The sequence below is a fragment of the Corvus cornix genome, chromosome 3, assembly GCF_000738735.6.
Source record: "Corvus cornix cornix isolate S_Up_H32 chromosome 3, ASM73873v5, whole genome shotgun sequence".
Lineage (NCBI taxonomy): Eukaryota > Metazoa > Chordata > Aves > Passeriformes > Corvidae > Corvus > Corvus cornix.
The window spans coordinates 13390516-13533002 of record NC_047056.1 but is presented as its reverse complement, the minus strand read 5'-3'; the positions used below and the strand labels follow the sequence as shown (position 1 = coordinate 13533002).

The 142487-nt window shown below is 47.4% G+C and overlaps 3 protein-coding genes and 1 long non-coding RNA gene across 7 annotated transcripts in view; 1 reads left to right on the top strand and 3 right to left on the bottom strand.

Moving 5' to 3' along the window:
* The window catches only part of COQ8A (coenzyme Q8A), a 43064-nt gene extending 28184 nt beyond the window's left edge, over nt 1-14880 (bottom strand). Inside the window, exons 1-3 of one of the 3 annotated variants that reach the window (XM_039568939.1) lie at nt 14774-14880; nt 3255-3449; nt 582-992 (exon numbers count right to left, since the gene is read on the bottom strand). In XM_039568939.1, coding sequence (XP_039424873.1) covers nt 582-992; nt 3255-3431 — 588 coding nt within the window. In that variant the 5' untranslated portion in view covers nt 3432-3449; nt 14774-14880. Of the gene's footprint in view, nt 1-581; nt 993-3254; nt 3456-5869; nt 6012-14773 lie in introns of those variants that run through there. The other 2 variants (XM_010393492.4, XM_039568940.1) reach the window with 2 other exon arrangements.
* A 12618-nt stretch (nt 14881-27498) lies between these two features.
* On the bottom strand, nt 27499-46467 carry PSEN2 (presenilin 2). Of its 2 annotated transcripts, none has more exons than XM_039570120.1 (11): nt 46385-46467; nt 40853-41048; nt 39894-40123; nt 38786-38927; nt 37856-37923; nt 36819-37039; nt 35873-35971; nt 34085-34162; nt 32372-32491; nt 31737-31855; nt 27499-29935 (listed from the first exon to the last, which is right to left on the bottom strand). In XM_039570120.1, exons 2-11 carry the CDS (start codon nt 40994-40996, stop codon nt 29780-29782), a joined length of 1377 nt encoding a protein of 458 aa, XP_039426054.1. In that variant the 5' UTR covers nt 40997-41048; nt 46385-46467; the 3' UTR covers nt 27499-29779. The 2 variants fall into 2 exon arrangements, with proteins under 2 accessions (XP_039426054.1, XP_010391793.1); XM_010393491.4 differs by lacking the exon at nt 46385-46467 and adding an exon at nt 45565-45744.
* A 13707-nt stretch (nt 46468-60174) lies between these two features.
* LOC120411810 lies at nt 60175-72907 on the bottom strand. The gene is made up of 4 exons (XR_005604359.1): nt 72587-72907; nt 71667-71772; nt 66923-67107; nt 60175-66317 (listed from the first exon to the last, which is right to left on the bottom strand). It is a non-coding gene; the product is annotated as an uncharacterized LOC120411810 (long non-coding RNA).
* A 22-nt stretch (nt 72908-72929) lies between these two features.
* On the top strand, nt 72930-140703 carry ITPKB (inositol-trisphosphate 3-kinase B). The gene is given in 9 exon segments (XM_039570119.1): nt 72930-73527; nt 74934-75346; nt 75349-76025; nt 124857-124956; nt 125567-125780; nt 128738-128942; nt 134025-134126; nt 135592-135663; nt 138306-140703. Coding segments are annotated over 8 exon segments (1836 nt in total). The 5' UTR covers nt 72930-73527; nt 74934-75096; the 3' UTR covers nt 138522-140703.
* Nucleotides 140704-142487: the final 1784 nt, after the last annotated feature.

The window sequence follows — 142487 nt, the reverse complement described above, 5'->3', positions numbered from 1 at the left end:
CACAGGACTGTAGACAGTTCCTCCACGCACAGCAGCAGGAGTGGCTGTATACAGCAATGCCCTGAGTGAGTGAGCCCACAGTGGCATCTGATACTGGATGTGGGGAAGGAGGTACAAGGTCAGAGCAGATGACAAGTGTCTGCACTGTGAGTTCTGCTGTGGGTTCTGCACTCCCACACAAGGGTATGAAGCACTAAAGCAACAATAGTGAGCTATGCTACTCTCCAATCTAGTTACGCTCAGGGCAACATTGCCTCCACTTCTACAACTGCAAGACGCCACACAGAAAGCCACAGCCTCCACTGTGAGGACCTTAGGTCCAATTCTAAGACTAAATACACTTTTTAAATATTTGCTCACGTCAGATTATCTGACAGAGGGAGCAAGTATGAAAAGAGAGACTGAAAAGCTATTGACAGAACAAATATCACAGGGATAATGAGCACTGACACTTCCCTCTTCTGCCTCCCAAAAAGGGGATAGCAGAAGAGGAAGAAATGAGAGAAACAGAGGAGAAGGTGAGTAAGGACAATCCAGCATAGAAACTACAGCACTGAGAATCCTTAATTAAAACAACATACCATCTGTTTGTAGGGTTTCTGCCCTGAACCTGTTTTGGCCTGTCTGGCTTTATCAATATCTTCAGCTGTTAATCCACCAACAGAGGAATGGTCTTGGTGAAAAGCCCTATTTTGTCCAAAGGTAGTAGCAAAAGGATTTCCAGGGTCCCTAACACCTCCAAATAACCTTGCATCCATTTTGGGAGGGAAAGGCTTCTGACCAATGCCAGAATCTCCAGTCTCATCAACGTTTCTAAAAGGTCCATTTGTTGTGTAGGAGTAAGCAGGGCCTTCAGCGCTGCGTTCCTGAGGCTTGCCAGGGGCAGTGGAGAAGTCCATTGGAGGATCTGATGGCTCTCGGGCTGAGAAGTCATAGTCTTTCCCAAAATCCTCACCCAGGTCAGTAAAGTTCTCCTGCTGTCTGCCTAGTTCCTGCAAACAATAATAGAAACACTTTAAGAAAAGATCTTAAACCTTGCTCCCTACCCACCCATGGTCCTCAGAGATGAGCATGCAGCTAGGTGTCATGTCTCCACAGTAAGGAGTTGTAGACACTTGGAGACTCTACACTGCAGACATTCACAGTAAGAGACAATAAGGATGCCTGGAATCCCTGGCAATCTTTTAACTCCACTGATGGGACAAATTCTTTAACAGTTTCTCAAATATCCCTAACTGGAGATACCTTGTTTTTACATACACTGCCAGAAAGGGTCACTAAATGTGGAGCTCACTAGAAACAATGCACTGCTCAGAAACAACAGCTGATGGGAGCTGCAAGATCATGTAAGATGTACTTAGGAGGGATAACAAAAAGCTGAACCTCATAACATTCAGTTTTCTCTCCTCCCATCCTGTCCCCACTCACACAACATGAGCACTTCCAAGCCCAAAGCCACCTGAAGCAACACCAGATACCTACTTACAGGAAGAATAAGCTCACCCTTTCATGCCATGTCACCACCAACTGCAAAACACAGTCCATTATTCAACCACTAAACTATGTGTTGTCATCCCAAAATAAATAAAATTCTGTGCCTGGAGCAAGGATAACAGCATCGGGCACAGCAACACTCCAGGCAAGCTTCTCCTGACACTTTTCTCTTTTCTGTCCTAACCTTGCAAAAGCTGCCCCACAAAGTCCAGATATTTCTTAACACTTTTCAACCAAAAAATAAATAAATAAGAGCCAACAGAAGAGCATTATGTCCTGTTCACTTATTCCTTGACATATACTAGTTACCTATCTCAGCAGTGGCAATACCATAAAATAACTGATGACTATTACAGGCAGTCAACAGGATTTTAAATCCTGCTGTGGTCAGGCAAGCAGGCAGCATATTTCAGGCTCTTTCCTAAACACTAATTAAATTTCCCTTCCTTAGAGAAAAAAAACAGAACATGGTCTTTCCTGTTATTCAGCAGGTCTCATGCTATTCTGAACCTCAACATTGCAGCGGGGGAGGAGAGGAGAAATGTTTACAGATGGGGACTGCGGCCCACAATAGTGACCAATGATTTCAAGCAAGAAGGCCTCCTTACTTCCATACTTAAATTTTTAGAAACATGACAGCTAAAACTCTGTCACTTAATGTAAAAGATCTTCATCTCTTCAAAACAGAAGATGCTGTACATTTAGATTTCTTACTGAGCCCTGCTTTGGCAGCAGCTTCTCTTGCGATACATTTACAGAACACAGGGCAAGCGTTCTGCAGTTGTGCTCACTGGACTTCTCTTGTGCAGAGAAACATGCACAGAAACAGGAGAATATTATCTCTCTCGGGTGCAAGAGGAGGACAATAACAAAACACTATCCCCATAAGCAAACACACAAGTTAGTTCTACTGCAAGCTTAACCAGAACCAAGAAAACACAGGCCCAGATTCTAGGACTGAAGCTATAGATTGCCATGATAGTCTAAGCTCATTGCACAAAAACCATTCATTAGTTTCTGCTTCAAAAATCATCATCTGAGCTACACACTCTTTTCTAAAGGATGATGAGAGAGAAGTACTACAGACAAGCCCCTTGCTTTCAAAAGATGGCAGCACAGCAAATGTGAAGCTCTTATAAATCTATCCCCACCTCTGATGAGAGAAGCTGCTGTCTGGCTTTCCTTATGTTCCTCATTTGAAAGGCAGTTCTGAAAATCCAGCCTGGGCTGTAAGTGGTGAACGTGCAAACACCTGACCCTGAGCCACTCTGAAAAATATTACGTGCACCAATTTTGCCAAGAAAGGCAGCAGCACCGAGATAAATCCAATGCATTCTAAAAGAGCTCCTTCATTCAGTCAAGGAGAGGTAAATCAACGCCTGAAGTTTAAAGTACACTCTAAATAACAAAGCTGCTGAACAGTCTTAGCAAGAGCTTGATCTTTGACAAGATGAGACTAACAGAGCACTTTTCTTATTCAGCATGTCTTAAACACTCAGTAATGGAAACAGAAACACTCTGCAGTAACATTCCCCTCCCATTCCTGCCCAAGCACCTTCCACACCCCATAGATTCCAAAGAATTCCCAGAGCATTGCAATATTATTATTATTATTATTATCATCATCATCAATCCCGCACTTCAGAATTAGGCTGTCAATCAAGATGTGAGTTCACAGACACTCGCACAACAAAACCAAAAAAGTACCTGGAGAAAAAGCAAAACATCAGACTAGACTGTGCACAAAGAGTTTTGCTTACCTGCACTTTCCCCAAGGCAGAACTGAACTGTTCCTCAGCAGTGGCCTGGAGAGTCTTCGCAATGGTAACTGCATCTCCCCCGAGGAGCACCTGCCGAAGCTGTCCTGCCTGGGTTTCCAGGATCGCTTTACTGAGCTTGGTCAAGCCCCTCATGACCATGATGGCATCACCCGCCATGACTGATGACTTTCTGTGCTGAAAGATAAAAAGGGAGAGGGGGCAGGGAGACAAGGTGTCAAGAACAAATCTGCAACAGGTTTCACATCACCTGAGAGTCGATAGCACGTCCCTGGGAAACGGCATCCTGCTTTGGCAAGCAGCCACCATGGGAGCTTGTCTGCAGCCCAGACACCACCCAGGCCAGCCTGAGTGACAGCTACTTAGCTGACCTTACCAGGACTCCCCACAAATATCCAAGTTACCAATGACCAGGGAAAGCAAAGACAGGTAAATATCAGTAACACTGCAAAGATGGTCTTGATTCCTTCCAGATGTTAAAAGTGGATTAAAAACATTAGCATTTGACCTTTAATTTTTATGAGGCCCTGGAACGTGTTCTCAGATCCTGATAGCACCAATGAAGCCCACTGTCACATTCCATTCCTGCCCTGGAGCTGTGCCTGCTCATTTTACATGGCCAAATTTCTTTACTCCCACACCAATGATTAAGCTTCATCCATCCTCCAAAGTAGTCTGCTCCATCCCCAACTTGTAGCTCACTCTGCTGCTTTTAACTGGAAACTTAAGCATGCTCACAACACCTGCCTATTCACAGCATTTGCAAAGTGCTGCACTACAGTGCTGAACTTTTGACTCAGTCCCCCTTCCTTTTCAAGGGGCTCCATCTCAGATTTGTAACAGCCTGTGCAATTTCAGTGTCTTCAAACACGAAGTGGACTCTGCAGGATGCAGGACAGAGTGTGTCTGACAAGAGTTAATGTCCATCGACTCCTTTGGCTCAGCCTAGATCCAAACTAAGGCTCAGGACACCGCCTCTCCTACATCACTGTGGTTCACACAAAAGAAATCCAGTGGCTGGGGTGCAAAACCATTTTGCAGGGAAGATTTTTCACCTGCTTATTTCACTCATCTTCTATACCTTTAAAGCACAGACAGGGTCATGGTGCCAGGACTGGCTCAGCTGCACATGTTCCCATCTTTACTGACACAGAAGACAGAGGCACGCAGTTGGAACAAGATGCTGACTAAGGTCCAACCTTTTGCCTACACAGCATTTCTCTGTAATGATCTGAAGAGAAAAAAAATTGTCCTGACTGCAGTAGGGATGGAGCACTAGTCTAAGGCCACATATATAAGTTACTTCCTAGGTAGGTACACAGGTATCAATTCATTTTTAGAAGATAACCTGTCAATGTGTACATGTAATCAACTATGAATGTTAATACACTGATGTGGCACAAGGGGTCCTGAGTCAACAGTACACAAGGCATTACACTGCAGACCACAAGCAACTGGATCCAGTTACCTTCTCAGGAAACACAAGGCCTGTCTCAAACATGTCAGCTGTACCAGTCATGAAGGAGAAGAATGGACTGCTAAAGCTAAATTTCTGTCTAAGTACACAATTTTGCTGCAATCACACATGAAATGCACAGATTATTACAGAGAGAACTTCAGAGAGACATTATTATGCAAATGCAGGATAAAGCCCAGTTACTGGGATATTTGTTTAACCACTGTTTTATCAGTGATCAGAATCAGGAACAAGCACTGCAGCCAGAAAGTGTTACACTTACTTGTTAAGTAAAAAGGACAGTCAAGTACTTACAACAAATCTGGGCATGACAGATTAGCTGTAAAAATAAAAACCAAGCCCACCTAGGTCATTATTCTGTGGTTCTCCTTACAAGACCTATCCATATGCTCCAGACCTCTAAGAAGTGTTACTCCTGCATCTCTCCGAGTTTAATCACTATGATTTGTTTTAACCTTGTATAATGCACTTTTAAACTCAAAAGTTGCCTGTCAGGTAAGGAAATCTACTCTGTCAACAGGAAGTGTTTTTCTACCCCTACATCTTCACACTGGAAATTTCCACATGGATCTCACTCAAAGCTTTTATTTGCAGGCTGTCCCTGCAATTCAAATAAGGCAAAGAAACCAGCCAACAATCCAGTACTGTCCCAGCTGAAGTGGGACCATTCAAAGGTTGCCACTATTAAGAAATAAGTGCTTTTGTGATCACAAGTATTAACAGCAAGGAAAGCTTGAGTGCAAAAAAAGTTCATTTCCTCCATCCCAAGAAGGGCAACAAAAGGTAAGCCAATACAGATTTAGACAACACACACACAAAAAAAATCCACTTTTAACATGTATTCTTACTAATCAACAGTAGTAAAACTATACACTCCTTTTACCCCAAAACAACCAAAGACCTTGTTATGAAGTGACAGTTATGATACGCTAAATATGCATTTTTTAAAAGAAATAAATCTCCAAACAAAATTTCAGGGAAGCTAATGCAGCCAAAAGTAGAAAACATACATTGCACAACACTCATTCAATCCTCCACTGCTAAATATATCAGCAAGCAAAGAGGACCTATGGCCCTGCACAGTTTTGGCTACAAGACACTGGACTGGGCACACTCTTACCCGTATCCTTCTGACTTCGATGGTATCAGCCCCACCTCCTCTGCACAGCAGCTGTAACCACCTAGGTACCAGGTAAGTGGTCTGTTAGCTCAGAAGCATCAGGAACATGCTCCTATGCAGTGCTGCCAAAGGACAGGCTATTCTAAATAAAATATATGCAAGATAATCAAGAAGGTAAAAGACTACACACAAAAAAATAACCAAGCATTAGGAAAATTACCTTTTTCTTCAACCAAAAAAGCGATAAGCACAAGCAAGGACAAGAGACAAAACCTGAGAGAGAGGGAGCACACACTTCTGAGAAGGCTGGTACTGTACCCAACAACTACACTTGTGTTAATACCCAGCACAGATAGTAGGCAAAGCATTCTTTCTTTCTTTCCCCCTAAGACAAGTTCTATTCATACCCTACTAAACCAATAAATACAGTATAAGCAAGCTCTATCAGAAAGAGATTTAGGGAGAGGTTCCAAAGGGAATTAGTCCAAGTGTACAAAGTCTGTATCACACTTGACTTGCTCCCTGAGGATTCTTTATCTAGCTCTAGAGAAGTGGGGCACTGCTAGCACAGAGCATGGACAAGTCAGTTGTGTCTACAGAAGCTGTCAGAGTGCCTCTAACCTGGACTGAAGAGGGCTGACAAGTGTTGATCATGAGCCCTTTTCCAAAAATAGGCAGAGTCACAGACGTGGCTTAGTAAGCTTCTCACAGTTGAACAAACCCCCAACACCTTCCAGCACGAGGAAGCTCGAGCCAAGCCATCCTCGGACACCAGGCAAGGTCTGCACAGCAGGCAAGAGGGGCTTCTACAGGTTAGATGCCACCTGATTCAGAGCCCTGCTGTAACAGCAAAACTAAACCAATGCCTGGGATGCTCCTGTGTGCAACAGTCCTCAGCCTCACAACCCACCATCCTCTAGAGTGAATGACTGCCAAGTGTTTCCTCCCCTTTTCAACATTCCGGATTATTGGACTGAAGGTTTAAGCACGTGTAGCAAGATATGCAGCATATCAGAGGTCAAAACAGACACCAAGAGCCTCACTACAAGCAACAGAGGAGAAATCATGCATTTGTCCTGCTTTAAAAACACATTCTTCCATTCATTCCCTTTCTTTTCCATGTGCTAATATGTGCTCCTACAGACACACGGATCTGCTTCTGACTCCACGAGCTTTTTTCCAGATGCTTGTACAGTGAAATGTCTTAGGACAGACCAAGTTTAAACATAAGATTTCTAATCATGCAGACAAATAGCAGAAACATTTCTGGAAGCTTTCTGTGCATGACAACACAGCCTTTTTCACTTTATGGGAACTACTTCTACTATCAACACTACGCCAAACATCCAAACACTGCTGAATAATTTAGAAAACAAAACAACATAACACAAAACAACCAACCAAAGAAGAAACAATGAAACAAAACCCAGAGCAGTTTCACAGCAGCCCATATTCCCCCTCTCAGGTCTGCAGTTTTAACTGCCTTCTTTATCTTAAATTTTTATTTTAAATAAATGAAACAAAAATGAATAATATTAGTTTGGACAGGTAGTAAGGTAGATAATTAGGTATCACATTTCAGGAAGAGAAAGCAACCTCTACATCTTCCCTCTCTCCATTATCATTTATTACAATCACTGTTATCTTAGCTGTATCTAAACAAGGACTAAAACCCTGGCTTCAGTGTTATAACCACCCACACCATCAGAGCAAGTGTGGCAAGAGTATACTGAAATAAAAATAATAAACACCACAAACAAGATGCAGAAGGCCAGATACTCAGGACATTGTTCCATGGCCATGAACCAACAGTAGACTAAGTTCAATATAACTATTATTCATTAAGATGCTCTGTAACTGTTCTTTTACAGATTTTTTTTCACTTCTTTTTATGTTTGTTGCCATACCAACCCTTTCATGTGATCCTTTCATTCATGGCCTTTTTCAGTTCCATCACACACTTCCCCACCAGTTCCTTTGATACCAGATTGTCAGGTCCCTACCTAGATGTGTTTTCATTAGCTGGATTCCTTGGGTTGCAGCTGACCCAAATTTTAACCATGCAGGGCAAAAAACCAGCATTTTAAAAGGAAGAAGTTGCCATCATCCTTTAAATCAAACTGAAAATCCACCTTGCTTATCCTTCATTCTTCCCCCTCCCCATAACTCCTATACATTCCAGCTCCAAAAGAAATGTCTTTTAAGATGTGACCTATAACAGAACTGAGGACCCCTATATTTGATCGTGCCTGTGGCTTGCACTCAAGCCCCCTTAAGCTGAATTCATCAAGTCTCTGAAAGCTGCTTTACAACCACCCTTACACAAAGCAGTTTGCCAATGCCATTTAAAACAAACACCTTTGAAGGGCAGGCGGACTGGTTTGCTTCCTAATCACTACAATAGCAGAACATACACTGATAAAAATGGGCTGCTTGGCAGACAAATACCTCTTTCCACCAAAATTCAGAAGGCTTAGCACTCATTTGTGGCAAATGACAGCTAGTTCAAAACCAAATTTTCCCCATAAATGGCTTGACACACATAAGAGTGAAAAGAATGCTTGGACACTTTAAAAGTAAGCACAGCCTGCTTTATTTTAGGCACAGATACATCTGTGCTAAGTGAATGCTCTGGACCAACAGCCCAGTTTACTTCTTTCTGGACAATGTCTGGGGACATGCAAAAGCATAGTCACAGCCCACACACCTGGAATTAACACAGCATCTTTCTACACACAGATGGAAAAAATCCACAAAGATCTAGAAATAATTTACCCATGATTAAGATTTACCACAATTAAGAGAGCACGTTACAAGCCTCATTACACATCACCTCTGATATGCCTTGACATAATACCCTAATAAATCTGGTCCTGTGCACATGTTGTTTGCTGTCACACTGAGGTAGATCCAACTCAGTTGCTGTGATTTTAAGTCACTGCTTGTTCACTTTTCCCCAAGAATGTGATTTCTGTCTGCTCCTGAGAATTAAGTCTCCGCAGTACGGGGCCCAAAATAATAGGGAAAAAAAAAAAATCTATTTATCTCATTTGCAAGGCAAAAGGTTTTGGGCCATTGGGATGATTTCAATCTGGAGTTGTATCTATACCAAACACACAATCTTTGTATTACCTCTGTTATCAAGAGGAAAGGGAAAAAGAATAAGAGGACAAAAAAAAAAAAAAAAAAAAGGGTATTCTTGTCCATTTACGCAGTGGGCCATGCTTATGAGTGGACTCTGGATTAATGTTACTTCCCACGCACGTGGATCATGCACTCAGCAACAAGGACAACAGTGCCTTAAAATCAAAATGGAGCATGACCTCCAAGCACACAGATTAATATGAGATTCTGGCAGATGCAGTATTTGAAGCATGTACTTAAGAAACAAAACTACTACAAGATGAAACCTTTATTTAGGTTTATGGCAAGTTTACACATAAGCACAGTTCCCAAGTCACCCCATCAACAGTAACATACAGCATTACTTTAGAAGACAAATCCCCTACATCTATATGGAATAACTCTACCTAGCAGTATTTACAAAAAGGTCACACTAAAGCTCTTCACTGATCATATACAAACACTGAGCTTCAAACAAAATCTGAACATTACAAACACCTTCCCCAAGTCTGCAGAGCAGCTCCATTCTCTCAGTCACTTCAGCAGTTAGAGCAGAAGAGACCACCAAAGCTCAGCTCCCTCTGATGCACAGGGAGCCAGTCCCTGCCTGATGCACAGTTCTGCACAGGAATCAACAGAGCTCCCCACTGGTCTTGTACTCTGAATCAGAATATAAAGTATAAATGAGGGAGATTATCAATTTGCAGCTTTTTTTTTTTTTTTTGCATACACTGTTACGCTGCAATTGTTTTTATTGGAAGTTTTGACTTTTCAAAAGCACAACAAGTCCAATTTAGGCACTGGAAACCGATAAAGTGCTATAACTCACAAACAAGTGCAGATTCCTTTAGACTCAAGTACGGCACTACTTAAAGCAAAAGTCTTGAGAAAAATAGCAGCTCTTCCTCTTGCATTTAAACACACGCCCCTCTTCACTTATAACTCTCAAAAAGCTAAGGAAAGGGGACTGATATCACAGCTGTCTACTTTAGAGGGAAGAGAGTAAGTGACCTACCAAAACTTACACCACTTGTCAGGCATGGGGTCCGGAACAGAATCCCAGGGCTCTCCATAGTCCACTGACCCTTACAGCACACAGCCTATCCCTACGAGTCCTCTAAATGCCCACCTCTATAGATCAAAGCCAAAACAAGGATTTAGAGCCTTGGTTTGCTGACCACCTAAACAATATACTGCCAACAGTCATCATTAAATGCCACGCTGGCAACGGCTTCTCGTCAGACCCTTTCTAAGAACTAGACACAACCTGTAACTGTGCTGTACACCTGCTCTTCCTCAGGTATAAGCAGGTATTTTGCTCATCACCCTTTGTGTACACCAGGACAGACCCTTGCACACCACACCCCGAGTCCCTGTTATCAAGTCCCTAAGCAGTGCCCCCGCAGGTCTCTCTGGGTGGCAAACACACCCCCTGTGCCGAGCACAACCCCTCTGCCACCACTGTGAGCAGCAGGCAAACACCACAGCCACTGATCCCACTACTGATCCTGCCCTCATATCTGTATAGATCTCTCATGGCTTCCAACCTTGCCCTGGAAGCTGGGGTGAGGTTCCAATTTAGCAACTTAGAACACATCCTAGTCTATTCATAGCCCCCTGACATGCCAGCACCCTGGCTGTGGGAGCTTTCTTTTTTCTGGCCGTCCCAAAACCTCCTTGCAAGAAGAGGACCATAGGCAAAAAAAGACTACCTCAAGAAGACATAAACTGATCTCTGTGCTGCAGGGGAACAGATCTATCAGAAGCAACAGTTCCTGCACGACAGCTCTGCCACAGACAAGTTATTTCTGTCTGCTCCTGCTCCCCACACATAGGTACTTTTGAGGGTAAATGAAAGTAATGAGCTCTATATTTCTCAAAACTTACAATTAAACCTAACCTGCAAGCTCTCAAACCTGATACAGAATCTGTAATCTACCACTGTTTATTCTCTCTATGTACAGGTTTAATGAAAACACACTCTACATAATATAAACATACTGCCTTTCCAAACTAGAAAATCCAAATCTTTTTGCAGCTTATACAGTTCCCTTTGAAAATCCCCAAACTCCCAGACTGAATTCTGAAAGGCCATGCCCCACAAAGCTTTGCTATGCAATGTAAGATGCTAGGCTTACTGATTTCAGAAGGGTCCTCTAAAGGAAACACTCAAGCCACATGCAGTTTACTGCCCAGTCGTTCTCCCTTCCATCTCTTCCCTAATCCCGACTACTCTCTTGATGACCACTTTGACCATATCAAATTATGAAGAGGATTTAATCCTTCCAAATGGCACAATCCAGACAACACAAGAGCTGTGACATTTCAGAACACTGCCCCAAGCCCTTTTATAGTTCATTTGTTCAGCAGACCCAGAAGAAAACCAAGGCATGCAACTAGTTTAAAAGGAGGCATGAATAGTAATGAAAGGGGCCACATAAAGATCTAATCTACACAGAAAACCAGGACAAACTACAGAGGCAAAACAAACACAGTAAGAGAACTTTGTAAGTGGAAGTTACCACCTGCACATCACAAAACAGCTCTAGGATCATACAGACCATAAGCAGATCGTCCTTCCCGGTGTCTCTACATACAGAATCTACAGAGTCTTTAAGAAAAAGACAGAGTCTTATGCAGCTTCCAGAAAAAAACACCTATTTTTTTAACTCTGGATATGCATGCAGACTTGTTTAAGCAGACATATGAACTTGGAAAGTTTCCGAAAGCCAGCTCCACAGACTGACAGCTAAGTTTTTCCAAGCAAGTAATGTCATTTTCTATGCTGCAAGAAGCTCACAGAACATTTCAGAGACTGAATAGCTGGAACTGAACATGCTTCATTTAGCTCTACACCTCTACTGACTGACAAAGCACAAAAGCCATTAAAATAAAGTGCAGAAACACAACTGTGCAAAGAAAGGGAAAAACTTGTGTATCCTGTAATTTCTTGGTCTTTGCCACCAGCTCAGATTGATTTAACTTTGCCATCTACTGTATGGGGAGGGAAGGGGAGGTGAAAGGAACAAAACAAGTGGCACCTAAAAAATTGAGAAGCTAAAGATAAAAAATTGAATGTGAAGATAGGAATGTGCCTATAAAATGAGCTTTCACTGCTGGGCGGGAAAGCAGACAGTGATTGAACTCACACCCTCAAACTACTGTGCTTCACTGCCAGCTTGCATCTTAGCTCCAATGCAAATAACCAATTTTCTTCTTCAGGTCCTGAAGGAGAGCAGGCACTCAGAGAACAGGGCAGCACTTTTAGCACTTTTATAAAACAAGCTGAAAGAAAAGCTATTCTTCTCCTAAAGCTGCTCTGTTCCAGAATATACAACTCCATAAGGCAAAAAAACCTCCTCTTCCAGACTTCTTTCTTTAGCAGTTTTAGAGGGAGAAGACAAGAAGACCTACATCACACTGGAGATGTGATTCCTGAATACTGCTTCAGACTCACTACCTCCATCCTAGGCTGGACTGTTCACCCAGTAATACAGATTTAAGGAAAAAGAGAAATGCTTATTCATGCACCAAGCCAAGTCCTGAGATGCATTTGGCAAGCCACCTGGATCAAACAATTTATACCATGCACATTGACACACAAGATAACAGACCATGAGACACACACCATCCCTGGAACCCTGGTTAAAACAATAAAGAAAAAACAAATGCAGACAGAAAAAAAAAATAAACCAATCTCTACCTAAAAAAATCCCAACTCCATAAGTAGTCAACTAGTTTCAACATAAAAAATTAAGAAGCAGGAATTCAGCTCCTATCCCTTGTCCCCTCACAGATTCCAGAAAAATAATACAGCCTGACAAACAGGCTGTGAAACAACAGACCACCACTTGCCTGTAAAAGGACTACAAGCCAAAAAAAGTTCTGTTCTTGCTGCATGGATGCATTGAGCTATTATCAACTTGTGTTAGCTATCACAAGTGAATTAACCAGAGCCGCACTGGCCAGCACAGAATTCCCCTTGGCAGGAGTGAAACAAGGTGATCAGCACTCAGACAGTAAAGGCACGAGGCAGTTCCCCACATGTGGCCTTTTCTTCTACTGATCTCACTCCTTCATTATTAAAAGGGAGACACAGTCAAAGCACAGCAGGTCAGCCATTTTTTTCCCCATTTCGAGTAAGACTGGACAATACAAAACTGTTTATTCTAAACGTATCTTATTAAAGGTTACCAAGGTCACTGCTAACTAACAGCAATGAAAAAAACATTTAAAAAATACAAAATGAACTCTCCTAGTCTAAGAGCAAGAAGATTCTTGCTTGCTCTTGCTAGCTGCAGTTCCTGTGAACTGCAGCTAAACTCCTTCTAGTAACGTATGAATGTTCTTATCACACAGCAGAGAAATGTAAATATACCAATATTCCCTTAGACACCAATCTGCATTCAGTCTGTATAAGGAACAATTTCTTAATCCCTCCTGAAGTCTTGAGCTACTGTTGACTTTAGCCGCTATCCTTCTGCACCCAGTGCCAAGACTTATTTTGCATATGCTCAATTAATACACCCGAGTGCAACAAGACAATCTAATTTAAAGACAAGCAACACAGAAACAAAAATCAGAAATTGTTAGGTTAATTCTTTTTAGGAAAACAATACTTTCAGTTATTGAAAGAAAAGCTTTCATTTCCTTTCATAACACTGACCACAAAGTCTGGATTTTCATTGCACAGAGGGGAATACAAAGAATCTCCCCACCTACATTCCTGCTGGGTGGAACATAATCTCGTTGGGCTATCAGAAACATTGTTATTTCTTACGATACAGTCCTGCAGAAATCAGAATGGTCAGTAACCACGAAAACAACATTATACAAGCCAAACTTTCATATTTGTAGTTATTTATAGGTAGCTTGTTCGGTGTCTGTTTAAAACTAAGTATCTCCCCATCAGTTACTGTTCACTTTGTTACAAAGACTTTACAAGCCTGTTTGCCTGTAAAAAGACAGATTATTTCCTCAGGCACCTTACCAGAGCCAGGAGGCTCACTGTGTGGCTTTTTTTTATCCCCACTTCAGCCACACGCAAAGCTTAAAAAACAGCTTTATTTTACATCCATCTCCAACCAGGTGCACGGATCGCTCCCAGCGACAGAGAGGGGTGAGGCTCCACGCCGGCGCAACCTGGAAAGCAGCACAGCACCAGATTTCCGTGATGTCCTTGGGCAAGGCGCATTCCCTACGGAACGGAACGGCGGAACGGCGGATTCCACCCTTTTCCCTGAGCACTCTTGGGCGGCACTGCCGGCTCAGCCCGCGCACCTGCCCGGGTGCGCTGAGGCGCCAGCCCCGCTCCCGGCCCGGCGCTGCCGAGCGCAGGGCTCCCCGCGGGCAGGAGGCGGGACCCGGCCGGCCCCGCTCTCACCCCGGCGGGACGCGCCGCGGCGGCCAAGGGCACGGGAAGGCCGCAGCCCCGGGCGCCTCCTGCCCGGGGGCAGCCCAGCTGCCCCGAGGCCGCCATCGCCCGCCGGACCCCGCACACGTTCCCCCGACGGGGAATGCGCCCCGGGCGAGCGACCCCTGGGCCGAGGCACCACACCAGGCACGGGCGTCCCCCCCACAGCAGCACCGCCACCGCCATCACCCGCATCCCTTCCCGCACCGCTACCCAGCACCGCAACGGACGAACTCCCACTGCCGAGGCACTGCCACAGCCGGGGGTACTACCACAGCCGGGGGCACGGCCACTGCCGGGTGCTCCGCTGCCCCCACTCTGCCGCCGGCCCGGCCCGTTCCCTCCGCCGCCGCGGCTACTTCCCATACCCCGGCACGGCACGGCACAGCCCAGCGGCCACCGCCTCGCCTCGCCCGGCCCGGCTCGGCTCCGCTGCGCTCGACGGCTGCGGCCCGGGCCCGCACGCCTGTTTACCGCCGCCCCCGGCCGCGGCCCGGCCGCGCGCCCCGCCCCCGCCGCGCTCCCATTGGCGGAGCCCGTGCGCCCCGCGCCTCCGCCAATGGCCGGCGGGCTCGCGCGGGGCTCCGCCCAATGCGGGGCGGGCCCGTCGCGGCGCGCGCGGCGGCTGCAGGGGGACGTGAGGCCCGTGAGGTCCGTGCGGCGGGCGGGCGGGGGGGGCGCGGGGCGAGGCGTGAGGAGCGTGTGCTGCGAGCGGGGCGGCGGCCTCCGCCGTCTGTCGGCGCTGGGCTGGCTCGCCCCCCGGGCTGGGCTTCTGCAGCGAACGGGCACCGACCCGGTCGTGGTGTCAGCCGGAGGTGGCGGCGTCTCGCCGCGGTCCCGGCTGGCGGGGTGGGGGAGGGTGGTCCCGCGGTGGGAAAGGACGGCGTGGGCAGCGCTCGCACCCCGCGCCTGAGGTGGGCTCGGGGAGGCCGGGCTGTCGCTGCCCAGGGAGTTCCACAGTCGCTGTTAATATGCATGAGGAGATGGGCAGGAGCCCCGCGCCCGACGGGCTCCAGGGAAATGCCAGGTGAAGGGACCAACTCCCAATTCAAGGCGCTCCGTGTCCGGGAAACCTTTGTGGCTGCCTCTGTGTTTTTTCAAAGCATCGTCACAAAACGGCTCACGTAGGCATTGGGAATTATTCATGTTGTTGGGAAATGCTCGTATACACGTTGGAAACAGATCGAGTGCGTTGTTCCCTTCAGGTCGATCCCAGGGATGTGGCGTCTCACAGAGGCTGCAAGGGGCTCACAGCAACTGCCAGCTCTGTGCTTGTCTGGATGCTCTGGAAAGCGCCCGCTTCTGTCAGCAACTTTCCCGTCTGAAAAATAACAATATAGTCTTTATGGTGCATTTGCCACATGGCTGCATCAGTGCAGGAGTACATTTGGATGAGGTTTGGAGATTGAATCATTCATTCCTTCCTAAACCAAACAGGATTCATAATTCTTCTCTAGTTGTAGCATAACTTGGCAGGAGTGACCAACAAACAGCCCCGAGCTTTAATTTCACCGTTGTCAATTGCTTGCTTTAGCCAACCTTTTCAGCTAACTAGTAACTTGAATTGAGCACTTAAATCCACACCAAAAAGGACCTCTGTCTAAGTCAGTAGGAGCTGCGGGTGCTGTAGATTTGTGAGGAAGGAAAATGGAGAAATGGTCTGCTGTAAGTGTCCAGAGGGGTTTAACTCTACAAAACCCGTGAATATTACTGCCAACCTGCTAGTGCCAAAGTTGCCCTCCTCCATGGAGGGAGACAATTATTATCTCCAGCTGCTCAGATGAAAGATTGTTTGGCTGGTATTTATGATCAGACAAAATATTGTTCAAGTATTACACATATTCCTTCATGTTTTTAAAAAAAACCCCAAAAATATTTGCATCTCACCCAAGCCCCTCTCAGCTTCCCAGGTAGGCCATGAGGAGGTCTCTGCAAGGCACTGAACAGACAGCTACAAATGAATTTAGCAAAACTCATCACCCAAACATTATCGAATTAGAAGCCAGCCCCAGTCAGGACTGGAGAGGCTGGATTTGAATTTGAAAGGTGAAAAAAGAAAGAGTTCCCTGGGGAAGGCACATTATTGAATTAAATGCTCAACACACGGGCTGTGTGCAGGCACAATATATCTGAAATGAAAAGGGCAAGCACGACACTTTGATGTTGGATAAGGGGATGGAGACTCAAAGTGTAGATGAAGCAAAAACATGACTGCAATAAGATACCAGCCTTGAAAAGTTTTGTCAAAAAAATGCCTAGTTTTCTTAATTTCAATACTCACACCTGTGGAAATTCACACAAATTAATTGTTCTATTTGTGGTTAATTTCATACTACTTTTAATAAAGGAAAGATCATATATGCCCTCATCTACAAAGAGATAAGTTTCAGGTGTCTTTTCTAATGACATTTTTATCTATTCCTGTACTGAATTTGGATGTCAGTGCTCAGTTTCTGTGTAACGTCACTTTGCTTGCATCAGCTCAGCTTTAATTGTGAAACGTGTCTTACTCACTGTGCTGAGCACGGAGAACTGGAGGGTTGCTGCATGAGCAGGATGTCATAGTTGGAGATGGAGGCAGAACAAGTGCAGGATGAAGCTCTCCCCATCTCTCAAAGACAGGCCTGGCTGGTTCCCTTTATTCACACGTGGTAAACCATTGGATATTTCTGCCACTGCTGTTCAATTTGCATCACACCTCCTCTTGCCAGGCTTTCTGCAGCCTTGAAAGACCCACTGAACTTGAGCTCTGGGCTAGTTCTTTCTGTACTTAGAGAGAAGTGCCTGTATTCCCACCCAGTCTGGAGTGCAAAGAGGTAGGATCGAAAGCTGGACTGAAGCTGCTGGGAAAAATAGTGTATGCTCTTTATTACTTTTTAGTTCTTAGGGGGAATAGGGACAGGACACCCAGGATTCAATCCAGAATCCAGAGGCTAATTTTTGTGGGAATGGTTGCCTACTTTGTCCCGAGTCCTGAATAAAAAGTTGAACATGATGTATGTGAAGCACTGGGAGAGCTGTTCCATTGCAGATCTCCCTGTAAACTGAAGAAAAATGGTAATAGAGAAAAAATTATGTCAGTATTTAGGATTGCTTTAGTGCTACCAATTATGAGATTTACAGCCTTCAGTCCTGAAAAAAAGAAGGAGCAGAGTGTTGTACTTGAAAAATAGACCAGGGAGTCATCCTTTTCTTCAGGACAGGTGTTGGTGGTTTGGGTAACAGCCTCATTGTTGGCTGTTCCTGTGGGCTTTGGGGCATTCCAGTTCAGGTTCCCTCTCTGCTTGTGAAGACTTAGAGCACCCCACCCTCACACTGGGACCCTAATCATTATGCATGCTCTTGCCTTCTCTCTCCAGCCTTGCTCATATTCTTACTATTTAATGGGAAAGTTCAGCAAGAGGAAATGAGCATGGAGCACTCCTCCAGTCCCATCCAAATCCCAGACAAATATGCAGTCTGGCCTTGTGCAAACTCTGCCTTGTTCAGAGGCAGGAGATGTGGACAGGAATCCTGTGGGGATGAGCCCAGGCTGCCCCATTCTGGTTTTGTGCCCTCCACCAAAGCAGTGTAGGTGAAAGTGACGCCTGCTTCATCCAGGCACTGAATCTGTGCAGGGTTTGTGTGGGAACTGATCTGTTAAATGTGCTATTGCAAACATAAAGCCCTTCCAAGCAGGGTAGAGGGAAGAAATCTAGTCCCTATAGAGAAGCCCTTTTTACAAGGGCCTGTAGGGACAAGACAAGGGGAAACGGATTCAGACTAAAAGAGAGCAGGTTTAGGATAGATATTAAGAAGAAATTCTTTACTGTGAGGGTGCTGAGGCACTGGCACAGGCTGCCCAGAGAAGCTGGGGCTGCCCCATCCCTGGAAGTGTTCAAGGCTGGGTTGGATGGAGCTCCGAGCAACCTGATCTAGTGGGAGGTGTGTCCCTGCCCATGGCAGGGGGTTGGAACTAGATGAACTATAAGGTCCCTTCCAACCCAAACTGTTCTATGATTCTATGAAACTTCTTTGTAAATACCTAAACATTGACATCCATCGGTGCTTTATTGCCTCCAGTGTGATGTGACAGCAGAATGAGGTTGTTGCAGATGAATAAGTTTTGCATCAGTGTCTAAATCTCATGTAATTTTTGTGTCATATACCTGCACTCTTTTGGAGGTATGTGCACTACAGAGCTGAATTTTCAGAGCAAGCCAAAGCAGTCCTGTGAAAAAGCAAGTTCCTAGACTTCGAGGAGTCTCTTGATTAGCTATCAGAACAAGAAGTGAACATTAAGAATAAATCAGCTAAAACACATTTTTGGCAATAGAGGTGTCATTTACTTCTTACAGCTTGTTCGGTAGTGTTCTATTCAGTCAAATTTGAACATAGTCACTGCCTTATCTAGAAACATTTCTGTGAGTGTTTCTAGCAAGAAACTTACAACTATGAGGAGTATATAAATCAGTCTTTTATTAATTATAATAAAAGCATGATCAATTTGATTATAGTAATATTATTATAAAGCTATAAATACTACTATTATCTATCCTCATATATAAATATAGTGAAAATTATAATAAATTTAAATTATAACTAATAGTTACAAGTTAACTAGTGTGGGAGTCACACTCCTCCAGAGGCTTCTCCCTACTAATGTTAAAATGGTTTGTTCAAGATTATTGAATTCTCAAAATATCCTAATTTTTCAGGTCTGTGGGAAGGCTTGATGTAGCAGCTGGAAGTCCTGCCTCCACAGCAGATGCTTTAGTTGTGCCATCCTATCCTCACCTCATGCTGCTTGTTGATATTTAGGTAATGTAGGGCTTAATGGTGCAATTTCATGGGGTGCATATGATGCCTTTTAAGACCAAGAAAAGGCATCACATAAACAGCTCTGCTGCTGCCCTGGGGTAGCAGCAGCAAGAAGGGCACCGGGAAGGGCGAGGCCAAGGCTCTCTGGCTTTGACTTCCAGCAGGGTCCCTTGTCAGCCTTTGGCTGGGATTGCCTTCCTCCTCCTGTTCACTGTTAGTTCTGAGAGGAGTCTGTTTGCTCACCAGCGATCAGCTCACCATTTATTGGATGCAGGGAACACCCAAATAAACGTCTGCCAGTGCTGATGCTGACTGAAGCACTTGATGAAAGCTGACTTCCTCAAAGCCTTGTACAAAGTGGGACACGTTCCCAGAGAGGAACACGGAGAGGAATGAGCCAGAAGGGCTAAACTTCTACAAACAGGAAAACAGAACCAGAGCCTGGAAGGATCTTTGGGCCCTGCAGTAAGAAGGGCTCCATTGCAACAGAAAATTAGTAGGCAGACTACTGACCTGCAGAAAAAAAGTTAATGGAGCCTCAATTAAGCAGTGATTGGTCATGTAATTAGGTTGACATGTATCCAGGCTGTCCAGAGAACACTCAGAAATTCTCTTGCATAGGACAGGCCCAAGCTGTTTCTCCAACCACAGTATGTATGGTTGAACTCGATGAACTTGGAGGTCTTTTCCAACCTTAATGATTCTAGGAATCTCTAATATACATGACCATCCTTCTCTCATGTTCATACAGCTAACCACAAAGCAAAAGCTGCTCTGGAATTGTTTCCCTCAGTCCTTCTCCAAGCAACTTCTGAGGCTCGGATGAGCTACCTCTTGGGGGGTTTTGCCTTGTGTTCACTCATCTTCTCTAGAGGGTAATTTTTTCAGGGCAGATGGAATGTCTTCTCTGACTACGTAGATTTATGGCGTTCACATCACATCAACATAATAATATAGGGATGATGAAGTGGAACAACTCAAGTGGAAGTCACTGGACAGGTGGCTTGGCTGTAGTACTTAGCTTGTAGGTATTTCAAAACTTTGGCAGGTGACGCTGTATGTACCATATGTCATTTATATGGCTTTACGGCCAAGAATGAGAGCAAGAGCTCTCAGGGAGAAATGGGATCTCTCTGACTCAGTCAGTGGTAGATGCACATCCAATATCATCATAGGATCCAAATGATGAGCTATTTTTGTTAGGCTTAGTACTGCTCTGTTTTCTGAACTGTGTATTTTCATCCCAAAGCATTCTGGCATTCATTGCACTTGTCCTTCCTTTTTCTTTCTCCACTCACTGCAAGGGGACAGAGACAGGATGCCATTTCAGTTAGCACTTTATTTTTAAGATGATTTAGTGCTGTCAGAAGGAGGTGGTGTGGCAGTTCTCAAGATGAGTATTTTCTGTCCAAGAGGAAGATACAGTGCAGGGAGCAGGATAGATGTTTCCTAGAATCACAGAATATGCTGAGTTGGAAGGGACCCACAAGGATCATTGAGTCCAACTTCTGGGCTTCTGCACAGGACACCCCAAGAGTCACACCATGTGCCTGAGAGCATTGAGAAACACCTCTTGGATTCTGTCAGGCTTGATGCTGTGACCACTGCCCTGGGGAGCCTGTTCCAGTCCCCAACAACCCTCTGGCTGAAGAACTTTTTCCTAGTATCTAATCTAAACCCCCCCTAGCATGACTTTATGCCATTCCCTCAGATCATGTCACTGGTCACCACAGAGAAATTTCATGATTCCCACGCCCCTATTTTCCTTCTGGAGTTTTCAGTGAGCAGCCTTGCTCTGCACAACTGGAGAGGGCAGGGAATGCCAGTGGGACTGCTGGAGGCTCCCAAGACCCCTGGCTGGGAGGAGGTGAGCAGAGGTGGCTGTCAGGTTCTGTGGAGGAGAGGAGACTGCTCAAGGGCTGTCTTGTCCCCTGACTGAAAAAAAGGGAGGGTGAAGAAGACACAAAAACCTCCCCTTTGCCCCCTACGTTTCTCCTTGCCTCTCTGTGCCCCTGCTCACACCTCCCTCCTTTCCATATCACCCAGAAAGGGGCTGCTTTGGGGAAGGAAGGATGAAGGGTGTCAGACCACTGAGGTGATTTATTATCTCCAATAATAGGGCCTGAGAGGCCCTTTTGGTAGCATTTGTAGCAAAGCTTAGGACCCAATCATTTCTTGTCTCCTGCTATTACCTATCCCAAACAGGCTGCAGTGGCTCTGGACAGGGTTTTTGTGGTTCATACTGTACAGCTCCAGGGCATTGACTGTGTACAAGACTGAACTCTTAACAGGAGGTGGGTACAGGCCCAACAATGCCAGAGTTATCTCTAAAAGGTAACAATTCTACTTTTCAGGCATTTTAAACAGTATGCTCCTGGATTTCTCTTCTCTGGGATGTGAGGCAGATCACAGCCTCATTGTCATTCACTGGGGTTTGCTCCTCTCCTCCACCCTCACACACATGCTCAGCATGCTGGATAACATGATTTTCTCTCCAACCAGGGAAGAAGAAGGGTTGCAATTGTGTTCTCACAACTGGAAATTTGCATATAGGTACATGGATTCTTTTTCTCACTTTAGGTGATGAAATAAAACAAAACTAGGTGCTACTGTCAGGGTGAGGTGGTGACAAGCCACAACAAGCCTAAGCCACATCATGTTCCTCAGTGACAGGAGACTGCCAGAAAGGGCTGTGCCATGAAAACACCATAAAAACACCACCACGCCAGGCATGGCTGTGCCTCGTGACACCCACCTCTGCTCCAAACTTCACCACGTGGGTGCCAAGTGGGTACTGGGTGCTTTGGGAATTGGAGACGTGCCCGTGGGGGTGGAGTACGTTAAGAGAAGGACAGTGCCAGGTGAAGAGGCTGCAGATACAAGCACTAAATGGAAGAAAAGGATACCAGTCCTTGTCTTTGGGTAGTGTGTGGGACAGTGCAGGGCAAGGACAGGCACTGTTGCCCCTGCCACCTTAGCAATTGATATAGTAAAACATTCACAATATTATACTTGCCAGTTCAAATTGTGTTGCACAACAGTGCTTTTTATGAGTGTTGAGCAAAGCCATTTTGAACGAGATGAAGAATACAGCAGCCTGACTAGCAGCTGTGTACCTCAAGAATATGGCATTTCTGTTTTTCTGTTGGACTCAGTTAAACATTACCCAGTCTGTAATTCTTCTTTGTCTGGGCTAAACAGATCAGTTGTTTCTGCTCATTGTAAATTGCATTGGCTTGCATAGTTTGGTGTTTTGCTCTCTCGCCTTGGCACCTGATTGTTTACATGTACCTCAATCGATCCTGCATGGACAAGTGGAAAGGCTCAGTTCTTTGTAGCTTCCAGCCAGGATTCACGTTACAGATGTTAACTGGCAAAGCAATTCACCCCCTGGACAAACATGGCAAATTAATTTTGAAGCTAGGCAAACAGAAACAAGTCCTTTGCCTGCATTTAGCTGCTCTGAAAAGCCTTTTGCCAAGGACAGAAGGGTTATCTGAACAGTTTGGGCAGAGTTGTTCTAAGCAGGAAGGCGGGCTGGAGCCAGAGAACATGGGGGAAACAGGGTTATTTCTGAACACTTTACTGGAACTAAGAATTAACACTAGTCATCATAGTTCTGCTGGTTAATGGCAAAGTGTGCTGCCAAACTCAGCCATTGCCCCAGCTTTTGGCAGGGCATCGCCATGTCTCACAGATCTGGAGAGCAGTGAGCCACCTTGCCCTAGCCTGGCATCATCCCCAAGACACCGTGTTTTCTTTCACTGCCCTGAAACCCAGTACTTGTTCTGGCTTCCTGGCCTCCTGCCTTGCTACTCCAAAACACAGCAAGGTGTGGGATGGAGACATGGAAAGCTGCAGGGTGTTTCTGAGTGCCTGTGTGGCAAATGGACAAACTCATAACCTCCATCCACTTGCCAGACAATGATTCACAGATAGTCATGACAATTTACCTCTAGCAGTCAGTCTGCAGGGATGTTGTGGCTTCAAAAACCAAAAGCCAAAACCAGCACAGGAAAGCAGGATTGTTGCTACCTTTGGATGCTGACTGACCCTTTTCCTGCTTTGTTGTGGCTATCAATCCAATTCCAGAGACCATTTGAGCAGGACTGCATAATCTAACCTCTGCTATCTACATCTGTGTCTGCATTCCTGGACAGAGAGACCCACTGGTGGCAGAACATCCTGACTGACACGTACCAGAGTGCAACTAAGAGGGAGACACCAGCAATTAACGAGCCTCTGGAAGGAGTGACTGATTGAGAGACGCTCCAGACATCCAGGTTAAGCCCTTCATTTGACCCTGAGCAAATTATTCAACTCCTATCTGTAAAATAGGGCTAATGGCACTCTTCTGCTCTGTCGTGCTCCTGATGCCTAAAGAAGTGCTTGGAAAGCCTCAGTGGAAGCACAGCAGAGTAATTTCAGTGTGCTCTGTGCTAGTGTGCAGGGAAAATTTTGGGGTTTGCCTTCAGGCCCAGCAGTGCTAAGAACCAGCACTGCAGGTTCACTTTCCCATCAACTCTTAGACACTTCTGAGATTGCTAGCCTGGAGGAGCCCAAGGTGTGAGCACAGAGATGATCCTTTCCTTCAGCAGTCCCACCAGGTACAGTATCTAAGGATGCAGCCCAGACAGTGACTACACCCTGCGCCATCCACTCCATGCACTGTAGCAACTGTGGCTTCAGTTCAGCTGGTGGTCTGCTTTCCCAGCATTGGAAATGGGGTTCCTTTCCTGAAATACAGGTGTTCTCACCGTTGTGCTCTGCAGCAGCCCTCCTACTTCATGGCAGTGCTACCTACCACGGTTAGCAGAGAAGGTGCCTTAACCCTTTACATGCTAAATGCCCTCATTTCCCCATCCTGCTTAAGTCCTCATTTGGTGCATTTGCCATTTCATTCTTGCTTGCCCACCCAAATCACACAGGGACAGAAATTAGGACAATTCTTTTCCACATTAAAGAAGAAAGTTAAACAGTTTTCATGCCTTTTGAAACTTCAACAGAACACTCAGGAAGAGTATTAGCACAATAGCTGGGGAACAAAAATAGCTCAAATCTGAACTTCCCAGAATGAGACAAAGGCTGTATTTGGTAGGGGCTTAAAGAGAGGGCATGTCTTTTCTGGCTTGATAAAGGGATGACATTCCTGTTCAGAACACTTCTGTTAATGCTACTGGCATTTTATTGCTACTAACTATCTGTTGGTACACAGGATAGGTAGCTTTTAAAATAATCCTGAATACCTACCTTCAGCTCCAGGGATCTTGCTCGTCTTACACCAGTTTTCAAGGAAGGCTCACATTCTTTCATACACAGATGCAGCTCCATGAAGTCAGGGAAAATTTTAAATGCTTGTATTAAGCTTTGTAGAGATTGAAGATGGTATGGCATAAGTTAAAAAGGCTGGATCAGTTTTCCACACTTTCACTTAATACATTGTTCCTGGTCTGCTTAAATGCAAGTTAGCTGGTGAGTTACTCATATTTTATACCAGGGTGAGCAAGGTCTCCTTCAAATCATAGAAACCAGTGATCCAGGAGAAAATAGGCCTAATGCTTTTCCTACTCCACCCCCTTCTGCAAGGCAAGTTCAGCAGTGCCAGGCTTCCTGGCATTTATTTCTGCACAGATCTAATCCCGAGTTGGCCTTGGGAGCTGTCACTTACATCAGGCTGCATTTGATAGGGCTCAAACAGTTCCCGGTTTTGGAAAACTTCCATTCCAACTACTTGGCCCTGTACCTGTCTCTGGTTTCTGTATCAAGGAGTTTAGCTAGTTCCACTTCAGTGTCTCTGTTTATTTATATCTTTTTAATACTGAGTCACAAATAGTGCTGAGCACTGACACCTCCCAAATTGTGCTCTTGGGCACCTGTCAAATGTGTTGCACAAAGAAGACAACAGTTCATATTTACTTAACTCCTTCAGTGCTCAGGGCAAACATCTTGCATTTAGAGTGGCAAAAGATGGGTAATAGCAAACCTGCAGCAAAGGAATATGTAGAAAAGAAATAATAGTAACATGTGTGATGGTGTTTGATGCCCTGATTTAACTCTCTGTGGATAGATCTTCCTTATGTATCCAAGCTTAAACCCAGCATGGTCATGTGGCTTTCCAGTACCCGAGGGGAGCCCAAAAGAAAGAGGGAGAGGTACTTTGTACGAGGGCATGTAGTGATAGGACAAGGGGGAATAGCTCCAGACTGAAAGAGGGTAAGTTTAGATTCAGTATTAGGAAGAAATTCTTTACTGTGAGGGTGGTGAGGCACTGGCACAGGTTGCCCAGAGAAGTTGTGGATGCCTATCCCTGGAAGTACCCAAGGCCAGGCTGGATAAAGCAACTTGGTCTAGTAGAAGGTGTCCCTACCCATAGGAGGGTGTTGGAACTGATGATTTTAATGTCCCTTCCCACCCAAACCATTCTGATTCTATGATTTGCTCTCTTGTTTTGTTTCCCACTTGTAGAATGGGAAAAGCTCACATCACTTTATCTGACTGAGGGCAGGGGGAGAAAGGATAAATTCAGTGAGGAATGCAAGGTGTGTTAGAGGGCATACAAATAGTGTGGCGGGACAGCTTCTGGCAAAGATACCACATCTCTCCAGGCTGCTTTCTTATAAAACAACTGAGTTCAAGAAAATTAGATATCCCCTGGTCCTCCTGAGGATACAGAGAATCATAGAATGGTTTGGGTTGGAGGGGACCTTAAAAACCATCTAGTTCCAGGCAGGGACACCTTCCATTAGACCATGTTGCTCAAAGCGCTGTCCAACATTATCTAGCTTGTCCCTAGATTTCCCAGTGCCAAGAGCTGGAATGACAGCTGTGTACTCTTTTTTCCCCCCAGATTAGCAAGACCTACTGGGATAGGAGACTGGAAGTGAGAAGAAGAATGACAAATCAGTAAGTGTAATTATTCCTTTTCTTCTTGAAGATGCTCAGAAGAAATCTTTATGTAATAAATTGAATTTAGCAATGCCTGGAGGAGCCCCTGACTTATGCTTGGGGCTTTGAGGAGTCAAACTAGGACTGGATACTTTATTAAAAAAAAAAAAGGGGGGGGGAGGGAACCCAAACAAAATGGAGTGTGCAATGTCACAGCAGCACCTCACCCAGGGCTGCAGTGCTGAACATGGCACCACACTGAAAACAGCTGGTTTTAAATGAATTCTGGTACAGTGTGAGCTTGTTCTCACTGAAAGTCTCCCCCATGCTGGGCCAAAACTGCAGCTGTACTGGGGTGTGGGGTGCCTGCCTGGTTTTTTTCCTGCCACGAAAGAGACTCCAGGGCCTTCAGCCTCTCTGAAAAACAAAGGGTACAGAGCAGAGTACTTCAAAATGGCTGGTACTTCTCCACACAGACCTACTGCCCTCCCGTGGCTGCCAAGGAGCATTTCTAATGCAGAAATGGAGATCAGGGACTGAGGGAAGCAATTAAAAAACCCCAAACACCTATATATTCAATTTAAACCAAAACCCAGTTTGAGTTACAAGGCAGAGGAAAGTAAACACAGTGGGATTAACTGAAGTACCTATGAAGGCAAGAACAAAGAGCCTGAAGTCAGGTTTTATGAAAGAGACCATAGGTATCAAATGAAATCTGTGCTTCTGCAAGAACTATCCTGTTTCTGGTTTTTTCATTATGACTGTGCTACTTCTTGTGCATCCTCGCAGGGCAGAGCTCATCTCCAGTCTTTGACACACAGCAGACATTTAGACAAAACAACTCCAGACCTCCCACCAAAAGTTTCACTGGGGGGCTGCATTAGGCAGGCTCACCACTACATTTTTGTTCATGGACTTAGCTTCAATCTTAGATCTTAAAGACTGATGTATGCCCTAGCTACATTTGAGACCAGATGCAATGAAACACTCATTTCAGACTGGAGAGGAGGGGTGAGTGTGACTGGGATCACACAGGAAAATGCCAACACACGGCACCTCCTATAGGACTTCAGATGTTGGGTGACACCAGCATCAAGAAAGGTGTCACCCCAGTGTACCTGGCAGCTGTGCTGTTTCAGGGATGCACATCAGTGGGACAGGAGGATTTCTTCAGAGCATGCAGCAAGTGGATACCAGTGAATGAACACATTAGGCAGACAAATGCTTTGCTCACTCAAGATGCCAGCTCACTGAGTCAGTATCTCACGTAGTAACCAATTATGAGTAGAGTAAATCCTGCCCTCTCCATTTCACATCTTAGGCCACGCTGCACAACGTCAACATCACGAACAAAACTCCACTTTATGCACAGGTGAAAATGTCCAAAGAGATGAGAAATCGGTCCATGTAATTTTAAAATTTGCGTGTCTGGGTGTATATACACACACAAACATAAATATATATTTGTAGTAAATACATATGAACTTTTACACAATTGTAACCATTCCAGTATATCCATGAGATACTCCTATCACTCACCAGGCCAATACATTCTGTTGCACTGCCAGAATCTCTTGCTCAGTTACCTTTTAAATTACAACTCTTGTGAGTTCTGCAGAACTCCTCAGTGGAAGGCCAGTCTTTGGCAAGCTTGTTTTCTGCTGTGAAGGTTTCCCTCTCAGTTTCCTTCAAGTACCAACTCTGCTTTCATAGAAATAGCTTCTAACAATATGCTACAGCCCTGATAAGCCAAGCAGGATTTTTCTTTCAGTATATACAAATAATTCACATCCTCTCTACACCATGCAATGCAAAAAGTAAAATCGTGTTTGCCAGTGATTCTAGTCCCATTTGGCCCCATAACTGTTGTAGTTAAAAAGAACAAACGCAAACAAGCAAACAGAAAAAGCAACTCTCACATAAACCATAAAAATCAGCAAACAAAGCTCTACTGATTTACATTTCCAAAGGAAATATCTTTTAGTAATAGTTAACTCTGTCTGCAGCTGTTAAGTTCAAACATGGCAAATGTGAGAAATTAAGATGGAAAACAAACAAAGAGCAAGAATCACACTTGTTCAGACTGAGACACACACAGACACACACACACACCCCCCTCATAAAAACCCTTACGCACTTTTTAAAAATTAGTCTGAATCACCTGTGTGATGTCCTTGTTAAATATCAAAGCAAATGAGCTTGAACAGGTCTATTGGAAAAAGCACTACATTAAAAATGTGAAATGTGTAATTCCAAGCCTTAGCTAAAAAGTATTTCCAGCAATTAAATTCTATGTCTCTCAAGGACATTGCATTACTCACAAAATCTCACATAATGTTACATCTACTGACGTTGATCAGCTGTCAGAGAAAACTGAGCTTGTTTGAGGAACAGACACAAGTAAAAAGAAAAGAAAAAAAAATCACAGAACTTTGGCTACTATTGAAAAACTGACTCGAAAGAGTAGAAATAAAATTATTTTCAAAGGTGGACAAAACATAAAGGTTCAGTGTTTCCTATATATATTTTTACTGACATCAAGCACTGTGATTTTCTTAATGAACTCACTTGAGGGTGTATAGCTATTCCTAGAAGTAATGCAACAACAGATTAAAGTTTGCACCCCAATATTTTGATACAAACTATGACTGGATATTTCCAAAAGAGTTCCTTTAACACTAAATAGCTATTTTGAGATTTGTAATTAAAAAAATAATCTTTAAACAGTACAAAAACCTAGGTAAACCAAGTCTCAATCAGTGTAAGAGAGGACCTCTTAATAAAGGGAAGGTAAATCCTCCTTTGGAGTAGTTACAACAATGCACAGAAATGAGACCAAAAACACACACAGTAAGTTACAGGTCTGATTTACTGGAGTTCTTCAGTCATTTCTACCTTCAGGATTGTAGTATGGACCCAGAAGAATATTTCCTAAAAAATAAAACGCTGTGAGCAGAGAGCAGTATCTGTTTCCACACGCTGCGGATCCGATGCACTGGAAGGGGCAGCCCTGCCTGCACCAGCTGCTTGCTGCAGTGGTGGATGTGCTGAGAGCCAGGAGCCTGATGTTCCAAACACCCCACCACTGACATCCTGTCTCGATCCCTCATGGCTCACTATGTCTAACTAAGGTCAGAATAAACAGGCCTTTGGGGTAATTTCGACAGATGCTGTGTGCACAGCAGCCAGTGTAGGAGGTTCAGCCTCACTTCTCTAATGCTCACACTGCTCTGTGCATGCTGCCTGCTGTGCTTTTCCAATCACTTGCACCTCGTGTTTGCACAACACTTCAAATGTGTGAAGACTTAGAAATTCTAGAGTATGGTTAAAGTTTACTGCAGTTCCAGGGCTAAAACACCTTACTTAGCTCCTGAAAGATCAGACCCCTCACCTCTCCAGTGTTCCATGCCACATACAGGTTTCTGTGCTCACAACAGCCATTGTGCACATCAAATAAAATAAAAGTAACACTCTGACATCAGCAAGGAGCCAGGCTTTTCACCAAGAGTCCTGTGAAAAATCTCAGTTCAACACGTAACTATTAGATTTTTAGTACACAGCATGTCACAGAATTAGTGTTTTCCTTACAAATATATGGCACTAAGTGTAAAAACTTTATGACCTATTCCAAACATTGTACCATACTTCACAGCAAAGCTTGAAAAAGAATCCTCTAACTCCCACTTCTTCTAAATATACAGCTGGTGGGAGGCCAGGGTGTCCATGAATGGTCGCACAAGGTTGTCTGTTGAGAAGTAGAAGATCAAGCCAAAGGTGATGGAGATGGGAAGAGCAGGCAGTGCTTTCTTAAAAACAGCCAGTAGTAAAAGTGTTAGGCATAAACCCTGTCAGAGAGAAGAGAATAAAAAACACAAGGAGTATTATAATAGTAGGACAACCAGAAATATCTGTCACCAACAAGCCAACATACAGATAATTATCTATATGCACTGTAGCCAGCCTGAGCTACCAGCAGCATTATGTGTATTTGCCCACAGCTTCATCTTCCACACAAGTTGGCCAGGTTTTTCCTCAGCAATCTTGAGCACAGCTCTCTGCTGAGAAAGTGGTATAAACAGCAAATGCAGAGGTACAGCTGACCCTGAGAGGTTAACTGCTTTACAGATTATTTTACTGCTTATTCTGTGCCATTATGAATGAAGCACTGATCCAGCAGACAAAAGCACTTAAATCATACTTATATTCCCAGCTTACAAAGTCCCTTAGGGTAAAAAAAGAAACAACAAAAAAACCCAACCAAACAAAAAACCAACCAAGCGATATCAAATATCCACTGCTGTTCTTTTGTCTGGATTGCTTACTACAATGGGTGAGTTCTGGTTTTATCTGGGTAGCAGGCCAAGATCTGCTTTATGGAGCATGTGAGGAAGCTGTTGTATATTCTGGGTAGATAGTATGGCTAAGTGCCTTTAGATATTAATTCCTTCTCTCTTCAGAGCCCTTTTTAATTCTTCCATGATGACAAAACTTCAAAGACACTGGGCTCCAAAAATATCCACTAGCTAAAGATCAGCAGACAGGATTTGAAATTTTTTTTTCATCAGTGTTTCTAGACTGCAAATTTGTTTACAATCCACCTGAGCCTGTAGTTCTTTTCTTACTCTCTCAGGGACCACATCTGGCCTACACCTGCTCTTTAAATCTCATCTCCCTTTTAAGATGTGCTTACTGCTGGGAAACTGGAGGGACATTTTTGGGAACCAGAAAGTCACGTAGCAGGCAAGATTATGAAACTGCAAAAGGAGACAGAACAAGTTTTAACAGCACCAAAAAAGACACAGAATGGGGCATTTGGCCTCCCAAGATGGATGAGCAAGAACATTTCCCCCAGCAAAGGGACTCTGTGCTGGACTACAGCATATGGAGCTTGGTGATCCTATGGGTTTCTCTGATCTGTGGGGTCAGCAAGCTACACTGAATGCAGCTCATTTCTAGTTTTCATGCTTTTTGGTGCACAGTCTTCACAAGTGAAAGTGTCACTTGCACTGTGCTTGGGATCTAAGTAGGAAAATGGGGGCCAAAGAAGGACACAGTAATTGATTTTCTTTTACCTTCTAAAAATCCTGCTGTTGCCTTTCTGGTTAGTTTCCATGAGGATGTTGAGGTAAACAGCAAGTGCAGAGTAATTATTTTCCACCCAGGTGGAAGCTTGACTGCGTGTTCATTAGACCTGGCAGGACTGACTCCTTTAGCAGTTAAGAGTATGTTAGTCATCTGCTCTTACTGATAATTTCCATGGATTTAAGTCTCCTTCCTTCTCATTTTTTCAAGTTCAAATAGTAGAGTAAGAGAGGTCTTCGCCCTCTTATCTATCAGCTCCCCTCAGCATAACGGAGTTAACCTTTTCAACTACACTTGCTAATCAGTGTGGAGTTCCTAATATTGACTCTTGTGGCTGCAGCAAACACACCAGCAGTTCCCTGGGGCTGCTTCACCCCCACCATCTCCACGCTTGGTTCTGTTCTGATTAGCCTGGATCATTCTGCTGCAGTGGCTGTTTGAAGCCTAGAGACAGAGCACTCCTAAATATCTGGCATGTTACCTGGACTGATTTAGCAGTGCTCAGCTGCTGGTACTGCTGTGCTGAACAGGGTGTGACAGACCTTTTAAAAGCTGCTCACTTACTATGAGAATGGCTACAAAGCAGGCCAGTGTTGTATTCCAGTCTCCACTAGCTGTGGCAGCTGCTTTCCCAACAAGCACACTGTAAAATATGAAGTCTCCAAGGCCCAGTTTCACACCCCCTGGAAAGAAGTGGAGAAAGAAAACAAGTGTTAATTCTGAGCCTCCTGTTTTGCTTCCTCCCAAACAAATTCTTGTCCCTTGGGGAGCAGGTAAAGGTTCCTAGTCCTGGCTACCAGCCTGGACCCACACATTCCCAAGGAGACTGAGACTTCCAGCCCCTCCTCCCACTAATTGTTTTTGTTCTCCCTCATTCTCTGAGGTGCTTCCCTGGGCCGCTTTACAAATAAACCAGCTGAGGAAGCACAGGGACAGAGAGGGACAGGAGTCAAGGGGAAGAAGGAACTGTTTCAATTGTACACGTAGCCAACAGATGTCACTGGAACCACAATCCCAGAACAGATCCTGCAGCAGCAAGAGGTAATACACAGTCAAGACTCAAGATCTTTGTTGCTCAGTGAGCACAACTCTTCAAATTAACTGTGATTAGACCAAACTAGGTAACAGAGTGTTAACCACAAAGAGTAAAAATGTCAGGCTCTGACTGCACTGCAAACGAGGTATAAAGCTTCCCTTACTTTCCTCCTCCTCGAGCTCCTCTAAAGAAGTGACGGGGCGGGTTGGCACCGGACTCCTCGTCTCTGACATCTGGGACTCTGCATGTGAAGGGCTCCTGAGGTGTTCTCTCCCATCCTCAGCTTGGTTCCACAAATACAGGCCAAGAGTGGATTACAAAAAAAAAAAAGAAACACAAGAGACAGCTACGTTTATAACGTGTTTTAGTGCATGAAATCCACACTCCTGTGAAGCTGCCCTGCAATGGATAAACCCTTTATCTCTTGGAGGTGTGACCATCAGGACCAGTTGAAGCAGAGACATTTAGTGGCTTTGAGGAAACACGTTGTGTTATTTCTTGGAACAGTCAGAAGGGTGCAAGTTCCCAGCTTCTCTGGCAGCCACCCAGGAGCTCAATGGCTTTAACAAGTGAGCACGTTCACAGACCTAGCACTGCTCTGCACAGGCCAGAATGACAAGTAAAACCCACTAAAGTTAATGTGCATTCCCACAGTGTTATACCTTTGGGGTGGAGGTGCTCAGGTATTCCCTAACTAGTCATATGATAAAAATGGATGACTAAGAGGACTGCCATTTATGAGAGAAGTCCTGAGTCACACTGACATTGGAGCTGACTGTTCACATGTAGAAAGCAGACACATTTCATTGTTCACAAATGTAACTTTTTTTTCCCCCCTGTTAAAGCACATCTGACAGAGCCTTTGGCAGTACTTTTGCAAGCAGCCAGTCTGTGATACATGCCTCTATCTGACAGTTCCTATTTTTCAGTAGCTCTTACAAACACTTCAGTCCCTGTCAGTCTGACAGGTTGGTGCTGCTGCAGGTGCAAGCAGACTGTGATCTGGGACACACAGAGCTTCCACAGAGTGTTCTGTACCCCTCAGCATGTAGTCTGTGCCTGCTCTGTGCCCTGTTTCACAGCAGGATTGTGTCCCTGCCATTCCTTGGTATGTCAGCTGCTTTATCCTGAAATAAGCAGCATGTTCAGTTATCAAACCTTTGCACGCATGTATTGCTTTAACATTCAAAGGTATTGTCATCTCTGAAGTGCAACAGGACTAGATGGGAAGTCCTCCCAAAACCACAAGTAAGATTTTATTCACTGACCTTAAAACTGCAGTTTAATTTGCATCTCAAGGAGATAAAAGCAAAGGCACCCAAATTACCACAGAACCAGCTACAATGTAAACTTGGATCACAACAGCTGCTGGTGGGTAACTGTCTTAACAAAGGACTGTACCCAAGGGTAAAGAGCCATATTGCACTTACAGGGAGGTAAAAGTACACTTGCTCCATGGCACTGGTCTGAATGCAACACACTGAAGTTCACCAGCTCATCACTATCACATTTAGGAGCCAATGTTGTAATTTACCACCCCCAGTGAGGAAAATGATAACCCCCCCCATCCCACTTTCATCTTTGACTTCAGTACACCAAAGGTGTGAGTTGAACATCAACTTCTGTTTGAGTTGTTGTTTCGTTGGGTTTTTTTTAAATAAAAGTGACCTGAATAGTGGAGCTTCCTACACTGTCCGGTCATCTTAGCTGCCAGTCCTAACAGCAGGTTTCTGAACAACACTGAGTTCTGCAAGTAACAACACTGAAAAAAATGCATCCATCAGGATTCAGGGGCTTATGTTTACTTTCAGTCTCAAACATATTCATTATTTCTGTAGGACAGTGCTCTGTATGGAAGAAGGACATGCAAACAAACCTGCATCCCATGTCTGCTGACTTGTTCCTCTTGCTGCTGTGTCTGGCTTTGCCATTCCAACTGTCCACATCATAGCAGCTGGAAGAAAGAAAGAAATTGGCTGCATAAAACATTGGCCACTATAGCTCAGAGGAAATAAGTATTTAGCTGTCCCTAAAAATACAAACCCTTGGCCCTGTAAATGCTTTTAAAACACTCAGTTGGTTTCCCTAGGCACTGAGACAGCAAGGTGGGAGAAAGCCAAGGCAATGCATCCATTCAGTCTTTAAGAAAGTCCCAGAGCACAAGTAGCTAAGAGTCAGTAAAATCTTCTCTGTGGATTAAAGAAAGCAAAATTCCAGAACTAGCGTCCTCATCTCCTTTGTTTTCTTCCTGATTTCTTGCTTTCTTCAAAGAAAACAACTTCCCAGGGAATTATGGTAATTCAAAAGGTAACCAGAGGTTAACTAACACAGCTTACTTGTGTTCTGCTAAAGGTACAGCACACGAGCAAGGGATTACAGGAGTTGTCAGAGTGCAAGTTTTCTGTCTGCCTGTTTTGGTTCCATCCTGTCAAAATATTGCCTATTTCTGTTTTGGTTCCAATAGCAACCGATGTTTAGGGGTTTATTCTTGGGATGGATCCCTAATTTAAAAAGGAATACACGTCATTCTGAAATCAGCAGAAGGGAACTCAAATCAGCTTTTTATTTAAGTGTGCATCAGTCTCCCTGTTTTTATAGAAGCTAAGATAAACAAAATAAGCCAAGGCAAACATAGTGCCTGCTTTTCCACAACGAGCTCAGCCAAGGTGATGTTTTTGCATCTAGAGGGAGCCACAGAACATGGTCTTGCAATGGAGACACTGATGTTCTGCACGACAACTTTTTGTTCGGTATTTATCATTTGCTGAACTGCATTCTCCTTTAGGAAAACTCTTTTTGTTAACTAAAGTATGTGAGAGATTTCATCTAGATTGTCAGTGTGACAGAATCTCCTGTAAAAGGGAGGGCAGCTGAGGTGAACTGAGACTCTGCTTGGAACACATAAAAGCATTTATGTAACATTAAATGCTTGAAGAAAAAAACAGGTTGTAGGCATCCTCAACTTAGCACCAAACATTTGGGAATAACCCTTCATCTTAAAGGTGATGTAATGAAAAAGTCACTGAGGTCCATGAAGCACTTAAGTCCAGGTCGCATGAGTGTTGAGTCTCCTGTCTGTGGACACCTCTGGATAAAGGCACCAGACACTGTGGTAGTTAAACAGCCCAAGAAAGCCAGGAAAGAGATGACTGATTCTGTTTGGAATGGAGCCCTTTGATAAGCGAGGAGCCAAACAACGAACAAGCAAATAAATTCTAAGCACTGCCATCTGTACAGTACAGAGGGCAAGAGGGGGCTGCAGGAAGCATGGAGCTTTATCACATGTTTAAAGTGTGTAAAGCATACCCATGAGGAATAAATATATTGAGGGAGCATCACCTAATCACAGAACTTGGCAAACACTGCTGCTCACCTCACACAGGTTTTTGTCTGCAGGAAGAAAGAGGCGTATTCTGCACTATATTCATGAAAGGGTAAATGTGCTTCTGAACATGCAGCTTCACAAGATAAATGTGGGCTCCCTTTGGCTAATTAGAGTTAGCAACATTGTAACTGATACACAAGGCCTTCTATAAATGGTCTGTTCCAGAACATAAAGTGCACCATTCTTAAGGCAAGAAAGAGCTAAGATAGTACTCTTTGCTTTGACACAGAAATAGTTTAATAATCTGGCTAAAAACATTAACATTGTAATCTTACTCACAGGAATATATTAATGCAGGGAAAATGGGCTCATTTCTCTCCTGTGCAGTTTCTACCAGCATCCTCAGTGGCCCCTTGGGACAGAGAACAGCCATCAGATCTGCAGAAAGAAAAGGACCAATCTCATCTTGAACTGTCATGCGTGTTTTACAGTCTTTATCTTTAAGAAGACATTCTCCCCTCAAATTTACATCTATCCATATAAACCAGATGATTTCCTGAATGGCACTTTCTACCACTTTGCATAACTCTTGCTGTTCTAGTCCCTGAAAGTGCTGTTCACTTAAAATACCATCTCCAAGCCTTAATGTAATAATAAGAGTTTTCACTGTGCTAATCCTATAAAAAGCCCCTTGAGAATACCACATGAGTTCTTTGAAAGCAGACAGCAGCATTTCACTGACATGTTAAATTTAATTAGAAGAGGAGTGGGGGTGCTTTGTTCACATTCCACAATCCATCACTGCATACACTGGCTCTGTGTTTCACAAGAATGAAGGAAGGCCTTTCGTCCAGTACCTCTTTGCCTACCCTCTCTCCTCCATCAGATCTCTTCCCTCTCGTTCTGCAGGTTCTCTTGAAACTTTATAACTCATACCAAAATCCATGATCTCTTGATAACAATAAACAAAACCTGCAAGACTGTCAGGCCTGCTACTGATAAAAATCCAACCACCCCTACCACACAGTTGGGTGAGGTTCAGTCCTTCAGTCCTTCCCTGACTTGGTGATCCACTCTGAAAGACCCAGTAGAAGTACACTACCTACACAATCAAGTTAGCAAGAGACAAGGCAGGGAATCAACTTAATTGCCCATCTGACTCTTTCTAAAGCTCTTAGCACCATTAAGTTGGGTTTGGTTTTTTTTAAGAACATACAAAGTCCTGAGATTGCCTCCGAGTAACCTCTCCAGGAGCCACACCTTGAGAGTCACAACCCAGACTTACCATAGATGGAGATTGCACCTAGAATCACCCATGCTGACCACTCAGGTAGATATTTAATGAACACCAATGCCATTAGAGCACTGATCATAATGAGATAAGCTTGCTGGAGCTGCAAGGGACCTTTCCAGTGGATGCAAATCATTCCAACAGCTCCAAAATTCCAGATGACTATGAACAGAGTGGGGTAATCCATGGCCACGTTGTACGTCTTCAATACTTCACTGGAATACAACAAGAAAATTTAGCTATAAAAAGCAGTAAAAGCAAGTGACATGCGAAGCATCCCACTGGCTGTACTTAAACAAACAAGCCCCCAACTACACCAGGAGGAAGCAGAATAGAGCGACTCTCATCATGAAAGGGGAACCTGCCCTTTGGCCAGTTGCTGCTCCAAGCTCTCTGTTCCTCCTGCCTGAGATGGATGCTGTGTGTGTGGATGCAGACCAGCACCACACCGCCTTAGTCCTCGGTTCAACAGCGATTCCAAGGGTTTGCACCAGCAGGATTTCAAATCTTAACTGAGCATAGGCCTGTGGCTACATGACTGTCTAGAGGAAAGAAGTCCTGTCAGTGTCATCTGACCAGGTGCAATATGCTCACAGTTAAAAATGAAAAAGTCTTAACAAATGTCACCCACAAGTTGAAAGTTTCCTTTCACCTGAGCTGGGAGCTGAGGGAGTGAGCTTGAAACAATGTTGCGTAAGAAAAAAGAAAGACAAATCAGAGAAGCAACTCAGCACATAAAGTTCCTTTCCACGTGCTTCTCAATGTATAATCTAGGGCCTCTGTACCAGAAGGTTCAGCCTGTTCATTTCATGCTCACGGTACCACTTCCCAGCAATTCTTGTAAAATCAAGCATTGACTATTAAAGACCTTCTTTTCCACTTTTTAAAAAAGAAAGCTGTCTTCTTCTAACAGCACTTAAATGTCCATTTGGAGAAGGGGAGACATTCCTTTTCTTGTTCAAAGTGGGAATTCTCAGCAAAGAGGTGAAGGAGCCCTGAACTGCCAGGTTACCTGCACCATTCCCACTTACCCGAGGTATATGTAGGTAAAGAGGAAGAGCAGCATCAAAGAGGACAGGATCAGCCAGCCATGGATGAACTATCAAGGGCAAGAAGAGACAGTGATTGTAGGGGCTGTTACCCCTGCACAGGTCACAGAACTGCAGCCTGACAGTCTCCTTCTGCACTCCTGTTCCAGTGTCCATAGACCCTGCCTTCCCTATGGTCAGTGAGGGAGGAGGGACAGCCAGTTCCTCCCAGTTCTCCCAGTTTCATTTTATGTTCTGTCTCTTAGGGTTTTAGTTGGTTTGGGTTTCAGTTGGTTAGGGTTTTTTTCAGTCTCTGTCCCAAGCATTTTCATGGGTATCCATACTGGCTGCTAGCTCACACAGGTGAGCACATTCTTTCTGTTTGCTAGGAAGGAGGAGGGGTTTGCCCAAGGCTGTAAAACAAAATCCAACTTTGGGACAAGCTTAAAAAGCAGGAATGGCCAGAGCTCAAATGCTGGGCTGGTACCACATGTACGAACTCCCTGGGCACCACAGAACCTGAATGTGCCTTTCCCTCCAAGCCTTGTGCTCTTCCACCAGAGCTTCTACAGGCAGGAATAATACCAGTTTCCACAAGGCTTGTCTGAAATGTCCTAATAGAAGGCATTCACAGTAAATGGTACAACTTAGTCCATAAGTACAAATGGCAAAGCATTTGGATCAGATGCAGAAAACTCAGACCTGAATAACACAAAGTAGACCTTGCTTTTAAGGGCATGCCATTAGCAACAAAATAATAGCAAAGCCTATTCAGAGCCACCACTGACAAAGGCTTCTGCACAGTCATTCCTGCTGTGCCCAAGATGAGGACGAGGCAGTGCAGTGCCTGTTGTTTCTCACTGGCATGCAAGGCCCTTTTGATCCCAGGCTCACAGCACATAGGTGGAAAAGGCTCTGGCATGAATGCTTTACCTTGTAGCAGCGATATTTATAGAGCAGCACTAGGAACACGGTCATGACAATGATGACACTGATCATTATGATGGTGTTCAACACCGAGTTCAAGAGACGCTGGCCCACAGATGGGGTATCCTCACTGAAAGGGGTGTAAATCCTGCAGGATAAAGCAGAAGTATGAAGTATATATATTCTCTTCTAAGCACCTGTCCCAGATAAAACCAGACCTCTCTGTGTGTGGGAAAGAAAGGGAGGTAGGACTGCCAAGGACATCAAACATGAGATGTAGCCTCTGAAGGGGCTGGGCTCAAGTTAATTATCAACTAAAGATTAGTGGTCGCTTTCAAAAGCACATTCCTACATAGCAGCTGTGGCTGGCAGAGCTCTAAGCAAAAAGACCTAGAGTATAAATGCTTTATTTTAGTAAGTGCTCTGCAGGCCATGAATTTTTATTGCATGCTCTGGAACCTCTCCATGATAATTATAAGGATACTTCCCAGGTGCTGTTCTGAAATGGGGGACACCCTTTCTTTCCACACTTGGTAGGAGAGTCTTGGACTCTTTTATCCCTTCTCACCACCCTACACTCCTCCCCCCATTTTGATTTGTTTGATTCAGTTCAAGGGACCACGGTCCCCCTTTCTCCACCCCATGTATGAAGCACAGTCAGAGCCCCAGGAGCCAGGCACTGTCAGCAAGAGCTGGATGGAATTACGTATCCACACCATGAGTGTTTAGGAACCAGAAATATCACCAGGAAATGAGACACTCATCCAAATGAACATGCTATTCCCTGATTGCTGCCAACTAGTGAGTGAACAGCCTAGGAGTTCAGCCTGGGCCTTTTATGTTGCAGAATGAAGCAGCTTCATTATTATGCTGCTCACAGGCCTCACTCAGGGCACCCTAAATGACAGTGCTAACGAATCAGTATAATGCAGGTATGGGAAAAACTTGCACAGGTGAACGTAGCGTACTTTAGTAAGCTCTCTGTATGTTTCTACAGCCACCTTTACCTGTGTAAAGCTTCTCCCAGCCTGCCAAGGAAGCACTCTGCATGCACAGAGCGTGTGTGTGGAGCAGGGGGTCCCACATACTCAGGCTGTTTGCAGACCCCACTTACAGCTGCCCGTTTTTCTCCGTATAGAAGCGCACTGACTTTATGGTGGCGACGACAACAATCATACAAAGGGTGACAGGCACAAAGAGCATGATTACATGCTTTGCTCCATATTTCAGAGTCAGTTCCTCCTCTTCATTTTCTAGGGCGCTTTCTCTCACTGGAACACCCGAGCCAGACATTTCTCCACCAGCGATATTGTTCGGGCCACGGCTGCTGCCTGCTCGCCTCTTCTGAAAAGAAGTATTAGCAAATATGTTAAGATGCTTCTTTTCTTTGTGTTCAAAGCTTCATTCCATCATATCTCACAGGGCTGCTGTAGGCCACCACAGCATAGCAGCTGAGTCCTAATAGACAGGTACCAACTGAACAATACAATTAGAAATTCCATTGCAAACAGGTTGCAACAGAGTTTTTAAACCAATACCATAAGTATCTGAGGGCCTCTTCCAGTGCAAATATATAGATGGACATATGAACATAAAGGACAAGATGCCCAGAACTAGATAGAAAAAATGTCATCTGAAGTGACATAAGCTTGACATGTTCCTCCTCTCCCAACAACGCTGTGCTTGCTTTACCCTGCTGCTTCACTGGCACCTGGACTAGATTCTATTCTAACATTAGCTGCATCTGACCAGAGCAGACAAAGGGTATCTGGCAAAACAAGAAGGCTAAAAAGGATATCCTGCAACAGTCTTATGTGCATCAGGTCCTGATTAAAAGCCTGTATCTTTACCAAAAGGAAGGAAAAGGGAGGAGTATATATGGAGATAAAAATGGGGAAAAAGTCAGAGTGGAGGAAATGGCAACAGGCAGTGCTGCTGCTGGCTGAGAGTGACACCAGGGAAACAACACTGACCAAAGCCAATCCTAGAAGCCAGTCTGGTAGGAGGGATTGAGGGGTAGCAGGACTACTTCTGTCACCACACCCCATGTCCCCGTGAGGGACACACACCTACCCTATGTGCCTGTGCTTCCCCTGCTTCTGAGGCTTGCAGGCCATCCTGGTAGGAGGGTACTGGAGGGCTCTCTGCAGACATCAGGGATGTTCTCTCATTGCAGGGCTCCTCCTCGCTGTCCGAATTGTTCATGAACGTGATCATCGCCGCTTTCCGAGGGAGACCTCAGGAGGGCACAGCCAAGCACTACTCAAGGCTGTGGGGACAAGCAGAGCAGAGGGGAAGAAAACAGTGAGCACCACACTGCAAAAAACTGCAAGTCTGAAGAGGATTCAGCAGGGAAGCTCCAGCATGCCATGCAGCTCCATCTTCTCCCAACCGCAGATTTATCCTGCCCCCACCCAGGCATGACAATCCATTCTGTTAAAGTGGCTGGGACTGCTGCAGGCAGAGAGATCAGCAAAATGCAGCACTGAAGAAACTTTGTATTTGCCACAGCTTTCACGCTTGCTGCCTCTATTTCCCTTCTCCCATCAGTACACCTTATCTTCCACAAAGGAGGTTTCTCAGCACGCAGTGTTTGTTTGGCAGGGGCCAAACACAGCTTCACCTCATACACGGGCTGCCTGTCAGGAAGCTCAGAGAGCTCAGCTCTTACACAACACTCCCGCGAGCATCAGCAAGGAGCAGAAGTTTCTTAGTAACCTGAAGTCTCAGCTTTACATAAGCCACTAATCAGGAGCTACATGCTGTCTTATGACTGTTTATTAACCAGATGAATTTTATTAGCAGTGCTTCTCTTTGCCCATGGACAAAGAGAGGTTTGCATAGCAAGGGAAAGACCTGTCTCCTATGGACAGCCACTTGTGGGTTTTCCCTTATCACAGAATCACAGAATTATTATGAACAATTATGTTGTCTTGTGATCAAAAGCAAAACTACTTGGATGGGCAAAACCATGGAAAATAAATGCGGGGGCTAAAAATGCTTGGCCTCTTTTCACCTATTGCTATGCAGAAAAGCAGACAAAGCAGTGACACAGTGCAGGAAGGAAAGGAACAGCTCTTCTTTCTAGACACCAGAGGGAGAAGGTACACTGCCCTGAACACTGCAGAACAGCCTTAAAATCGGGATTTCAGGAAGTTTTAAATACAGCTGATAGGAAAATTCCTTCTAGCATTTATTACGTCAGCTTAACAAAGCAAGTAATTAATCACTTTCTGATACTCAGCCACTCGTCCACAAGTGAAACTATACCTCTAATGCACTGTAAGCAGTTATATCTACCAGAACACCTCTACAGAACCTTACCCAAGCTCCTGTGTCTCAGGAAATAGAAGAGGAAGCTGAAGAAGCCACGTGATTTGGATACAGTCACTTAAATCTGAATCATACATTCACAGCCCAACCAGCACACCCTACTGTCTTGAGACGTCAGAATAGATACTTTGAAGATATGTAAGATATTCTTGCTCCTCACTGAAGAAACTGAAATTCACTTTGGAGGAAGGGAAAGAGGGAGGAGTGGGAGATCCCCCTTTCTTTCACAGCCTCCTCAACATATCTGCATCTTCAAGAAATTTTAGAACATCAACTCAATCTACCAAAGTGAAACATTTTTTCAGACATCTGCACCTCCCCTGGCTTCTCATGCTTTTTCATATCATTTTGTTCCTCATTTGGTGATAAAAGTGGTACAGTTATAGGAAACAAAACAGGGCTAACCCTTACACCAGGCCTATCAGCTTCATAGTAATCTTGTATTCTTACCAAGTGAGCTGCTTAACACTTGTGTGCTTATTTCTTACAGAGACCAAAATCTCCTCTCTGGATGCTTAACACACTCCTTTGACTGAGCACATGACAGCTCACAATTTACAGCTGGGTTACTAGACTCTCCTCCAGTTACAGGATTTAGGTCTTAAAAGAGGTCAGGTATATAAAGTCATTCCATCATGACATATTTCTGGATGAAGAACAGGATAAGTTATGCATGCCACAGGATCTGTGACCTATGGAATTTAAATAACTCAAAACCTTCTGCCCATGTCAGAGACCAGGGAGGAGATAAATAAAGATTTACTCACTGATAGTTTGGGATGAATATTTAGGTTTTAACAACCCAATGAAAATACTGAATAACTTCTTCTCACATTATTTAAGAAATCATTTTTGCTACATAAAGAGAGCAATTCTGCAGAGGATTTAAAAGGGGCAGCCAATTACCCTACTTTCAACACCCTACTTATGCCCACTGGAGGGGTTAAACCAATAGCAAAACCACAGTGCCAATTACTAACCTTCACAATTACATGGGAAGAAATAAACTCGTGTTGAAATACAGCCAATTTTAAGGACATTTCCTCCTATGCTCCCCCAGCAAGTATATGGACATGCAAAGGTGCCATGATATTTCTGGTCAGCAAGCAGATTCAGACCTGAATACAGCTTCACTGTCCCTTGTTTACACAGTGAGGGTTGACACAAACACACCCCAGTAAATCCAAGACTTTACAGGAGCAGATGTGGAAGGTATCTTTTCAGCTTTATACCGGCTAGCGCTTGTATTTCAATGCCTTAGAAAGCCTCGAGCAGCCTTGAGAGGTAGCAAGGGCGATCTGGCAGCAACAAGCAGACACTGAAGTCACAGCTGCCTTAGATTGATCTAAACTGTCCTGCCAAAGGGGTTGTCCCACCACCCTCCAACACCAGGTGCTCATCAGCTGGGTAGTGCTTTTGAAAAGACAGTGAGGCACCTGTTTCCCTTTGCTGTCACAGAGCCAGGTCCCAGTAGGGCTGGCCCTGAGAGAGGCTCTGGGAGCAGCCCCAGTGGCAGCGCTCACACCAGGAATACAGAGCACTGTGCATCCCCCTTCCAGTAGGGTTGAGCCTTAAGGTGACAAGCCCTCTGCTTACTCCCAGACAAGCAGCCCACCCTCACCTCAGGTCTGCAAAACCCTTGGAAGCATGGCTTTGTGACTCTTATCTAAGCAGGGGCCTTGGACATATGGTTTACAGAGGCAGGAACACTGGCTCTCCCCCTCTGCCCCACCATGGACTCAGCAGGGATTTTGTCTAATGCCACTATTTATTCATCAGAGGTGCACTTTGAACCGGCACCAAAGCTGTGCTGGCTGCCAGAGAGAGCTGTGGTTTGATCAGTCTGACCTCCAGGGGAGGAAGGACCAGCCTGGTCACTGTCACACACATGCCCAGCACAACAGCACCCTTTGGGCTGAGCAGAGGGAAAGAACAGAAAGCCTGGGACTTGCTTGTCAAACAAAAAGGGAGCCACAGAGCACTAGGTAGCTAAGACATGGGTGTTACAAAGCCACATTGTTTTCTGGTCTCATTTAACTACTTAAACTGAGGAAAAACATCTTGTGGAGATGATTTCCGCCTGCCAAAAGGATGCTGCATACACCATAATGGAAAGCAAGGGAGCCTTCTTTCCTACTCATGCACATGACAGCAAATACATCTGTGCCTATTGACTGTTTTTCCAGGCTGAGATGAAAAAGTGGGGAAGGACAGCTCAGGAGTGGAAAACATGGAGCACTGAGACAAATGTAAGCTGTATCTGTATTCACAGAAAGCTTTAGAGTGTGGTCTACCAAATACATTGAATGAAGTCCCAGTCCATCATCAAACTGAAGCACTAAGTTATATCAGGCAACGTTCTCCTCTCTGCCTCTCCAACCATCAGGTCCCATTCAAAAAATCATACAATGCTTCAAAGCAAAATGACCCAACTCTCAAAACTGTACGGCAAAAGTGAAAGAGGACAAAAACTAGGTCAGTAGTAAGTGCTTCTTAGAGGAGTTGAGGTGGGAATACAATTACTCCTGCTTTACAGCAGTCTTGTGAATCCTGAAGGGAAGCAGGAGTCACTGATTCTTTTTCCAGATGTCCTTCATGCAAGAAACCTCTTTCCTCAGCTGTGATAAACCAGCTTATGGGTTTTGATTAAACTGGGCCAGTTCACTAACATTAAGATCTAGCCTCAGTTTGCCTTTTATTTTCATACTGCAAACAATCTAAATCCTTTGCTTTGCATTTCATCCATCACAAATAATACCACTACAAGGCACAGAACAGCTGCTATAGCCTGGCAGAATACTTAATTATCCACTTGAGAGTTAAAATTCCTCCTTATACATATTGTTCTCTTTGATGGCAATTAGATGAAGAGAATTGTATTCTCTTTGCTATGTTTAGATCAAGAGAAAGCTTTGGGATGATACTGACAGCCTGATGTTCTCCTAAGTTTTGGCTGTGGCAACCACTGCTGTCGGTAAATATGAAGAGAAGGAAACAAACTTATAAGAAATCCTAAGTGGTGGGGCCAAAATTAGGAGGAAGGATTTCTAGGTTCTTGCCAATAAATAAAGTCAGAATGGGCACGCTGCTAAAATGCCAGGGGACTTGGAACACCATCTCAGTGTGCAAATACCACTCACTTTCAGCCCCAGAACACAAAAATAACAAAACACAACATTATATGGGAAGTTGAAAAGATTTGTAGCTTTCTTTCTCCATTCTGGCTGAACTAGCACTGCTTTCTCTTGTCCCGCAAGAAAGGCGCAACACTTAGCCCCAAAGGGCGATTCTGCTGGCAGAGCTGAAATCAGACCCTCCCCGAGAGGGTCAGAAAGATTATTTTGCCAGCACTGAGCCCAAATACTCTATCAGCCAACTGCTTGTCACTGCATAAAGGCACCACAGCCCTGCAGAACTACTCAACACAAGTAAAACCTCAAAGCCCGGCTCACACTTCACATGCGGGAGCAGCAACTCGCATTGGTCCCAGTACTGCTGAGGACATCGGAGCCAGCAGGGGCTGGAGGTGACACTTCGGGGACATCCAAGGACACCTGTGTTGGGGCTGAGTTCCTGTGTCCTACCCGAGTGGCTGTTTTCCCTTGGGCCCCCAAGGGGACACAGGCACACAGCGGGGCTGGGACTGCTTCCCTGCTTCCCTGTTCATCCAAGTGCATGGCCAGCCTGGCTGGAGACACAGACAACAAACACCTACATTTAAAAAAAGGGGGAAAAAAAACCCACGACAAGCCCCACCCTGCCAGGCAGAGATTTTGCAGGAGGCCAGAGGAGACCTTGCTCCCATGCAGATGTTCCTGCTCCCCAGCTGCCCTTCTGAACGCTTAAAAATCTGGCTGCCTCTGAAGGTTATGCCGGAGGCGCTTCCAAATGAAAGCCGGGATGGCAGGCAGCAACACCGCCACCGCCCAGGAGAAATAGGTGTACAGATATTTTCACACACGTACATACACAAACACACATGGAAGTATGTATTTTTATATATATAACATGCACCTATATAACAACATACATATGTACGTAGATACACACACGGAGATACAGGCAGCTCCGGGAGCGCGGCGATCCCGAGACCCCGCGCGAACGCCGGCGGCTGGCCAGGCCAGGCCCGGCCCGTCCCGTCCCGCCCCATCTACAGCCCACAGCATCCCGCCGGCAGAAGATCCTAATCCCTACCCCGATCCCGATCCTGCATCCCCATCCCCGTCCCCATCCCGGTCCCGGTCCCGCGCCCCGGCCGGCCCCGCTGTTTACCTGCTGCCGGCACGGCACGCGCCCCCCGCCGCTCCCATTGGCTCCCGCCCCAGCGCCGGCCGGGAGGGACGGCAGCTCCCGCCCATTCGCCGCCACAGCTGTCGCTCAGCGAATGTCCCCGCCTACGGGCCACTCTCCTCCAATAGAAGAGAAGAACGGGAAGAGGCTCGGCCAATAGGAAGGCGTCTGTCCCCGCCCTCCCGCTGCCCGGTGGCGCTCTGTGAGGCGGGGGCGCCGCCATAGTGGGGCGGTGCGGGCGGAGCGGGCGGAGCGCCCGGCTCGGGTCACGCGGAGTCCTAGAATGGCTGGAGTTGGAAGGGACCTTAAAGGTCATCCAGTTCCAACCCCCTGCAAGGGCAGGGACACCTTCTACTAGACCAGATTGCTCAAAGCCCCGTCCAACCTGGCCTTGAACACTTCCAGGGATGGGGCATCCACAGCTTCTCTGGGCAACCTGTGCCAATGCCTCACCACCCTCACAGTGAAAAACTTGCTCCTTATATCTAATATCTAATCGAAACCTGAATCCATTTCCCCTTGTCCTGTCACTAAATGTTCTTGTAAAAAGTCCATTTCTGTCCTTCTGGTAGACTCCTTTCAGGTACTGGAAGGCTTAAATGCTTATCAACTTAGCCCTTCAGTAGATTAAAAGATATGCAAGCATGCAGATCCTGATGGGAATAAAAGGGATAATAATAAGAGAGAAGCGTGTAGGAGTAAATAGAGAAACCAGAGGAAATGGCTAAAGAATAGTTCTGCTGGAGTTGTGTCTGACCTCTGCTCAGTTTATAGATTAGAGGGGTGAATAAGGAAAATCACAATTTCATCCTATTTGCAATGGTTGTGGGGAGTTTTTATTTTCAGAGTGTAAGTGGTTTTGTTCAAAATTAAAAAAAAAAAAACAAACCAAAAAACCCCCGTGATAGTAAGCAAGGTAATCCTGTAGATAGGTGAAATTGCTCTTCAGTCAGCACACAAACCACTCCTGCCTCTGTTCCCATTGCTTTATCAAGCAGCAGTCAAGTGAAATGATGATTCTGGCAGCTCTGTAGGACTTGCTCATCATCTGTGAGGGCAAAGACATGAACTGCAGTCATGGCAATTTCCCTCTACCGCTGTTGTCATTTCAGGAAGAACCTCAGGCACAGACACAGGGAGTATTTACAGCAGAGATTCACACTCCTCTTTGCTCCATGCCACCTATGATGATCTTGTATACAAAGGGAATGAAGGGTAAGATGGTAATGAAGGAGACACAAGGTACAATACGTGAACTGCCACGCTATAAATCATTGGACAAAATGGAATCTCTTGCAGATTCCAAATCTTAAGTTGGCCATCACATTCTTTTCCCCAAATTTCCTACGCAACATCAGTGACAAGTGATAACACGTTCCTTGTACCCGTAATCCTTATTTTGAGCCACTCTGCACCCAGAACTAAGTTACGTGGAAAGTTCTTCAGAGCCCCGGAGAGCTGCCTATCCCAACATGGCCAGCTGGCCTTTGCCAAGGTAAAGTAAGTCTGGAAAAATTGATGAACTCTGTGCTTGGCTGTGTTCTTCACTAGCCAAGAGCTCTTTACTATCAGAGCTCTTTCTAACAGGTTTCTCTCAAAGGCTGTGTCTACCTTTGGCCTTTGTGCTGAGCTGTTGAGTTCCTTTTCACTGAACACTCCACTTGATCCAGGTGGAGATTTTTTTAATGGGAATTTTTCTGATGAATTGAATCCTTCACACATTTTATGCCGAGCTGCTTTTTTAAGGTTAACATTAGGAGAAGGAACCTTTTTGGGTGCACTCAGGTTTTCCACGACTGACAATCATTTTGCACCCTTTTACATGAAGCATACGTATCCGACACAAATTTGGGACAATAGTAAAAATATTTAGCTGTTTTAAAACATTGTACAACTTCAAAGCCAAAGCATTGACAGTCTGAACTGTGCTGCTCTTCACCTCGCTGGCAGCTGTCAGTCCAGCTGAGCCTGCCATAGATCTGTGCAGGAGATAGGGAAACTGTTCTTAGACTCCTTCTTCTAGGGGCTGAAGGGATGGGAACTGGTTTTACAGGCCCAGTTGCTCTTTATCAGCAGCTTTACAAGCTAAACTTGCAGCTTTTTGTATCTCTCAAAAGTGCTGCTCTGCTGTATGAAGGGCTCACAGGTGTCTACTCTGGACTAAAGTTTAGAGACAAACAAATTCCTTGCTTCTTTCCACATTCCCACTAGATCCTCCCTTTTGCTGTCACCCTGATGGACAAATGCAAAGAGGTGCAGGTCTTGTGCATCCTAGCAAAGGGTTTTAGGAAAAAATTGCAGGTACTGCAACCTTCACAGAAGCACAAGAACATGAATATGTGAAACCCAGCTGTCTTTCTGAGAATGCATATCCTGCTGTCACGGGTTCGGTTTGTAACCGGGCAGAAACACCAATTTAGTGTAGTGGTTTGGTCCAAAATACTCATTACTGTTTATCTGCTGTGAGATAAGAATTAGGAGAAATGCAAAGCAGGCACCAAACTTGAAAGAATATAAAGAAGTTTATTAACAGACCTAAAAGAGGGAAAAAAAAATTATACCACCTTCAGAACTCTCCTCCTCCCCCCACCTTCCTCCCTTCTCCCACTGACAATGTAAAAAGACAACCCTTAAGATGTTCAGTCTGTTACCACTTCCATAATAACCTTGTTCAGTCCATTTAGAAAGAGAAGTCTCTTCTTGCTCATGCTATGAAAACATTATCACAACGAGACAGCCGCCCACTTCCAAATATTGTTCAGTCCATTTAGGAAGAGGAGTCTCTCTGCCTGCGTGTGAGTCCTTTCCCCCGACTTGCAGCTTTTCCCGCAACTGCTTTCGAGGGTCCACTCTTGAAGTTTTTTGGGGTACAATTTTAAGGTTGAGCCGTTCAGAAACAAAAACAGAGGCCCTTCTCCTTCCCTGGGAGCAAAGGGTCTTCATCATCTTCATCTTTAGGACTATCTCTGGGAGCATCTCTAGGAACTGAGGTTTTCTCCTTTCCCATTTGGAGCAAAAGTCCTCATCTGGTTCATCTCTCCCTGTCCAAACTTCTCATGAAATTACAGCTGCGTCAGCATCTGCCTATCTCAGCGCAGGTGCTTTTGCTCACGAGTTGAATGCTCCACCCCCCATATCTTCATGAAATTACAACAGGATACTCTGATCTATCATAGCTTCACAACAGAATTTCAGCTTTAAGCATCTCCTCTCTCTTCCCTCAGGTTTTCAGCTCTTCACAGCAATAAAAAGGGTTAATCTCACCTCGGCCTTGCAGCTTTGCAGCTGGAATGTTGAATTTTTCGTATCGAAGTGGAGAGGGGGGAGAGCCGAGCCGCTCCGGCTGCCCACAGCAAGGCAGTGGGGGGGGGTTCCATGGCTGGAACAGGTCCATGGCTTCAGGATGGCCGTGGCCCGGCCCAGCCTGGCCCAAGCAGGGCCTGGCCGGGCCCACTGGGCCCTGCTCGGTCCCTGCAGCCACCTGTCCCAGCGCCAGAAACGAGAGAGAGCTTGGAGGGGGAGTTTGCCTATTCTTAAATGTGGATCACAGAGGTGGTCACAACTTTAAGTGGCTTAGAGAATTGTCCATATTCAAACTGGCCAGCTGATAGGTTCTATCAGTTCCCAGAGGAAACTGTAAGCACCCCTTAGCAAGGACGTCCCTTCCGGGACTATGCTTGCTAACCTATGACACCTGCCTGCCTCCTTTGTAGCTTTCAGAGGCAAAAATCTATCTTAGCTCAGTGTTTCTCTTCTGTATGCTAAAGTGGGTAGTAGGGAGACATGTAGTTGTTTTGGTCTCTCCATCCATGAGTGTTACTTCCATGCAGCTTTCAGTCAGAATGCCTTTTCACATGCTTTTTCCTAGCTGCATCATATGAGAAGCATCTGACTTGAGAGCAAGTTAACAGCTCTTTGAGCAAAAGCTTGCTCTGTATCATATGGACATCAAAAATATTTCTGCTTTTTTTTTTTTTTAATTTTAACAGATCTGTGCAGTCATTTCCTTAAAGGATCTCTCACAAATAATGTAGAGTGTGCTCATTCCCAGGGAAATCACATGCCCAGCTGTATCACAGCTTCATGACTTGGGAGGTTGGTGTCTCTCTCCAGGCTAGTGGTTGTTCTGAAGTGCATGGGAACAATCTCTGGGATTGCCCTAATGTGTCCCATTTTGGTAGTGAGGTGTTTATGGCAGGATATCTCAGGGAGATATTAGTCATAAACTGTTGCAGTCCTCCAAATATATCCAAGGAATTGTGGCTGTTTTATTTCAGGAGATGTAAATAATACCCGGAAATAGGACTACTGGCACAAATCCAGACAGAGATGCTCCCTTGGTTTTGAATGGAAACATACATGACACCATCTGTCAAAATAACACTAAAACCTCTAGTGCTTGCACAGAAGGTATGAATAGGGTCAGGCCCAGCACATGGGAGTTTTGTTCTGGAATAGACAGTACTTTCCAGGAGTCTTGCTCAGTTTATTCCACTTTGTAGATCTGCAGTCCCTCAAGGAAAGGTCATTACTGAATACCAAAGCAAACATTTTTCTCATAACTGAAGGAGATCTCATTCATGAGAGGACTTAGCAAGCGGCCGGGGGGGTCATGACAGAGTGCCACCTGTGGGCAGGAATCATGTATTGGTGTCACACTTCTATGTGGATTTTTAAAGAGTGTTCCCACATGGGTGTATCCCTGATGCCTCAGATGTAACCAGACAGTTCAGATTTAAGCTCCAGTACTGAAGAGTGTGGTATATCCTTCTGTCTAAAAGAGAGCTAAGTACAGATCCAAAGTCCCCTAGACTGTAGGCTATGGATCTGACCCTTGGAAGCTCAACTTCATGCTAAAGGAATACTCATAAATTGTGTCATGAATGTTTGCACAATACAAATCCCCCATGCACAGACCTGAGATCCTCTCGTTGTCCCTTCCTTCCAGGTCGACAGCATCACAGAAGCTGTGTAGATGGCTTCTTTCTAAAGGATATAGAATTGAGCTAAAGATGAGATTCTCTCAAAACAGACAAGGCCAAAGTGGTGAGAAGGGTAAAATGTGCAGTCACAAAGCAGTCAGTGATGCATCCAAATCAATGGAATGTCACTGAAGTCTTACTTTTAAGCACAGGTCCTTGGCAGGCCCATCAAGCAGGAGCAGGATTGCCCCAGTGGGAGTGCCCAGTGCCTGCCTGGGAGCAGAGCTCCTGCTGCCATGGTGCCCTCTGGACCACTGTCTGGCTCAGACGGCTTCTCCCACCTCCTTAAGTTTTGTACAGTTTTGCTAAAGGATGAAATTTCCCTTTAGGACACAAATGTATCAGTCTGACAAGCAGCATTATGCCTTTAAGGTTATTGGTATCTCTTTGGCTTTTCAGATCTTGGGACAAATCCTTCAGGCAATCCCAGGCTTCAAGCAATCAGCAGACCTGTTCATGTGACTTGAAAAACTGTGAATTAACACTGCTCTTCTCTGTCAATGACTTCAACTGAAATGACGTCTGTCCTGGGACAAAGGAAAGCAAATGTCTAACATCTTTTAAAAATGCACATGAAAAGAAAAAAAAACTAAAAAGAGAGCAAAAGTTCCTCGTTAAGTTCCCCATAACTACTCAGATGAACTGTGTATTGACTTGGGCCTGTTGGTGGCCATGGCGAGGGAGACATGAGTAAGGAATGTGTATTATACATTCACGTTCAGATAAATCCTTCCCGCTTTCATTGGAAGGAGATTCCCCCTGCACAGGCTGTGGAGGAGCGTGTCGCTGTGCCCGCTAGGGGACAGAGCTCTGCCGCGTACATCCGTCTCCTCGGGAGCGGGACCAGCTCCGACACCTGCAGCTCCAGCCCGGGACTCTCTGGGATAAGCCTTTCAGGGAATTCTTAGAGTAATCAGATCCTTGCGAAATACATTCTCTGCTCATTTAGCCCTCTCTGGAGAATATATCTGTGAAATGACTCGTGCTGCGAAACTTCTGACACTACCAGAACGATTGGCTTGAAGCCGCGTTATTTGCTGGATTCCACCTCACTGGTCAGGACTCAGATCGAGCCCAGCTTGTCTCTGCTGGCACAGAGTTGTATCATGAGCAGTGTTCCCACTGCTAGAGCTACAACTGTAGCAGCAATGGCAAGAAAACTGAGGAAATATAGGCAAAATTGTATTTTTCACTCCCCTAAGGGGCAAGGAGAAAAGCATTGTGTTTTGGTTTTTGTTTAAAAAAGATGCAAGGTTGCTTCCTGTTTCTGATCTTCCCTCGTGTTCTCATGTTAAGCAGCAGTTTTACAAGGTCCATTGTCATAGCTCTGCAAGTTTTTCTGCACAGAAGCACTTAAAATAGTTTATCTTAGTAACTTTTAAAGTAAATTAAATGAGTTTGTTTTAAACTCCTTACCCTTCAGCAGGAGTGGCAATTCCTAAAATAGCTTTTACTGGCATCTAGTTTATTTAACTTTGCATTAGCACCATTTAATCAAGCCTTAAATTAGGTTTTGAATGAACTTAGTTAAACTAGTTCAAGCTAGTTTGATTCTCAATCATTCAGTAACTGAAGAGTTTATTACATATTAAGATAAATAAAATAAGAGAGTTTATACAGGGATTTTCTACTGATCAAATAAAGCAGGTTAAAGGCAAATCTACAGTTAAACCACAGTTAAACTGTGGCTTTTCAAAACCTTGAGGCTTTTTTTCCCCTCTTGTACAATGAAACTGTAAGTTGAAGAAAAAACCAAACTATTTATTTTATATATCAAAGTCATTCAAGCATAAATCTCAAATTAAGGAAATAACAGGAACTAGTACCTCCTCATCTTCTTCTTTGTAACTTCCCTCCTCTTTTCCACATCTGACGATCATCAGTTGCTTCAAGGAGAACTTCAGAAGTTAATTATTTTAAAATTCTGCAAGGTACTGTACTTTGCTGGTGAATAATACTTCTCATCTGTAACTTTTTGTAAGCACAGTTAAGCACACCTTTATTGCCATTTCATTGCCATACTTCATCCAAATCACCTTGGCGTTCCCATATGCCTCAGAGATGTTTCCATATAACAATAGTATGTGTCTCCAGGGCAACAAAACTTTGCAGGCAGTATGGGAGACACTCATCCTTGGTCAAGAACTGTCTTCATGAAACACAGTCATGCTGTAGCTCTCACAAACAGCCAGAGTTGATTGTTGCGGGTGGATAAACTCCATTATTTGTTCCTGCCTGTATTTATCTCCTAAAGTCTGTGTAGGGCCTGGATGTATATATATGTATAGCTGCTATTTACCAGCTCACAGAATGACATATAATAGTCAAGGAGAGAGAAATGAAAGAACATTACAGAGATCTGACATTGTCAAGGTGAAGTTAGCCTGTCCAAAAGTCATTATTCAATAGAGAATTTCAGAGGAGAAGACATTGCAAATAAATAAAAATAACAAAGATTCAATTGAATGCAAGCTACAGGTTTTCCAAAATATCTGTGGTGTCTGTGGAGGTGTATTGTTTCTTTCCTAAATCCACATGAGGAACTGGATAGTTGCACAAATAGAAACAGTGTGGACCTAATACATGGAAGCTGGGAAAATAGCAGAAAAGAGAATGCACTGTGGTAGAGCCAAAGTGAGCACCTGAGCAAAGGGAGGTGTGGCACCAGATTCTGGATTGGTGCTCAGTGATGCAGTCTGAATTCCCTGACATTTCCAACTGCAAACTGGCCCTGAGAAAATCTAGACCTGTGTCAGGCAGTCAGTTTGGTTTCCTCTTGGTTCAGTCAGGAGCTTTTCTGTGCTTGAAATCCTTGCTGAAAGAATGCCACCACTCTGTGGACACGTTGCCTGACAGTCACCAAGCAGCTCAACTCCAGCATCTGTGCTGTCACTGAAGGCAGCGTAAAACTCAGCAAGACACAGGGTGGGTGTAGTGTTGTCGGGGGAGCTGCAATACCCCTATCCAAAAGAAAAAATTACAGTTCTTCATGGCATGTAGGGAAGATGCAGTTTCCTCATCTACCCTATGAAGTCAGATGAGTTTACTCATACAAATGTCAGGAAAAAGCAAATGCAACTCTATAGATACCTTCACGTTATTTGTGGACAGCTTGTATTCCAATGTGAATACAAAAACTGTGATGAGTAGCATCCAAATCAGATATATTATTTAAAAAGAAGATTCCTCCACTATAATTTGGAAAAGGAAACATTAATCGTGGTGACTTTCTGTATGAGCTAGAGTAGCATTTAAGAGACCAACATTTCCCATGTACCCATCTCAAATGCTGAATCTGAGACACCTTGGACCTCGTTTTTATATGTGCTGGGCAGACAATAGTCCACACTTGTGCAAGTCATGAGGTTCATGAAGGTTATGAGGTTCATGAAAGTCGTGGCTTTCATTAAGGAAACAAGACTGGTTTCCTTTTAGACATGCAGAAATCAAGCCACCAAAAATCAGCTTTTAAAATGTTGGTCTTGACCTTTCCCTGCCTTGGTTGTCCCATCTGCATGGGAAAGATCATAATCCCCACCGAGTGAGAAGTGCCTCGAGGCAGCCCCTCTAGGGAGGGAGGGGGTGGCAAAGAGCTATTCTGTTGATGGAGATGAGCAATGCCCACTGTACTGCACACAATGCCAACAGTTAGATCATTTCTCACCCATCTCTGCTTTCCTCCCTAATCTGCATTTCTGTCTCCTGTGTTCTTCTCAGAGCTTTTCACACTCCTGTTTATTGCAACATGTATACAGGAGGTTCCATAACAACGTGAGATTCATTTAATTCTTCCACCCAGCACAGCTATATTAGAAACCCGTTAAAACGTTTCACCTCTAAAAGTAATTTCTTGTCTCAGACAGCCACTGTCACACTTCTTATAAACTCAACTCCTACTCTGCTTATTCAGGGAAGATTCCTTGTGCGTGCTGAATCAAGTCTAGCCCTCAGATCCCGAGCTGCAGTCAAAACAGCCAGTGACACAGCAGATGCACTCAGCAGGTGATGGCAGAGGAGTGCTCCTATACCTTGAAAATATGAACTTGTTCCTGCTGTAGAGGTTCTGTCTGAGCACAGAACCTCTGTTCGACTCTAATCCCAGTGCTGAGCTAATATATCTAATGGCTTCTGAAGAGCTACCTTGTGCACACTAAGGGAATCAGCACTTCTGAGAGCCTTCAGCCACCAGAACCAGAGTAGCTTTGCTGCAGAAAGGAAGTAGAAGTGGGAGATTTGAGCAGCAAGGAGAGAAGAGCTTCTGGCTTAGGCGCTGATTTAGAATACTCATAGTCCAGGCTGGCTTCCCAATTCCTGCGCAGACTTACTAAATATTCATAGAGATGAGAACCTTTATGATGCCTGACTTGGAGAGTAAACTCTTGGGCAGAGAGACTCCTGCATTATTAATTTTCCCTTTTTTTGATTTTCTCTTTTTTTGCCGTTTCTTTTCTTCTTTGCTTCTGTTTTGTGAGGTTTTTTTACTCAGTTTGAATTAAAATGCAGGAGACTGAGAATTCATCTTAGGACTTGGTTATTATATCTTATCTATAATACAGCTGCACAGAGTGTGCTTTCAAGTTAACAAGGTGGAACATGGCCATGAGTTCTAACTTCCAAGGTTTTTTAAGGTCTAAATTAACCAATTATGAAATACTAAGTAATATGTTTTTATTTATAATCCAATTACTAACTTTTCATGTCCCGCTGTGCGGGACTTTTGACCCAATAGCATAACCCCTAGATTTGTGAAGAAGAAGGAGAAAGGAGAAAGGAGAAAGGAAGAAGAAGATCCACACCCAAATTCCTCCATATTGTAACCTATATCCCCTAAACCTAATTTTCCACATCTCTACATATTCCACCCAGTGATATAAGTTTTAATTGCACAGTAACAACCTCAGTGTTATAACACAATTTAGGGAGCTTTTCCTAAGGTTTCAGGTCAAATACAGTGTGATTCTGAGGATCACTGCTTGTCAGCACTGAAAGGCTGAAATTCTCAGAACCCAGGGTTCCACCACTGCATGTTATATACATGTGCTTTTCACTTATATTTATGAGGTTCTGACACATAGGGTAATTTGAATAAATTTTGAGTGGGGTAGCTGAGCGAAATAAATCAGAGTTGGGCTAAAATTGGTTTCAACTGATCCATAGTAGAGATATATGGGGTTTATTTGCATTCACAAGGAAAACTGTAAAATTTTGCTCTGGTTTGTGGAACATACTTTAGTCAACTCAAAATGAAATCTTTCCTTCGTATAGTGAAAAAGCAAGTTAAATAGTAGATTTATAAAATAGCTGATGGTAGTGGCCACCTCTTCTGCAAACACAAGCACTCATGTAGGCAGTGTAAAACCCACATCTGAAAGGATGTGACCCACACCTCTCATTTCCCACAGAAGCATCTTCTCCAAACTGTTTTACATCCACCAGATTTAGTCAAAGAGAAGAACTGTGTCTAATGTTGTGATCTCTTTTGATCTCATTGTAAAGTGAATACATTTCTGACATGCTGAAATAGTTCCTTTCTATGTTAACAACATTAACATAATTTTTGGTTCAGCCAAACTATACTGCAAAGTTGATGGACAGCTAATCACTCTAAACATGTGCTGAAAGAGGTCAGTTGTCAGCATCTCTTATTAGTGTTTGTGGTTTATTTGAATTGTTCAGTGGACTTCTATAAATAGGATATAATCTCCTATTGAAATCTATAGAGAGTGGAAAAAGCATACAAATGACACCAGCCTCCTGTGTACTTTTATAGGAGGACTTACAGTGATGGGAGTCTTTTTGCTGTAAAAATGTTTTTGTGAAGTCTGAAACAAGCATAAGTTGACTCATGCAAGAAAAATTGAATCATAAAGAATAGCTATTTAAACATACACAGAAATGAACCCAAACACCTTCATTAGTGTCTGCAAATTGTCAAATTGACTCTCACCACCATATAAGCTGGCCAGTCCCCACCAATGGAGAAAGAAGAGCTAAAAAGAGAAAGAAAGAATGGCAGATGGGACAAAGAATTGATAATACAAAAACTGTTAACTCTGCTGCCTTCAAAACTAAGACTTTTTGGAGGTCTGCAGTTCAATTTATGTCAGATGTTCTGAGAAAACACATCAAACTTTTGAATATGGATCATGGTGCAACATGAAATTCTAAACAAATACCTGCAGTGGTGCATTGCCCATCTCATTCCAGAAAGGAATGCATCTTTCTTCATCTTTTCCTAATGTTCTTCTGTGCTTCCTTGTCGTCTTGTCATCATAATTCAGGGTCCATCCTGCCAGATGCTGAGCTCGCCGTGGTGCTCATGCTGCCAAGAGCTGAGTGCCCTTGAAGCCATTGTTCTCTTGAGTTTTGTCACAGGATCTCTGTTTTCCTTGGTTTCCAAGGTTTCCTGATGGCCAGCAATATTATATGGTGATAAACAATAGTATGAGCTGTTCTTTAGAAGGAGGGAGAGAAAGAGGAGGGAGAGAAGGAAGGAAGAAAGGAAAGAAGGAAAGATGGGGAGAAAAGGAAGAAGAAGGGTTACGGGGAACAAAGGGAGGGAAAGAGTGGAAAGGGAATTGCTTCCTGGACAGCATTTTTTCTGGCAAATCCCAGGATCCCTGATCAATGCCAGAGTTGAGCATTCAGCAGCCACTGAGCACTGGACTGTGTCATTTCCAGTGTGCCATGAAAGCATATCCACTCACCATGGAGACAGGAAGGACAGTGTGTGACTCCTGTAGGACAGCTGCACAGCTTTGCCAGCTGCAGTGCTGTCATTACACCCTGATGTAATGTAGGATGGACAGGAAAACCCCAAACCTGTTCCTTGCACTCTTCCTTAGTCTGACCTGAGGGGAGGAAGGAGGTTTGACTCACCAGGAAATATGAGTGATATATTTTATGGGAATGGCCTTTGCTGCTGGTGCAGCTCCTGTATTAGCCACGTGCTGCCCTTTTTCTGGGTTTTGCTGAGCACACTGCTAGTGCCTGGGGCCTTTGGCTTCCCTGGACTGGGACAAACCAGCTCATCTCCCTGAAAGTAGCCCCTCAGGATGTAGAGACTGGGGAGAAAGGACAAGCCAGCTAGAAAAGAGTTATTATTGTGCAGTGAAGTATCAGATGGAGTTGGACACCAACCAGGGCCTGTCTGCAGAGTCGTGGTGATAGGGAATCATTCTTCTCCACAGAAGCTGCTCCTACCACAGGCTGCATGTCTGTACTTCTCCTCAGGCAGCCTTCCTTCAAACCAGGGTTTGGTGAGAGTACATCAGGTGCTCTGTTTTTTACACCACTTCCAGGTTCGTGGCAGGTGATGTAATCTCTCTTGAAATAGGAGTGATAATAGAAGAGTACCAAAAAAATCCAGAGGAGACAAGTTAGTTGTCATCATTTCCAAACAAAGCGATGATAACTAAGCATTTGATTAAAAAAAAGATAAAGATGGATATTAAAAAGGCCTCATAGGGGCATTTTAAATCTGTAATTGAGGCTGAATAAAATGGTACAATACAGCTCTGTTAAGTCATAATCCTCCTTGTGTTTTTGTCATTTGGGAGCAGAGAAATGTAGAATTTTCCAAAGCATAAAAATGGATGTAGAAACACAAATATTAGTTGTTTTCAGCCACTTCAGTGTGAAATGAATTTATAGGTACTATGACGATACTAATATGTATCTTGTCAGCATTCAGCAGATGCCACAAGAAAATTAAAATTTTTGGTACGGCAAGATACAGATCAAGGATGAAAAAAGCACAGTATGATGACACTATATTTCCACTTCCTGGGCTTAAAGTAATTAGAAATAACCAAAACTTATTTTTTCAGTATTTCTGCTGCTAAGAAATACTGCGTCAAGATTTGCTGAGAATAACCAGAGAGACAAAATCAGGACATTCCCTACCGCCCTCATCTCCTACCTTGTAAAGGCTTACTGTATATGTACCTACATCTGTCCTACCAGACATTCTGAGAGTTATTTCATGTGCAAAGGAACTGATTTACTTTGCCAAAAGCTCAACCTGCTGCTGCTACTGCTTGAAGTTTGTCACATGAGGCAGATACTGGAGAATCCCTTTCCATTTTGCTGAATCCATGAAGACGAAGCTGAAAAATGAACATTTCCATGGACTCAGTTGCAAATATTTGCAGAAATTCTCTCCTTCCCACCACTTTATTTTTGAAGAATCCTTCAGCAACCATTCTGCAGTTTCCAGCATCACCCTACCAAATTGACTGGAACCAATTGCTTCCAACAAATTTCCGAAGTTTCTTCAGGAAGAAGAAGAAGAAGAAGAGGGATGAAAAACTTTGCCAGAGCTCTCCTCAAAAAAATTAGCACCTATGCCCATGGCCCAGGGTTGATCTGGCAAAACTTGATCAGCTTTTTCTTCTAGTAGAGGCACAAAAGGAGCGGCAGCAGCAGCAGCTTTTCTATCACATACTGAAGGGACAAGAGAAGTTGAGACTGCCAAGTCAACTGTTGTCTGGAACAGAAACTCAAAATGTTTCTGAGGAGGAAGGCTCCATTTTCAATCTATTTTCTCAGTTTGACTAAAATCTCCAGCTGTGGCCCTTTACCTGACCAGCCAGGCCTTGTCCTGCTAGACAAGATGCAACATGAGAAGCAGTGGTGCCAGCTGCCAGGGGAGCCCAACTGATAGTTCTCAAATGTCACCACAACACCCATGATCACATCACAGCGTGGCCTCTGTCTTTTGGCAAAAACGAAGCAGAGGCAGAAGAAGTTGCTAAATCACAGTGGTTGTTTTTCATTTATAAAGCTGCAGATGTTTTGAGCCAAGGGTCAGGAAGCAAATAAAGCTGTGTTTGCATTTCATAAGTCCTGAAAGGTCGCTGCTGCATCCAGTTGTCTCTGGGAGCTGGTCCCACAGGAGGATGAGGAAAAGTGTTAGGAGTAGCAGTGCCCCAAACTTGAACTTTTTCAGCTGGGCACCTTTCACCCATGCAGAAATGTTTGTACTCTTTTTGTTCTTGAGGCGAAGCTCCTGCTTCACTGCCTGGGCAAAGAGCTTTGAGCAGCAGGGCTGGGGCTGCAGCTACTGCCTGACTGCTGTGCTTGTGGGGCTGCTTCTCCTCGAGGCATGGCTTCCCCTTCTCCATGTGGCTCCCTGACTGGCACCTCCTGGCCTCCTTTACGTACCTACGGGTTCTGCAGCTAAAAGACGTGATGTTAAAAGAAAACAGAAATCTGTTTTCTGTGTCTCTCCATTTCTCTGTAGAATAGCCCAGCTCTGTGGTTTCATTAGCACTGCTTCAGGTACTGAGGTGATACTCTCAACTTCCAGCAGTGTCTCAGTGGCTGCTCCATAAGATTAACTGTGAATAAAAGGTTACCTGAGTACATTTTCAAATTTAAATAAACAGGAGCTACTCATGCCAGCCCTTTCTTGGGTGGGTTTCATGTGCCTTTATTTGATATTTATCCTTCAGGAACCCAAACAGCAAAACCAATGATGCTCCACTGCGCTTTTAGATTCAACCCTCTCTGCAAGACTGCATGTCTTTCAGTAAAGGAAAAATTTGATTCAATGCCTGCAGGAGTCAGTGCTTCTCTTCCCTTCAGCATTTGGGTCTGACTCCATGAGTTTTATGAAACACTAACAGCAGCGTGAGGACAAGAGATGTGAGCCCAAGAAGTACTGGAATAGTATGAGCAGAGCTAATAAAGGCTGGGAGTTTGGGCAGAGCAAGAAGGGTTTCCTTGAGCTGCCTGAAACCCATGGAAGGCCTGGCTCAGATAGCCACACAGAGCAAATTGTCTGGACTTTGCTGTTCACCTGCAGGGAGATGGAAAACAAAGGCTGCCCATGTGGCAGGGCCAAGCTGAGCTGAGGCAGCTGCAGATAAATTACTACAACAAGAGCTCGGACAGTAAAAGAACAGCCAGTCACAGGACAAGTACAAGTAACGTACCCAGTGTCTTGGCTTCACTGAACTTCATCATGCAAATGTAACCATGAGAAAACAGGAATGAGGAAAAAGGCTTTAGCTATTTTTGTCAGTCCTTCTCTGTAAATACAAGAGCCAAGGCCATCAATGCAGTCCTGAGACCCCAGGGTGGTCCTGGCTTGGGCTTGTGGGCAAGAAAACCCTTATTGCTTTCTCTGCTGCTGCTTCCCTGCACTGTGTTGGGCATCAGTTCTCTCTCCATTGCTCTCCATTTTCTGATTTGTGCCATGGGCAGGACTGGCCTCCCCACTGCCCAATGCTCGGAGCTCTTCCATCTGCAGAGAGTTACCTATTCATTCATCCTGTTTACATTGCATCGGCTTGTTAAAAGAAAGGCTGGTCCAGTATGCTTACTTTAAATGTGGATGGAAAAAATGATATCTGCCCAGTGGAAACTGATTTGAATTCAGCATATTATTTAGCACCTTGTATGTAAATCCTTGCTTTCGATCTCTGAATAGTACAAGTGAAAATAGGAAATGTGGAAAAAAGTACTTCCTCAGAAGCAGAAGGGATTTTGAACTGAATTCTGGAAGAGAGAACTTGATAAGTTTCTGTCCCAGAGACAGATGAATTTCTAATTTGGGTGTACAGTGTAAGACCTGATCTGTAGCCTATTCAAATCAGTAGGTATTTTTCTTTGGACATAACAAGCTAACATATGCAGACTATAATTTGTGTTTCTAGCTACAGTTGTTAGCCTTTTGGGGGTTTTTCATGGATTATCTAAGTGACAGAGAAAGAGCCAAGACTTATTTCAGGTGGGATATAATCAACTTTATGTGAGTCTTCCCAGGGATTGATCTGGTTTATTATTCTGCTTATTTCAAATGTAAGCAAAATTAATTAGAGGCTTTCAAATCCTGCTGGTACTCAGAATTGCTGCAATAATTTTGCACTTATTGATGAAAAGCTTCCATAATTTTAAATGCTTAAGCATATCAACATAAAATATTTGACTGTAAGCTCATCCTTCTGTAATGATTTGGAAAACTGAGTGCTGTAATAGCTATTCCAGATTCATTTACCTGCAATACAGCTAATGTCTCAATTAAACCAAATCAACCAAAACTCATCAACATTTATGCTCACGAGTGTGTTATGCACACTTTGAAATGTTTGAAAATGAAAATGAAAATTATTCCAAAACCAACCCATCAGGACTACCCTTCTAAAGACAGCATTTATCATTGAGAGCAGGTTAGACCACGTGTGGGCTTTTTAAACCAGTACTTTGTTTGAGACAGAACTTGACAAACCCCCTGAAGTTTTTAGATAATTCAAGGCCCAACCTTCCCTTTTTACAACTTACTGTACCAGGCAAATGGTAATATTCACCCCAAGGAAAAAAAAACCACTCTGAGAATCATTTAAGCATTAGGAGTGGGAGAGCATAATTTTGAGGGGAAAAGATGAATGTCATTAATCAGGTTTTTAACAGAAAATGAAGTGCAGTGCTGACTTCAGGCATTATCTATCTCTGGTAAACCTGGTAGATGACATCTCTTAACAACTGCCAAGCAAATTTCATCAACAGAAATTTGTCTCTTGTTTGATCTCTTGTCAGCAAGAGATCCTTGCACTCTTCCTGCAAGGATCATCATCCTTTTTCTGGATGTCCGGAAGCTGAGACACATTTTGTTTTCAGGTAAATGCAATTGAAATGTGTGTTCATATTGACAGCCTGCATCTGAGGGACTCCAAACTCCTTCCATCCATCTTCCATCTAAAATGAAAATCTATTTGTTCAATTACCTTAGGACATGGAAGCTGCCCCAGCACTACTTTCCCTCTAAAGAAAAAGGGATGAATCCCTCTTTTGTCAGGCCTGTAAGGACTCCCCTGGTCCTTGCAGTATATTTTTCTTGGATGCATTGCAACTGTAGGTGCTACTAAGTGTCTTGCCAAGGAAGTAAAGTTTTCCATCACAGAGCAAACAAGTTGGGAATATGGGAAAACAGAGGCAAGGAGTGTTACATTTCTGTGGAGAGACTCAGCTGGCCACCAGCCAGCAAAGCCATCACTGCAGCTGTTTAGTTAAAAAAGAGAGAAATGTAATATTTGATGACAATCTAATGTCAAAGTCCATGACATCACCTGCCTCCAGCTGCTGATTAATCATGTGAAAGAAATTAGTTTGGACATGAAAGAGTGTGAATCTAACTACTGGGACAAATAACTGTGTTCAGAAAGGAAGGAGGAGGAAAGAACTTAGCAAATGTTTGGTCAAACGGTTTCTTTTAGAACAGCCCCAACCCCGATTCTCTCTGTCCCTGTAAAATTTGCTACTAAATCCTCATGGTCTGATTTCACTCCTCTAAGATTCAGTCTTTTCGCTTCCATGGAATTATTACAGGTTTCTCCATGAGCAGAACTGTCCATCAGCTTGATGGACTGGAGGTGAGAAAAAGGCATGGAGGGAACATTAAACCACTGACAAATTCGCAGTTTCAGTGAGGCCGAGCAGTGAAAGAGTCACTGGTGTGTGTCTCAAGAATTTTGGGAAGGCTTTCTAGGGCACTCACCACTTCCAGTAACATGGGCATTTTGTCTCTCATTCTCCTTAGCTCAGCTTTCAGAAGTGTTCCTAAGAGTTCACAGGACTTGTGTATACTTGTCACTTTCCATCCAGTTGATTTCCCTGGGAGAGGATGGGAATGTGACAGTGCAGGTAGTTCAGGGCTTTCAAGTTAGGAGTTGGGAAGTGTTAGAGGCCATGTAAAAATCTCTGCAGGTGAGATCACTGTTTAGGCAGTAAATCTGATGGCTGGCCTTTTCTTAGTTGTTAGAGTTCATCTCCTCCTCTCTGGTGGTCTCAAGAGTGCAAAGGAAAGCCTTCTGCAGCAAAATGGAAGCTGACTTGTAGAAGACCAAAGTTTCACCTGTTATTCTGAAGTCCCTTCCAGTGTCCCTCCAGCAACTATAATGGAATGACATCCAGGGGAGAGCTGGGCCCAGCTTATTGAGAAGTGCAGTGAGGATGAACTCCATTCTCTGGTTCATCACTGATGCCCCACTTTCTAGATTGCTAAGGCAGCCTCCAACTGTCTTTCTTGGAGGTTTCATGTCTGAGCACACTCATGATGTTTCCTCCAAAATCAGGGCCCTGCCTAACTCAACAGCCTCACATAGGATCTGTTCCTGCAAATAATCCAAATTTCCACTTGTCTAACTTCAAAGTCTGTTCCATCCACTGTAATAAATCTCAGCCTGCTCCATTTTCCTCTTCATCTCTCTTTGAAACAATTGAAATGGCAGATCATTCCCCAATGACCACTGTGGCTGGTGACGCAAATGGCACCTCACTGGATCCAGTAAGTCTTGTTCAGCCCCATCCATCATCTTAACAGGGAAGAAGAGATGTTAGGCAAACTGTCTCTTAATGAAAGATAGGGCTGTAAAAAAGGAAAATATTTCATTGTTTCAACAATTTGTTCCTTTTAGGAAATGCCACATATGTAAAACAGAAGGAAACAAAGTGGTTGGGGTTTTTTTGTTGTGTTTTGTTTGTTTTTGTTTTAACATAAAACATTTGCAATCCAGTCTAAAAAAATGATCTTGAGAAGACTTAAAGAAATTTGCTTGTGTAGCTAAGGAATGAAATTAGTGTCTCTGCCAAGTGATGGGTGTTTCCAGGATACTGTGTCTCCTACCAGAAAGGGTTATTCCAAGGCATTTCTCTGGCAGCTTTTATTAATCTCCGTCTCTCTGAGCCAGAAGACAGGAAGATGTCAGACATCTGTGCTCTTGCACTGTTCCCGTTTTCCTATTCAGGACAAGGCTGTCCTCAGCCAGTGAGAGAGAACGTAAAGGAACTGGCAAAGCTCAAACATTTTGTCAAAGGGAGACACATTTTTAAAGTTAATCCTTAGTGCTCTGTCCGGGTGCTCTCTTCCCGCTCCTCATAAAACAGTCCTGAAGAAAAACAGTTTCAGTCTGTTCCCAGCGGAGAGAAGATCACGACAGCTGCCAGCTTTTCCAGTGCCTCCAGCTGGGGGTGCAGGCTGTGTCCACAAAGGGTGAAGAGACATCAAAGAAGCCACCATCTCTGAGGGCAAAGCTTCCCACCTGGCACTGGAACCAGCAGAGCCTCACCAGCTCTCCTGGTCCTCCCATTTCCACGCTCTTTCTGTCCAGGCAGGTGTCTCTCTGTCCCACTTGCCAGACAAGTCCTGCTCTTCTCAAACAGCAGAAGCCCGTGGGCAGAGTGGCTGGAGTGTGGGTGCAGGCCCGGCTGGAGGGAGCCATGGGAGATCCCCACCAGGGAGCAGCTGAGCCTCTTTGTTGTGCCCCTCTGCAGCTCCATCTTCTGCCAGCTCTGCATGGCTCAGGCCAGCCTGAAGTCCTACTTAATCCAGTCTGGAATGCTGCTGTCAAGGATTGTGGGAGAATCTGGTTCAGACATCGAGGGCTACAGGCCCTATAGCTGTGCCCAGAAAGGAGGAGAGCAAAGAATGGAAAAGCAGCGAAGAACAAGTGGGAAGTGAACACAGCATTTCTGCTGAGGACATGCAGGCCCCACATCTCTCCTCGTCTGTACTTGTTTTTGCATCTCATTCAGTTACTAAGGCAAAGAGGTGAATTCTCCTGGGAAGAAAAGACCAGCCAGCTGGAACTCTGTGGTGTCAGTCCCCATCCAGCAGGAAGTGGGGAGAAAATACATAACATTTAGGAATCATTAATGCTGCAGTTTAGCTCATCAGCCCCCATTCAGCAAGATAGGAAATGCATGGTTAATACCTCTCCTCTGGGCCAGTTCTTCATCTTCCCCAGCTGTAGTGTGTTTTTAGTGTCCTAATTTCAAGCAGCCAGACCATGAACTATCTTTCACCTTTTGTAAAGGAAAAGAAGGATGGGGAACCGCTCCCTTGGAGCACAGAGAGTCGTGAATAGTGGCAAACTTCATGGCAGTGAGAGGGACCATCCCAGCTCTCAACATCTGTCTTCTTACTCAGGCACCTAAACATGGGTTTAAATTTCTCAGTTTAGTTACACAGAAGTGAAAACTCCAGTTCTAGTGTTGCCTGGTATTCGAGAGCTCACGGCAGTGGAGTGGGAAATGCCAGTGACCTGAAACTCTGCAGTGGTGACTTAGAAATCTTAGACAAGTGCCCTCTCAGAGAGAAATAACTCTGCTGATCCAGGAGCAACCTGGAAATACCTGAGGGAGGAAGAAGGGCAGCACAAAAGGGAGGCTTGTCCTGGGCATACCAGCCAGAGGAGGTAGAAGCCCAGCAAGGGAAACTGCGTTGCATTGCTCAATTTGCTGCTTAAATCCAGAGCTGGGGAGGCAGCTCAGAGAGCAGTTCACAGCTCCAGGAGGGGATGTCTCCAGAGTGCTCCAAGAGTGGTTATCTCCAGAGCTGGGGCAAGGGGCTGCAGGGAGATAAGGCTCTGACTAGTGTTAGCTGGAGCTGGAGAAGCTGCTCTTGGTGCTATTAAAGTGCCCCCTCATTATGCCTGGGCATATTTGTGTGCATGGATGTATGTACAGAAACTTGTGACACTTCGGAAAATATCCTAGGTGGACATGTGTGCTGTTTTTCTGTAAGGGCTTTACTTACCTCTAGCTGTTCAGAGGACAAGCGTGAGCCAGCATGCAGATCTCAGTCTTTCTGGGAAAGATGTTCTTGCTTGAAGCAATTTTATGTGCAAGGACTGGTGTTTTCCAGTAACTGCTATAACACAGCTGCTTTTCAGAGTCAGGGTCTGCTGACCTTTGCGATTTGTTGCATAGCAATGAACAGTGCTGCATACAGAAAACAGCACAGATAATACTCTGCTGTCTGGCAACATCATTTAGGCATATTTTCATAACTATTGCTTTAGATATTTAAAATTATGAAGACTCGACCTAGACCTGCTGGTTTATTTAACTGTGCTGCACTCATTCAAAGTTCAGCTTTTTTTCCTTTCACAGGCATAGGAACAAAGATAAACATCTGTCCATTATAGCAGTATTATGGTAAATCCTTAAACTATATTATTATACCACGAGCAAAACTAGATTCCTAGAGAAAACCAAAATGCTTTATTTTAAATTAAATGGCTACAGCTCAGTATGAGCTTTAAAATTATTAATCATGTCTTCTTCAGTGCCCTCTCTCTCCCAGTTTTTCAAAACACAGATATCACTCATTGCAGAGTGGAAACTTGGACAGCATTTCTTGTGATTCCATGCTCATCTCATCCCTAAAAGGTGCAGTAGAATCTCACAGCCCCTTCATGTACTACTGATTCCAAAAAAGTCTATGTGACACACACTGCTTACTTGGAAAACAGCTTCTTTTTCCTGCTGTGATCATAGCTATCTCAAATAAATGAAAAGCTGCTCAATTCTGGCTGTGTGTTCACAGTCTAGTGGAGTAACTGTGGCCCATGAATAGGAAAAACTTCTTCAGATAACGAAGCAGTACTGGAGTTCTAATTGTTTTATCTACTCAGCCACAGTCCTGGGTACAACTTTCAGTGGCCTCAAGCCCCAGTGGGGAAGGATTCCCCTTTATGGTTTTAGTTTTACTGAACCTCAGTAAAACTCGACAATACTTACTTGATGTGCTCCTACTGCCTGTAGTTTGGTCTGTGCAAAAAAAAGGAAACATTTATGCTGAATCATGGGTTAGTCCCCAAACATGCACATATGTTTATACTCCTATTATCTGCAAATAGCAGCTGTGAGCCAAAGTGCCCATGTAAAGCCCTGCTGCAGCACAGAGGACCACAGCTGTGACACACACCACCTGCAAAGCAGGGCTCTTCCCTGGCATCCAGAAAAAACAGGAAGGGTGGCATTGAAACAGCTGGCTATACCCAGACATAAAACCAGGCTTTCACATCAGACCTTCACATCTTCACCCTGGAGAGTTTACTAGCTGAGGGAAAGGTACCACAGCCATATATGCATTGCAACAAGAGGAAATGTCATATCCTGTGCTTGTTCAAGAGTTCCTAAACATTCTTGCCTGTAGTGTGTGTATATAACTCCTTGTTAGAGTAATGCACTATGCATAATATTTTCCATATATACATCTTAGCCTCTTGAGCTCTGTAACAGTTCTCCAAAGTCCTTCTGCAAATCCTGAAGCCTGTGAGGCAAACTGACGTCCTTAGTTCAGCGCTAAAGCTCTGCATATGTGTGCTGGGCATGGATGCATGGGATGTATGTATCCCTTCCTTCAAGGCTCCCAGGTGTGTGACCTTCAGGCAGGTCAGACACAAAGTCCCCAGGAGACACAGGATGTCTCAATCCATCCTGCCTGTTCTGCAGGTGGGCAATCGCCTCATTGCTCAGGCCCCACAGCGCAGGAGGGGCAGAGCCCGGAACGGATCACAGAGATCTTTGGCTGCCTTTCCTGGCTGTGCCAAGCTGTAGGTCTCGGTGCAGCACAGGGCAAGGTGCAGCCAGGAATGCGTGGAGGAGGCTCCCAGGGAACAAAACTGGTTCCTTTGTGCTCTGGGTGGCTGTACAAGCTCAGGCAGATGTAGGTGCAGTACACAGGCTGCCCTAAATCACAGTGACTTGCTACAGGTGCCTTTGCAGAGCCCTGTGTTCTTGTTGCCTGAACAGGAGCTGGCACAGAGAATATTAACCAGTCACTGCTTAATTCTGCCCTTATATATGTTCCTGTGGGATAGTGGGAAACTACCAAATGACTGGGTAACCCAGCTCCGAGGTCACTGAGAGCTGGGAAAACCAGCTTCTTTCTGACCTGTTTTACCACGGAAGAAAGGCAAAAAGGCTGATGCAAGATAAGCATCCAGAGGCCTTTTCTCAGGCCTCTGCTTCTCCTGCCAGCCCAGACAGGGCAGATGTGTGCCGTGCCTGTGACAGCCACCTGCCTGAACAGAGACAATTCTCAGCACATAATTCAGTGTTGTATTTTCACTTGTGTCTTCTGTGGCTCTTTTTCTTGTAAAATATTAGCCAGATTTATTTTCTGTCATGCTGGCATGGACACAAAATCAATATGTTGACTGTAGAATTACTCTGTATTTATCCATTTATTTCTGTATTTTACATAAGTCTAAGATTCAACTCACTGGTGAGGAAATGCTGTCAGATACTGACTTCCACTGCAAGGATGCTGACGGTCCTTCTGATGCTGGATGGGATGAACAGTGACAGTTTAGACAACTCATCTTTGAAACACAGGGAAGGCTGTCTTGCCCAACCAGTCCAAAACTTGACAGGGAGTAATAATTTTAAAAATGAATCTTATAATAAAGGAAGAATGGATGGAGGAGGGTACTTGAGGATTGTAGTTGCTTTTTGATTAAATTGTTGCGATTTTTGTTTTGTTTTTACAAAACAAAAATGGATTGATGTTAAGTAGATTTTGGTCCGTTCTGTCCTGTTCTAGCTTTATAATGCAGCCTACACCATATTAATTATGGGTCTTCAAGGATTCAAGTGATTACAACGACCAGTATCTACCATGCAAGTGTTCTCCCCTCTCCACAGAAGGAGGTATTTCTGCAGTACAGGATCTTGTTTCAGTAGGTGTTTTGAATTTGGGGTTTTTTTGCCTGTTACTGTGATTTGGATTGGGGAAGAGGTTCTTCTTCAATTCAGTACATGTGGACCAGGACCTCAACTCCACAGGAAGAGGGTGTATAAAATAGCAAAGGACCGTTCTACTTGTGCTTGAGAGGATCACCAGCACTGTACTGGTCTGCCAGGGTTCCCTGGGCCTTGGAGAGCTGTGTGTGGGAGCAGGCTTGGACAACACTCAAAGCAAAACGTTAACTAAAGGCTGAGAGGAGTAAAACAGCCTTGGCTGTATTGTTCGCTTTTGCTGTCCAGCAATTGCTTCCTGTGCAGCTGATCTCCGCTCCTGCCCAAACAGCCCTCTCATCTGGCTCCACTGGGCATAGGGGCTCCTGCTCCCACTGGTAGCCAAACGTCCGGTTCCTCCCACTGGATCCCACACGGCAGGGCTGTCCCATTGCTCCTACAAAAAGCCACCTCCCCGCGGTGATCAGCAGCCCCGGGCCCGAGGGCACAGCAGCTGTAGCCCAGCTGAGCCACCCATGCTGCTCATGGGGCACAGCGAGCACATTCGCGACAACTATTTTTACATGAAATATGATAATTAACGTATCACAGAGGTGCTGGGAGGCCGCTGACTTTGACAGCTGTGGTATTTCTTTCCCTAGACGCCTCTAGCCAGTGTGTCAGTGGAAGATGTTACACAGTTATGACAGCTCCATGCCCTTCTCTAAGTGTCTGTCCTCACTTTATTTCAGACTAAATACATTCTGCAGTGGGTATATGCCCTTCCTAAGTGGAAGATCCTGTTCATTTTAATGGCTCCACTCCCCTGAATAAGGACAAGACAAAAGTTGCCTGGATCAACTGTTTGCCCTAACCCAGCCTGTTTCAGTATCCTCAAGCACTGTAATGATTTTCTTTGGAAGCAGGAAGTATAAATTCAAATGAAGAACACAGCTTAAGGAGAAGCAAGATCTTTTAACACCCAGCACTGGAGTTTTACTTGAAGAATATACACTGAGATTGCAAGAGAGTCAGAGTGGAATGATCTTTTTGTTCTCTTTGTCCAGCACCTAAGGCAACATTGCCAAAGCCACAGAGAAGGCTCTGCAGCAACATCAAGTAACTACAGCAGTGCTAGTGCCCAGAGTCTGTGTCTGTGAAAGCAACTTTTCTCTTTTCTTGCTTCCATCCTTGTCCCTGAATTGGACTAGCAACCTGTATCATTTGTGTTTTCCATTTAGGCTAACCTCAAACACTTGGTTTCCACTTGATTGGAAACAAGTGTGCTGAAAGCTGTCTGCTCTTTCTTCACTACACAATGTGGACTGCTGCCTGGCTCTGGTCTGGAAACAATTATTTCCCTCATGTACCTACTGGTTCTGAACAGTCAAAGACTTATCCCTACACTTTCTTTTCCTCTATGCACTTTTATTCGCTGCTTCCTTTATAAAGAAAAGATTATCATTGTATGTAATGCCCAAAAAGCAGTTTTAGCTCTGTTCCTTGACAAAATTGCTGCCACGTTTTAAGGCCAGGTCTCCCTTAGGGAGTTTTGTATCTGTAAATGTGCCACAACAAATTCGCCACGCCTTTGTCCTGTTCTGATAGGATGAATTTTTGATGGTGCTTGAATTTGTGGGACTTTTAGAAAGGGTGGGACTTCAGGTACACATTGTGGTTACAGTGGTGTAAATATTCTTCAATAACCCCAAAGAATGTTCAAAACATCCACACACAGATGTGCAGTAATGCTTCCAAGAATTTGCAGATGCTACCAACATAGCATAGTGCAGCTGTTTAAAAAAAGAACATACCTGTTTATCTGCCTGTGTTCCTGGATTTATTCTTTCTTTCAAATGTTCCTACTTTTCGACGTGTGTATGCAGACACGAGGGAATGCGAGCAATGGATGACCAGAATCTGCAGGTATTTGCACACGAGGGTAAGCTTATGCCATGAATAGTACCATTATACTCATCAGGGTCACTTTTCTCAGAGAGATTGATCTCATTCTTTATTTCACAAAGACTAGTTCCCAACTAAGCGCAGACTGTGAGGAAACGAATTGGAGTGGAAAGAGTCTATAAATTTCTTTTCCTGCACTGAATTCAAAATAGCGTTTCTCTTACTGGAAAAACAAATATAAGCTCATTTTGGGTGTCTCTGTCTGCCTGCCTGTGGGACTGGCAGTCCACACCTTCTGCCAATTCGGAGACCTCTCTGCCCCCGTTTATGCTCTAGAGGTTATGTCTTAATTACAGAAAATCTGATCTGCTGTGACATCAATTTCCCTCTTTAGGGGAAATTCCTAGCTGTGAAATCCTAGCAAAGGCAAATTGCTGTTCTTTTTTCTTTTTCTTTTTTTTTTTTTTTCCTTTGGCCAGTCCAAACCAACCCCAAAACTGCCATCTGGGTTTGACCTTGACTACTGCTTTGAGAGTGAATCGGAGAGCCTGCTCTCCTAAAGTGCTGACGGACAGACAACTATTTCCAATGAGTTATCTTGATACAGAACTCAGGCTGTATCACAGCCAAGAGCCTGCTTCTCCTGCCAAGCAGGACCCAAGCCTGGGGGCTGCAGGAGCTGAGGAAGTGCTGTGTCCCTCCATGAATCAAAAAGGATGGACAGTATCCTGAAGGAGTTAGCCGCAGCCCTGCCTAAACCTGGGGCAACACCACAGCAAGTCAATGCGCCGACAACCCTCTCCACAGAGAGGTGTGGGGGTCATCTTACCTCCCTTGGGATGTGCTCACGAAACGTGACAGGGAGGGCTTGGCGCCAGCCTTGGGCTTCTGTGAATGACCAACATGCTGAGAAGCAGCAGGACTGAGCCGTGGTGCCTGGGGAAGGGGGATGCCGGGGGAAATGGCTGGGTTAGTCGGTGCCTTCGAGCCGGGTGCCTGGGGAGGTGGGTGGCCTTTAGCTCCGCGTTCCTGGCGCTGCCGGCACCACCCTGTGCCTTGACCGCTGTGCCCGGGGAGGAACAGAGCGGCCAGCAGCGCTGGGAGGCCGGGATGCGGAGGCGAGGCGGGGGATGTCCCCCCGCGCGGGCGGTGCCGGGGCTGACCCGCGGCTCTGCCGGGCCCCGCATCGCACGCCGCGGCCGCGGGTGGAAAATGCCTCGTGTATCTTGAACCCACAGCCCAGCCGCCACAGCACGGCGGCGGTGGATTTTTTTTTTCTTAGTTAACAATGGAAACTTTTTTTTTTTCAGTATTTCCCTCCAGCCTGAGCCGAGCGAGAAGAGAAAAAAAAAAAAAAAACTTGTTCCGCTGAGTTCAACCCCAGACAGGCTCACAACTTCCTTCCTGCTCTCCTACCCCCTCCCTCCGCTCTCCTCCTCCTCCTCGCCGCTCCTCTCCCTCGCCTCCTCCTCCTGCTCTCTCCGCCTTTCCAGCCACACCGGGAGCGGGCGCCGGGGCCGCGGCGCGGAGCTGCCCGGAGCGCGGAGCTGCCCGGAGCGCGGAGCCGCCCGCGGAGCCTTGGCCGCCGAGGCGCGGAGGGGCAGAGCCCGGCGTGGCCGCCCCCCCGCGGGGCGAGGAGAGGCGCTCGGAGCCGCGGAGGGAGCGGGACTCCCGGCGAGCCCCGGGCGATGGTTTCGGCAGCGCCCCGCGGCCGCCGGCGGGCGCTGCCGGGCGGCGCGCACTGAGCGCGGGCGCGGATCCCGACCCCAGGTAAGCGGCGGTGCGGGGGGGTCGCGGCCGCCCCTCTGCCGGGGGATCCCCGGCAGCCGTGCCGGGGGCGGTGCGGGGGCCAGCCGGGCCCCGCGGCGAGGAAGGGGCGAGTTGGGGGCAGGCAGAGGGGCAGGGTGCTGCCCCGGGGCCGAGCGGGCTGTCCTGTGCCCAAAGTCTGGCCGAGCAGCTTGTGCCGGTGCTCGCTTTCATACCCGAGCGTGAGTGCTGGGAGCGTTGCTGTGCCGGGGATCCCTGCAAAGAGTGGCTGCCCGCGCTGCCTGGGCTCTGCTGAGCCTCGCACTGCCTCCAAGCAGTGCCTGAAGGGATGGGAAGCCCTTTGGTCATACCATCAGCTGGGACTGCGCTTAGACCTGGGGGCATTTACCTGCCGGGAGCCTCACAGGAGGACGAACAGCTACCACTGATAGCATCACACACAAGTGCTTCCAGAGGCATGTACACCCACAGCCAGAGTTAGCGCACTGTGTGTAAACAAGTCTGTACTCCCATGTGGGCAGTGTGTTTGTGCAGATCTCAGGGGTTCCCATGCCCCAGCACGGGATGGGGAGTGCAACTCCAGTGGCACACAGCGCAAACAGACATGACGGAAGGCACACTGAAGTGCACAGGGTCACAGAGAGCCACCTGTGAAAGCAGCGTCTCTCTCACGCGCGTACACAGCCACACACTGGCCAGAACAAACAGCACTGCACACCTCTGCACTGCACACCTCTGCATGTGGGGTCCGGGCTGTGACTTGGGGGGGTAGTTGCAGCGTTCAATGTCCCAGACGACAGATGTGCACAGGGGATACACATTTAGCCAAGGCGTTCATGAAGATGTGCAAAGCCGTGTTGTTGCACATGGTAAGCTAGGGGACTAACTTAAGACGTGGCCCTATACCGTACAAAACTGTGCAAGCAGGGAGTCTTCCTGTGTATCATACAACAGAAATCCATTCCTGAGACTTGGTCTTGCTATAGGTGACAGACTTGAAGGTGACAAATTTGAGTTGTTTGGAGTTTTTATCTTCCTTTAGAAAATGTCAGGGTTTGGGGCGAACACTTGAAAGCTGCCAACTTTCAGTTCACACCAGCTATTCAGTTGCGGGAATGGCTGCTGGCTGTGTGTCCTCTCGGACAGTGCTGCTGCAGCTGTTTCGATAGGCAACCTGGAGAGGGGGCAGGGAAGGCAGGGAAGAGGGGAAACAGCCCCAAACCTGGCTTCCCCTTCGCTCAGGTCGTTCTGATGACCAGGGTGGCCCGTGTCCCCACGGGTGGCACACTGGGGATGCACGCAGGTGGGAGGGGCATACGGGAAGGGAAGAGTCTGGCACGCTGTGTGCCCAGCTGGATGGTGAGCTAAGGGAGGGCACAGAGCTACTCTCACTGCTTCTCTCTCCTCAGCTGTCCCATTTTATGGAGCTGCGGGCCAGGGCCAGCCCAGCTCCCCTTTCTCCTGCTGGCGATGCTGCTGGTCCCGTCGTGGAGAGACCCTGGGCAGCCCCCCAGAGCCTGAGTGCCGAGGCGGCAGTGGTGACGGCCCCCCTGTGCTCCCCGGCTGACTACTATGGCTGTGTACTGCTATGCGCTCAATAGCTTGGTGATGATGAATAGCAACAGCGAGGTGACAAGCGGCAGGAGCAAGACGCCGCCTCCTCCCGGACAAGTGCTGCCCAGGGGTCCGGAGACACCCGGCAGCTGCCGCTCGCTCCCTGTCTTCAGCCCGGCCCCGGTGCCGCCAGGCTCCCCGCGCTGTGGCCCCACTTTCCTCTTCCCACCACTTGAGGAGCCCCTGCGGCAGCCGGGTAGTCCCGGGGGCGGCGGGGCAGCCGAGGCGAAGAGGGACAGCCAGGACCCCCCATGGCACGTCCGCTTCAACGGGAGCTGCACAATGTGCAGGTGAACCAGAAAGTGGGGCTCTTCGAGGCACACATCCAGGCACACAGCTCTGCTCTCCAGCCACCCCGGAGCCCCCAGCTAGCCCGGCCCCGTCCAGCCAGCCCCACGGCGCCAGTGGTGGCACTTGGAACTGGACCCCGGCTGCGAGCCCACGGGGAGAGCAAGGCCCCTGATGCTGGTGGGGTGCAAGTTTGTCTGAGCACTGCAGAGCCCTCCAGGAGCCCACTCACTCCGGCAGTGATGGTGGTCCCAGCTGCAGGGCAGGCAGAGAGCAGCAGCCCCCTGGAGCAGTCAGGGCCTGCACCACGGCAAGAGGAGGTGGTGGTGGCCCCCACAGGACTTAAGGGCCAGCACCCAGCCATTGGCGGAAGCATCCCTGCCGTCATCGTCACGGACCTGGGGGGCCCGGAGGAGGAGGCGGGCGCCGTGCCCCCTGGCAGCCTGCCCGTCCGGAAGCTCTCATCATCCTCAGCATCTTCCACTGGCTTCTCCTCGTCCTGGGAGGAGTCCGAGGAGGACATCTCCAGTGACCCCGAGCGCACCCTGGACCAGACCCCGGCCTTCCTGCAGACCCTGGACCAGCAGAAGCCCCGAGTGGTGAGTCTTGCACCAGCCCTGGTGAGGTGGGGTGAGGGGTGGGGGCATCCCCGCTCCAAGGCACAGCTGCAGCAGGAGGGCAGAGGTCTGATGCAGCAGAGTTCTGCAGAGAAACTTTACATGTGCTCAGTGGTGCTTGCTGTCCCTCACATGAAAAGCTTTCAGACTTGGGAGAGGGGTTCCTAGTCGGAAAATCCTCACACAAGAGAGTAGTGGTACCTGTTTCATTGTGCACAGTCCTTGCAGAGCTTCCCTGGTGCTGCAAAGCTGCCTGCCAGCATGCTTAAAATACATCCATGGAGTGCAGCCTTCTGCTGACATGTGGTTATGAGCTTCAGTTTTATCTCAGCACAGCTTCCCTGGGTGCTGGAGGTTTCCCATGGTTTACATGAGCCTGAGGGAGAATTTATTTCCTCCCTGCAGTTGAAACTGTGTGGGCCAACTGTCTGTTCAGGTTTACACCAATGCCCATCACCGCAGCGTCTCTGTGTCTCTCACACAGAATCAAAATTCTCTAGAATTTCTGGTAATTCCCCTTTTGAATAAAACTTCTTGCTTGTGGGGTGTCTTATATTTTAGGTAAGTGTATTTTTATGGGGTATTTATATTAAGTTCATTTATTTCAGGATCTTTGTTGTGGAGCTGGTTGTGAGGCTTCAGGCGAGAGAAAGCATCAGTGTTGTGTTACCCTTAGACAAGAAAGGTCTCATAGAGGAGAGCTCTGAGGCGTTCTCCAAAGGCATGGGATAGTCATGGGATTTGTTGTGTCACTAGAGGAGTTCATTCCATGTCTGAGTGCATCCCACAGAGCGTGCTTTGCTCTGAGCTGTCACACCAGTTATCCAGAGGGCTTGGAACCACTTTAATCCAGTGCAGGGCACCCATCACAAGGTTCTCCAAACCAACACATGGTCTCTCCTATCATCCAGCTCTGAGACATTACATTGATTTGAGCCTAGCACTGGAGCCTCCCACTGACAAACCCTGAAACATGCAGGACAACCCAGTGGCTCCTTAGTTTAAATAAAGGCCCATCAACTTTAAGTGATGTGTTTCACTGTGTTTAACTTCCTGTAGACACATGGTAGTGAAACTCTTGCTGAACTCAATGACACGAGGAAAACTAGTTCAGAGAAACATCTAAGTGCAGGCATCAAATTTGGAAGAACTGAGACTGTGGTTTGTAAAACACTCAGCAGGCTGAAATAAGTATCTTTTCTTTTGTACTGCTTTTGTCCTATTCCAAGAATCCAGGCTCAGTTCTGCTCAGGATGGAGCAGCAGCTGAGTAAAAGCAGTTAATGAAGTTACTAGTCTGTAGTTCATCGTGTTTGCAGACAGTTTTGTGTTTTGGGGCTCTCAACTGATGAATCAGCTTGTTCCCTTTGGGAGCTGCTACAATCCCTCTGCTGATTAAATTCTGCTGATTTTATGTGCATGAGCTGTAGTAATCTCTGCTCCATTCTCTGCGTTAATGACTGTTCCTAGTGCCAGATCCCACTGATTTGCTGCTGAAAACAGTTCATTGATGGGCAGAAGCATGCCTGATGCTCCTGTGGAAAGCTTCCTGGAGCCTCAAGCTGAGTCTGCACAACCTCCCGTGGCCTCCAGTGAGCTCAGCCAGGCTGGTGGCTCGGCAGTGAACAGGCAAGGCTCCTTTGTAGTGCTAAAAGGTCTGGATGAGAGTGAGCTCAGATCAGGTCTAAGATCAGAGCAGCTGCTGGGCTCCATGGGACTACTCAGGCTAAAGGAGAGGAAGATCTGGTCCAAAATACGTCAGGCAGCCTGTGGAGGTGCACTCGATTTTGTGTTTCAGTGCTGGGGTCTCAGCAGGAACAGCGAGGCTAATTTGCAATGATACTTTCCACTGGGCTCCACAGGTCCCATGCAGGGCTGATCACTGACTTTGGCAGGTTGTAGTCAACTTCTCAGCAGGACCATGTGCAAATGCCCAGTAATTCAAAACTGATTCATATAAATAACACCCAACTTTGTGTACTAGCTGGCAATATCTTGTAAATCCTTAACAACAGCAGAAGGCAGCTACTGAAGGAGTGTCAGGTTGCACACTCATTTGTTTTCATGAACTCAGTATTTCCTTTTAACAATGCACACGGTCTGGAAATGAGTTGTGTAATGAGGGAGAATGTGTGAGAAGCTCTCTCCACAACTCGTGCTTTTAGTCAAATCTTGGGAGACCTCAGCCGAGGGAAACCAACAAGGTGCCTCTGGGTTGAGTAGATCAACCCTGGGCTGGCAGAGAGCCCTGCCCGTCTGCGCTGGGTGCTGCTGGCGCAGGGGAGGTGCTTGTACCTGGAGCAGAGGTAATGACGAGCGGCAGGGAAGCAGCTCTTGCTGCAGATACAGCCTGTGCAGCACATCCCACATAGCATGTTTACAGATTTGATAAACAGCAGGCCTGCTCCTGCCCTTCCTTTCTGGAGGCCGTCTGGCTTAGCAGATCTGTTAGGGATGTCCGGCTGTCTATTGTAGTTCCTCCTGACATACTGGGGAAACAGGCAGATCCCTCCAGCTGGCATGGACTCGTCCTCCATTTGTACTGCAGGTAGGAAACTTTGTTTGTGTTCAGGCCTGAAAATTGGCCAGTAAGAAAAGGATGTTGCCAAGTGAAAGGGAGGGAGGTATTGTGGCTGCATTTTTGGACACCGTGACCTGGAGCAGCTCTGTGACTGAAACGGGCTCTGCCTCTGTTTGACACAGTTTGCTCAGTGCTTTCCCTGTCCCTGGAGTGCTCTGGTGATCACTGGGCTGCACAGCACTGGGGAACAGTGACACTGCCATGGTGGCAGATTTGTGAAGTGCAGTGACAGTAAGAGCAACGTGACATTTTGCTGTTGTCTCATTGCAAATCCACTTAAGGCCTGAGTAAACTTCCACGTAAGGGCTTTTGCAGCTGTGGCTTTCCCCGGGCTGTGGGCTGCTGCCAGAGAAACCCCACGCTTGTTTATTGATGCTTGCAAGGTCTCAGAGACACTCGAGCGATTACACTTCTTGGGCTGTGTGGGAGGGTCGGGCTGTCCAGGCAGCGTGTTGGGATGGGGACACTGTGGTTTGGAAATGCCACAGGGGAGTACTCTCTGCACACCCCCTGTGACCAACACGGGCAGTTTGGGGAAGGAACTGATGCCTCTGCTCACCAACCACCTGAGGCAGGAGGATGCAGCAACTGTTGGAAGGCACCTGCCTCCATCACTGTCTCTCATGCTGAGGGGGAGAATTTCTCCCTTCCTGGCTGATCACACAGGTTGGGTGTGTAGGGGAGTGGGAAGGTGCTCCTTTGTTCCAGGTTCTGAGGGGCACAGGTAGCCTGAAATGGCAGCCCAGCCTCCTGAGGAGATTTCACACCTAAAATAAGATACATTCTAGCTGGGACTCCTGCTGACTTCTTGACTGGAAAAACAGCAGTGTGAGTTTTGATGTTTTGATGAGAGACTCTGTTGACTCTTCTCAAGGGAGAGCTGATAACCAGGGTGTACTCTGCAGCAGGAGGCTTGTCCCGCTCTTGGAAGCTGGCTGTGCCCCTTAAGCAAAAGATACTCCAAAGCTGGTCATTAGTGAGTCCTTGTCAGTGACCTAAATTCCCCAGTTTGTCAACTCCTCGGCAACTAGAGACAAAGCAACAGACAAGTGGGGGGAAAGGCAGAAATTGTGCAAGCAAGCATGTACTATAGAAAAATGACATGTCAGGGGGGAAAAGAACTCCTTCCTGGAAAAACAATGCAAGACACTGCAGTGTTCCTCTCCCTGGCTTTCCCACAGCCGCTGTGGAAACACGAGGATGTACAGCAGAATAGTAATCAAGGGACTTGGTACACTGTGAAACTTCTGCTCCTTTCAGCAGGCCGGGTAGATTTCTCAGAATTAAGAGACTTCCATTAACCTGTGCGAAATGGCAAGAACTTTTGGACAAAGCCAATGGCAGTGGTGATGACAGGCATTCTTTTAATTGATTTATTTGTTTGACTCACAAAGGGCTGTTAGTGCAGTCCTGAAAGGAGCCAAGTTTAGATAGGGTTAGTGTCAGCCAAGGGCCTCTGGGACCTTTGCTTGTTTCTGTTTGAGATGTTCCAAGGCATAAGCTGACAACAGGAGTCCTGATTTGTTCCTATAAAACTCAATCAAATTAAATATGCTTTCATTCCCTTTCCAAGCTGTTGCTGTGATCAGGAAGTCTCCTTGTAACAAAAACCACGACCACATGGCTATGGTGATACATGCAATATATCTGTGAATATATATCTTTATGCCAACTGTGTTTATGTGTTTTACTGCTTACTCCCACTGTGTTTGTCTTAAAAGCTCCTAAGCTTGTGAGCTTGTGAGTGGTATCTCTGATTTAGTATCAATATAATGTCTGGTGTATTAGGGCCCCGCTGGCTTACTCAGAAGAGCGACTGTTCTTTTAGTAATGCACATCATTGACCAGGGAAGGTGCTTAGCACATATGGTAAGCTGCCAAAGGATGGAGTCCCCCTGCTGTGGGAGGACTAGGGGGGAGAGGGGAATGAGGTGGACACCTCTGTGTTTCCCCTTTTCAGAACACCACGCTCAGCAGACCTGACAGCACAGCATGTTCTACCTGCTGGGATGAGATGAGGACACGCCGGTGCTCGGCGGACTGGGCAGAGCTTCAGGCTCTTTGGGGATGGAGGCTGTGCACTCCAGGGGCTTCACAAAGCATCACTTCCTATTCCGTAGCTTATCCTCTACCTACTCACGTGACCTTTTCAGGGAATAAGCAGCTTTTTATGGGCTCCCACCCACGGAGGCTAAGTGAAGATGCTGCCATAATCGAATGAGAGACACATGGTGCTACTTCAAGTCTGTCTTCATCAGCACTTTTAAGCTCATTGGGAAGGGTTTCTTCTCTGTGCACATTCTCCATGATTGATGGGGCAGGAATTACATGGCACATAGCAGATCCTTTTCACAGAGGGCCTTACTTGCTAGTACAGCTGCTGTCTCTTGCATATTTTGTATCTCAAAAAAATTTCACACTGAAAGCATCCATAAAAGTGGAAAAATAAAACCACCATATTTCTGAGGTGCAGGAAGAACAAACATTAGGCCTATCATCTTTACGGTCCCCAGCTCTGGAAAGAGACAGATTTCCACCTCTTCTGGTGGGAATTGCAGGATGTCGGGAGCTTGCCTGTTTGGATCCTTCGGGTGGAAAGCTGAATGTCCGCAAAGTGAATTTCACGGATCAGTGGAAACTTCTGAGTTTCGTCTTCACCTTTTTAGAGGCTTGCAATGACAAAACCCAAACTGTAGTCAGCACATGTCTCATGTTTTCCATGTTATTTCTATAATGTGTTAGGACAGATTTGCATGTGAAGAAAATACTAGTGCAGCACTGAGCTCTCACGTGCCATGCGATGGCTAAAAGCCACTGCTGAGCTAATGTTTTCTTTACATGTAATTCTGTTCTAGCTCACTACAGAAATAATGGCATCTATGTATGACATTAAATGTCGCTTCAGCTAAGATTAGTCTTCTGTAATGGTTAGAAGATTATAATGTTTATACTGGTAGGTAAATTTGTGCAGTAAATTTGACCTGCTTTCTTCCAATGAAGCCCAGCCAAGCTTTCTAAGATATGTTAATATTTAACAGACAGTCAAAACTAAATGTTAACATTTTCAAATCACTGAGTAACTTTGCAGCCTAATCCCTGTTCTTAAATGTGACTTTTTGGGGAATGCGGGCTTCCAGACTTGATGGGTCACTTGAAATGGCCCTTTTATGGCATTCATCTTGCTTAGCCTTGCTGGGTGTCTCCTCAGGCATCCCAGGGTTCTCCTAAGGTATCTCTCTTCTCTGTAACTCTAATGGAATCTTGACAACTAGTTCAAGAGTGTGCTTTAAGACAGAGGAATCTATTTCTAAAGTACTCATGAATGTCTTCTATAAAATTTATTGGAATTTCATTCTTACTCCTACACATAAAAACCCAGGTCATGCATAGCCTGCACAAAGGCTTCAAGTAGTTCGGGAAGCTGATCCAGTCTGAGGTCCAAAAGCAAGTGCCTGTGATCTGGAGTTTTAATCTGTGTTTAGGCAGCAAAATTTGGCATGCTTTGTAACAGGATGATCATGCAGCAGTGCCTTTCAGCGTGGGTATATTCGGGGTCTCCAGCTGCAAGTTGCAGTCCAGTGTGCACACTGTGAATGTGCTCGGAATTGGTGGAAGCCTTTGGAAAATGTAGACTGCAACTCCTTCTTTCCCAGGCACGGTGGGAGTTCGCCCCAAAGCTGCTGTCACGGCTGTGTGCCTGTGGAGATCCTCACTGCCTCAGTCAGCCATGCGTTGTGTTTACAGAGTGGTTTCTGACCTTAATTTCTTAGAGATGGGCAATGTTGGAGTCAGGAGCTGCTGCAGGCTGCTAAGACCTATGTTAGACTTCTCCCTCTCTCAGTATTTATTTCAGTCTTTTCATACATTTCAGCCATGAAAAGAAAGAAGTGATTTTTTTTTTATAGTAAAGAAAGGTCTTTTCATTAATGACATGGGAAAAGGGACAGCCAGTAGAAGGAATTCAATTCTTCTTTCAGATACAAGATTTGTTTCTGGGCAAAACACAAGGATTGCTTTTGGAAGGAGAACTAGGGGGTAAAACAACAAGTGCTTAGCACTTACAACTACTTGTAAGCAGTACAGTGTATTATCTGATCAGTGCTACACAACAGGAACTTCATTAGCATTCTGCACTGTTGTGGTTTTAAGTAATAGTAAGGCATCCCTCGTCTCTGTGAAAGACATAGATGTGCTCTGAAGGGACATGCCAACAGACATTTTAATGAGTCTGATTCAAAGGACAGAATCAGGTTGTCTCTTCACATTTGCTTCACACACTTGATTTGCAGAGAGGTTGGCACCTGGGGTTGCTGTGGCGTGGACCTCGCTGAATTGATGTGAATTTTGCGCAGGGTTTCATCCTTGATTTTAAGTCTTGCACTTGGGATCTTGGACAATAGCGTTCCTGTACTATGCAAAGCAGAGGGAGGTCTCATGGGGCCTGCAGTCTTCACTGTCACAGAACTCCCTTCAGCCGGAATGAGGACCAATATATCAACACCAAGAGTAACCAGCACAACATTTTGGTCGAATGGCTATGGCAAGGAGGTGGCACAACTCTTTCCTCCCACCCCATCAGCGTTTGCAGAAGGGGCTGTTTAGCAAGGGCTGAGCAATGGCAGCACCTACCTTCAGCATCAGCTCCTTCTCCTCCCCCTTCGCTTCCTGTCCCTTTGCCCTTGCTTGGGCAATTCATCTGCAGCAAGATAGAATCAAAGAACCCTCTTCCTTTGCTAAACAATTGGCTCCTTTTGTTAGGGTCAGATAAAACGCTGATAAAAGCTGTTGTAGCTCCGCTGAAGCCAGCAGGAGCATGCTGCAGGTTTGGTCCTTGATCGTTTTTCGCCTTGCTCGCTCCTGCATGTATCCAGTTACATCTTGTGGCAAATCCAACCTTAAGCTGAATAAATGAACCAGAGATGCAGTCCCTGGGGGGGGTTTGCCCGTTCATAGGTACGGTGCCTCAGAGCCTTTGGGGACAGGAGGTTTGTAAATGGAAAGATCTGCGGGGAGGCTTTTTGGAAACTGTGTTTTAGGGTTGGGTGTTTTTCTCTCGTTTCTTGCTAAACAATCTCTGATCCCTGCCACTCGGGAGAAGGGTAGGAGCCAAGGCTGGCCTTCAGCTCACCACTGAGCCTTGTTGGTTGCAGACCTGCGTTTTGGGAAGGCGTAGGAATAGCTTTTATTCCATTGAGCGAAACGCGTTCAAAACAGTTTGATTAAATGGGTACTTAAGTACCCCTCAAAAGAGAGGGGACCAGGGCTCCAAGAAGGGGTGGGAGTGAGGGGGAGGTGAGTAGGCTCCTTCTCACCATGTGGACCATAGGAATTGCTCTGCTGGCAGCTGCAAGCTCCATGAGTTATCCAGGGGTATCCTCCCACTGCAGGCAAGGTACAGAGCAGCCAGTTGGAGAATTAGCACCGTGTCCAAATGTAATATGGTTGCTATTATGGGTAATATATATTTAACACTCTGCAGGGACCATTTAAACCTACATCTGCAGGAAGGGGAAAAAAGTCAGGTTTGCTTTCTTGGCAGACTGCAGATGAGAGAGTCCAATCTGTAATCTCTCTTGGTATGTTTTATGTGGGTGGGTTTTGTTAAATTACAGGCAAAGTTATTGCACCCCTAGGCTACTCACATTAAATGTTTCTCCAATTTTAGCAACATTCTTTCCAGACTCAGCTACATTTGTTTTTGTCTTCTCTATGGCAATTGATGAGCTCAGTCTGAAATGTATAACTCCACGGGATCTCCTGTTATATATTTCTTCCACAGCTGTAGCTGAATCGGGGCAGTGTAATCCAATGACTTGTTGTAATGCCTAATGCTTTCTTTAATACATTCCAGATTAAAGGAGTCAGCAAAGTTTACATATCCAAAGTAATAAATTTAAACAATAATAATGGCAAATCCCAAACCATGATTATATCTTGAAAATGTTGGGCTTTTTTTCCCTCCTATCTTCTCTCGTGTGGCTAAAGTCTGTTCTTAGGAAACTGAACAGGACAGATAAAAGATGATGAGACAAACAACTTAATCCCTTAATAATGTCAAGTGGAAAATCCAACAACAGATTGGCAAGAAACTGTAATAACAACTGCGAAGTGACCCTTACTGAGGACTAAAGAACTGGTTTTAAAAGCTGAACTTGGGATATAATTAGAGATGAGCCTGAATTAGTGCCCATAGGCTCAAGTATTTCTTTGAACTCTGAAATGGAGCCAAATTCCTTTTTTTTAATCCATGCCTGTACAGCATCAGTTTAACTCCACTGAGGCCAGTTCAGCATCACCCCGTACGTACCTGGTTCTGCCCTGAGTACCCACACAAAGTGACCACGAAAGGCCCCAGGGTGGCATTCCCACCTCTGGGTGCTTTTGCAGATGAAGTGTGGGATAACAGCAAGCGTGCACAGCCCGGGTAGGTGCTTGTCATGGCAGCAGGAGAAGGGACGGGCAGTGCCTCCCAAGTGGGAGGAGAAGAGATGGGCGTTGCCACACTGGCCTTTGAGTCCCAGCATCTCATCGTGCTCTTGCCAGGGACTGGCACACAGCTGCACCTCTGGGCAGCAACTCTAAGTAGTCTTGGGCTGCCATTAATAGATACACCCTGGAAGCAAGGCATGTGGTCACAGGAGTAGGAGGCACTTGGAATTGTAATTGCCAAGCCGCTTCAGAAAGAGGGTATTAATTATTATCTCTCTCCTTGGAGCCATATTTACTTAGAGCTGACAGCCCTCCACCCTGGGGTTCGTGGGAGGAATGTCTTGCTGGGGTGGAGACCAGGGCTGCCAGAAAGGAAACAAAGGAAAGAGATTTTAGAACGGTGGCTTATCTCTATCCACCTGAATTACTGTTGTATTTTAAAAGAATACGTGAAAAAGGATTGTTTGAAAAAACCTTGACAAGTGTACTCTCCCAGCTCCATTGTTTTAACCTTCTCCTAGGAATTTGTGTATAAAATGTTCTCAATTCAGTTTATCTCTGCTTGACAAGTCCTGTGTTTCCCTTCCGTGCTTTTAGTGGAGTGGGAACTAACCTTGATCTTTTTGCAAAGCGAACAGAGTCGCCGTGCTGGATGTCACATTCCCACCTTCACACGCAAACAGTGCGTGTCACAGCTTTTGAGCAAGATGTACCATCGCTGACAAAAAAATTGTGTAAAGTTCAGACATTCGAGATGAGCTTTTAGAAAAGCAGCTCCAAACTGAACGAGACTCTCTCAGAGGAGGGATGTTGTCTGGCTCTCATGGAAGCCACCTTGCACAGCAGGTTGAAACAAATGGTCTGAAGCCAGGACTGTAGCTCAGCTCCTCCATTAGCAGCCCCTCATCTATGTCTCACCTCGAGAACGGACTTGGCCTCTCTCCTCAGGTCTCTGTTTTCTCATGTTACCCTGTGTTGCTGGAATGGCTTTTCTGAGCCAAGAAAAGCAGCAGAGGAGTCCAGGTGGTCACAAGTGACCAAAACATTGACCAGATGCTGGGCTGGTAATGAGAGGGAAATGCAGAGGTAGCATGATGCCACCTAGTCTGTTACTGTCTTCCCTGTATCGTACATCCCAACCAGCTCTCTCATATTTGGTTTTTGAGCATTTGGGTGGCTCAGGAGGCAGTTCCAGATTCCAGGTTTGTTCTGGTGGATGGGAACCCTTCCCAGAAGGGAGAAAGCTCAGAGGAGCCTGTTTAATATAGGCTGATCTCATGCTTGAGCATACGCAGGAGTTGACCTTTCAGCGCTGAAATAAGAAGTGATGGGAATAGAACAAATCACAGTCTTGAAAGAAAAGCCAAGGAGCTTAGACATGCACCTCAGGAGAAGGAATCAAGGTAGGGAGGCTGAGGGCCACAGAGGGGCCAAATGATAGATTCAAAAAGCGTTCTTTCAGCAGTGATTTCGATGGATCTTTGCAGAGCCAAGGCTGTTGAGATGTGAAGTTGGGGTATGATGTGATGAGCCCAGAAGGTGAATTTTAGTTGGGTGGGTAGGCTGGAAAGACTCTGTTAGGGATGCTATCCTGAAAAAATCTGCAAGACCTACAGATAGCTTGAATGTGAGGCCTGAAAGAGATCCAAGTTTTCCACTTGGTAAAAGTTTCAGGGTAGGAGCAAAACACTCATAAATGGGAGCGGTAACATTTACACTTGCACTGCAAAGGCATAAATGGTTCTAGGAATCACCAAGGCTGCAAAGAATCAAACCTCTACATTGCATTGCAAGCCTCAGAGCTGTCGTGTCTTGACTGAATCCAAAGCTAAAATTTCTGTCACCTTGATAAGAGACAGCTCCAAGTCCCCATGGTACACCCGCTTAACCTTCAGGGACCTGGCTTTGAATGTTCCAAGAGAACCAAAACTCTAAGCACTCCCCTCATATCTGGAAGCCACAGCTTGATGAGGAACTCCCTCTGCCTGGTGGCCTCTGTTGGAGCCCGACTCCTGGTTCAATCTCAAGAGAGGGGGACTCAGAGCTTTTTCAGAGCCCATCACTGCCTGGACAGAGGCTGAGGTTTGCCCTCCTGGCCCACTCTTCCTTTGGACCATCCATGCTGTGTCCCCTGGGCAGTCAGACCTCAGACCGATCCAGACAAACCCTGGCAGGACAGGAGATTGTAGGAGCTGGCTGGATCTGGAAGAACAGTTTTTTGGCAGAGAATAGATTTTCCAGCAAATGTCAGGGGAGAGGGGGAGTCAAAATGATTCACAAATTCAAACACATTTTCTGAATAGTTCTGGCCTAGAAAAAAATACAGAGGTGGGGGAAGAAGGAGGGATGTTAAAAATAGCAGTGCGTGTCATTCTGACACTTTCAGAATGAACTGTTTCATTTTGGGAATGGTTTGTTTATGTTTTGCACGCATTAGAAATGTAGATTGATTCAAAATGGCATTTTTCACTTAAAAGTTGACCTCACCACTAAAACACATTGAGAGAAGAGAAGAGAAAAGGTTTTTTAGGACTTACATAACCTGAAATGAAACACCTCCTTTTGCTTGGGCTCCAGACGAGACATTTTGGAGTTTTCCTTTCAAGCCCCATGATTTTAGCTGTGTCCAGCCCAACCTGAACATCTCCTCTCCGCTAGTTTTTTGATTGAGCTCTGCATCCAGCTTCCATGCTGGCCAACCCTTAAGTCTAATGCCTTGGAGCAAGAGCTTTAGTTTAATCTGAGGTCAACCACACATTGCTGTGATTCAGACTGAAACCTGTGGTATCAAATTAATAAGAGCTGTAGGTTTTGTAGATAACTGGCATCTTCCCCGAAAGATGCAGTGTCGAACCTCATTTAGAAAAATAACCCAAACTCCTGAGGCCCTGAAATCTGATCTAGAAATCTTCAGGGAAGTCGGGGTTTGCAGACAGCTGAATGACAGACTTTCACTCCCCCGACACTCACACTGGTCTCATTCAACTGATTCATTAAAGGAAAATGAGCAAATAGCTGGTAATGACTTTGCTGTAGCCAAAACGTGCCGCAGAGTTTCCTCGGGCAGAAGGGAAGGAGCACACGTGTTTGCTGTACGATGAGCCACAGTCGAGTTTACTGTTCCCTGTTGTGTTTTCTGTCTGGCTGAGGCACATTGTGCCATTTCCTCATCCCTTGGTGACTGAGTGGAGCCTCCTTTGCTGAGATTTACTTTCACTGTCTCCTGTGCCCCTCTCCACCGTGCCTTGGGAGGGTTTGGGCACAAAAGAGGGAGAGAATAGATGCTGCAGTGTGGGATGGCAAACTTCTTAACATAAGCCCCTTTAGGGCAGGGGCCATAGGAAAGACCTTTTCCATTTGTGGGACAATCCTGGGTTTTACCTGAAATAGGCAGATTTGTAAGCATTTTTCTGGCCCGCTGTAATTTTAGTGTTGCTGAAAGATGGATCTCATAGTGTGGACAGGATACGAAGGTTTTTATGATAGAGGAGAGGGGCTGGCAGTGGCCAAGCATGAGAGCAGGCTGTACTTCCTGCTGGGATGGCTCTGATACTTTCTGTGGTGGCTCAGGGTCCCCCAGCAGTGGAGAGGGGAGGGATTCATGCCCGTAGTGGGGTGAGGAATGAAGGCCAATGAGTGCATTGGTGATGCAGTTCCCTTGACTGTGCAGTTACTGTTCAAACACTGACAACTCAAGCTCTCCCAGAAAACAATGAGGATTGCCTTAAAAACCACCAAATGTTTCAGGTTTTTTGGAAGTGCTGGGCTTGTTCGATTGTTTTCCTGGCTTCCATGCCTATAAGTCACACTTGGGACAATTTTTCAATCTGTTCTCTGCAAAGCAGAAGCCTAGAAATGTACTTTCTTTTTAAAAATGAAAACTTGGAGTCTCAGCTACGTGATGACTGCAAGAGCTGGGGGCTGTGAGAACAAGGCAGAGCTCACGTTCAAACTGCAGGAGTGGGCAAAGGGGCTGTTGAAAGAGCTGCTTCTCTGGGTCGAGAATGGGGCTGAATGGAAAGAAAGGCCAGGAGGGCAGAGCCGTAAGCCGATTCAGCTTTCCTGGAACAATCGGAGAACGCCAGCGCTCCCTCCCCGCCCCAGCTGAGACAAAAAGCCCATACACAACTACAGCAAAATCTGCCTTCCTGTTTGCATGCGTGTTGTGAGGCCTGGGAGGGCAGGTGGTGTTCGACTCTTGCATCCCCACCAAAACTCAAAGTCCTCTCCCAGCTGAATCCAGAGGTAGGGGTGCAGGAAGAGATACAGGTGGTCACTGAAGAGCAAGGACCATACAAACTGCACAAGAGGGCCCACACTCCTTCCCTGTCGATGGTTTATATAAAACACAATTTGAAAACTAATCACTTTTTCTACAGGTAGAAGTGATTCATAGATCTGTGACACAAGCAGCTGCCAGGAGATGGGAGTACAGCTTTGATTATGTTAAAGTGAGGAGGCAGGAACTTTCCAACTGAGCAACTGTATTTCGACAATTTGTGGAAGGTTGTATACATTTTTCAGCAAGGAATCTTAGTATGTGATAGGTCCCAGAAAATACCAGGCAGGGTTGTTGAACCATCCCAAACCACATTGTCATTGGATGATGCAGAGGTGCTGTGTGAAGTGATGCCAAGCGTTCTCTAGCAGCTCTAATGGTATTTGGATTTCAATTTACTCTCATCAGATACGCTGACGTGTTCCCCAGTTTGCCTCTTGAATTAAGATGCTGCAGTGTTCATTTTTCCCCTTTCTAGCTGATAGGTACGTGTCTTTGCTCCCCCATGGGGAAGAAGGCAAGTATATTCTTCTTTTTAGCATGCTCTTAGAGCTATTACGTGTTTAAAGGGAATTAATCCTCAGAGCAAAGGCCTGGGCATTGTGTGTGTCCCATTCCAGGTGGTGGGCTGTTCCCAGGTGCTCCATCTGCAGGGTTGACTTCAGTGAAATCACGCCAGGATAGCAGTTCTGAAGGTTGCATACCACATGCAGATGGTCTTCTGGACAGCAGTTGCCTTTGGAAAGCTAGCTAGAACTACTGGTGACGTAACAAACAGAATCCGAATATTTCCAGGGTATAAAATTGAAGGAGGAAAGCGGCTTTACTGGCTATTGTCAGAAAACAGAGGTTTGCATAGCAGCAACATTTTCCATATACTGCACAATGAAGTTGCTTGCTTGGGAATTAAATTGCAAGTCAGTTTTAGACAGCGTGGCCAGCTGTAACATAGCACACATTGCAACACACGTACTGAATGTTATTACTTGGTGTCAGTGTTTATTGTAGCAAGTGGGGATTTGAGAAGCAAGCTCTGGCACAGGAAACACTAACAATGTGATGGCACTTAATGTCTCAGTGAGTGTAAGAACTTTGGGGAATAAATTCTCCAAAGACAGAATACTTTTGAAAATACCTGCTAATCCCTTTAAACCCCTAATTTTTGTATTGGGTGATGATAAGCCACAGATTTCACCACTAATCTAAAAAATATGCTGTGATTTTTGGAAAAGCAAGGGAGACTCCAGGTGTAGGCTCAGTGGCAGATTTTGCAGTGGCAGCTCCAGCTGATCTCACTGGCAAGAGTTTATTTGCTGCTGTCTGCTGGTCCCTTGCTGTCTTCTTTTGCTACTGCAGGAACCAGGGTCAGCAAAATTGAACTACACTTCCCTGTCACCTTTATGGAGAAGAGTCAGTATCCTAGAACATCGCTTTGTTTTAGCTGCAAGACTGGAATCAGATTGGGCCAAATCAACTCTGTTGTAGCTCTGCTGAGTCTGGTGGGCTTGCACAATGGATAAATTTGATCCAGAGTAAGAATAACACGAACCACAGATGGCTGGGTTAAGTGCATTGTTTATATAAATGGCTAGACCATGGAGAGCTGCCCGCATTGCAACATCCCCCTCCCATCTGGCTCCTTCAAGGGATCTGAAATCACAGCAACAAAATGTGGCACAAAGACTGAGTTCTCCCTGTGCTCAGAGACAAGGACCTGTTGGCAGTGGTACATGGTCTCAGCTCACCAACTGTGCTGAACTGGCAGCTCAGGGAGCAGGACAGGTCACATTGCTGTGCCCTCTGATGGCAGTGAAGTTATAAATACATTTTTGGAACAAAAATAGGAACCATCCACCAGAGCTATTTCTGATGACCTCAGAATAAAGTTAGATTTTGGGGTTTTTTCCCTCTGTTTCTTAGCAGGGCTGCTGAGCTCTCCAGCAGAACAGGAAGTAGGCTGAGGAGCTGTTTGAGTAACCAGGGTCATCAGATCAATGGAAAAAGCGGTTTGAGTGCACTCTGTGAAAGTGCAGTCAACAATTTTGAAATTACTGCAGTTTCTCTTCCTAAGTCAGGGCTGTTGTTCATGCCAAGGGGACTTGAGTCTGCTACTGCTCTTTCTGTAAGCAAACAGAACATTTCTTTTTGATGATGTGCATAATGTGCACCCAGGGGTGAAGCAGAAGGCTTTCCCTTGGTGTCCTTTGATCAGATTCCAGATGAGTTAAGAGATAATTTGATCAGGATCCTACGTAATTTTGAAATGCCTACCGTACCATTTGGAGGAAAAATAAACTTGCTTTTATTGGGAGTTGGGCGTGGAGAAGTCAGAGCAGGTGAGGAGTGAGGGAGAGAACAAGAGACAACATTTTGCTGTCAAGGAGGAAGATGTACAGTTTTCAATCTCAGAACTGTGGCTGATCCTACATTTTAGTGACACTTGCAGCTCCTTTCATGTTTTGCAAGTTCATCTGAGAGCTGAATGCATGCCAGATGAATCTTTCAAGGGAAGTGGAGCTGGGTTGAAAATATCTCCAGCACAGATAATTCAAAGGAAGTGCAACTTTTAAAAAAGCATGTGAAATGGCTCTAAGAATCTACCTGTTTTTTCCTGTTTACTTTTTTCCTTTTTCTCCTTCCTCCCCTTAGTGCTACATTCCACCTCTCTCCTCTGCCATCATGTCACACTTTTTTGCCTTTAGTTGATCTCTCAGAGGCATACAAAGAGTTTTCGGTCCCGTCACATGCTCTGGCTGGAACTAGAGCACGATTCCTTTCTGACACGATTTTCTCCAGGATTCTGTCAAGCTGAGCTGCAGACGCTCCCCGGTTTTTCACTGATTGTCTTTTCAGCTGTCCTCCTCTTGCAACACTCACGTTGCAGCCAGGCAAAGGATGGTCTGAGCTGCAGAGTGGAGACGATGCCGTGAGTGCAGGGAGCAAGGGGTGCACGGGGGGTGCCTGTGGCCAGTGGGACGGGGCGGCCGTGGGGCGGGAGTGGCGCGGCGTGGGAGAGCAGGGCCAGGAGAGAGAGATAAGGCAGGCAGGAAGGGGAAAGGCAGGTGGAAAAGGGAAATGACCGCGGGGGCCAGGAAGACTAAAGAGAATACAAGGGAAGCTATGAAGCCATCTGGGAATCTGCTCTAGCCACGTGTAAATCGTACACGTCCTTGCGGCATCCCACGGTGCGCAGAGCGGAGCAGCGCCCGGGGGAGGCCGGGCAGAGCCGGGATGGCGGCGTGGAGCTGTGTGGGGTGAGCCCATGGGGGTGTGGGAGGGGACGTGGGGACAGCCCCAGGGGCACAGTGGTGGTGAGCTTGGGGGCGAGGGGAAGTGTGTGGGTGCTCCAAGGTGGGGTGCAGGGGCGGCAGAGCTGTGGTGGGGCAGTGTCCCGTGAGGATGAGGGCAGAGGTTGATGGAGCTGCTTTTACTGGGAGTTGTGTCCAACTGTGTCGGGTTCTGGGTGATGGCAGAAGAGCGAGAGAGAGGCGGGTGCCAAGGGGTGGAGGCAGAATGGGAAGTATGGGAGAAACGGAATGCAAAATCTGATCAGGAGATGGAAAAGGAGCAACGTGGAGGGAAAAATCACGTGAAAAGTTGCATTGTGAAAAAGTAGTGGAAGAAGGCATCATGCAAGGCTGACATGAAAAGGCAGGGGGAAGAGAGGAGAGCTTGGACAAGACTTTAAAAGTACTTAATGATGAGTGACTGGGGTGGGATTTGTGGCATATAGCTAGATCTGAGCCAGCCTCCTTCTGTGGGGAGAAACAGGCCCCTGCAGAACACACTGTATGTGAGACCTGCCTGCACAGCACGAGAGGAGATGAGGCTGAGCAGCCCTGTGACTGCAAAAGGAATTAACTAGCATAGATGCAGTCATCTACATTGGACATGTCTAAAAATAGGTGAGATAAATTTCAGTCCCAAGGACAAAATGTTACAGTAAATGAATACAAACAATGTCATGGTATCTAGCTGGGTGCGTTCATGTCTCCTCCATGCATGTGCACGCAGGAGGTGTGTGCCCAGTTTCAGGGCTTGTGCACATCAGGTGCACATGTGGGCACCAGCACGAACCTGGCTGCAATGTTCATGTCTCACATCGCCTTTGCAAAGGTCCTCTGCACCTCAAACACTGAAAAATTGAGCTGTGATGCTGGAGCAGGCTGTAGTTCCTCAGGTGTCTGCAGTTTGCATTGTGAACCATTCCTAAGAGGCTCAAGGGAGAGCAGGGAGGTGTGCTGCAGTTTCAGGGAGTGCTGCTGCTGACCCCATCGCTCTCCGCTTTGCTGTGGAAGGGGCTGCAGCCCCTTGTCTGGTTTTATCTCAGCTCTCCTGGCTGCCTCTGCTGGAGCTATGGGGGTTACTTTGCTTTAGCTCACACTGGGAGGCACCAGTGTGACAGAGAAGAAAAGTCCCAGTCCCCAGTGGTGCCATTTGCCCCATGCCACCTTGCCATCTGGTCTGAAGGAGAGGCAATGTCTTTCCCCCTGTGAGAGAACCAGTTAGAAAAGAATAACCACGTCTCTGTGGGGACATCCATGGGGTGTGTCAAGAGAAGCCCAAGCAGATGCAGTTATTTGATGGGATCCCTCATTCATGGACTAGGTTGGCATGGATGGTCTGAGCAGGGCATGGATCTGGAGCCTGTCTGTATTGGAGACGTCCTCTGGCTGCTCCAGCCAGCTCCCTGCAGCCCTGCTCTCCTTCCTTGTTCCAGTTCCTGCACGTCCTCATCTCCAGAATTAGGTCTGCAGGTCCCACACCTCATCTTTAAAACCCTCTGTGCAATTAACATGCACAGGCATGTCCTTGGCAGAAAGTGTCCCCAAAGGATGGGCAAGGAGAGGATGGCACAGTTTGACTGAGTAGCTCATGGTTATTTGTAGGAAAAGCTGGGAATGTCTGTCTCTGCACCAAGAAGTGGTAGCATGCTCATGGAGGTCGTGAGTCTCTGGTATGACCTGAGCTCATTTAACAGTCTCCACTGTGGAAGAGAGCAGCATTTTAATCTAATGAGGGTGATGTTGGGCAAATGCTTTTAGTGCTTGGGTCTGGTTAGTCATAATTGAACTCCTCTTTCACTTAGTCCTTTACTGGAGGCTGCTCATTCTCGTGCTGCGCATTTCCTCTGCCTGCAAAAGCACTTAGAGCAGCTTGGATCCCCAAGTCGCATATTCTCAATATTTATGCCGCCTGAGTGGTTTTCCAGGGAAGCCCTTAATCTTACAGGTCAAGAAAAGACACACTTTTGTTAGAACCAATACTAGCAAGGTGCAGAGTTCATTCTTAGGCAGCAGGTGGGTAAGAAAGTCGTATTTTTGCGCAATTAGTTTTGTAAGAGCTCCCTCCCCCCTTCTCCCTGCTTTCATTTGCTTCTGTGTCCTGGGGTCTCAGAACACAAAGGTTTCTAAGGGTAGGGTGTGCGCCTTGAGATCACTTGCTGGTAATGCCTGGAGGAGCAGCACATTTATATTTCCACATTCATGTTAGCTGTTGAAACATGTGGTCTCACCCCAATAATCACCCCAATAATTCTTTAAACCTGTTCAGAGGGGATCAGTAGAAACACAATAAGGCAGTTTCACATTACTGTAATAGTTTCCAGATTATTTTGTTTAGAAGCCTGTGTGAAACATTACTTCTTGCCTTCCTCTGTCATCCCTCAGGCTTAAAGTGAAAAGGTCTTGGTGAAGAAAACTGAGTAAGGAGATAGACAAAGTTTATATATGGGATTATTTAGCCTGCAAGCTAATGGGTGTCAAGTGAAATATCTAAGATCATTGTGAAAACTTTTCCGTTCATTCCTTTGTACTCTACCCTGTCTGGTAAATTGACATACACTTTGTGAGATGAAATTGCAAGGATATGCACACTGACTGGGAGAAGAAATTAGTGGGCTCCATGCAGAGCCACCCTGGAGAACTCCCTGCTGTGGGATGCTCTGAGCCCACCTGTGCCAAGGGGAAAAAGGGCTGGGGGAGCACCACAGCCACCTGCTTGCAGCTTTGTGGGATTCCAGCAGTGGCCATAAGCTGAACATGTGGAAGGAACAGGATGGGATTTCTGCACTGCAGCCCCCATGGCCGATGGGCTGAGGCTGGGTGTGATGGAGAGGGGGCTGCAGAGGCACTGCCTGGCCCATGGCAAAGGCCCACAGCTTTCTGTGGTGGTGAAAGGCTGTGCTCCGAACAAGAGGGCAGCTCCTCGTGTGGCTTCATCTTCCTGTGAAACAAGGACACAGCTGAGAGCAAACACACGGAATGCACTTGCTGTGATCTGGGCCATGCAGGCTCTGCTGCCCTCATAGCTGGAACTCCTGGTAACAGCATTTGCCCAGTTTCCTATTAAATGCAGCACCTGAGACAGTGAAAGCCTTAGGTTTTGTAGCTCCTGCGACCTAACATCACAAATGATGAGCCCCAGGTCCATCACACAGACTGGCACTAGCCCTGTGGCAGCCTCAGGAACAGGACCCAAAAGGGTGCGTTTTTTCCCCAGAGCTGGTGTGAACTCACAGCATACGCTGTCCAAAGCTTGTGGTGATCCCAAGTGGCTGCTCCTTGGAGGGTGCTATCAGCAGGGCACCCTCTGAGCATCTTGTACTGATGGACTTGGTAGGCAAAGTCTTCCCCTGCTATGAAGTCTCCAAGCTGTCTTAGCTTCAGCCCAGCTCTCACATTTACACCAGCTGAGGATCTGGCTTCCACCTCAAAGGGTTACACAAATAACGCACAGTTTGAGCTCTGTTAGAAAGCCCCACCCTTTTCCTGCAGTTTTAGTTTGAGGGGTAGTGCTGCTTGAGATGCTTTATTGTAACAGAAAATGAAGAGAAATGTGGAAAAACAAAGCACTAGGATACTTGGTTTAAGGTATGCAGCTGTGTTTTTTGTCTAGGGAGGGGCGGAAGGTACCCTTTCTTCATCAGTGGTTTTAGATTATATTTGAGCAAGGAGTGTTTAGGACCATAGGGCTCCCCCAGGTTTCTGCAGACTACATGAGCGTTGCTTAGAGAGTGAGCAGCTCTGGTCCTCAAGGCATTTGTGTATGGCTGCATGTTGCCCTTTCAGCACAGAGACTTCAATCCTGCCCTGTGTCAGGAGGGAAACTGCTGGAGCACCACCAGCAGACCCAGGGATTGCTTTGGAGTCCTTATGAAATTCAGTTGGACCTGGCTGCCAGGAATGTCTCGGGACTGAAAGAAGGATGTTGTTTGGGGTAGGTCTGAGGCACATCAGCAGGGCTTTCAGGCAGTAGCTAGTCCATCATATTCCCTCATGGAGGAGCTGTGCAGTTGAGGTGCTGGAGCTGTTCCCCAGCTTCCCATCCACAGGCCTGTGTGCTTCATGTGGCGGGCCTGGAAAAAGCAGGGTTTGCAGGTACAGCTGGGTGATTGGCACATGTTGGTTCAGGAGACACTTTGAAGGGAGAAACTGATGCACCAGCACCAGAACAGGGAGCTGATGGGCTGGAGAGAACAGCCAGCTTGCAGCCCCAAGGCGTCTTGGGGACCAACATGGATCATTATTTACGGGGGAAGGCTTTACTGGGACTGCACCACCTGCCTTCTGAGACCTCTGTGTTCACTGTTGTTCCTTACCATGTTTCTGTGCATGTGGGTAGTCCAGGCAGCCCTGCTATGTGTTATGTGCCATTAGGCTACATGGCCCCATGGGAAGGGATGCTCTTCCAGTTCTTGGGCTCTCCTCTGCCTCTCCTCTCTTGGGGCACGTGGTTGTCTTTTGCTTCCTTGGTCCAGCAAAACATGTTCCTACAGGTGGGCTCTCTGACTCTGCCAGCTGACAGTCTTGGAGTTTCTGTCTGTGCCAGAATTTCCACAGAAATTCCCCACTCCTCCTGCACTGGGTTTTTCTCCTCCAAGTGGTGGGACCGGCTCTTCTCACCATCCCATCAGGCTGGGAGCTCTGCCAGCTCCCAGCCAGGCTCCACTGCCTGCACACAGCCAGCAAAGGACAATAGAGGTTGTCTCTGATGCCTGGCTGTTTGCTGCTGGGTTAGGTACCCCCAGGCTCTGCTCTGCAAAGAAGCAGCATGTCTAATCCTGTGGGAGTTTCATCCCTTTCAATCAGGGGTCTGTACAACTCCTTTCGATGATTAGCTCTGTGAATGTTAATAATCCATAACCTGGTTAGTGCTGGATCTTCTTTTTCAAGGGCCACCTCCCAAAGTAACTGCTGAAGGGCAGGCAGGTGAAGTTGGACATAAAAGCAGATGCTGCAGGGGTGCATGACTGCAGAGATGTGCACGGCCTCACACTGAGGGGAGTCCTTAACCTCTCATGAAAGAAGAGAGAAGCAGTATGTTTCCTTCATCTGGTGGCGGGTTGCCAAGGCGAGCAGGTTAGCACCGATGAAAACATCTCTCTTTTCTGCCCTCAAACTGGGGCCTGTGGGTTTCCTCTTCAGATTTGCACTTGTCTTGCAGCCCCTTTCAGCTGGCCTGAAGTGCAGTAACATGCAGGTGGAAGAGACCTTGGGAGGTTAGTTGTGAGTGGCTTGAGGAGGAGCAGGAGCATGAGTGTGCACACCCAGGGATACACACCCAGAGCCCAGAGACCTCATGTTCTGTTGCGGCGTTTCTCGGCACGGTGTTGCTTTTGCCACGCAGCTGCTCAGTGTGCTTCAGCCACAGGGATGGCAGGAATAACTTGCCAACACGTGCCACAGCACGCATGCACACACAGGCAGCACATCTGCACATGTAATGGCCACTGTCACTGCCAGTGCTTGGACCTTCAGAGCTCAAGATGTGAGCTTTTTGTCTGGGGTGAAGAACCTGATTTGAGGAGGGGTTTACATGTCCTTCGTTCTCTGGTGCAGGGTGTGGATGAGGAGCTCTTGCATCTGAGCAACCAGAAGTGACATCCTCCCCTGCTCTGGGATGTGAGTGCTTCCACCCATGCATTGACAAGTGCCTCAGTCATATTAATACCATGTGAACCCGACTCAAAAACTTCTTTCAATTTTGCTTGCATTCTTACTGGAAAGCAATGCTCTCACTGAAATTTAAGTGGAGTTTTTTCAATAAAAAGGACTGTTAAAAAGAAATCCTCCATGATTATGTCCAAATGAAGGTTGCTTTTACTTCTAGTTTCACAGAAATCGCAAAAATCCCTAGCTGCTGTAATCGTTGAAGTCAGAATAGAAACATGCTATTTATGGGGTGTGGGGAATGAGAAAGAGCTGGTGAATCTTTAAACCCACGGCAGCTCTGTGGCTCTCACCAACAAAACCTGTCACAAAGAGCCTGCCCGTTAAGATGGGTGGTCACGAGCAGAGGCATGAGTGGCATTCATTACAAACCCCGGAGCGAGGCAGCGTGTCCTGCACCGTCACTTCATTTCACACCAATGCCCATTTCTGCTTTATGTCTCACCACAGCCCAGGGAAGGCTGGCATGCTGGGGCCACAGGGATGCTTCGTTGCAGGCACCTACCTGTCTGGGGAAGCTCAGGCTGTTAGGCTGGGACCCACAGTAACTCCTTTAGCAAGGGACGTCCTGCACTGCGAGCATCCGCCCTCGCGTTTCTGTCACCAGCAAGAAGTCTCCGCCTAGGTTTTCTGGACACTTTGTTCCCAGAGCTGGCATTACAGCCTGATGAGGTTTTCTCAGGTTTTCATCAAGCAGCTGGGTAGGAGCAGCCAGGTGTCTACAAATGTGCTGTGCATTGAAGGCAGCCTGGGGTGGAAATGGCTTCATCCTTTGGAGCATATGGCAGGTCTGAATTTCTGTAGCTGTCTCCCAGTGCTGTTGTCCCTGTTCCTGTGGCAGCTCTAGCAGTAATTGTGGCAGCCTGGCTGTGACCTTTGGGCCCTGCTGGGGGAGAAGGGACAAGAGCTGGGACACAGCCCCGTGCCCTCGCTGGTGAGCAGCTGGCAACGGGAGCAGCCAGGCAGCAGCTGTGCTGGAACTGGGGCTCTGCTAAGAAGAGCCACAGCGTGAATCTGATCCGGCCCAGCTTCACTGCTGCACTGTCACCAGAAGGGATGAGCATGCCAGCCTCCCAGTGCCCCTGCTCCATCATGATGCCAAAGAAAAGGAAAGTGCCCCAGGGACAGATGTGTTGGGTCTTGGCTGCTGAGTGTAGTTGCTACTACCAGGGACATAGCATCGCTTCCCTGGATGTGGATTTTTTCCTGAGCATTGTACTAATTCTTGTTGTGCTTTTCCCTTCTCTATTTTGCTTAATTACTCTCATTGCCCTCTTTTCCTGGCAAGTCAATGCCATTAAATCCAGGCACCAAATCCACAGGGAGACTGGCAGTGCTGACTTTCTGGGCAGGCTCTGGAGGGCTCTGAAACCTCCTTGTGAAACTCCTGTCCTTTAGTGGAAGCAATTTGGCTGCTCTTGTCAGTCACTTCTGCCTGCAGCCATCATCAGTGACTTGCCTGTCTCAGGATTTAGACAATCTGCCTCTGAAATGCAGAAAGTTTTATTAGAAGTTGCACATTTATACTATAAGGTCTTGGTGGTAATACATCATCTTTTAATCTCTTTTATTGTACAGGATGTACCACAAATAGGCCTCGATTCCTGTTTACTTTAAACATTATCTCAGCATTCGTACACACGCTTTCCTGATTATTTCTCCTCCTCTGCCACAGCCTTCCAGATTTTTAAATGTTTTGTATTTAATACATCACAGAAGTCAAAAGTTAGATTTTATAATCAATATGGTAAGGAGAACTGAAACACAAACCTTTCCAATAGAAAAGAGCTGGACACAATTTTTTTGTCTGGAAGAGTGAGGAGGTGGGTATGGCCCCACGCTGACTGCAAGCACTGGAGAAGCCACCCTGCTTTTTGGGAGCCCCTATGGAGAAGCAGAGAGTGAGGGGCGATGAAGGCAGAGCTTTCCAGCAACTTCTGCCAGCTGATTTGGGCCTCCCTGTACTTTCGTTGAAATGACACCCGGCAGGCTCTCAGCCCTTGGTTTTGTGAGCACATTTGTGGCTGTGCCAGGGGCAGGCATGGGAGCTCTTTGTTAGGAGTTGCGGGGCGCAGCCCCCCGGCTGGGGACAGCAAATGTTGTCTTGCTTCCAGGGCTCACATCTGTGTGGGAATAATCATGTCATAGGCATTGAAAGCATCCCTGTTGGGCAGTCGAGGAGTGCTCCATTTTAGAAATGAGGAAGGCTTAGCAGAGAGGTCAGCCTTTCCTTAAGCACCCACTTACTTGGATACCTCTGGTTTGTAGCCCATTTTGAGGCTGGCAAGGCTGAAGAGCAGCTTTTGATTCAGACAGTGCTCCATGGTCGTAAACACTGCCTGAAGGGTCTTGGCCCTTCACACTCCAGTGGCCCTCAGGGAAAAACTCTGGCTTCAGTGAGCGTATCCAGTGCCTGCTGGAGCACAGAGCACTGTTCAGACCTCTCCTTTCCTCACTCCTCAACCCTCACAACCAGTCACACCACAGTGTCCCAGGTGCACATGGCCCTCTGTCAGGCAGCCTTTAACATGACTCTGTAACTCTTTTTTGTTCTCTGTCTTATTTATGGCTGTAAAGTATGTTTCTTCCAGGCCAGCAGAAAACAAGTCGATGTAGAAAACAATATGTGATTCAGTTTGCAGTGGTGCATCTAATTGACAGGAACTGGCTCCTTCGTACAGTACATGCTGTGAAATAGCAGGTCTGCCTTGGCACCGAGTGGACAAACAGAGGTGACTAAGCAATCCAATTGATTTATGGCAATAGCCTTGCACAGGAGATCCGGGAAACCTCTGGGAAAACTGCCTCTAGCTGAAGGAATCGCCACGTGCGAATTATAAAGGCTCCTGGGCACAGCAGAGACCTGTCGTCAGAGCCTGAGGAGCGAAACAGGAGGCAGGAGAGCACTTAGTGCTTTGGGCACTGCCTCTCCCCGAGCTCGCCGCGTCTCGGGCTGCCAGCGGGTGAGCGGAAGAGCCTTTCCTGCAGGACTGCGATGCAGGGGCGCCCGCGGCAAGCCAACGATGACGGACTGTTGTGGGAATTCCTGTCACAGGTAGGGTTGTTGGGGCAGACAGGAAAGAGTGACAGGTGCTTGGAAAGTTTGAGGCACGGCTGATTCTCTGTGGCAGAGAGATGGGAACAGGGGGAGGTTGGGGTGGATGAAGTGCCTGAGTGCTGCATAGCAGGGTGATGGGGGAGGACAGAGGTCTGGTTTCAGGGGTGTCAAGTGCCTTCACTCTCTGGAAATGAGGGACTTGAGGATGCTTATTCCCGTGGCAGTGCAGTGTTTTGTGTCACGCAAGTTATGAGCCACTGGCTATAGGCAGGGGCAGAGAATGTTTTAATGAATAAGGAGGCAAAGTCGTTTCCTTGATTTGACCTATTCTTATGATGAAAGGCCTTCCATCACAACAGAATATTTGAGCAGTCTCTGAATGCGAGCTGTGGTGTCTCTATGGAATGCCGTTAGACTTTAGATTTGGGGTTCTTTTTGTCTAACCCACTTGCATCCTCAGAAGGGTGTCCCACAGCCCCACCACCCCACAACTTAGATTTTACTTGCTTGAGCTACAGAGAGGTTTTTCATTCTCAAGGACAGCTGAGAGTCACTGAACTGATGTTGTAAGAAGCTGTTTCGGCAGTGCAAGGATTTTTGGGGTTAGGTGGTGGGGAAGAAGGAGGGCAGTGCTCAGCCCTGCAGCCCAGCAGGCGAGGGCTACTGTGCCTTCCCTCTTCCTCTTCCTCACATGCCACCAGTGCTCTAGCCCTTTTCCCTCGCCCCTCACCACTCTTCGTTGAAGCACACAGGCCCTTTGTTGCTTGTGCTTTGCTGGTACCTGGCGCTGCCTGTTTGGCATGCCATGGCCACCCCCACAAGTGCTGGCAGTGGCAAGGGAAATTTGCCTCATCTCAGTCGCCACTCTCAATTCCCGAGCGCTCGGTGTCTGCTCTGCAGGGCAGCCCATCAGAAACACCTTGGCACGTTTCACAGGCTGATGCCACTGCTTGCTGGGAAGGGCTGTGTTTTCCCTGCCCACCCCTCTGCTCCGCTCCACTCCGCTTTGCTCCAGCTGTGACAGAGCCCGTGGGACTGCGTCCCATGGGGATGGAGAAATGAATGCCCCATGTCAGCAGGGAGATCTGGGGGTGACAAACGCTGAGTGCAATCGCTTCTGCAGAAGTAATAGGAAAACAAAGGGATTAGTGCTTGCCACATTTCTTAGGAAAACACGAGTAACTTGCTGGGAGGGACAGCTGCCATAGCCTGTGAAATGAAGGGGCTGTTGCGGAGATGTAGCTCTATGTCCTATTGCACAAGGGGCCTCAGCGTTAATGGGCAAGTCTGGGGAGAAATGATGCAGAAAGGATGAATCAAGCTAAAACTGAAAAGTTTGCTGCTTGGACTTACAAGTGTGAGTGTGTGGGGTGTGAAATACCGGATTTACTGGTGGAGGAGAGTGGAGAGCAGAAGGCAGATGCTCTGCCTGTTGATCCAGGCACAGGTGCTGTGGTATGTAAAGCACCTTTGGATCACTCGAAGAGTGGAGGAGGAGGGAGTTTGGCAGCATACCATTGAAATTACTGCTCTCTCTGAGAGGAATTGATTAATGAGATCAGGTAGGGACAAGGCTTACCAGATTCAAATGACTTTGCAATGCCTTCCCTGTTTCTCATGGGGCACCACCCAGAAACACAGACTGAAAATCCACCTCTGGTTTGTGTTGGATGAGTGGCCCTGCACATCTCCACCCCTTAGGTCCAGGGTCTCCGTGCCAGCTGTAGCAGCTGTCTCAGCCGTGAAGGAATCCTGCGCGTGGGCTGCTCTGCCAGAACAGAATAGGGCAGAGGGAGGTGGCAGGGATCAGCAGGCGCCTGGCAAATCAGGATTGCCTCCTTCCACATGGGCTGCAGCACTTGTGGCTGGCTCACAGACATACCCATGTGCCCTCCCCTACGTCTAGGGGCAGGGGTGGAGGTTTGAGTTCCTGTAGGTCCCCACAGCCTTGTTTGTGTCCCACAGCCCAGAGAGGATCAGTGGACACTCAATGAGTTTAGGAATCTATGCAGTGCCATCGTAGCAGCATGAAGGCACTGCATAGATGCCTTAACTTCTGAAGCTACTCACTGTGTGTGATGAACTGTGGAGAGAAGTAGTTGTGTGCATCTGAAAAACCTGATGCGAAGGCTTTAATGCTTATGTGTTACTCTTCTCCAGGATGACAATTCCTCAGTATCTAAACTCCCAGTACCTTATCAAAGAATCTAAGACAAACCTCAAGGGAGCTGCACAATAGGGGAAACTCAGGTGGGAATGGCATTAAAGGGCTGCTCCTCTGGGAAGCTGTAACTTTCTTTTCTGTGCATTTTTCTGCTGGTATTTCAGCTGCCAACCCAACCACTTTCCTTGGAAACATTCTGTGTTGCCAGACCCCGGGCACTACAAGCCTTCATTCGATAACTGGCTGGGTGGCACTGAGGCACTGGTTTGCATTGCTTTTTTAAAGTAATGGTAGAATTGAATCAGTCTAAGGGTAGGCTTTTTACCTACTGCTTATGTTTTGGAAAAACGTCGCTTGCGTGAAACACTAGTCTCAAACTAGAGCTGTTGGGGCCTCTGCCTTTCCTGTTCTTCTTCTCCGTGTGTGTTGAAAGGAACCTGATTTAATATGGTCGCCCTGTAGTTTAGAAATGTGGTTATGCTAAATGGCTGTCTGCTAGATTGCTCTTGCGAGGTTTCCTCTAGATCCCATAGAAATTGCAGATGTTCATGCTCGACATTGCAAAGATAAGCTTAAAGTTCAAATGAAGCTTTGCATCAGAGTGGAAGGATGAAGCCAAATCTTGTAATTTCCGTGTCAGAGCTTTGTATTTGATAGAACATCTTGATGATGTGTGGCATGGATATGCAATCCATCACCACCTGGCTTTTCATGCAGCTGTAGCAAAAATGCGTGTTCTCATATCTCCCTGTTTGCTATCTGCAGCTGGAGAAAGTGTGTCCCAGGATAAGGAAACAAACATGCGTTTTCAGACTCAGCCACTCAAAATACGTGCTTCAGGTGGTGGCAGTCCTGGGAGGTGGAAGATGTGGGCTCACTTTCTTCTGCTGTAGCATTTTGGTGCCTATGAAGCCCCTGGTAAGTGAATCAGGGCCAGTGACTTCATTTTCAGTAAATTACAAGGCAAGGTTATTGCTGATTTTTCTGTAGAGATGTCTGATTAAGCCACAGACTAAATAATAGGAACAAATCTTTCAGAAGGACCTTTCCCTCGGGGTTTGTTCCCACTGAGTCAGTCCCTGTTACATCAACAAACAAGTGCCACTTCAGTAACTGCAGGAATCAACAGGGCTGGGCGGAAATCGCAACATGTTGATCTGATTCCTCCTTTCCCCTCAGCTGGGTCATTACTATGGCTTTCAGTTTCCATCCTGCCCCGGTATGAATGTGGTCAGATAGCACAGCCTGGCCTTGAATTCAGAAGTGGTGATGGATCATGGTAGTCCAACCCAGTCCCATGTCAAGAAACTCGTCATGGGTCTATCCTGCAAAAGCTTTGGCTCTACATCATCATCTTGAAAATGAGCCCTGGGGTGAGCCCTGTGCTCCAGCAAGTCTGCCTGTCCCACAGCAACCCCAAGTTCTGGGCACCAGTGCTAGGGCCCCTGGCTCCTGCCCTCCTTCTGCCTCTCAGTCTCGCTGCTGCAAGTTGGTTTCTGCTCAGCCCCAAAAAAGGATGTCCTGCTGGTCCTGGAAAGTTGCTCTCTTCCACAAGGAGAGGGGCCACTGCCCTTCTAGTGATAGGATTAGTCTGCTGGTCTGGCAGCACTTCAGCCTGGGACCTCCATGTCTCTGAGCATGAGCTGGGAGTGCTTGTCCTGAAGGAGCAGTTTGATAGCCCTGTGCTGTGCTGATCCATCTTTCCCAGTCACTGAGAGCAAGCACTGACACACTGAGCAACCTGCTCCGTTCACAGCTGCCAAAAGCAGCCGGAGGGATCAGAACAGAACAGCTTGCCTGCTGGACCTGGGGAGAATACCTGGGCTGAGGATCCTGCCCATCCACTGGGAATAGGCTGCTTGCTGAGAGCACAGCACAGCTGGAAGCTGTCATCCCAGTTGTGCAGCCCTGACAGCTCATTTCCATAGGGAGCGAGCCGTTGAGTGGGAACGCTGGAATTGGCTGTCACTGGCTCCCAGCAGGCAGCCATGGCGTATTGCAACATGAGGTGGGGGACTCCTGCAGAGGCAACAGCCCCCAGATCCCCGGGAAATGGGATTACTAACAGTTTTCCAGGCAAACGCCTCCGTGTCTATGCTTTTACTGGGAACAAGACAGGGGCAGAGCTTCTTGCCTGCGGATGGGCAGCCCCAATATAGAGGCTGGAAATGTCCTGTTGAGCAGCAAAAGGAGCCCAAGATGTTGGATCCTGTCTGCTGTCAGCAGCCCATGCTGAAGGCACCTTTGCAGGCGGCAGCAGGGATTCAGCTTTAAGAGAAGCTGAGCCACCACAGATCTGCTCACCTGGCCGGTTTGCCTTGCATTTTCACCACAAGTCAGTGCGAGGTTACTGGGACAATGTCCTCCATTGGGAAACATCCAGAAAAGCCCGCCGAAGAGGGAAGAGAGGTAGGAGAAGGGGCACAAGTGGGGATGCAGTAAAATGGCAGCAATGGAAATTATTTTTGAGTGAGCAAAATGCAGCCTCAGGACAGCACCAGCTCCACAGACTGCCAAGTCAACACCTCATGCTGCCCTTGAACCTCCTAGCCTGCCTTCCTCCCTGGGAAGGGGAAAGGGCACAGTCTGCATTTGCTGTCTTCTTCAAGGGCTTCAGATGAAATTCTCAGTGTTCTGGAGTTTGTAAACCTCTGTACAGGATGAGAAAGTCATGGGGAAGCACAGTAGCTGCAGGGGTGGCCTGGCACGGGTTCAGAGGTAGCAGGTTTTCTGACTGATTGGTGCTGGACTCAGAACTGCCTCTAAAAGTTGCTAGAAAATATTTTCAACTAATAATACTTTTTTTTTTTTCCTGTTTTCCCTGAGCTCACATTCTTTTTTTCTGGCATTTTGGCTGACAGTTGAATGGATTTATTGCTCTAATAGCAGAAAATGACCATCAGCAAATCCCTGTGTTTTTGCTGCCCCTAAGGCAAATTGCTCATAGTTTCTCCATACTCCAGAGCACAGATATTTTGCAGGGTAGTTTTCCACCCTCTGTCCTCAGGCTGGCTGGGGCAGCCGGGCTCCTCCAGCAGCAAAATTCCTGTACATGCATTTCAGTGTCCTGCCAAGGGTGCCTTTTGTGCACTGGGGGAACACATGACAGCAATTCAAGGGGAGACCTTGGGAGCTGTGGGAAATTAGGTGGAGAGCCAGAACACAGAGTCTTAATGACAGTGTGTCCTCCCTGACACATGGTGTGTGGCAGAGGAGTCCACTCCAGCCAAGGGTCGGATTTGGCCTTCATGCAGAAGGACAGGATGTTTCTGGTGCAATTCCATGCACTGGTGGAAGTGCATTTCCAGGGCAGAGCTTTGTCCTGTATCAGGTTTTGTACATCCATCCCCTGCCAGCAGCTCGAGCCATTTTGGATATACATGCTGGATGCAGCCGTGCTCATGTGACTTCCTGGGCTAAACTTTGTTACAGGGGAAAAAGCAAAGTCTTTGTTTACCCGTCTCAATGGAAAAGTTTAGTTCTGGCCTGTCTTGAAAAGGAAGGAAGGAGTGTGCCAAAGTGATTGTACAGCAAATTCTGGCTGCTGGTGGACCAGGGATGGAGCTGGCTGTCAGGCACAGCATCAGCATCACACCCTGGCTGTGTAGGGCTGCCCTGGGGCATGGGGTTCCAGGATGCAGTGAGCATCTGGCTCTTCCTTGCCTCTCTCCCTTGCAAGAGATGGCCACAGTGAGGTGCTGATCAAGTTTCTTTAGTCTGTCCAGCAGAAAATGAGGTGGGGGAGAAGCAAGCACTGTGTATGTGGAATAGGAATGGGTCAGGGAGGAAAATATCTTTGGCCACATATGCCCAGATGATGTAGCATAGTGCATGGTGGGACCAGTGCTTGGTTTTGAAGTGCCATCTTAATTTGAGTAATCACAGCTCTGGTATCAACTCTCAATCACTGTGTGCAGCTCTCAGCTTTCTCAAAGCATGCAGCAAATGCATGCAGCACGTGCTGCCTGCAGCTACCCAAAGGGCAAAGCTCCAAGCCTGAGTTCAGGCTCTATATTCCATTTCTTTCTGTCCTCCTTCCCCTGACTCAGGTGTTAATGGCTCCTGAGCACGGGATGCTTGGCTGACATGGGATGCTGTGCTGGCGTGGCTGCTCTCTCACAGGGCTGCCAGGCACACTTACAGCTTTCACTTTCATGGGTTGAAATTATCACAAGGTTAAATTACAGCCAGGCAATGCTCCTGGGTGCTTTAAAAGTTGCAGACTTTAAAAGTTGGCTCCGGAAAGTTGCTCAAACAGGGCTCTGTAAAGGGAAACTCATCCAGGGTGGATTTACCACATGCCTTCAATTCAGGAGCTGCTCTCCTCTGCCCACCTGGGGCAGGGTGGTTCCCCCAAATCACAGCCTTCCCATCGTGGCCCAGGAGCAGCACAGGAGTGACAAAGGGCCCCATGCCACCAGAACGGGATCTCCAGAGCACAAAGGGCAGGCTTGTCTGAGGAGAGGGTGGGTTCTTTTCATATTTTCCAGTGGGACTGGGAGACTCAACAAGACCTGGGACTGACTCACAAAATCCAGCTCTTGAGACCAGTCTCTTAGAGTGGATAATTTTTTATATTGTCCTCTAGTTCCTAATCTAAGGAAGCAACAGTGCTGTGGAGTGAAGGATATTGCCCCATATGAGCATTACCGTGCCCTGCATCTAAAACATTCCTCTTGAAACCAGTGAGCTCTGCTGCCAGTCCCAAATCCCAGCACTGATTGCTGTGCAGCTGAAACCCAGCTGCAGCTCCTCTCCTGATTTTGTCCAGATCCTCCGTTCTATGAGTGTTTCTGCTCCTTTCCTCTGGAGCTGCTTAAACTCAAATTAACAACCACTTAATGGGACCTGCATCTTCCAAAAGAGTCTCTGTTAGTTGCTTGCCATGGCTAAAACTTTCCAAATGCTTTCAATGATCCTTTTTTTAACTACCTCTCTATACAGAAAACAAAAATCTCCTCTTCCACCCTCCCCTCATCTAGCCATTCTCTGTGATGTGCCAGTCACTGACTTGGGAATACTTTGTTCTTGTCTGGCACATCAGCGGGTGTCACAAATAGTCACCTCATCAACACGTTTCTTGTTAATTTCTCAAACATCCTGTGGCTATTAAAAATACTAAAAATACCTTAGCTCATTAACAAGACACTGTTTCCAGCATATAAACTTTTCCATTGCAGAACCACTAACTGTAGTGCCCTAAAAAGCTTACAGTTGTTTATAATCTAAGTAAAATAGGACACCTTCCCTCTACTTGTGCCATGTCTGCTTGTGCTGGTGACTACATAAGAGGGATAGACCTATGCTACTGTTTCCATAGGCATGTGTTAGCCAAGATGAAATACTTTTATTTATGGGGTTTTGATTCTTCCTCTGCATCCACAATACTGCTGCCTGGACAGCACCACTAACAGATTTAAGTCTTGTGAGATTTTTTATGTCGACCCTGATGAGCTGGAGCATGGGTGTTGAGGGTCCCTGCCTTCCCCTCGTGCAGGGGTGAGCAGGCTGAGGCAAGGGGCCCAGCAGTCACTACCTGGGCACACCAGCTTTGCATAGACAATTACATTTGTGATTAGGAACGGAGAAGATTTAGCCACAACATTTGCATAGCTCCTGTGCAGAGCTCTGCAAGTGCTGGTGTACGGTCGGTACTGAACCCCAAGGTGGCAATCGTGCCCTTGGCTCAGGGCCCATGTGCAGGAAGAGTGCTGGCAGCGCTTTTCTTGGACATTTTGGAGATGCCAGCTGAGGAGAAATGGATCCTTCTCCTCGGTGGTGTCCTGGGGATGTGTCCCTAGTTAGCTGTGCCATCCTACCCATGTAGTGCCAGTGTACACTGGTGAGGAGGTGTGAGCCTCCCCCACTGACGAGGCTGTCACTGGGACACAAATGTCTTGTGGTGGCCATGGTTTGAAACACTTTGTCGGCTCTAAGAGGGAGCACATGGAACATTTTCAGTAGTTCCCAAAGCGGTAGCATCAGGAATGCCACTTCTTCATCAGTAGCTTCCTAACTTGTTTTTCATGCAGAGAGTCTTGGTGTTTGTGCAGGTGAAGGAACAGTGAATCCAAATTGCTTTTATGCAAAAAATGCAAATATTGCTTGTATTAGCAGATTGCCATGTGACAGGGATAGTACATTTGCAAAGCAGTACAGCTCATTTTCTGCAAATCTCTCCTCCTCATTCCATATAAGGCCAGGGATCCTGTAAGGCCAGTTACATCCCTGAGAGGCAGCCATATGCTATTGCACAGAGTTGTGACTTAGCAGTAAAAAATAAGGTTTTATTCTCCACAGGCCAAAGAGTGGCTCCAAACAGTGGAGCCAAGCAGTGGAGCTCAGCAAGGTCACCAAAAAGCAACTAGCTCCAAAAGGTAGCTTGTGATTTCTAGTTGATCGTGGTACCTTTTGTTCCGAGACTGTGAAAGTCTCAGTGCTTCTCTGTAGAGAGCTGGACTTGGTTTTCATGTAGAAAATCTACAAGGGAGATATGGGGAACTTCTAGCGATCACCCTGTAGGTGAGAGTGCCTGTCTGTAGCTTCCTTCCACATCTCTGTTCAACAACAGGAGCAAATCAAGAGCTTGGAAACATATGGGGTTTTTTTCCTTTTTTTTCCCTTCAGACAAGGGAGGTTTTCCAAGCCATGATGCAGTACCACTGAACTAATACTTTAGTTTTACAGCTGTCTGCTGATCCCTCACTCTGAGAACGGTATGGCCACGCTGTGAGCCAGCACACTGCTAAGGGGGGTGGCTTTGTGATAGCAGCTGCAGCCTCCCAGTACTTGCATAGTGCCCCGGAGTGGTGGGGGAATTAACCCTGCAGGGCAGGAGATCCCTGCAAGGAATGCTGAGATTGCTACTTCTGCCCACACCAGGGAAGGACAAATAGGATTGTGAACACAGAACCGAACCAAAGAAGAAACACTGACCCTAAAATGTTAATTCTGAATTGTCATGATGAAATTACACCATGTGTGATACTGTCTAACAGTTAGATGAACTTCTAGCAAGCATACTCCATCCCCCAAAATGTTTGAGTTGTACTTGAAATAGGTTTGCCCAGAAATAGCTTGATGTTCCCCAGTTGCCCACCTCTGAGGGTCTGAGGTGGTTAAAAACTGCGTAAGTTTTTAACTTACAGGCCTGCCCTGCAGCTTTGAGCTGTGTGGGAGGTAGAAAAGCTGTGACCAGAGGTGTCATGTCGCTCTGGCTTTGTGCAGAAGCTGGGCAGGCTGCTGCCCTGAGCTGCTGATTGAGGGACCATCCCTGTGGTTGTTGGCACCCAGCAGTGGGAGAGGAGGGTTAAAATCAGTCCATGAACTATGATGAACATCTGGAGAGACCTGACCCTGAGAGCCACCAAAGCATGGAGCTGGGAGAGAGCATGTGTGTGGCAAGCAGCTGCTCTTGGCTGGGGTGGTTAGGCTGTGCTGCTGCTCCCCATCCGTGCTGCAAGGCAGAGACCTGTCCCAGGCGTGAGCAGGGCTGGCTCAGCCCCCTTAAATTGCGCTGGGGATGCAGTGGGGTGGGCATCCCTGTGGGTGGGACTGGCAGCAGTGCCCGTGCTAGTACAGCCACATTGCCCTGGTCCCAGCATGCCCAGATACCTGTGTAAAATGCTGGAGTGAGGACTGTATCAGCCCGTCCTCCTCCGGGAGTCACCGCTGTGCTCCACAGGGAAAGCCACCAGGAATTTTTGGTCCTTCACCCACACCTCGCTCTGCTTGGAGCCTTGACTTTTCTATACCCACACTCTGAGAGGTGTAGCAGTAGGAGTGCCCTTTTTTCAAGCCAGATCTGAAAACGTGCACTCATTTGTTCCAAACAAGGCAGCTTTCTGGCTGCATCGTGCACTCCTTCTTTTAAACGTGGTGTGAGTAGCACGCAGCATGCCTTGCAGAGCCCTGCCATCTCACTGATCTCTCAGTTGCTCACTCAGGAAAGCTACCTCCTGCTCTGCAAGCTTCAACACCGTGTAATGGAAAAATGTAGAAGTGGGGCCCGGCTGTGCGTCAGCGGGTGCCTTGGCAACCTCCGCCTGCGCTGCGCTCGGCGATAGGTGCGTGGGGCTGTCCATCTCCACGGGGGATGAAATGTAGCATTACGCATCCCCCCCTCCCTTCCAAGGGAGAAGAAGGAAATACCAGGGTTTGCTGGTGTCGCTGGAGGCTGCCGGCTGCTAACAAAGCGGTAATTTATGAGCGCTGTGAAGAATTTCATCGTTCTTCAAAGCAGGATAGAGGCATCTGGCACTCGGCCCCTGTGTTTGCATCAGTACAGGAAAAACGCTGAATTTCTTCAAAGCTGCCACAGCGTTTCCTATTTTTAGGTTAACAATGTGTGTTTTGCTGTACAGCATCAAATGTCAACAAAGAAAGAAGATCTATTTATGTTGCTTTATTGTAAAGCTGAAGCAACAGGAAGCTGTGAGCCATCTGGGTGCCTTCTGAGCTCTCCAAAAACCCAATCCTGAGTCAGTTGTAAAGTGCACTGGGTCACTGCCATGCCAGCAGGTTTGCTTTCTGATGGGGGAAGAAAAGATGGGAGTTTTGGGGATTGCCTCCCTGTTGTTGGACCCTTCAGGTAGATACTGTGCACAGGAGATAATCCAAATGCCCACTTCTAGGTTGTGCTTGCATTCAGAGACACTTTGTTTCTTGCTGCTCTTTGCACTCTCCCTTCTGAGGCAGCATATCAGCACCAGTGTGCACCTTGGTGTTGGTGCCTGCATTTCACAATCAAAAAGCTCACTGGAGGAGGGGACGGTGTCAAGGGTCCTCTGTGCTCCTGAGGGTGAGAGGAGTCAGGAAGGGCACCAGTTTTCCTGTGTTCTACAACACTGTTAGACAAAGCCAGTTTTGACAAAAGTTTCTATCGTTAAGGACTCTAATGCAGGAGCTGTGCTTGCTGGCCTACTAAAATCAACCCCGAAGGAAGTGCTGCTCTGACACTGTATTTCTGAGTTGGAGAATGGAGGACATCCAAGGTGGATGTGTGGTTTAGATTGCAAGGTGATCCTTGCCTTGCTGCAGGAAAACACCTGGAGCATGAGTGGTGTGTTAAAACACTGATTTTACTGTGAGGGCAGGTACCAAATGCCTGTAGGGGGGCACGAAGCAGATCTCAGCTCCAGAGGATGCTTGGCACCGTGGCTTGCTGAAGCAGCTCATTGAGCTGTTGCTGAGCGAGAGGAAGTGGCAGCGCCTGCCCTCTCCTCCTGCACTCTGCAAGCACTCGCCTGGGTGTCTGCAGCAGGCACTGAGCTGTGGGGTGAAGTCCTGGTCACTCGCTGCTCACACCCCCAGCCTCCTCCACTAGCTGCTTATTTGGGAAGGAACCTCCTTTTTCTCTTTTTATTTTGCTTTGGAAAAATAAAAATAGAAGAAGCCTGTCGGAGACAGAGTGACTAAGTGCTTCATGTGCTGCTGAAGTAAATGAACAGCAAAATGTCTGAGGGGAGAAGATGACTAAGTTTTTTTCCTCCTCTTCTGCTTCCTTCACCTTCTAAGAGAAGCTAAACATAGTTGCCTGCAGCAGGAGGACTTCAGCAACCAATTGCTACCCACAGATGCAGCCTCAGAGATCGTGGGCTTGTGCCTTGATGGAAAACCCAGTTGTTCGGAAGACTTGGGCGTCTTCCCTATATTCATTTCTCTTCTCCCTTGCTCTTCTCTCAAGACAAAATATATTTAGAAACGCTAGGACACAATGAGCTAAACTCTGCCTGAGCTACACCCATGTTTATAATGGGTACATTGTATTGCCTCTGCAAGTGTCTTCACGATTATATGGCTAGATATAACTACCCTTCATCTTTGTCTCCTTTTTTGGACCAGAAAATTCTCGAGAATCCTCTTTAACCATAACAGTGCTGTTCCAAGAAAGGCTTTCTGGGTTTTAATATGAAACCTATGATCTCTACCTCTTTAAAGGATGTCACACTGTGTCACTCCACTCGCCTTAAAATAGCCTCTTTCAAGAGAAGTATTTGGTTTAGAAACAATTTCCCTTCTTTTAAAAAAAAGGCAACCAGATCTCTGGATCTGTCTTTATGAACCTGAATTGCCTGGGTAACCCTTGGGTGATGCTGTTTGTGGTCAGCGTGTTGTCAGCATTGCTGTAGAACTTAGACCCTCTCTTCCCACATCCGGGACTTCCACGTAGGGCACTCGCCAAATCTGTTTGACTTTTGCCTCAAACATTATTGCCCTGAGTAGTGTTTCCCCCCAAAACCTCAGCATGTTCTCGTTTGTGCCTGTGCCAGCATCAGCCCCCAGGGCTTGCCTGGGGTCCCAAGTGAGCTGACTTGGCAGGGGCAGGGTGTTTCTCCCCAGGCATCCTCTCCCTGCTGCACACCCAGGGATTCAACACACAGACATTGCAGAGGTTTTAATTTTCCGCTATTAATGCTCAAAAGAAAGTTCCGTTTTCCTGTTTCAGATGAGCATTTCCCTTTTGAGTTAGAGAAACCTTTTCCTCCCCAGCACCCTGTGTAAGGCTGTAAACATGCACCAAAGCAGACAATTTCTTTGCTGGCCCCTGCATTCCACTTTCCATCAAAAACCCAGCATTCCCCCAGCTGGCACCTCTGCAGCATGGCATGCTCCAGCTCACAGGAGACTGTGGCCATTTATACAGGAGTGATAAGTTTTTTCCTCAATTTCTTAGGAGTTAACAGCTGAAATCCTCTTTTTCTTCCCTCGCCCCACCTCTGCGTGTCAGAGCATGGTTGGGTTGGAAAATCCAACCCCGCGTGCCGCACCAGGATGTAGGGTTGGGTAACCCTCTCTGTGTCTCCGAGGATCCTGTTCCTTTCCCTAAGGGCTCAGGGGAGTGCCGGGGTGCAGCAGGGCTCTGCGCACAAGTTTCAAAGGCAGCGTGGAAGAAGCGGTGTAGGAAGAAAGCTCCTTGCCTGCTGCCGTGACGGCTTCTTCCCCCAGCGCCGCGCTGGCCTTGCCCTGGCACAGAGCTGCCCAGGCGGCTCCTCGGATGCTCTGGCAGCAGGCAGGTGTGGCAGGACGTTGGCTTTGGGAGCAGAGGTATGTACCTGGCCCTGCAGGAGCTGAGCTGTGTGGCTACAGCTGACATTTTTAGATGACTCATAACTAAAATGGTGAAGGGGTGCACGTAGGGCTCTAACTCCAAAAATGAAGCCGAGGGTAAAATTACTGCTGTTTCTGTGTGAGGTCTGCTCGCTGTCAGCCCTTTGGCTGCAGTGGGCCAGGGGGCAGCTGAGGTGTGCTGTTAACATTAATTCCTCCCTCCATGCTGGTCTCCAGGGTCCCTCACGGCGCAGTGGCTGCACACAGCCGGTGCTCTGGCTCTGCCGAGCTGGTGCCACCCTCTGTCCGTGCCAGGCTGGGTGAGCCCGCTCCTGGGAGTGGCAGTGACGAGCAGCCTGCCTGGCAGAGCATGAGTGCAGCCAGGGTCTGGATCTGTATGGATTGGGAGTGGGGTAGTGTGGCTGAAGTCGATGGGGATACAGTCCCGGTTCTCAGCTTGACGCTGCTGCATGGAGAATTGGGAATGAGCAGCTGAGCATGTGAGATGGTCCATGTTTGAAGGCCTGTAATTAGCTGGTCTTGCTGTGCTCCTGGGAGCCCCTGGCTCCAGCACTGCCTGTGGTTGATGTGTCCAGGGAGGAAGGAGTCCCCACAAGCAGCTGCTTCTAAAGTGCATGTGTTGTGCTTCCCATATCCATTCAGGGCAGTGTGGCTGGAAAGCTGGTGGAAGAGAAAGTCTCAGGGCACCAACAAGGTGGGCTTGGAAGCAGACCATGGTGAACGAGCTTATGTCTGTCTCATTTGATGGAGAGAAGTCTCTTCTATGCCCACAAGCCCTGGTGCCAGGAGTAGTGGAGAGCTGAAAAGCCGACCTGCACTGCCCTTACCTGCAGCATACAGAGAGACTGCTCTGTGGGTGCACAGTGCCTGTAACAAATCTCTTTGCCTTTAGGTTTAGGCCGCTTTTTTAATAGCCCTTAGTACTCTTTAAAGACGAAAACCTCTGAGATGCTGTGCTAAATCTCCTGGGAAGATGCTTTGGGCACTGTGTGGTGCATATACAGCAGGTCTGCAGCTGTGAGGAAGGTGCTGCCTGGCATGTGCCTGTGGATTCCTGGCTGCTTGCAATGCCCCTTTCTGGGCAAAGAGGTTTCCCAAAGCCATCATCTTTCTACTATGCTCCTTCTGTAAGGATCTGAGACCAAGGAGGATCAAGCTGCACTTCCATTCCTGCAGAAGCTTCCGCTGGTTGCTGGTTGTATTTAGGAGCTGCCTAGGAAAAGGGGACCATCCCATGGCGATGTGTTGGGAGTGCTGGGGAGCCATGGCCGACGCAGGCTGGTGCTCCCAGGAGCTCCTGTGCAAGCAGAAACTCCTCCAGCCACTTAGCAGAGGATTTGCAGTCCCAGCTCCAAAGCAGGAGAGACAATAAAACTCCTAAATAGTACTTTAAATCACCAAAGTGCTATCCAAACATGAGGGACTCCAAGCACAAATGAAAGTGCTAAACTGATTTAAAGGGGAATTAAAAGGTCACGCCTGTTGAACATTTAGCTTTAGAGTTTAGTCATGTTTATGAAACTTACAACTGCTCTTCTAAATCACCTTTTTACACTTCCTATACCCAGTAAATGTGGGGATGTTCAGCACTAATGACTAATTCTAAAAATTTTCTATTCTAAACAAATTTCCACTGCCACAGCTTGGCCCTTTCTTTTCTTCCCTTCCAGCTCTGCCTTGCCACTTCATGGAAGGCACTTTAAAAGCTTCTGAACATTTCACTTGGAAATGCTCATGGGAAGGAGATGCATTTCTCACCCACACACTCCACAAAGTGAAGTGCAGTTATGGTCAAACAGCAGAAGAGCAGGGATCTAACTCCATGAGCAGGCAGAGCAAGGGAATACCGATGGAAGGATTTTCTGTGTCCAAAACCAGCTTGAAGTTCTGGGGCTTTCAGAAACAGCAGAGCTCAAGTCTACACGCCAGGCCTTTCTCATCCAGCTTCTCCTGCAGATTGCTTCACTAACATCGCATGACTTGGCTTGGTTAACCTTGCTTGTGTATCGTCAGTGCTTATGGGCATTGTGCTCCTGGGGTGTTACATTTACAGCATCAATGCCCTCTGTGCTATGCCAGAGGAAATACTTCGCATGGCTACAGCAGCACTGGAAGTCTGTGGCAGCCCTGTCTGGCCCGTGTCCACCCTGCCTGGCAACGTCAGACTGAACGGATGAGCCATGTGCTATCATCGCACCACAGCAGGTGCCTGCTCTGAGCCTTGCGGTGGAGGAGATCCCTGTCCACCCCCCTCTGGGGACACGAGCTCTGGCCATTTCAGCTCATGTCATGGCTCTTGTCAGAGAGCAGACTAGTCCAGTACCAAGATTTCTGGGTCACCTCCTGAAGCTGACAGAAAGAAATCAGACTCGAAAAAGCAAGTATTAAAAGCTGCTTTGTTCCAGTCATTGAGATTACTCCTGCGTTCGGTGTCTCTGACCTGAGTGCCCCCAGGCAGACTGTAAATGTGTCATCCTCGTTTAAATCTCTAAAAACTTACCTTCAAATTGTAGAAGAGAGTGTTTGGCAGCCCCTGTCCTACGATTAACTCTATCTTCCAGTTACAATCAGCCAGATTGGAAATAACTGGGACTTCTAGCATCTCCTGCTGGTCTGGCTACCTGTGTTCCCAACATGCCCTGTGTTGATAGCCCTCTTTCCCAAAGGACTCCAGGGTTTGGGTCATCCCTTGGGAGGACATGGCAAAGCCTACAGCTCCCATCCCATGTCCCTGACGTGTATGAGCACAGGTTTTTTGTTCAGGTTGTTTCTTGCAGGAGGGCTGTGCCTTACCAAACCACTGCCCTCCGGGACACTCTGTTGTGACTTTCAGGAGCTGAGTCTCTTCCGTATCCTAAGCTGCAGCTCTGGCCTGTAGGGAGCTGAGCTGGGCTTCAAATCAAGTAACCAGAGACTGATGCAGTTGTTGGCTTTCAAGAAGGGCACATCTCCTGGTCTCAGCATGTGGGAGCTAGCAGCAGTTTGGGATTCACAGTGGCAGGGTTGGGAAGGCTGCGGGGATCCTTCCCCGCTGGCCGTGTGAGAGTGAGAAGTGCTAGAGCCAGCACAGGCTCAGGAGCTCATGTCCTCAGCTGATGAGCTGAACCAGTGTTTGGAACCAGAAGGATGGTGGTGAATCCCCTGGAACTGGGAAAGGGATCAAACACAAGTCTCCAGATGGAAACAGAGTAGTTTCCATCAAAGCTGATGACAAGTTCCCTGATAGAGGGATACAGGGTCAGATCTTTGGACAGCACATCCTGTTTCTCAGCTGGACGCCTGGTCTGGCTGCCTGCAGCTCTGTGTGCCAGCGTGTTGCACCAATGAGCTGCTGTGCTCTGGGACTCTTCTCACAAATCAATTCACCAAGGCCCACTCTTGGCTACCAGCAAGGATTTTTATAGTCTGCTGACTTTTAAAGGCTAGCTACTTTCTGAGGAAGAAGCACTGTACAGCTTAAGTCCACCAAAAGTGATTAGCTGTTTCTGAATTACTCACTTACCTTTTCCAAGCTGAAAATTGCTTAACAAATCTTATTGGTGTGTACATAATGAGTAACAAATACATTTGCAGAGATCTGGATCAATTCCCACTTGGGAAGGTAGGCTGAACGTGTCAAATGCTGGCAATTAATAATTCCACTGGCTTTATGGGAGGGTCAGCTGTGGCTGATCTACATTAGGAGGTATTCAGCTTTGCTTCAGTAAAGGCTCTCCACCAGGAAGAAATGCCTCATGGAGACAGCAGTAGCTTTGAGGCTCAGCTACTCTGAGCTCCAATGCAGGCTTTGCCTTCACTCTCACTTAGGCTTTTTTGTCTTCTTTCCTTCTTTGCCAAACTGGACAGAGAGGTCTAACACCACCTCTCCTCCCTGTAGCCATTCCCCCTGAGTGTGGCGTTGATGTGGCTCCTGCTCTGCTGCTCCACTCTGCTCACGCTTTGTGGGTGAGGAGGTTCCAAATGTCCGTCCAGGCGATGGGTGACTCCCGTGCTCCCGGCTCCCACAGCCGCTCTGTTTCCTTCCATTGTCATAGAGGAGGTCAAGCTGAAGGACTGCTGTTCACTCATCTGCCTCTGCTGTTTCTAATTCTCCTTGCCTCCATCACAAGCAGGAAGAGGGAGCCTGCAACAAGCTCCTGTTTTTTTCCAATACACTGGAATATTTTTTCCATGATCCGAGCAGATGTTCCTGGCTTTCACGCGTTTTTACTGAGGCTCCTCTATCGCGCATGCTGATCTCTGCAGACACCAGAGAAGCAGTAGCTTTATTTCTGTGGCCCTCTACCCCAGATCTTTGGTCTTGGTGGGGCAACTCTCTGATCCCACTGGAGAAAAGGGCATTCCTCACAAAGCCAGAGGGGAGTGGCTTCTCTCTTGTGAAAGGCAAAATCCTTCCTGGCTAAAATGAGACTATTCTGAAAACCAGTGTTTGAAGTAAAAGAATGCACATATTAGGATTTTTTTCTCACTCTAAATGAGATGGAGACCTTGGAAAGTAGCAGAAGCTACTACACTCCAACAGAAGCATCTATACTGCAGCCATCAAAATAATTTATCTAATGGGGCTTGGGGGTTTGCACTAGAATTTCTAGGCACCCAAAAGTGCCTTTCAGTCATCAAACTGTATGTCCTTGTATTAACTTCAGTGAAGTCTGGTGTTGGGCCTCACTTTATCTTTGTTCAGCAGCGTCTGTGGGACATGGAACTGGCATTGCCTCTGCCAGGTTTTCGGGGGCTGCTGAAACTCCTGCATTCTGCCTTTTGTGGCTAAATCAGGAAATGCCTACTGATCCAAAGCCCCCCTCTTCCATTGCCAGCTGCTCCTCTGGCCAAAGCAAGGCTGTTCAGCTGCTGTGCAGTACAGAAGCATCGGCAAGGATGAGAGGAGTTTGTGTAGGAGGAAGATGATGTAAAATATGGGCTGTCACTTGCTGCCAGCATCAGGGTCAGTGGTCACAGCCTGGTGCGTGCTGAAGCGGTCACTGGGCTCTTTCTGTTGTTGCCGGGACAGAGGACGCTGTTCCAGGGGCTGAGAGATGGCAAAGCCAAGTGGAGCATAATGCCAGCTCTGCACCATCACATCACAGGTTTTTCATGCAGAATCCTGCATTTTGGTCACTCCCATGCCAGGACACAGCAGGAGGAGGCATTCCGTGGTACCTGCCAGCTCTGCCCCGCTGCCCTCAGCGTTCAGTACAATGAACAAAGCTGGCCTCCCCGCTGCGGCTGCAGTGACAAGGTTTTTCCCAGTCAAGGGAAACAATCATCACTAGGGAAACCTTAACTACTTTTTAAAGAGCAAAAGAAAACACATTCATTCTTTTAAACATGGAAAACTAAATGGCCTCTTTTTCCTTGGCTGCATGCGCATGGCCATGGAGCAGGCTGGCACGGAGTGAACTCTGCAGGCAAACACTCCCCCCACTCATTTAGTTATTAAAGAGGAGGGCTCTGTGGTGCAAAGGCTGCCCTTCTCAGCTCTTGCTGCCTTGTTTTATTAAACCAGAAAGGCTCCAGATTTGAGGAGTCACTTGCCGCCCCTCCTATTTGTGGGTGAGTTATCTTGGAGCCTGCAGGGACCCCTGGCACCACAGCACCACAGCTTCATGTCACTTCTTGGAAGAGCTGGAAGTGAAGCCCCCAGGAGCAGGGCTTTCTCCAAAGGGAAGGGAAAGCCAGGGTGTCACTTAGGCAAGTCCCTGGGCTGGGGGAACTCTGATGAAGCCTGGGGAAGCAGTGGATATTGGTGACACTACTGTCTCCTCATAGTTTTCCTCCACCTCTTCTGATCCTCGGATATTTCATGATTTTCCTGGGAAAAAGGAGCTGAAGTTCTTTTCACAATTGGGAAAATCATTAATTTGATGCTGCTCCCACTCTTTTCCATCCCCTGCCCCAGCTGTGTAATCTTGCCTCTAACCATGCAGGCTGTAGTTAATAAAAAGCACTGAAATACAGGTCCAGCTCCTGCTATTTCCAGGAACGTTTAGTCCCATAAAACCATAGGAAAGCATAATTTCAGCAAATTAAATCAGTTACTGCCTATCTCTCTGGCTGAATGCATGGAAAGGGAAGAGCACCCTGCTGGCTCCATGCATGGGGAATAACACCAGTCAAATTCCACCGGTGTCCATGCTGGGAAAGGGAGGCAACAGGCAGTCCGAGAAAGGCACGTCTCCTTTGAGCAGACATTAAAGGAATAAATATGCAATAGGGAAAATGTACAGCGAGCACTGAGCTCATCAGTCACTTTTTGTTTAATCTAATTGAACACCATATATCCTCTGACCTTCTGCGCTGGCACTAAATTCTCCTGTGTTGTTCTTTCCATACGCAGCTCTATTGACAGATGGGGAAAGCCTAGAGTTTGCTTTAGGCTTCAGATAAGTAAAGTTAAACATACAGCAGATAAAATTGTTTTCCCAGCACTCCTCTCCCACTGACCAATTGTGGGTGCTCACTGGGAGGGATTAACTCCTCCGGCCTGTATCCCACCCCTGGCTTGGGGCATGGCTCTCTGCAGCGAGCAAAAGCTGTGAGAGGGCAGAGGCAGAAGCAGTGTGCTGCAGGAACCCTGGAAAGTTCATTTTTAGAGTTGGTTCTGCAGTTGCTGAGCTTCATTTCCATGTGGCAGACTATTAGGGAAAACAGTGCCGCTCCTATCTAAATATATTTCCAGAGTCACTAAATAATTTACTGAACAGCTAATCAGTTGGCATTTGCTGATGCTGAACCAGGTTTTAAATAAAAAGTGTTGAATTGCATCAGATGCCTCGTGCATTTTCCCTGCTTATACAGCCTCCAAGCTCTTGCTGCCTGTGCAAGAGTGCAGTCGGTCAACAGAGTTTTCTGGGAGGCAAGGCAACCACAGAGCTGGGTTTGGGGAAGAGCTGGGTTCCAGGGTGTCACATCAGGTGCAGGCTTTGATCATGCAAAAGACTTGGAAATGTGCCCACCTTTTGAAATGACCACCTGCAGACTCATCTCCTTGCAGGCAAATGAGAAGAGCAATCTGGCCTTTGCCAGCATCACTTGGTAATGCCACCTGCAGAGCTATTTCTTCCAGTATAGTGAAAAATCCTTTTGTCTGTATCTGGGGAGTTACCACAGATAACACCTCCATGCACGTACAGCTGTGCCTGTGCTCCTGGACATGTGAGCAAATAACTCCTTGAAATGTAAACCAAAAGTTACAGACGAGCCCGGAGGTGATGACCATATAGTTCCCAACAGGCTGTGTTAAAGAAGATTTCTTTACTGTAAATAGCCTTAATGCTCCCTTTTTCTATTAATAGCACCAGGCAGGGCAGGAGACAGCAGAGGGGCTGTTTCCTGCATGTGGTTGTGGAGTCAGACTGGAATGGTGTGAACCTTGTGGCTCAGGTTTTCCATGGCCAGCTGCAGAACCTGACACAGGGGTTGGCATGATCAGGATCCCAAACTATGGGCTTTGAGATCTCTGAGTGCATATCAGTGTCTGAGTAAATAGAGGCCTTCTGCCATCCCCAGAGGCTGGGAAGGACCCTGCAGAGGGTCAAAAGCCACCTACCATCTCTCTTGGTGCTCGAGAGAAAGTACGAAGGCTGACTTTTTCGATCAACTCTCTACTTCAGGTGAATTTGGCTATCCTCAGGCAAAGGGAATGGCAGGATCACTGAGGACATTGACCAGTGTTGCTCCTCCATGGTGCAGCCTCCGTCTCCCCTCTGCAGCCTGTCCCAGAGATCAGATGGAGTCATGCAGCTGCTGGTTTAGTAGGGGAGCTGCACCTTGCAAAACTCAGCCTTTTGAGCACACCCACAACAGAACGACATCCTTTTGATGAAGCAAACTTTCCCTTATTACATTCAAGGGGGCTCAGGCGTAAAACAAAAACCCAATGACTCCTGAAGGAATAAGAGAGACAACAGTCCCTCCTCTCCCCTGTAAGGGTCCAGTGGTTGCCCCTGTGAAGGAAAGGAGCTGTGTGAATCAGGATTGTGGGTCACCCCTGTGGCAGTGACAACTGACCTTGCAGTTGATTTCCAGCAGGTTGGGAGTGGCTTGAAATGGATGAAGCTGCCTCAAACTTCGCCATAAAAAAAGTCATTACACGTGTCCTTAAAACTTGGGTTGGAAATACCTGGCTAAAGGTGTGCCTGAAACCGGGTGAGGCCTGGATGGAAACGTTTCCCTCTGGCGTAAAGTGGGTGAGGATGTGCTGCCTGTTCCTTGGGTGGCTGTGCTGAGTGAGTGGCTTTCTGTCTCGTTCAGAACAGCAGAAGGGTTGTTGTTGCTGTGTTTTGTGTCTCCAGGGGACTCAGGGTCATTACCCTGCACTGGGAGCAGTGCTGGAATGGAGTGCATCACTCCTGGGAAAGCCCTGGCAGGGGGAAGCCAGGATGACTTGCCCTGCTTTAGGGTCTGCTTGCCTTCATTCTGCCTGCACTTTGAAGTACCTCAAGGTTTTAACTATAAAGCTCTAACCACCAAAAAACAAAATCTTGGCTGGGGAAGGCACATTGCCATGGCGTGTTTCCTGGGACTGAGTGACTTATGATGCTGTGCTGCAAGTGAGGGTAGGACTCCTTATTTAGAGGAGGTGGGTCACACTCATTTGGAGTCCAAACTCCCCTGGAGACGTTTTCTTCCCCCTTTTTTTCATGACATCAGCCAGGACTTGATGTTACTATTTTAAAAACAAAAGGAGGGGACACCCCCCCGCTTCCCCTTCGCTCTCTGCCAAAAGGAGAACAAAGAACAGCTAAAACACACAAGTTCTGGCACTCGGTGTGGAAATAAAAACATTCATCCTCATGTCAGGTAGGGAACTGCCCGACCCCCCTGCCAAAGCAAGCAAGCTGGGCAGCAGAGCGAGCCCATGGCATGGAGAAGCCTGGGCAAAGGGGATGCCCGGTGTCACCCCGCGCCTGGGCAGCTCCTGCCAAACTCCTGCGCTGCTGTACCACTGCCAGGCTGTGCTGGGACACTCCCGGCCATGGGCAGCCTTCCAGGGAAGGGCTACCCTGCTCCTCCCAGGCTGTGAGGTCGGGAAGGACCTTTCTTCTTCCCTTCTCCCACCCCTCTCCTGCCCACTACTTAGGCCCTGGTGCACGGTGCAGGGGTAACCCAGTGTAATTTCCATGTTTTAGACACTACCATCTTTGTCTGGCTTCTTGCTCGCCATTTAAACATGTCAGCAGTTCCCAGCATGGATTCCTGTGCTGTGAGTTCACCCCCCGCAAGCATCCAAACTGCAAGTCGGGGCTGCTGGCTCTTCCCTGCCTGTCTGTGAAGCATTACTGGAACAGGGGCCAGTTCTCCAAACATGAGGAAGAGATTACTTGGGCTTTCTGGAAGGCTCCCTCCCATGCCTTCAGAGCGGAGCAAATGAGGATAATTTATCTGCTGGCTTCCAGCTGAACCCAGAAGCCTGGAGCAGCCAAGGACTACACTGTTTGTCCCAGCTCCTGCAAGAAGGCATTTTTCCATTGTTGCCATTGTATATCCTTCACATAATTTGTTTGTGCCATCACCTTCTGGGGCCAAGATAAGAGGTCATCCCCTGCCTTTTACAGGCGGTGTGTTCCCTAGAACAATCCAGGGGAAAACTCGCAGGAAGGAGCTGTTGAAGGAGGCTTTCGTACGTCCAGTGCAGCCTTCGTTACAGTCATGTAAACAGTTTTGAGCAATCTATCTGGTGAGAAACACAACATGCCAGAAGGGAATTGTTCTCTGAGCTGTAGGTATGGATGGGCCAGAGCGGGCGGATCGGCGCACGTGGGTTGCCAGCTCGATGGACACAGCAGCTGCCTTTCAGGGGAACAAAAGGCAGGCAGGGAGCCTCTGTGTGCCTGTGCTCTCATTCCCCTCAGGACGTGGAGTTCGGTGTTGTGCCTGGATGGCAGGCCTGTGTTCCCTTGCCGCTCCATCTGCTGTGATCTAACACGGTGCTCAGGGATGGGTTAATGTCCTGCTGCTCCCGCAGAGGGGTGCAGCAGCAGGGACAAGGCAGTGCGGATGGCTGGGCGCTCTGCAGCAGGAGCAGCCAACTGGAACAACACTGTAACGCCATCCACTTTAGTGAAGTTACTCGTGATTTTTGAATGTGGACTTGGGGCCCAGTGGCTCCAGCTTGGCACAGCACAATGGGAAAAGAGCAGATTTTCTGTTTGCTTCCATCCTGTGCTGGCTCTGGTGCCTCTTTCCCTATCCAAAACATCTCCATGCTGCCTGAAGTCACTTTACAGACAGTTAAAGCTTAAAACATGGCATTCACCTTCATGATTTTTTTTCGCCTTAGAGCAAGTCATGGAGGAAGATCAAGAATATGGTGCACTGGTCCCCGTTTGTAATGTCTTTCAAGAAGAAGTACCCTTGGATCCAGCTAGCGGGACACGCAGGTACGGAGCATGGGGAGGGACAGAGTGCTGGAAAGGCCCTTGGTTATCCCAGGTTAATGGGCTTTGTTGGGCTGAACTGCTTCAGGCTGCTGCATGAGTGTCACAGCTTGCAGCTCCCAGTCTCTAGCCCAGGAGAGTGACTTACCTAAATGCCTGGGAGGGTGGTGTGAAGGTGCTCTGGGCTTTCAGTCTCACAGGGCCCACAGGTATTATTGCTGCTTTTTCCTCGGGCAGCAGAAAGCTGGGTGCTTTGGGTGAGTGCCAGGCCCACCTCCTGACCCACTGCAGAGCAGGTGATGCTGCCCAGCACAAAGGTGCCTCACACATGAGTGTAGAGACAGGGGCGTGAACCTACAGTGCAATGCACAGAGGATGTGAAGTGAACGTGTTGGGTGCTGCAGGACAGTCTCTGCCCTGTTTGGGGTGACAGTGCTGGTCATAAACCTCTGGCAACCTGAGCTTTTCAGTCCCTGCCTGTGGGGACTCTTTTGGGTGCAGGTGTAAATGGAAGGGCTTCCAAGGTGTTGGGCTGCCCTTCTTGTTTTAGAAGGCACAGCATCATCCCCCCACCATCCAAAGCAAGTGCCACATTGTCCCTTGTCACCCTCAGGTAGTTTCAAGGCAGCAGCCAATGGCAGGATACTGAAGAAGCACTGTGAGTCGGAGCAGCGCTGCCTCGACCGCCTCATGAACGATGTCCTGAAGCCCTATGTCCCTGCCTACCATGGAGATGTGGTCAAGGATGGGGAGCGATACAACCAGATGGAAGATCTGCTGGCTGAGTTTGACTCCCCCTGTGTTATGGACTGCAAAATGGGGGTCAGGTGAGTGGCTTCGGGGATGTTTTCTGAGTTTTAAGATGGGATACTCAAAAATAAATGCATCTCCTGAGTAAAACTGCCTGAAACACACAACTAAGAACACCGGGCTCACCTGTCTTCAGGAAAAGCTCAGCCAACAGCAGGAGAGAGCCATGGGGAAACCTGGGTGTGGAAAGGATACACCAGGTTCCTTCCTTCACTGGTTGGTGAGACTGTCCTACATGCTGGGACAGTTTTGCTGGGGTGGAGGGGACAGCACTCTGCTTGGGTTTGGGTACACCAGAATGGCATAGTAGCTGTTTGGAGGTCCTCTCTGCCACATGAGGACACAGCCAAGGGATGGGGTGTAGGAGATCCTGTCCAGGGTGCCAGAGGGGTGAAATAAAGGCATTGAAAGGCACTATTTCAGTGAGGGAGAAATTTTCCCTCTGCGTAGCCTTTGCTCCTATGCGCACTGGAGAGATGAAATGCGTGTGCTAAGCAGTTCAGTGCCTTTCATGCAAAGCTCTTGAAACATTTCCTAACAGATGAGCAACATTACCCGTGTCCTCCTTGAGAAGCATCTCCAGATCCGCCAGGATCCCAGGCTGCAGCCACTTGGCCAGCAGCAGTTTTTGAGTGAGCCGTGCCACAGCTGACAAGGGTGTCCCGGAGCAGATGTGAGCAGGGCTGGTGACCCCAGGTGGCTGCCAGTTTTGGAGCAGCCTCAGGCCACCCCTCGGCCCTGGGTGTGCTGCAGGCTGGTGGCAGGAAGGGTTGAGAACCCCCGTCGCTGGCAAAGGCGCAGCCCAGACATGGTGGAGACGCTTGCGCTGCTGGAAAAGCTGATGGTTTCTGTGGGAGGGAGGAATCTTTTTTTCCCCTCCTGAATCCCGATGTGAAACTCGAACTGGCGTGCCGGGCTGTCGGCAGGGAAGAGGCGGGGAATACTTTCCACCGGAGGGGTGGAGGGAAGGGCAGAGGGCCCGGCGCAGCCATGTGGCCCCGGCTGGCACACGCAGGCTGCTGTGGGAAGGAAACAGGACCCACTCTGGACCCAGACAGCAGCCACCAGAAGAAGAGCTGCTGGACAGGCTTCCCAGGTGCTCCTGTGGCTGTCTCTGGGAGGAAGAAAGCCTCCCATGCACAGATCACATGTAAGGTGATTTGTGCACTTGGGGATTTGGAGCTCAGGCAAGGGGGCAAATGCTGGGCATCGTCATCCTGAAATAAGATGGTGCTGTGGGAGGAGCTGGTGAGAGAGGATGAAGGGAGTTAATGCTGTGGAATGGGGCATCCCCATGGCCAAGCAAATAATCTGAACCTCAGGGCTGTTAAACCTGTCCTCTGAGCCAGCAGCCTGCTGCCAGGCAGATACAGGTTTGGTTATTCATGCCAACCTGGCTTTGGGACGTGGCAGCCTACCATACTCACTCCTAAACAAAACATTGTCTTTCTTAAGCCTTGGTGATGGCATGAGCCTGAGGCCATGGGGAGGATACACAGACATAGATGATCTGTCATTCTGATCAGAAGGAATTCCAGCTCTCTGAGCAGTGTGAGCAGCACTTCTAGCATGCTGCTACTTTATCCTGCTGTTCTATTCCGTCTGCCCCAAAATCATGGGTTTGGAGATCTCAGCCGAAGACTTTCATTGCTTTTACCTACAGGATTTTTCAAAGGGGCTGATGGCCTGGGGATGTCTGCCCTAAGCAAAGGCACCAGTTTGCCTTGCTAAGCCTGTGGGTCTCAGGAACACTGTCCCACCGAGTCCGCACAACACCCTCCCTGTGTGTTTTGCTTGGTTCTGGAGGTGAACCACACACTCAGTGCTGGGATTTTGGCACAAGGGACATGGGCAGAGCGCACTGTCCCTCTGCAGGGCTGGGCATGGCTATTGGGAGGTGTAGAACAGTGACAGATAGGATCATTCCTGTGTTGTTTGGCTGGGACATCTCACCCAACCTGGTGGGTTGTTTGAGGAGAGTCTGGGCACTTTCCAGGCTGAGCCAAGGTAGATTTGGGAGCTGCAAGAGGAATTCTGTGGGTGTTTACTATTGCTGCAGGAAGTGTTACTTTGTGGATGATGGTTTTATGCATGCCAGAGTGTAGAACTTTTGCACCGCTGTGCTCTGGCACAGAGGGGTGCTTCTCTGAAGGATGGATAAAACCAAGGTCTTTGCACACTCCTCTGTACCTTCCATCCTCCTTCCCCCATTCCCCATTCCCCATCCTGGCTGCATCCTGTGGTCCTGGGGTAGTGGTAAGCACTTGGCCAAGATTGCCTCCCTTCCTCTGCTTCCTCTTGTAGAGAAAGTTTTTGCTAGATAGTCCACTTGAAGCAGACGTATACTGGGCAAAATCATGACCGTCAGTGGAACAGCCCTGTGTGAAAACACCCTGTTTAGCAGATGGTGAGGCAGAGCTCTCATGGTGCACAGAGTGAGGTGACAGAAAAGCACAGGAGAGGCACAGGAGCAGCTTTGGCTGACCCTCAGAGGGAGCAGCAGCTAATGCTGAAGGACAGGACATAGTAACCTCCCTCTTGCCTTCAATTCAGCTGGGTCCCAGAGCATGTTCACAGTTTCCTGGGCACACATTGAAAGCCATGTTTAGCTTGTGAGAGCTCAGGTTTCCTGAACATTATGGGATGGGCTCCTCAAAACAAAGGGTGGCAGCAGAAGGCTGCCAGTGTGGCAGCAGCAAGGTCATGAGCACCTGTGAGAAATAATTTCCCTTGTTACTGCCACACTGGTTGTGGTTCCTTAATGAACTGAAAAGATATCGAGTGTTGATGATGGAGTGATAATTAAATCAGGATCAATTCACCTCCAATGAGGCTTGCTCTGCTATTTCCTGTGCTGCACTACTCCTTAGGGATCAGCTCTCCTGGATCAGCCTGATTTCTGGGGCAAGGGCTGTCTGTGGGTATATGGAACCTTGTGTGGTGGCCCTGCTCATCACCCCCTCACTCCTTGCAGAACATACTTGGAGGAGGAGCTGATAAAGGCCCGGAAGAAGCCGAGCCTGAGGAAGGACATGTACCAGAAGATGATTGAGGTGGACCCCGATGCCCCCACCGAGGAGGAGAACGTGCTGCGGGCAGTGACCAAGCCCCGCTACATGCAGTGGAGGGAGACCATCAGCTCCACGGCCACACTGGGCTTCAGGATCGAGGGGATAAAGGTGAGTGTGGCCAGCTGTGCAGCTCAGGGGATCAGCTGCTGGGAGTGCTCGCTAGCCAAACTCACAGAGGTACACATGCAGCAGGCTGATGGTGAGACTGGGTAACATCTGGTCATCCCCAGCCCCTGCAGCCCAACCACCACCCAGGCACCTCACCCAGGGCACTGCTGCTCTTCTGAAAGCACAGCTGAGCTCAGGGCAGCCCTGCAAAAGGACAGTTTTAGACATAATCTCATTACGTCAGCTGCTTGGTTGATCTCCTTCACTGCAAAATACAAAGTGCCATCCTCCAGCTTGAAGACTCAGTTTAGTTGTTTGCTTTCAATACTGCTTTGCCTCTGGGCCGAGCCATTAATCCAAATCCCAGCTTGAACGTGTGCCGATCTGCAGTTGGAGCTGTGAGCTTAGCCACAGCCAGTAAGGAGGATGTGTTTACTTGCCTGTCCAGGAAAATTCAGCAGCTGAGCCCTATGAAATGGGACAAACACACACAGCTGCACTTTCTGTCAGCACCTGCATGCACGTGTAACCTGCTGACTGCTCTTGCTCAGAGCGGCGCTCACGTTTTTGAAGGCATCAGCTGGGATGCTGTTGTGTCCCCAGTAGATGAGCCAGCCCAGGAGATTTTCTCCAAGCAGACTTTGCTGTGAGAAGGGTGTCTGGGGTGGCACTTGAACAAAGTTAGGTCTGTAACCACAGAGTATTAGTGATACTGCTTGCATGAACATTAGCAATGGCCTCTGCCTTTTGATAGCCAGCCAGCATGAATTAAAGGTAATACCACACTTGAGCCAAGGGTTTCATCGCATGCCTGGGCATGGTGTTGGCTTGGCAGCCACAGGGAGCTCTGTCAAGTTGTGCTTGCAGTAATTCAGGCTTGGGGTGCTGCTGAGGGCTCAGGCAGTAGCTCAGGGCAGCCACTTGCTCTTAGTGGAAACGATGGCTCAATTTCTTCATGTGTCTTGGTTGGAGGAGTTTCTTTCTCTTGGTCACAGATCGTTTTTCTCTCTGAGCTGGGCAGGATTCTTCCAGAGTGCCCATCCAGGTTTCTGTAGCCTAACCTCCTTCCTGAAGATAGTGGTGTCAAAATGATAGTTTTAAAACAAATGAAGCTGTTCGCTGATAAAGCCCTCACACCAGATTTTGTAGAGTTCCCTGGCAGTGTTTCCCTTCACCTCAGCAGCAAACAAATGCAGGTGTTAGACTGTGGGTTTAAAAGGTCAGCAGAAGGGGGTCACTCAGAGCTGCTGCTCTAACCACCCACAGAAGGGAGTTTTCTCTTCCTCTGTGCGTGTTGCACCTTCTTCATTCAGCTCTTTCATGGCCAGCAGGATACAGTGCATTTATCTCTAACTCAACCCCTCTCAGAAACCCCAGGAGCAGCTCTTGGGCTGAGCCCCTTCAAGAGTTTCCTGGCAAGCAGTGCGAGGCACCTCTGCCCGTCCCATGCCTTTGCCTGGGACAGTGCCAGCCATGCTCCCCCCAACAGCTTTCTGCAGTCCCTCCATTGGGTCAGGGCACTTGCCTGCTCGTGCAGCTCTTCCCTGATTTCCCAGGTCTCCCAAAGACCCTTTCCTGCTGTGGATGCCCATAAGCACACTGTGAGCTGCTCCAGCCTGGGACAACCCCATGCCTACTTCTCATTGCTGCTGTTTTGCTATTTATAAAACTGAGGCTGTATAAAAAAGGGGTGTACCAGTTGGGACCAAAGCTCCCATGCACTGCTTCTTCTCCCTGCTTTCTTGGTGTAATCAGAAATATCTGTCTATTTATAGTCCAACATGATATATCCTTGGCCTCCAGTGGTGCTTCTCAGTCTGGGAACGTTTAGGAGGCTTTACCACAAGAGCAGGTCATATGTGAGGCACTTTAAATTAAAATATATGAAAAAAAACAAACCCAAAACCCAATCATGTTCCCAGGGTGGCCAAAAAACACCATGGAGGGAAATAAAAGTCATAAAGGAGTTACGAGATTGCACCTCTGCTTAGCCGACCATGAACGAGTTGCTGTCTGATCTGAGCAGTGGATTTTTTTTTCAAAGAGGTGAAGCAGCCCTTTAATTGAAAAATGTTGAGAAGTGCTGGCCTCCAGCAGTATTCCTGCTGCTGCTGCTGGGGGGCTGACTAATTTGATCAAGGCTTTAATTACTGTAATTCTCCTTGAATCCCTCAGCTTCTAGGTTATTTTCCCCTAAGCTAAAGCATTAGCAGTTCATGCTGTTTCACAGCTGGCTTCTTTTCCAACAGGGCTGGTCATGCTATGCTGTATCCCTGTTGTTCTCCCTGTTTCTGGGATTGAGTTTCTGTGTTAGGGATAAGTGCCTTCGGTGCCCTGGCTGTCTCCCCAAGTTTGATTTCTTGCTGCGGGTGCTTCCCTGTGAGGAGCAGCGGTGAATCTGCCCTACCCCTCGCTCACAGCTGGAGGCTGCTAGAGGAGAGTACTGAGAAGTGCAAGGGAAGGACAGGATTTGACCCTGGGCAAGTGGGAAGGGGTCATAGGAAGGAGAGGAGCAGCGGTAGCGTTTTGGATAGCATGGGCAGGTAAGGTGAACAGGCAGCTCAGGGTTGGGCATGAGGATAGAAACCTTTTCCTGGCTGAGCTCTCCCTCTCCCACGTGGCCTTGAGGATCCAGTTCTTCCTCTTTAAAACGGAAATTTTCCTCTGCAAAAGGAGATAATGACATTCATCTAACTTTCTGGAATAGCTTGAACCTGTTGGAAACAGTAGCTATTAATAAAATTTCCATGCTGAAAGTAACACAAGTGATCCCTGGTGGCCCAGCTGAAACTTGCTGGGGCTCACTGTAAGAAGTGACACTCTTGAGCTGCTGCTCTGGTCTGAGTATTACTCACCACTGCCTGCAGCAAGGCCACGGTGGGATGGCATTCCCCAGGGCTGGAATGTTTGCAGGGTCACCAAACCAGCCTGGAAAGCCTCCACGTAACTTTGCCAAGCCAGGCAGCTCACAAGCCCCATCCAAGGCCAGGCGCAGTGCTGGAGGTGGATCTGGCTGACCCCAACCCTGCCCCAGTGACGCCAGCACGAGCTGGAATCGCTGGTGGGGCGGAGGTTGTGATAGCCCTTATCAGCCCCCCTCACATTTCTTCTGTGTGGAAGGCAGCCCCCTCGGGGCTCAGACACCTGTGAATGTCATGGCAGTTGTCAGCCTCATGGCAGCAACCTCTGGCTGGGCAAGGAAACTGCGGGAGGCGGGTAATGCTGGGAGCAGCACTACGGATAGGCTGCTTGGCTTTCCTGAAGCTGAGATTGCCTTATCTGAAAGGCCATCTGTGATTCTCATTTATTTTTAGGAGCACTTAGAAGTCCATCTCCTTTCTTGGATGCTTTGTGGAAAGTTGTGCTCTTTACACGTGAAAGTAGTGCTGTGGCTCTTCTCCAGATTGATATCAATTGTCCCTCTGGGAGAGGGTTGGGTTGATTTCTGAGCTGCCACGTCAGGGCTCATATGAGGGACGTATAGCAGCAAAGAGCCCTTCCCCTGTGCATCATACACGTGCCACCGGAGCATCCTCAGCGAGGTCACAGCTGAAAGCAGAGATCCCAGCTCTGTGTGGTCCATCAGCAGCACGGAGTCTCCAGTGAAAAGGTTGTCCCTGACCCCTGCCAATACACACTCTGCCAGCCCTGAGCATTGCTTTTACACCCTGTGGCAGCACAATGGTCAGCCTGAGTCCAGGGTAATTTGGAGCTGGATGCAGTGGTTGCAATCTCTAGAAACAATGGTTTTCCTGGAGGTTTTCTTTTGTATGTTGCTTTTGTTACCACCTTTGTTAATGCTTACACAAAACACAAGCTGGAAGCTGAAGTGTGCTGTGTGATTCATCCCAAACTGCACTTCAGGTGTTGGTTGCTGGTGGGCTCGCCTTGGGCACTCGACCTTCCCCCAAGTTGGACTGGCTGCCATGCCCACAGCAAGCCCCCTGTCCAGGGGGATGCACATTGCCCTCTGCTGGGGCACTTCCCTGGATGGGTCTCAAACCTCCAGGGCAGGTGATTTCATTGTGCCTTCTTCCTCCCCCAGCCTCTACTCTGCTCCTTCATCCTTCATCTTCCCCAGCCCACAGGATGTCTTTTGGCCCCTGTCCCTTCACTCTATTGTGTGCAAACGAGTTGTCTGGAGCAGTGGGATGGAGCCCTGCAATGGAGCTGTGAGCACAAGCAAGTGTGGTTTAAAATAGCCCTTGTATCCAGGAAGTGAGATCTGCCTGCCTGTCCCACAGCCCCTCTGGACAATGAAACGAGTTGATGTAAAAATCAGAGCCCCAGAAGGACCAGGGAAATGGGGAGAGACCTACAAAGCTGCCCAGAGGTTCGGACAGGAGCCTCTGGGCCAGGGCTGAGTGTCATCCCTGCAGTGGACAAGCCATGCCATACCCATGGCAGGCCAAGGATGGATGTGCCTCTGGGGAATAGGCAGAGGAGAGCACAAGGTTGCTCGCTGCATCTCGGTGCCAGGCTGCTGCCTTGGAGGGTCTGTGATCCATGGACTAGCAAAGGACCAGTGAGGCCAGGCAGCCATGGGGCTTGCTCCTTGCTGCAATGGTCCATGGAGGGTTTCTCATGGAGGGGTTTTGTGCCTGCTCCCAAGATGTTGTTTCCATCCACACTCAGTTCTGTCCCATCGTGATCATGCTCCACTGTTCTCCCCAAGCCAGGGAGACAGTCCAGGGCTGGTGTCAGTGCCATGCTCAGCCACAGCAGCCATGGGAAGCCATTTGGACACAGAAACACCAGAAACAGGTAGTCTCCAGCCTCTGTTAGCAGCAAGCACTAGGTCTGTGAGAGAGAGTTTGTCCACATTGCCAGCGACCTTGGCAAGTGTTTGATGATGGGGAGTTCCATTTGCAGTAGAGGTCAATGCATCAGGGCTGTGGGATACCTTGGGATGTGCAAGCAGAGACCCGCTGCCTTTGCTCACCCCTGCTCCACAGGCAGATCCTTCAGCTGCCAAAAATGCTGGTCACATCCTACTCGGCAGCATGCGTGGCTGCAGAAACATTACTCCTGCCCCAACTCCCTTCCTCCCCATCTCACTCACCACTGTCCCTTCTTTTCAAGAAAGAGGACGGCACTGTGAACCGGGACTTCAAGAAGACACGGACAAAGGAACAAGTAATGGAGGCCTTCAGCGAGTTCACCAGAGGAAACAGGAACGTTTTGGTGAGTGGGGGATGTTCGGGGGACTGCCTGGAGAGAGCATTTCCTGTGGAGCCTGGCCTCAGCACATCAGGTCCCTGCACTGCAGGGGTGAAGCCTGAGCAATCTCTCATAAAAAAGCTTGAGAAATGTTGAAAAGAAACACCGTGCAGGGTGCAGGGTGAAGGGAAAGCAGTGGAGAGCTGGGAGGGGACTTGGCTGCAGCAGCACTGCTTGACCAGAGTCTGAGTCTGCTGAAGATCTCCAGGATTGGCTCCCCAAACCCACTGAGGAGTCACAGCCATGCTCTGTCCCTCATCCCTGGGCTGGTGGTCACCCCTGAGCCCACTCTGTACCCCAGTATGAGTGGTGGGGGCTCCCAGCCTGGCAGGGTGGGCTGCCTGTGCCTGGCCTTGCAGAAGGGTGGCCCTGTGCCAGGCACGCTTCACATGGGCAAGCCACAGCCAGCATTTTCCAAGCTTCTCTAAGTTGCCAGGAGAATAAGAGATCTGGCTGTAAACAATTTACACCAACTGTGTCAAATAACCTATTTGACAAAGCACTCCCATTTTAAGCTGTACTGTATAAAGTCTCCAAACGCAAGGCTCCAGCGGGAGTGGCCTTTGGCACTGCCTCCTTCAAACTGGCATGCTTGCTTTCACGAGTTACCCAGGGATTATTCCTGGATCTGAAGATGAAGTAGCCTGGCTACATTTTATCCCCAAAGAACTTGGAGCCCACATCATGCCTTGCCTCTGGATGGGGCTCCTTGGCCAGAGCATTTTAATCCAGTGACCCCCACCTGTCCTCTTGCAAGTGTGTTACAGTGCCCAGATACCTGCTGTGTGTATGTGTGTTCCTGTGCTTAATTCTTCTATCTAAACCCCAAAATCAGTGGAGCCCCCTGAGACTCTTCAGTGCCTTCCAGCAATTTGCAGGGATGCTCAAACAGGCTGGTGGGTCTTGACCTTTGTGCTGGCCATCGTGAAAGCCCTTCCTCCTACAGGACTAACTTTACAAAAGTGCTGATAACAGAGTTGCAGAAGTGTCTCGTGGTGTGTGACTGACTGAGTACTAAATTTACAGATGAAGTGAAGAGTTGATCTATTAAGAGAGTGCAGGGGAGAGGAAAAAGTAGCAGCTGCTGAATGAGGTGTTCCCTCCATGGATGCAGCAGGGACACTCTGCAGAAAGCAAATCCTTTCACTAAGTTTTGAAAGCCATGGGAGCTCACAGGGTGCTGTAGAAGCCAAAAGCATAAGTGGATGGTAAAACAGAGGGGACACTCTCCAAAGGGAGAGGTCTGTGGGAGGATGCTGGTGCAGGGCGTCGGAGGAACACCCTCGGCGTCTCTCCATGCGAACATGGTATCATGGAGACCATGCTGGGAGCAGGGGTGACTTCCCTGTCTGCCCCAATGCTGTAGTTTTTATGTAGGTTTCCTGCAGCACTGATGGCTTGGATTTGGTTTTTTTTTTTGTAATTCCAGAACAGTTATCTTAACCGGTTGAAGGGTATCCGCGCTACCCTGGAGACATCCCCGTTCTTCAAGTGCCACGAGGTAATACTGGTGTTTAGATAGATCTGCCTGGAGAGGAAAACTGTTTAATCTCAGCTTGTCCAAGGAGAGAAGTCAAAGTCAGAGGCTGTTTTATTCTTATGTGCATATATATCTGTGTTTTCATATGTGTATCTAATACTTATGTGCAAATACAGATGGTAACATACAATGTTTATGTGTCTGACATGGGCTCAAATCTACTGAAAGCCAATGTTTAAACAGATTAAAAGATCTAGGAGGAACTCAGGCTGTTTATGACAGGGAAAATTCCCTAGTGTAAAAGCACAGGGGTTTTCTCAGGAGAAATGTCTGTTTGAATGCATGTCAGGTATCATTTGGCTGCCAGTTGCTCCACATGATCAAACAAGGCTTCAACAGAGCCATAAATTGCAGATACCCCAAACCTGCCTTTCCTGAGCTGGTTGGAGCACTTCAGTATGAACTCTTCCTTTCAAAGGACTTTCCTACAGAAATGACTGCCCATGATAGCAACATTTTCTATAGCGAAGATTCAGTGCTGATGTGAAAACAAGGAGGGAATGCTACCTTTTTTGGCCATTTCAGGAACTGAAATGCTCCACAATTTAGTGCAGTAATTTTGCTATTGCATCTACTTAACAAAACATGGGAGTGCGTGTCCTTGTCACGTGTTGTGTAGCAACAAGAGCCTCATAGGAACCTTTGACTCCCAGGGCTCGGGAGCCAGAGCTCCAAGAGTCCACTGTCCCTCATCCAGAGGCACAGGAGACACCTCAGCCCCGGCACACACGGAGGGCCCTGCCGGGATCCAGAGGCAGATGGGGCTGTGCCTCCTGGTGGCAGCGCCTGGAAAGCAGTTGGAAGGGAAATGTCAAAACTGAGGGTTTCAGGTCAGCTCAACACAGGAAACAGAATTCTCCCTGAAACCCAGTGCCAGGGTTTCATTTGAAAACACAGAAACAAAGAAGCCTTTCAAAGAGGGTTTGAAAGAAGTTTCCACTCCTTAAAAATTAAAAAGCAGCAGCTTTGACTTCCCATCCCGCTTCGAGATGAAGCACAGCAGAAGGTCTGCCAGGCTCTGTGTCCCTCCATGGGGCCCTTGCTGAGCAGGGCTCCTCCAAGGAGCTGCAGGTCAATTGGGTAGTCCAGGAAAGGCAAATGAAGAATGTCAGCAAAAGGCTTTTCCTTAAAATTAGAATGCTCTGTCCGGCCAAGAGAGGACTGTAAGAGGTTAGCAGGAGGAGAGCTAAAGATAAGCATTTCTCGGAAATAATATGCATCTCTGGACCTTGGATGTTTTCCCAACGCACTGGAGGAAAAAGTCTCCTGAAAAATGTAAATTCATAACAGCTTTTGCAAACAGTACATGCATCCTGTTCAAAACCCTCGTCTAAAGGCAAACGTCAGCCTAAGCCCTGCTGATAGCACGGATGAGGGAGTCCCCAGTAACATTTAGTGCTGCTGTTTTGGAGGGCTGACACCAGCTGGATTCTCTTCCATGTACCTGCACATCATAAGGGGCACTCGTGGCTCTCAGTGCACTGCATCACCTCTGCTGTGGCCCTTGCACTCTGGTCACCAAGGTCCCTGTTTGTGACACAGGGGCAAGTGAGTTCGTAATTCACCAATTCATGCACATCAGAGAGAGTTTGGAAAGGAGTTTTCATTTGGGACAGCTCTGAAACACACCCACTGATGCTTTTCTGTAGAAGCCGCTGCTAAAATCTTCTGACTGGAGAAGCAGATTCAGCAGAAGAGCACGATGGTGGCTGGCCTGATAGTGATACACATTTCCTAAGCACTGGGAAGCCACAGCAGAGCTGCTGTTGGGTGTCCTCCTGGCTGGGACTGTGAGCCAGGATGGGTCAGGATGCCTAGCTGGAGATACCCACCTGCTGAGCCTCTCTCTGCTCTGTGCACGGTGACCATTGGGCTTGTGGGGTCTCATCCCACTGCAACAGGCCTTGAGACTCCTGCTGTCAGGGCCCAAATGCACCTGTGGGCTTCCATGGGCTTGCTGAGGCCACTGCTTGCTACAGGATTTTCCCAAAGGTCAGTCAGGATATGAACGAGGCCTTCAAAGCAAATGTAGCTGAGTGAACTCAGGGAAAAGGAAATCCATGAGCATGCAGCTCTGTACCTTGCATCCCCAGAGTGCTGTAAGCACCAGGACGATGTTCTAGGGGCAATCTGGGTGTGATTGGATGGTGTTTGAGGCAGGAGACAGCACATTGCAAGTAACTTGGAGTGTCCCCATCCCTGTGGTGGTGCCTGCAGGATTGGTGAGTGCAAAGAGCACAAGCTGATCACAAAGAACCAGCCTTGAAAAAATCCCCATCTGAAGGCTGAGACAATTCATCTCATTCCTTCCTAAGGGACCTTGGCTCAGTTTCCAAAATGACATCTCTTATCTTTCATGCCCATGTTTTTCTGATCCTCTCCTTCTGCCAAGACCTGGGATTTGTATGAGCAAATCAGCTTGTCCAAATGCCCCGTTTGCATGTGCAAACACAACCAGCAGCACCTAGAGTTTGCTTATCCTCATGCAGGAAATTGCAGCAGCATCTCTTGTAAATGCAGCCTGAGAGGAGGTATCTGAAAGCCCCAAAGAGGGCTGAAAATGAGCAACAGGAGCACCACTAACTGGTCTCACCTCTCCACAGGTAATTGGGAGCTCTCTGCTCTTCATTCACGACAAGCAGGAACAAGCCAAAGTCTGGATGATTGACTTTGGGAAAACCACCCCACTGCCGGAGGGACAAGTTCTCCAGCACAACGTGCCCTGGGTGGAAGGGAACAGAGAGGATGGCTACCTCTGGGGGCTGGACAACCTCATTCAGATCCTGACAGAGTTGTCCCAGAGCGAAGACTTGCATTAAAGCCGCGCATCTGACTCTGCCACTACCCCCAGCCTGCCCCCGACTGACTCTTCTGAACTGCACTACAAGACACTTTCCAGCCCTCGCCCTCCCCATTTGAAAGCTATACTCTCCCTATTTAATGTGTTTTTGTTGTGGTTTTTTTAGGTTGTCTTGGTTGTTCCCCCCCCCCCCACCCCCCTTGTAAATAGAGAGCTAACCTGCCCGAACAAAAGCTGGACTTGAAACCTTGGCTTTGCAAAGTCAGTGGGAGCAGGCAGCCAGGAGCAGCCCCTGGCCAGGAGGGGTTGCTTAGGCAAGTGCATGCTTCGCCTATTGTGCTCTTGTCTCTTGCTCAGCGTGATGTTAAGAGGGCTGGCAGAGGAAGGAGCCTCCTCCTGCACCGGGATTGTCCTGAAAACACTTAGTGGTCATGCCCAGGACCCTCTGGCAGCCAGAGAGTGTGAGTGAGGTGTGGAGATGGTGAAGGACACTGTAGTGGGAGCCCTTTAGTTGTCTTTGCCAGCACCTTTCAGCCCAGGTAGCTGGCTGCGCCAAGTTTTTTCAGAGAGGCTAGAAAGGCAGATTTGGGTTTTAATTTGTGTTCAAGACATCCTGTAGAGGTTGCTCAGTAATTTTTGAGTGGCACTGGAGGGTGAGGGTTTCCCTCCTGCTGCAGAGCCATGTAGTCAGGCACAGGTATTTCCCATGGCCGGGTGCTTCCCACCCACATCCCCCGTGCTGGGTGCCCTGGTGAGTAAAACTGGACTCCTCTCTAAAGCCCCAGCTCCCCTGCTAGGAACTGCTTCCAGCCTACCTTAGCTGGGGTCTCCAATCCTCCCTAGCTGGGAAAAATAGCTTATAAAGGACTACTATGAGACCTAAAGTAGCCATCCAGGTTGATAAGTCTTTTTTGTCAGCAGCTGAGCACGTGTGTAGTGCCACCAATGCCCACAGCTAGCCCAGGGCAACCCTCCTGTCTGGAGCATCTCCGTAATTTCCATCTGCATCAGGTGCAGGGTTACAGCAGCAAGGCAGCTCCTGGGTCAGCCACCTTTGGCAAAGCAGAGTCGGGGTCAGGCATCCCCGTGCCTTCCCCTTTTTCCGCAGAGCTGGCTGCCTGTGGCTGCACTGCTCCCCTGCCTGCTGGGGCCGTGTGATGGCCCTGCTCCTGCGAAAACACCCAGTTCCCTATTTAGGGTGGAGGCTATTTTTTAACTTCCTGGAACATTTGAACCAAGCGGCGGCAGGGCTGGCGCGCTAAAGGTCATCCCTGGAGAGGTGGGCGGGGAGGGGAGGCTGCGGGAGGCTGGGAGCCCTCACATCGAGGAGCGTGTAGCACCGGAGGTGGTGCAGGAGCTTGGCAGCCACGCACCCCTCGCCTGCTCCATCCATCCCCAAGCCCACTGTCCCGTGTCGTGCCCCAGGAGCAGGGCTCCAGAGCCCCTCTGCCATAGTTTGGTGGGTCCAGCACCCTTGATGGGGGAGACCTCCCTTGCAGCAATAAGGAGGAGTTGGCCACCAAGCCATCTGCAGCCAAGCATCTTTCCCAAGGACTGAAGTTTCCGAAGGTTTTTCTCACTTCGTATCTCACCAGACAGGTGTCTTTCGCTCATCGGATGCCATTGTAAATGGTTGCACTGTTTTAGCTCCTCTCCAGGCTTTCTAGAATAGCCCATGTGGAAGTGCCTTATAGACTTGACTCTGTTCCATTAGTGTCATGGAAAAGGTTGGGTTTTTTTTTTTTTTAAGTTATATTTATTTTCATCCCATTTTAATTGCACAAAACACTACAATTTAATGCATGGAATCCTTCTGGTTTTTTTAAACTGTGTTTTTAGTTTTTAAGCCATGCCTTTTTCCAGCTTTGGAGAAAGGCTGTGAACAGATACGCGTAGCTGTGTACCACTTACCGCTGTACTTTAGCTTCGAGCTGCTCTTATATATGTACGTTATTTTTTAAGCCTGTTTATAAACCAGATTCCTCGCTTCGTGGCTTCGGAAGAAGCAGATTGTTGCTCTCAGATGTCTCATGCCTTCCCGGAGGCTGGAACGGTTGCTGTGAGGGATTTTCCCTGCTCCCACCACCCCTCTCGGTCATTGGGTAATACAGAAAAAAAATCCAAACCGCTCTGGAACACCAACGCACAGTGCCTGTAAAATAGTCCTGTAACATTGCAAATAAAGGCATATGGGAAGCATTCCCCTGGTGTGCAGTCAGTGTCTCCCCTGTGCAGCTTGTGGCAGCCTTGCAACAGCCTTTCATGTCCATGACTGGGGGGGAATCAGGCTCCAGCAGTGCTGCACAAAAGCGAGAGTAGAGAAGGACCCTGTGCTGGGAACAGATCCTGACAAACAGGAACTGGCTCTGCAGGGAGCAGGGCAGGGGCAGAGCAGAACTGGGGCTGTGGGGGCCCAGGCTCCATGGGAGCGACCTGCCAGAGAGGCCTGAATTTCTCCATCCCCCTTCTGCAGGGAAGGCCACTGAAGGTAGCTCCAAGTTTTTTGGAATGTTTTTGGCTCCCACTGAGCGGTTTCTGAATGCCACCCTGTGATTTCTGCACTGGAGAATACCAAAGTGCCCAGGAGAATCAGAACTGCTTGGCACAAGCAAACACTCCGCCTGCTCCTCTCCCTCTCAGCTGCACTATAGGCAGGGCCAGAGGGAGTGCTTCGGACCAAAGGCTACAAAAAAACCATCAGATTGTTTCTGCAATGAAGGAGGAATCAGGTTGTAGAGCCTGAAGGCAGCTCCTTTCCCTCCTGGTTGGCTGTGCAAGCACAGGACAGCAGGAGCTGTCCTGGCACAGATGTGGCTGAGGAGGGGCAGGTGGGCTGCCCCATAGGAAAGCCAGATTTAGTGCCCAGACCACCAGGAGCAGCCTGGCCTGGGGACCAGTCCTGGCTCACCATAGGTCCTCTAAAACAAGCTGCAGGGGAATCCCTGCAGCCTGGAATTTGAAAGCTAGAAACCTTGGTTGTAGGCAGAGCTGGCAGACACTGGATGTGAGGCTGCTGCCTGTGCACCAGCGATCTCTCCTGGGCTGTGGGAAAGCAAACACATTTCCTGTCTGGCTGCTGAGCTCACTCTGGCAGAGCTGACTGCCTGTTTTACTTATAGGTCCAGTTTTTGGGGTCTCTCTGGTATTTCCTCTTCCTACCTTCAGAGGAAAACAAAAGCCTCCAAAACGTACCCAGCTGCACCCTCAAAGGCGAAAACAGAGGGTGAAGAGCCCTGTTCTGTGAAAACCTCCTTTGAGAGTTGAGGAAACACCATGACATTGTGGTGGAGAGTGTGCAGAAAAATTCACAATGCCAGAGGTTCATGTCCAGAAAGGAGACAGAGGAGTCCTGTAACTATTCAAATAAAGGGAGAGGCCATGGGGCATTTCCCCTGAGGTCTCTCAAATTATTGGAGGATGCAGCCTCCTTTTTATCCTAATTTCCTGGCCGCAACACCCTCTTCCTTTCCCCATTGGCTGAGATACTTGGAAGGTACAGACTTCCCAATATGCCTACCACATGTCCCCGTCTTATATGCACATCCCCCCGTTTTTATGTATAGCAGAACAACATTCGTAATTCTATTAAGTCTTTGTTCTTCTTCTCTAGGTTCAGGAATTTAAAATGGCCTTGGCTGAGCAGCAGTCCGTGTCAATTGGTAACATGTTCTAGAACTGACAGTTTTTCCCATTACTTCCCTGTCTGTAAGTCCCTGGCCAAATCAACAAGCAGATTCACACAGTCTGTTTGTAAAAACACATTCATCTTACTCCTTTCAAGAGGAAAAGGGAGTAAGTCAGGAAAAGAAACCCCTTGTGGCTGAGTGCTGGTGTCTGCTGACCCTAAGTTTTATGCAGAGGGTTGGGAAGGGGCAGGCCCCCATTGGCACATGCCACAGCAAGAGCCTGGCTTCGCCCCCCCCCCACCACCTGACTTTACTGCACCCCCAAAGCAAAGCCCAGAGCTCCCTGCCACCTTATGGAT

What these genes read in the sequence shown, in the direction of transcription:
- PSEN2 (XM_039570120.1), bottom strand. Translation starts at nt 40,996, where the DNA reads ATGATCACGTTCATGAACAATTCGGACAGCGAGGAGGAGCCCTGCAAT. An exon ending in ACGGAGAAAAACGGGCAGCT is followed by an intron (nt 38,928 to 39,893) that starts GTAAGTGGGGTC and finishes TTTATCCTGCAG; the next exon opens with GATTTACACCCCTTTCAGTG. An exon ending in TCAGCAGACATGGGATGCAG is followed by an intron (nt 32,492 to 34,084) that starts GTTTGTTTGCAT and finishes TGTGGAACCAAG; the next exon opens with CTGAGGATGGGAGAGAACAC.